General features: G+C 38.9%; 6 protein-coding genes, 1 long non-coding RNA gene and 28 other non-coding genes across 37 annotated transcripts; 13 read left to right on the forward strand and 22 right to left on the reverse strand.

Moving 5' to 3' along the window:
* The first annotated feature begins 5,865 nt into the window (after positions 1-5,865).
* LOC117296408 lies at positions 5,866-9,112 on the forward strand. Its single transcript, XR_004519755.1, has 5 exons — positions 5,866-5,907; positions 6,862-6,918; positions 7,476-7,569; positions 8,126-8,274; positions 8,935-9,112. It is a non-coding gene; the product is annotated as an uncharacterized LOC117296408 (long non-coding RNA).
* A 430-nt stretch (positions 9,113-9,542) lies between these two features.
* Positions 9,543-14,276, forward strand: LOC117296806. Of its 2 annotated transcripts, XM_033779869.1 has the most exons (4): positions 9,837-9,941; positions 10,905-11,441; positions 11,916-12,103; positions 13,056-14,276. In XM_033779869.1, exons 2-4 carry the CDS (start codon positions 11,343-11,345, stop codon positions 13,756-13,758), a joined length of 990 nt encoding a protein of 329 aa, XP_033635760.1. In that variant the 5' UTR covers positions 9,837-9,941; positions 10,905-11,342; the 3' UTR covers positions 13,759-14,276. The 2 variants fall into 2 exon arrangements, with proteins under 2 accessions (XP_033635761.1, XP_033635760.1); XM_033779870.1 differs by lacking the exons at positions 9,837-9,941; positions 10,905-11,441; positions 11,916-12,103 and adding an exon at positions 9,543-9,711.
* A 6,501-nt stretch (positions 14,277-20,777) lies between these two features.
* Trnah-gug lies at positions 20,778-20,849 on the forward strand. Its single transcript has one exon. It is a non-coding gene; the product is annotated as a tRNA-His (tRNA).
* A 105-nt stretch (positions 20,850-20,954) lies between these two features.
* Positions 20,955-21,026, forward strand: Trnah-gug. The gene has a single exon. It is a non-coding gene; the product is annotated as a tRNA-His (tRNA).
* Positions 21,027-21,132: 106 nt separating this feature from the next.
* Trnah-gug lies at positions 21,133-21,204 on the forward strand. The gene has a single exon. It is a non-coding gene; the product is annotated as a tRNA-His (tRNA).
* A 105-nt stretch (positions 21,205-21,309) lies between these two features.
* Trnah-gug lies at positions 21,310-21,381 on the forward strand. Its single transcript has one exon. It is a non-coding gene; the product is annotated as a tRNA-His (tRNA).
* A 106-nt stretch (positions 21,382-21,487) lies between these two features.
* On the forward strand, positions 21,488-21,559 carry Trnah-gug. Its single transcript has one exon. It is a non-coding gene; the product is annotated as a tRNA-His (tRNA).
* A 105-nt stretch (positions 21,560-21,664) lies between these two features.
* Trnah-gug lies at positions 21,665-21,736 on the forward strand. The gene has a single exon. It is a non-coding gene; the product is annotated as a tRNA-His (tRNA).
* A 105-nt stretch (positions 21,737-21,841) lies between these two features.
* Trnah-gug lies at positions 21,842-21,913 on the forward strand. Its single transcript has one exon. It is a non-coding gene; the product is annotated as a tRNA-His (tRNA).
* Positions 21,914-22,027: 114 nt separating this feature from the next.
* Positions 22,028-22,099, forward strand: Trnah-gug. Its single transcript has one exon. It is a non-coding gene; the product is annotated as a tRNA-His (tRNA).
* A 5,009-nt stretch (positions 22,100-27,108) lies between these two features.
* On the reverse strand, positions 27,109-60,723 carry LOC117296838. 2 transcript variants are annotated; one of them, XM_033779915.1, is made up of 4 exons: positions 60,571-60,723; positions 30,722-30,931; positions 28,966-29,082; positions 27,109-27,435 (listed from the first exon to the last, which is right to left on the reverse strand). In XM_033779915.1, exons 2-4 carry the CDS (start codon positions 30,884-30,886, stop codon positions 27,277-27,279), a joined length of 441 nt encoding a protein of 146 aa, XP_033635806.1. In that variant the 5' UTR covers positions 30,887-30,931; positions 60,571-60,723; the 3' UTR covers positions 27,109-27,276. The 2 variants fall into 2 exon arrangements, 1 of the variants encoding a protein (XP_033635806.1); XR_004519800.1 differs by lacking the exon at positions 28,966-29,082 and having other exon boundaries at positions 60,571-60,717.
* A 2,344-nt stretch (positions 60,724-63,067) lies between these two features.
* Trnah-gug lies at positions 63,068-63,139 on the reverse strand. The gene has a single exon. It is a non-coding gene; the product is annotated as a tRNA-His (tRNA).
* A 105-nt stretch (positions 63,140-63,244) lies between these two features.
* On the reverse strand, positions 63,245-63,316 carry Trnah-gug. Its single transcript has one exon. It is a non-coding gene; the product is annotated as a tRNA-His (tRNA).
* Positions 63,317-63,424: 108 nt separating this feature from the next.
* Trnah-gug lies at positions 63,425-63,496 on the reverse strand. Its single transcript has one exon. It is a non-coding gene; the product is annotated as a tRNA-His (tRNA).
* A 106-nt stretch (positions 63,497-63,602) lies between these two features.
* On the reverse strand, positions 63,603-63,674 carry Trnah-gug. Its single transcript has one exon. It is a non-coding gene; the product is annotated as a tRNA-His (tRNA).
* Positions 63,675-63,779: 105 nt separating this feature from the next.
* On the reverse strand, positions 63,780-63,851 carry Trnah-gug. The gene has a single exon. It is a non-coding gene; the product is annotated as a tRNA-His (tRNA).
* A 106-nt stretch (positions 63,852-63,957) lies between these two features.
* Trnah-gug lies at positions 63,958-64,029 on the reverse strand. Its single transcript has one exon. It is a non-coding gene; the product is annotated as a tRNA-His (tRNA).
* Positions 64,030-64,135: 106 nt separating this feature from the next.
* On the reverse strand, positions 64,136-64,207 carry Trnah-gug. Its single transcript has one exon. It is a non-coding gene; the product is annotated as a tRNA-His (tRNA).
* Positions 64,208-64,313: 106 nt separating this feature from the next.
* Trnah-gug lies at positions 64,314-64,385 on the reverse strand. Its single transcript has one exon. It is a non-coding gene; the product is annotated as a tRNA-His (tRNA).
* A 105-nt stretch (positions 64,386-64,490) lies between these two features.
* On the reverse strand, positions 64,491-64,562 carry Trnah-gug. Its single transcript has one exon. It is a non-coding gene; the product is annotated as a tRNA-His (tRNA).
* A 105-nt stretch (positions 64,563-64,667) lies between these two features.
* Trnah-gug lies at positions 64,668-64,739 on the reverse strand. Its single transcript has one exon. It is a non-coding gene; the product is annotated as a tRNA-His (tRNA).
* A 105-nt stretch (positions 64,740-64,844) lies between these two features.
* On the reverse strand, positions 64,845-64,916 carry Trnah-gug. Its single transcript has one exon. It is a non-coding gene; the product is annotated as a tRNA-His (tRNA).
* Positions 64,917-65,022: 106 nt separating this feature from the next.
* On the reverse strand, positions 65,023-65,094 carry Trnah-gug. Its single transcript has one exon. It is a non-coding gene; the product is annotated as a tRNA-His (tRNA).
* Positions 65,095-65,200: 106 nt separating this feature from the next.
* On the reverse strand, positions 65,201-65,272 carry Trnah-gug. The gene has a single exon. It is a non-coding gene; the product is annotated as a tRNA-His (tRNA).
* Positions 65,273-65,378: 106 nt separating this feature from the next.
* On the reverse strand, positions 65,379-65,450 carry Trnah-gug. Its single transcript has one exon. It is a non-coding gene; the product is annotated as a tRNA-His (tRNA).
* Positions 65,451-65,555: 105 nt separating this feature from the next.
* Trnah-gug lies at positions 65,556-65,627 on the reverse strand. The gene has a single exon. It is a non-coding gene; the product is annotated as a tRNA-His (tRNA).
* Positions 65,628-65,722: 95 nt separating this feature from the next.
* Trnah-gug lies at positions 65,723-65,794 on the reverse strand. The gene has a single exon. It is a non-coding gene; the product is annotated as a tRNA-His (tRNA).
* Positions 65,795-65,900: 106 nt separating this feature from the next.
* Trnah-gug lies at positions 65,901-65,972 on the reverse strand. The gene has a single exon. It is a non-coding gene; the product is annotated as a tRNA-His (tRNA).
* A 96-nt stretch (positions 65,973-66,068) lies between these two features.
* On the reverse strand, positions 66,069-66,140 carry Trnah-gug. The gene has a single exon. It is a non-coding gene; the product is annotated as a tRNA-His (tRNA).
* A 105-nt stretch (positions 66,141-66,245) lies between these two features.
* On the reverse strand, positions 66,246-66,317 carry Trnah-gug. The gene has a single exon. It is a non-coding gene; the product is annotated as a tRNA-His (tRNA).
* Positions 66,318-66,421: 104 nt separating this feature from the next.
* Trnah-gug lies at positions 66,422-66,493 on the reverse strand. The gene has a single exon. It is a non-coding gene; the product is annotated as a tRNA-His (tRNA).
* Positions 66,494-67,968: 1,475 nt separating this feature from the next.
* LOC117296672 lies at positions 67,969-92,421 on the forward strand. The gene is made up of 14 exons (XM_033779702.1): positions 67,969-68,016; positions 68,866-69,027; positions 69,187-69,309; positions 70,328-70,387; positions 72,450-72,608; positions 73,510-73,608; positions 74,649-74,829; positions 75,580-75,764; positions 76,581-76,664; positions 77,144-77,319; positions 78,303-78,363; positions 79,259-79,473; positions 88,015-88,120; positions 92,018-92,421. Exons 1-14 carry the CDS (start codon positions 67,969-67,971, stop codon positions 92,078-92,080), a joined length of 1,722 nt encoding a protein of 573 aa, XP_033635593.1. The 3' UTR covers positions 92,081-92,421.
* Positions 82,593-84,549, reverse strand: LOC117296673 (galanin receptor type 1-like). Its single transcript, XM_033779703.1, has one exon. It carries the CDS (start codon positions 84,141-84,143, stop codon positions 83,121-83,123), a length of 1,023 nt encoding a protein of 340 aa, XP_033635594.1. The 5' UTR covers positions 84,144-84,549; the 3' UTR covers positions 82,593-83,120.
* A 5,112-nt stretch (positions 92,422-97,533) lies between the features above and the next one.
* LOC117296944 (cell adhesion molecule 1-like) lies at positions 97,534-100,740 on the forward strand. The gene has a single exon (XM_033780048.1). It carries the CDS (start codon positions 98,182-98,184, stop codon positions 99,976-99,978), a length of 1,797 nt encoding a protein of 598 aa, XP_033635939.1. The 5' UTR covers positions 97,534-98,181; the 3' UTR covers positions 99,979-100,740.
* Positions 100,741-106,167: 5,427 nt separating this feature from the next.
* Positions 106,168-115,118, forward strand: LOC117296261 (tyrosine-protein phosphatase Lar-like). The gene is made up of 3 exons (XM_033779104.1): positions 106,168-106,862; positions 109,094-109,436; positions 111,987-115,118. Exons 1-3 carry the CDS (start codon positions 106,324-106,326, stop codon positions 112,494-112,496), a joined length of 1,392 nt encoding a protein of 463 aa, XP_033634995.1. The 5' UTR covers positions 106,168-106,323; the 3' UTR covers positions 112,497-115,118.
* The last annotated feature ends 19,703 nt before the right edge of the window (positions 115,119-134,821 follow it).

The following is a 134,821-nucleotide window of genomic DNA, read 5'->3' on the forward strand; positions in this document are numbered from 1 at the left end:
AGGGTGCCTGACTACAAGCTACATCCCAGAAAGTGCCTGACTACAAGCTACATCCCAGAAAGTGCCTGACTAGAGGACATCATCCCATGTGATTGAAGCGCACCAAACATAGATAAATTTCCAAATTCTGATCATAATTAATCAAAAGGGCTTATGTACAGACCCACATAGAGACATGCAGTGTTACACTTGTTGATTTGACTCGATTGGTATATATTTCAGGAGTCTGCAGTTCTGCTGGGGATGGGTGCTACCTGCTGCTGACAACATCCCAGAGGGTGCCTGGCTACGAGCTACATCCCAGAGGGTGCCTGACTACAAGCCACATCCCATAGGGTGCCTGACTACAAGCCACATCCCAGAGGGTGCCTGCCTAGAGGACATCATCCCATGTTATTGAAGCGCACCAAACATGGGTAAATTTCCAAATTCTGATCATAATTAATCAAAAGGGCTTATGTACAGACCCACATAGAGACATGCAGTGTTACACTTGTTGATTTGACTCGATTGGTATATATTTCAGGAGTCTGCAGTTCTGCTGGGGATTTGGTGCTACCTGCTGCTGACAACATCCTAGAGGGTGCCTGGCTACGAGCTACATACCAGAGGATGCCTGACTACGAGCCACATCCCAGAGGGTGCCTGACTACGAGCCACATCCCAGAGGGTGCCTGACTACAAGCCACATCCCAGAGGGTGCCTGACTACAAGCCACATCCCAGAGGGTGCCTGACTACAAGCCACATCCCAGAGGGTGCCTGACTACAAGCCACATCTAAGAGGGTGCCTGACTACAAGCCACATCCCAGAGGGTGCCTGACTACAAGCTACATCCCAGAGAGTGCCTGAATAGAGGACATCATCCCATGTGATTGAAGCGCACCAAACATAGATAAATTTCCAAATTCTTATCATAATTAATCAAAAGGGCTTATGTACAGACCCACATAGAGACATGCAGTGTTACATTTGTTGATTTGACTTGATTGGTATATATTTCAGGAGTCTGCAGTTCTGCTGGGGATGGGTGCTACCTGCTGCTGACAACATCCCAGAGGGTGCCTGGCTACGAGCTACATCCCAGAGGGTGCCTGACTACAAGCCACATCCCATAGGGTGCCTGACTACAAGCCACATCCCAGAGGGTGCCTGCCTAGAGGACATCATCCCATGTGATTGAAGCGCACCAAACATGGGTAAATTTCCAAATTCTGATCATAATTAATCAAAAGGGCTTATGTACAGACCCACATAGAGACATGCAGTGTTACACTTGTTGATTTGACTCGATTGGTATATATTTCAGGAGTCTGCAGTTCTGCTGGGGATTTGGTGCTACCTGCTGCTGACAACATCCTAGAGGGTGCCTGGCTACGAGCTACATACCAGAGGGTGCCTGACTACGAGCCACATCCCAGAGGGTGCCTGACTACGAGCCACATCCCAGAGGGTGCCTGACTACAAGCCACATCCCAGAGGGTGCCTGACTACAAGCCACATCCCAGAGGGTGCCTGACTACAAGCCACATCCCAGAGGGTGCCTGACTACAAGCCACATCCCAGAGGGTGCCTGACTACAAGCCACATCCCAGAGGGTGCCTGACTACAAGCCACACCCCAGAGGGTGCCTGACTACAAGCCACATCCCAGAGGGTGCCTGACTACAATCCACATCCCAATACGAAACAACATACGTTTATTTGTAGTAAATTCATAACAAATAAAAAGAGAACAATATGTTTAAGGAGTGTGTTTAAGTGTTTATTAGACATTAAGTTTTGTATTGTTACTACTTAATTTGTCTTTCAATTATTTATTAGTCTAATTAACAAGGTACTCATTAACAAGGTTTTATAATTACAAAGGTCATGACATTGTTTTAGCTGTATAGAGTACTCATTAACAAGGTTTTATTATTACAAAGGTCATGACATTGTCTTAGCTGTAAAGAGTACTCATTAACAAGGTTTTATCATTACAAAGGTAATGACATTGTCTTAGCTGTATAGAGTACTCATTAACAAGGTTTTATAATAACAAAGGTCATGATATTGTCTTTGCTGTATAGAGTACTCATTAACAAGGTTTTATAATTACAAAGGTCATGACATTGTCTTAGCTGTATAGAGTACTCATTAACAAGGTTTTATAATAACAAAGGTCATGACATTGTCTTAGCTGTATAGAGTACTCATTAACAAGGTGTTATAAATACAAGGCCATGACATTGTCTTAGCTGGAAAGAGTACTCGCTAACAAGGTTTTATCATTACAAAGGTCATGACATTGTCTTAGCTGTAAAGAGTACTCATTAACAAGGTTTTATAATTACAAAGGTCATGACATTATCTTATCTGTATAGAGTACTCATTAACAAGGTTTTATAATTACAAAGGTCATGACATTGTCTTAGCTGTATAGAGTACTCATTAACAAGGTTTTATAATTACAAAGGTCATGACATTATATTATCTGTATAGAGTACTCATTAACAAGGTTTTATAATTACAAAGGTCATGACATTGTCTTAGCTGTATAGAGTACTCATTAACAAGGTTTTATAATAACAAAGGTCATGACATTGTCTTAGCTGTAAAGAGTACTCATTAACAAGGTTTTATAATAACAAAGGTCATGACATTGTCTTAGCTGTATAGAGTACTCATTAACAAGGTTTTATAATTACAAAGGTCATGACATTGTCTTAGCTGTATAGAGTACTCATTAACAAGGTTTTATAATAACAAAGGTCATGACATTGTCTTAGCTGTATATAGTACTCATTAACAAGATTTTATCATTACAAAGGTCATGACATTGTCTTAGCTGTATATTAACAAGGTTTTATAATTACAAAGGTCATGACATTGTCTTAGCTGTATAGAGTACTCATTAACAAGGTTTTATAATTACAAAGGTCATGACATTGTCTTAGCTGTATAGAGTACTCATTAACAAGGTTTTATAATTACAAAGGTCATGACATTGTCTTAGCTGTATAGAGTACTCATTAAAAGGTTTTATAATTACAAAGGTCATGACATTGTCTTAGCTGTATAGAGTACTCATTAACAAGTTTTTATAATTACAAAGGTCATGACATTGTCTTAGCTGTATAGAGTACTCATTAACAAGGTTTTATAAATACAAGGCCATGACATTGTCTTAGCTGTAAAGAGTACTCATTAACAAGGTTTTATAATTACAAAGGTCATGACATTGTCTTAGCTGTAAAGAGTACTCATTAACAAGGTTTTATAATTACAAAGGTCATGACATTATCTTATCTGTATAGAGTACTCATTAACAAGGTTTATAATTACAAAGGTCATGACATTATATTATCTGTATAGAGTACTCATTAACAAGGTTTTATAATTACAAAGGTCATGACATTGTCTTAGCTGTATAGAGTACTCATTAACAAGGTTTTATAATAACAAAGGTCATGACATTGTCTTAGCTGTAAAGAGTACTCATTAACAAGGTTTTATAATAACAAAGGTCATGACATTGTCTTAGCTGTATAGAGTACTCATTAACAAGGTTTTATAATTACAAAGGTCATGACATTGTCTTAGCTGTATAGAGTACTCATTAACAAGGTTTTATAATAACAAAGGTCATGACATTGTCTTAGCTGTATAGAGTACTCATTAACAAGGTTTTATCATTACAAAGGTCATGACATTGTCTTAGCTGTATATTAACAAGGTTTTATAATTACAAAGGTCATGACATTGTCTTAGCTGTATAGAGTACTCATTAACAAGGTTTTATAATTACAAAGGTCATGACATTGTCTTAGCTGTATAGAGTACTCATTAACAAGGTTTTATAATTACAAAGGTCATGACATTGTCTTAGCTGTATAGAGTACTCATTAAAAGGTTTTATAATTACAAAGGTCATGACATTGTCTTAGCTGTATAGAGTACTCATTAACAAGTTTTTATAATTACAAAGGTCATGACATTGTCTTAGCTGTATAGAGTACTCATTAACAAGGTTTTATAAATACAAGGCCATGACATTGTCTTAGCTGTAAAGAGTACTCATTAACAAGGTTTTATAATTACAAAGGTCATGACATTGTCTTAGCTGTAAAGAGTACTCATTAACAAGGTTTTATAATTACAAAGGTCATGACATTATCTTATCTGTATAGAGTACTCATTAACAAGGTTTATAATTACAAAGGTCATGACATTGTCTTAGCTGTATAGATTACTCATTAACAAGGTTGTATGTATACAAAGGTCATGCCATTGTCTTAGCTGTATAGAGTACTCATGAACAAGGTTTTATAATATAATAATAACGTAAAATAATAATAATAATAAATAATAATTAGAGGGGGTAACATTACAAAGAAGCAATTGTTGTAATGGTTACACACTCAGATGTATTACGATCCCTTTTGTGGGGTGGGAGATGACAACCTTCACGTGGTCCACCCTGTTGTTAACTAATTGTCATCAGCTGTATATACGTATGTATATATAGCTCTATGCATCTAACCAATCTACCCCATCAGGTAAGATGGAATTTGACTCGATGAACTTTCAAGAATGTTCATGATCAGTCTATGAACATGCCTTAAACAGTTCACAACATATTCATTAGAGCAGTTCATGAACCAAGTTCAAGAACTAGCTGTTTATCTGTTCAATTGATGGACATTTGATAGGGGAACAAAAGGGAAGCGACGAGTTCTTTATTGGCTGTTTAAAACCAGCAGGGTCGTTGCCAGGTGATAAAGGCCCGAGCAGAAGGCGAGGGCCTATATCGCACGGCAACATACGTTTAAGAACAAGTCACTACTCTTTTATTCCCATTCATAAATGCCCTTTTGTTAAAAAGCGCGCTTAGAAATAGATATTCGCGCGCGCTTAGAAATAGATTACGCCCTGTTACTAAAAGCTATGAATTGCGCATTCGGCATGAGTATATTGGCGTACGTGGGCCTGACACGCGGAAGCCGGCCGGTTATAAACAGCTCCAACTGGGCCCAATTTCATGGCTCTGCTTACCGTAAGCAAAAAAATCAGTGCTTACGGAAGCAGGGAATTCTGTGTATACGGCAAGCGTATTCATGGGTTAGCGGCGAATTTTGGCTTTTGCGCGTGCCTACTCCACGTTTCTAGGCATTCTACGCTTAAAAGGCTAGCTCAGAAAGCCGGTTATAAACAGCTCCAGCAGGGCCCAATTTCATGGCACTGCTTACCGTGAGCAAAGAATCAGCGCTTGCGGAAGCAGTGAATTCTGTGTATAGGGCAAGCGTATTGGGAATAGTGTCATCAGTGGTCATTTCAACTTGGTTTTAGGTGGTTCCTCAGATGTTTAACCCAGGAGGGGGGGGGGGTGTCTGGCGGGCCCAATTCAGCAAATCTCAAGTCTGGCGGCTGATACTGCAATTATAGTATTATTGGTCCTTTCTCTATCTGGTCATTTCAACTGCAGTTCCTCTGTTGTTTAACCCAGGGGGAGGGGGGGGGGGGGTTGCAGGCCAATGCAGCGAAATTATTGTACTACTACTAGCATACTTGTTGTTATTAAATTATGGGCTCTTACGTTTTAAAAGAATACCAGGTCGACGCGTGGGGCCAGGGCTGGAGCTCCAGAAAGGGGGAGTTTTTAGAATTATGTATTTCAAGAGGCGGTATCACTGAGTATGGATTGAATTTTTGGTGCGTCTTCATAAACTCTTGGAGTATCAAGAAGACGATAGGCCTACCCATGCCGGATTAACATGAGTTGAGATTTGTGAGTTTGGTGTTATTTACCAAGCTTTGTTTGTTTTGATTGACTGTTTGCAGGGAAGAGGTTGAATCAAGGAAGAGGCTGAGTGAGAAGAATGCAGAGGACTTGAAGCATATGGATAAAAGACGAAGAGACAACCAGGTTATTACAGTTTGGAGAAATCTTTCCATAAAGCTTTGTCCTTTTTCTTGAAACTGTACTTAATTTTGGTCCAATTCCAATCCATCAAGTAATTTATTTATTTGTTTATTTATTTATTCACTTAGGCTTTAAAAACTAACACACAGCAACAATAAGTAGAAATGTGTAATTTCTACATTATTAGTAAAATAATTAGAGACATATCAACAAAAAGCAAGCAGAAGCCTATAAGGATTGCCCAATAGGGAACCAAATCACTATCCAGTTCTTGAATTGGTCTCAACGTTTTGACTAGCTTGCTCTAGTCATCGTCAAGAGATTGACTCCGCGGTATAGTAGTGCAGTTAATTATGATCCTATAAAGCTAAAGTAGTTGTCCCAGCCAATTTTCTATACCTTCCGCCCGGGTATAGTTACAAAGCAGGACAGTTCTTTTCAGAACAAGTCTCTCAAAAATCTGATAATCTACTCTTTGTGGTAGTAGAATAAAGAAAGACAGTTCTCTAAGAACAAACTCTACCTGGCAAGTAGAAAGACACATGGTGTTACCGCAAACCAAATATATATTGATACCTCACCATGCAATGCCTAAATTCTTTTGTACCCTTTTCACTGATGAAAGAGGTTTCTAAAAAAATAATTGCCTTGTTAGTGATTTCCAATCCATGTTTAGTTTCACCTCACATGTAGGTACTTGTGAAATTTGTGTGTAATTTTTTTTCCCAAAAGACTTTGATGCTTTATTTGTCGTTAAAAAGACAAATAGTTAATTATTTTCTGCAAATTATTTATTATGACCCATCAAATGAACTAGGCATATCTGAGCTTTTAAGGAACTGGTGGTTCTCAAATGTAATACTGTAAAAAATTAACTATGCCTAGTGATCAAATGCACACAAAACGTGCAACTACACAGCTGATGTAAATTTATCCGATATTTGTCGTTTATTTTAGGTTGCGTAGAGAACCCTACTGAAGTACTTTCGACGAGCAGTAGCGTCTAGACAAACAGTATGTACAGTCTTTCTTATGATTTTTCTCCTGTAGATGATCAGCGTATATTAATAGAAACATGAGTCTTTAACCAATAGTTCTTTTCCGAACCAACACTACTCATAAAGAGATTCACATAGTGTTATCGCAAAATGTTCTTATAGTTATAATTCCACCATACAAAGTTTCAAATCCTACTAATGGTGGTGGGCATCAAATAGGTGGGGGTGGGGGGGGGGGTGACAAGGGGAAGGGGGCACAATATCAAATGTCCCCCCATCTTTTTGACCACCTTAATCATGAAGCCCAAGTATTGCACTGTGTAAGACAAACCCTGTGTCTCGCCATGGGCATTAATCCTGGGGGCTAAGGATGACACAACTTTTTAGAAGGGTGGGGGACACTATATCAAATGTCCCCCCTCAAAATTTACCAAAGATTGCACCACAGAGCATCTAAAATGCAGAATTTTCCCGTGCCTATATCCGCTTAGGGCTTAGATGAAGTGTCATTTTTAGTAACAATACAAAGTATGAGAATACTAGTGAATTCTTTTTTTAAACCCTGACTTGCAGCTGCCCCCAAGCCGGTTTCCAATGCATCAGCTTTCTACAGTAGAGGGCGCCAGATTGCTGGTTACTCTGCCACGGATGCATTGCTACAATCAAGGTGAGTTTATTGGTTTTTTTTAAAGTGGGGCCTTAAAAAAACATGTTATTTTTTACATGGCATTAGTTCTATTTGTCCTCACAACCTGATGTTGATTTCTTTAGAGCACAACAACTTTTTTTTAATTCGGGAGACTTCTCTACTACCTCAGATTAGATTCTCTGAATGGACCCTACCCATGAAATAATTTATGCTAATTACATTCATGCATGCGTACAGACCCTGTTGGTTGCAGACGCGCAATCGCGTCTGCGTCACGCACCCATTAGCCGTTTAAAAAAACAGCGCGATGCTCCCTCATTTTGCCAACCAAAACGTTAGTGCGCACGCGCTATGTGCAATTTACATAATATTTCATGGAAAGGGTCTATTGGGGAGACTTCTCAGTTCTGAAAAGAACTGTCCTGCTTCTTAAATACTACCTAGGCAGAAGGTAGGAAATCTACCTAGCAAGTAGATACGCATGTTGTTATCGCTAACATTGATACCTAGGTTATTGATACCCCACCGTGCAATGCCTCAAGTCCCATATTCTTAATGTTGTTTGTCCCCTCAGGCAAACCAACTCTAACGTCACGGTAAAGCGTACCCCTGGATTCCTGAGCGTCTCTAACTCAAAGAGGTTGTACCCGATCACAAGCTACCCGGCTGGAGGCAGAAGAGCATCCCCACAGCAGTCAAGACGTCTCAGATCAGTCTACAAGGGTAGGTCATTCACACACTTAAAAAAAAAAGTATTATTATTACTTTTTTACCCTTTCACCGATGTGTGTTAGCACTGTATACTCAGTACTTTCCCGATTGCTGTGGAAAAATATCACCAGCATGTTACTCGGGTGGGATTCGAACCCACAACCCTTGCAATTCTAGAGCAGTGTCTTACCAATAAGACTACCGTGACTGCCAGTAGCTAGAGGCAGTTTGAATCCTATTGGCAGCGGGTACCACAACGATATAATAGATGTTAACATAGGATTCGAACTGCCAATACGGGTACTGCATAATATTCTTTAGCACCAATGTAACATTACCATCTATAACAATAATAACATTAATTAGTTTTTATCTCAAATGTCTCAATGTGCAATGTGCTTTTTATTTTTTGCTTATTTGTTGTATTATCTGGTGTCAGTTTGTGAAAACGGAAAATGCCTTTTTGCAATCTTCGACGCATGTATAAAGTTCAAAGCATCAAGAAACCATTGTTAGAAAGCTAGTTGAAAATACCCATAACTTTTTTTACAGAGCTTGATTTTAAAAATGTTCATTGCTGTTTTCCCGGATTGCTACTTTTTACTTGTATTTGTGTGTGTCCGTTTGTAATGTTGGTGACGATTTGTCTGAGTTGTGCACTTTTTCCGCCAGATTCTCAAATCTTGGTAATACGTGTTACATGAACGCCATTCTCCAGTCGCTATTCTGTCTGGAATGCTTCACTGCAGACATGCAGAATCAAGACATCATTCCACTCATGCAGAAATCAAGTCTCTACTGGTAAGACATTTTGGGCCCCTCACGATTGAGACTTGTCAGAGAAGATGTGGCGTAATAAACACTGGCAAAACTGGGGTGGGTGGGTTGTGGCATCATATTCTTCAACACTTTCAAATAACACTGTGTGAATGTGTGCAAGTTCACACAGTGTTTCAATCCCCTACATTATGTGGACTTTTGTTATCAGGTCCACTCTTGTTATGTAGTGTACATGAGTTTTAACCCAATTCACCTAACGTCATCATCAGAATAATCTTGGATGCACCATTTTGGTGGTCAATGTAAACGTGTGTTATTCAGTGAAGTGCGCATTTTAGGCGACGCGGCACTTACACGTAAACCTATTCAGGTTTTGCACGTGACGTCACCAGCCGTAGGCGGAGCTTGATCCGCCATCTATTTGGTAGGCAACCGCGCAAGAAATTTGCATGTTTGCCTATGACATATACGCAACTTTTTGAGGTCAAATACGCCTTGTCCGTACTTATTTGCGTTCAACTTAAACAGAAATATGGCAACTTTTGCCCCATACTTGTCGGCATACGCCGAAAACTTGGATTTCGTGAGTCGGGCCAGGTATGTGGGAAAAATTGAATTGGTAGGTGGCTTCTGTGACCCGTACATCATTCCGCTAGACCGTATGACATCGTTAGTCAGTGCTAAAGAAATTCCAGACGTTCAATCCCCTGACATTTTCACCTACTTAATACACACACCCTCTCATTACTCGGGGTCAGAGTTGAAATGCTACAAGAGCCTGGAAGCGTACAATATACTTTACAGCTGGGTTAGTTGGAAACCTTCTGATTGCTGGTGTTGATGTGGCCGTGGGATCTTCAAAGACAAAAGGTCGCCATTATGATGTCATGACGGCTTCCGTAAGTACAAGTTGAATTGTTGGAAAAACGTAATAAAAGGCCTATTTACTTTACAGTACACTGTTCTTACGGCATGGGATGTACAGGGTACGATCTACGTATCAGTACTAACTGACTATACAATCATACAAGTACAACTTGTGATCGTGACTTGATATACTTTAAGACTTAAGTACGCAATGTACATGTACGTATTGTATGTACCTCGAAACAACTAGTACTAGATTCTCCATTAAATTAACGAATCTTTCATTTCTTGTAGTAACGGCCTGATGTGATACACGGCATACGATACGAGTCAACAAAATTATCAGTTTATTCTAACATGTATTATCCCTCACCTGGCATTTACTTGCAACATTTACATAACTAGCTACCACCAACAAGGTGACCGTCACCATGCTGGGCATGGCTATAAAAAGAAGTGATCAAAATTTAATTATTTAGTTTTAAAAGGATTGGGAACAATCTAGATTCTAGTTGGAGTACAGTGCTAGTACTGTAGAGTGCGTACAGTGCTGAACTGAAGATAACAACTACTACTGATAATAAAGGATCAAGGGATGGGGGCAATAACATGCTGAAAAAAGGGCAACAATTAATTTATTGGTAAACTGCATGATCAAAAAAGTGGTGCAATGGCAGCCCCCCCCCCCCCCACATAGGCCCTATGTTCCCAGAATCCTTTGCAAATTGCTCTTTAAAAAGCAATTTACCCATTTTCTTGCATGGATTTGTACTCCTTGAATGAAAGACCAAGCCCATTTCCATTATTACATCTGTGTTTCTCTGGATGGGAACATTCCAAAGAGCAGGTCTTTCTAGCCTCAATTTTAACTGTAGTTTAAGATCTACTTTTTGATAGTCAATTGAACCTTGTGAGAGAATAATAATGGTTTCAGAAAACATTAATGATTGTTTCATGAATATACCAATATGAGTCTTTAATTATTTACCCATCAGGTTGGACATTCTCAGAAACAAAATGAAGCTTCATTGAAGGTATGGGTGGCTGCAAAAGATGATGGAAACATTGCACATGTATGGCCGGAATGGGTGAAACCTGTTCCAACATCACTGCTGTTCTATTTGCAGTTGAAGCAGCTATCAGATCAAGAGTGAGGGCTTCTTGTACTGATCTTCCATGCAGATGGTTGAATCCAGGTTCCAAAACCCAAGTAATATGTGTTCCTGCATCAGATGTAGATTTCTCAAGGCCCGACATCAACTTCAAAGTTCCAACTCCAAAGTCATCTGCCAAACCCCTACCTCCACCTTCATGCCAGAGACGAATTCTACAAGGCATTGTACAATAGTGGTGTAAAAAGTACTGTGTTGTCAACTCTCCCACAGTATAGTGCTGACTGTATACCTAAGCTACATTCATTGCCGCCATCTATCATGACCCACTACAACCCACAAAACTTGACTCTTAATTACAAGCAGTTGGAGGATAAAGCAGAGGAGGTGCTGTCAAGACTAAGCATAACTGATGAGCAGGTGAGATATTTGAAAACAAATTCATGTTAACCATTCAAAAACGTTGATAATAATGGCACTACATGTACATGCCAAAATGTCTGGACGTTATGACGATAATATCGTCACGATACGATATTGAAAACAGTATAGCCAATATCAACGTTGGTTTTGAATTTATTGAACTATCATGGACTAACTATAACATATTTATCTTCAAGCAAACTTGACCCATGACATAGAACACACCATACGCAGGGTGTGATATGGGCCGTGCAATATAGGTTTAAATCACACTCTTGTTGCTATGGATCGATCAATCAGAATCAAGGATACTAAGAACCTTGAGTACCCTGTTGGTAGATACGTGCACTATATAAGACTTTGATATTACTAAGATTATGATTTTTCAATTTATGTTGGTGAGTATATGTAGTGGGCCTATTTGTATTCATAGGGAATGCACATCATTAATCATATTTATGTTATTTACAGGCTGCCGTACTTGAGCAAGCTACACGGAAACAAACCAAATCGCCGATTTGGTTCCAGCAGAGAGCAGGAAGGATAACCGCATCCAACATTAAAGCAGCGGCACACACTAGCATAAACAAACCATCCGTTTCCCTAATCAAACGAGTGTGCTACCCAGATGCTTATAAGTTTGAAACATCAGCAACAAGGTTCGTTCTTACTATACTACGTATGTGACCTGGCTTTCTCAGTTTCTAATGATTCCAATATGCGCTAATCCTCCAATCAGATGCTCTAATCAGTGTGTGATATCAGGCCATAACCTACTCCCAGGGCCCAATTTTATAGAGCTGCTTAAAGACAGTGGACACTATTGGTAATTACTCAAAATAAATATATTAGCATAAAACCTTTCTTGGTGACGAGTAATGGGGAGAGGTTCATGGTATAAAACGTTGTGAGAAACGGCTCCCTCTGAAGTGCCATATTTTTTGAGAAAGAAGTAATTTTCCACGAATTTGATTTCGAGACCTCAGATTGGAACTTGAGGTCTCGAAATCAACCATCTAAACAAACACAACTTTGTGTGACAAGGGTGTTTATTTCTTTCATTATTATCTCGCAAGTTCGATGACGGATTGAGCTCAAATTTTCACAGGTTTGTTATTTTATGCATATGTTGAGGTACACCAACTGTGAAGGCTTGTCTTTGACAATTACCAATAGTGTTCACTGCCTTTAAGCACAACAAGTGGCTAGCACAAGAAAAATGCTCTCTGCGTATTGCGAGTGTCAATGTGTCAAGCTCCGCATACGTAGTTGGCATACGGTCAGTGCAAAAATTACATTCTAAACTTTGCCTGTGCACGTTGTTCGTCATGAAATAACGCTCTGAAATTTTAAACTTTGATGTTGACTTAATGAGGCTGGAAGATAAATCATATGTGTTATCACATGTGTGCTCGTGGAATAATGAAAAATATATTGGTCTGCGTCACATATAACATATCAAACAATACCAAAGGCCTCGTTGGATATAGGACGCAGGCTATATTTTCCTGTATTCCGCTGGCACTTGTGTGATAATTTAAAATATTTTGATCAATTGTTACTTATTTGTGATCATGCTAAATAGTTCATGGATGTATTGTTTTTGTGCAGATGGGGATGTGATCATGAGCGCACTGCAAGGGAAGCATATTTTAAAGTCACAGCATCAAAGCATTCATCCTTCTCTATCAATGATGCTGGGTTGTTCATCAATCCAGACACACCCTTCATTGGAGCAACACCAGATGGCCTTGTGCATTGTGACTGCTGTGGTGATGGTGTATTGGAGGTTAAATGTCCTTACAGTAAGAAGGATGTCCCTATGGAGACTGCTTGTGCTGACCCCTCATTTTATTTATCCACATCTGACCAAGGTACTCAACTGAAGGAAAATCATCAGTATTACTATCAAATTCAAACTCAACTCCATTCAACCAAAAGGAAGTACTGTGATTTTGTTGTGTGGATTCCATCACAAATACACATACAAAGGATAGAATTTAATGCAAATTTCTTTAAATGTATACTAGAAAAGGTCTCTTCCTTTTATAAAGTCTGTATTTTGTTTGAAGTTATTGGAAAGTGGTTTACACAATCTAGGCCTTTAGCTGTGCAGGATTTAAGTGCTACTTTTGGCAATGAAGGGCAGCCCACAGTGTGGTGCTACTGCAGACGAGCAGATTTGAAGGCACAATTTGTCTCATGTTATTCTGATAAATGTCAAATAAAAAAGTTTCATATGAGCTGTGTTAAACTAAAAGTTGCTCCAAAGCGCAAGTGGTTCTGTAAAGATTGTAGAAAGGAAGAGGAATAATTGTTTATTAAGACAAAGAAAGCAAATGAAGGCAAAATTAGTGTTTTGTTTCAAGTCTTTGTACATTTATTTTTCAGCAAAATTTAATTTACCATTTAGCAAAAAATCTCACTTTTACTGACTGCTACCTGTGTATGTTAATTAGAGAAAAATCTAAGACATCTCAATCAGATTAGAGAAAGTGGTTCAGTATCTGTTGTCATACCTAGAATATTTAACAACTTGTTCATAACCTGAAGATGCACAAAAACCATCCAAAAGACCACAGCACTTTTCTGAGGATTCACACCAGTATTAACTTTACAAACAACCAGTTTTCAGATTTAAAAAACTGAACAACTTTGTTTCTCAATTATCACCAAAGCTACTAATGTATATCATGCCTTTATATTTTGTTAGACAGAATCTTTTGTGCTTTGAAATGGTTTGTGCTGTTAAAAGGGCACTGGACATTGTTGGTAATTACTCAAAATAATTATTGATTTGGTGGCATAAAAACTAACTTGGCAACGAGCAATGGAGAGCTGTTGATAGTATAAAACATTGTGAGAAACAGCTCCCTCTGAAGTAACATGGTTTTTGAGAAAGAAGTAAATTCTCACTAAAATATTTGAATTGAATTCGAGACCTCAGCTGAGGTCTCGAAATCAAGCATTTGAAAGCATATAACTTGTGCGTAACTTGTGCATTTTTTCTTTCATTATTATATCTTAACTTTGACGACCAATTGAGTTCAAATTTTCACAGATTTGAAATTTTCTGCATATGTTGAGATACACCAAGTGAGAAGACTGGTCTTTGACAATTACCAATAGTCTCCAGTGTCTTTAAAAGGGAGAGTAAACCTTTGGCAATTATTCCACAGAATTACAACCATCTTGGTAAAGAGCACTGGAGAGCTGTTAATTGTGTTTGAAACAACACCCTTCAGATCAGTGTAGTTTTAAAAAAGGGGTACTTATTTACCAAACATCTAAATTTGAGAAAGGCTTCAGACATGGGAAGCATCTGAAAGCACACAGTTCTTTGCAAATAATATGGTGGTTTTTTTCTTTTGCAAGTGCTATGACTAACTGAGCCCAAATTTTCAAAGTTTTTGGTATGATGCATATATGTATGTTAGGGAACAACAAGCTATAGGATACTGCTCTTTAACAATTACCAAGTGTAAACCACTTGCCATGTCTACTTAACTAAGTGTTTACGTAGAGTCATACCTTGATGATGTCGTTTCTATCCCAAAGGTTACTTGTTATCAAAATGGAAACAGAAGAAACCATCCTGTCAAGTTATTTTGTCTTAAAATGCCCTATTGATTAGAGATCAATCAAGTGTTTGTATCTGATAATCTGAGAAACGATTAATGCGCTGTAATGATCATAAAAGGCTTACTGTTCTCACATATCAGAATATATTCATGATCTTTTACTAGAATGGAGCCTTTCAAAGACTTGTTTCATAATAATAAATACTTAATCTCATATTACAATACATGTAACCGAGTGAGCTTTTTACTTTTATTTATAGTTATGAGTTTATTTAGACTATTGTTTCTTTCAATTGGTTCGATATTTTGGCCCATTTCCTTAAATTTAGCACATGCCCATTCTTTAATCTGGAGGAATAACTGACATACAAGTATTGACAAGAGCACACGACACATGAACAATTTTGTCAAGAGTGGTTACATCATAGGTATTATCTTTTTTTAAGAGGGTAATAGGGATGGTCCCCTCCAACATAGTATATTTCTGCCTTACTACACCTATTACTCTCTCCACATGAATGCGAACAGAGGCAATCACTCTCGTTGTCTCCACCTCCATGGCACTTAGCTGTTGCTTACCTCTTGTGAATGATGGAATTTGTAGTTTAACACCATATACACCAAATGTGTCCTGCATGTCAAACCCTCTATCGGCCAAGACGGTGTCACCTTGCAATAATTTCCTTAAATAACCAGACTTTTCAGTTAATTCTTTGTCACTTGTTCTGCCTCCCCAACCCTTAGAAATAAATGTAATTGTACCTTGGGGAGAAATACTTATCAAATACTTAACTGTATTGTGTGCTTTGTAATGTGAATATGTTTGTGATCGGGCAGAAAATTAAGAGGGTTTCTCAATAAAAACTTCAAAACAATCTATAACACTTGAACACTTTGGAAATTTTTCCTTAAAACATCTTGGCATTGTTTTTCTTAGTTCTTCTCTTGCTGGCCAGCGTACTGTCAATGGGACAAGCTGTGTGTACAGCAAATTTAACACATTTGTGAAAATACGAGATACAGTTGATACATGAATATCAAAAACAAATGCAATGTATTGAGTGTTCATATTAAACCGTAAACGCATTAATGCCATCAGTAGCTGCTGAAAGTTAGATAAAGTCTTTGAAGGTCTCAAATGAACAGATATAAGAGCCAGTATTCCTGTGAGGACATGAAATTAACACAGACCAGTTACAGTTTTCACTTTTTCAACATTGTTCTGAAGAGAATCTTCATCAATGGCAAGGTTTGCGATTTTGGTCTTGAGGAGAGCATTTTCTTTACGTAAAGCCTGACATTCATCATGTAGAGAAGTAATGTCAGCAAATCTAAGTTCTGTTTGTACTTCCCATTGATTCGGTGTGCTGGAGCTAGATTTTTGTGTTGATGTTGCAGTACAGTTAGTAGATGTTGCCGGAGTCTCTGAGTATGACAAATTCACCAAGCCTTGTGCTGCTTCACATCTAGCACTCGCTTCTTTTCTCCTCTTTTTGGAGTCTGTCCTCCTCAAGTAAGTTTGATGTCGTTTCTGGGGAGATGTCAAACAGTTGAACACTGATGGTGTGTAGTCTGTGACAACGGATCACTGCTTTTGGCTCCTAGAATAAGCACACAATAAAAAGAGGTTTATACAGGAAAAAGTATTGAGCGATTTTATAATGTATTCAACAATGAGCATATATTTTCATGGTATCTACACTTTTACCAAACAAATTAAAAATCCAGGTTTTAATACCTTTTTTTCCCAAAATGAAAATTTTCTGTTTTTTGTTGAACTCTCACATAAGATTGATGGGTGCAGAGTATTGTATTATTTACCATTCATTATTGCTATTACGATTTTCAAAGTGCAAGTCTTTCCCAGTGTTCTTCATCCATTTCCTCTCTCTTTCTTGAGCTTGCAAAAGAGTGCATACTTGTACATTTACATTGCACAGAGAACGAGCACTTTTAAATGAGCAAAGAACTGGACCAAAATCAGGCATAATGATAACCTACTGCTCTACCCTCTAGTCATGCTATAGCTACAGAGTTATTGTTAATGTTAGCTTTAAGTTTGTGTGTGTTTCACATTCAGTAGGCCTAGTACTTCACTATGTATAATATTACTAATTAGTAATTATAATTGTAGTGTTCGTAAGAATAGGAAGGAACACAGCTTGTTCAAAACCACAGGAATGTTATAGGACGTACTGACTACTGGTACTGGGTTTGTTATATTTTTCATAAAGAGCTGACTGAAAACTGTTTTTTAATTTTTTTTTAGTGTAATTGAAATTGACTGATGAGTACCAGCATAGATAGATAGAAAGAAGTTAAATTAAAACAACATGGTGAGCGTGGCATCAGTTGCTGCATGTGACGCGCTTGCAAGGGTTCAATATGGCTTATCGTCACATCCGAGGCTCTAACCCGGGGGGGGGGGGGGAAGACGAAATGTAGGCCCCTTCATGCCGTTACAGAAGGAATGCTACGGCATTTTGAGCGTGCACGACGGGTTTGAGCGTGTTTAATCTTTGTGTTGTAGCAGCTTCTTTTAGATATTAGAACACTAAAATAATATATATATATAACAGGTTATTTACATTTTATGTACGGAATATATATACATCAAATAAATTATCAAGCAGAAGTGAACCTGAGGGTGATGGAAAAATAATTATTTCACGAGTGTTTATTTTGAGAAGTTTGGACTGTCTTAAGTTGGTGAATTCAGTGTGATTCATCTATGCTGCTTGGTCGTCATCACCACACCACTACGAGCCTCCGGTGATCTTCTAGTTATACTAGCGGGGAATATTCACTAGCGGGATGCCGCGCTTCGCGCGTCACCCCCACTGCAAAAATGTAGCGTTGTGTACGGGTAGGGGGGGGGGGGGTAGTGGAAAATCGCGGGGGTTGCGGCTGTTGGAAAACATATAAAAATATAAAAGTACATAGATAATGTCCGATATTAGTCCAGGCTCGTAAAGAACAGCCAGTATTTCCAAAGTTAACTATTGCTCGCTCAGTATGTCAACAGTAAAAGTTATCACGTAAGTTTGAGGTCCTTGTCCTTGTATGTTGTAGCTCCCTATTGCCAGACAATGCTTACCACTAAGTGGGGCCCCTCGGTCAAAGGTGGATAAAATAATCTACATTGTATTCAGTTTCTGAGGTCCTAATTCGACATCATACTGCCTTTGAACTATGATTAAGTTGGATTGATAGAAACAACGAGCGAGATAACAATATCCAACATGACCAGACAAGTATGGGATATTGTCCATGAGGAAATTCGTCCATGAATATTGTAGAGGGCATGGGATAATAATATCCATGATTTGTAGAGGGCCATGTGAGATACCTTTATCCAAGTTGGTCAGCCAAGTATGGGATAATAATATCTACGATTTGTAGAGGGCCAATAGCAACATAATACTCCACTTATTCAAATGTGCTGAGATTTTATCACTATTTCCGGAAATTTTTAACTTTAACTTTAATTAAAACCCTAAGTCGACCACTAGGCCTACAGACAAAATCACATTTTAGTCATAACAATTGTTTATTGTTAAAACAAATTGATTAAAAATATTAACTAAAAATATTGGGTATAAAAATATGTTTCCGGTAGGGAATAAAAATTATGCACAGCAATAATTATGTATACAATCTTAAATGGTTGGCATGCTTAATTTAATTCAGAAAACTGTCTATGTTCGATACAGATTTACATAATATTAGAAGGCCAATTCAAAGTATAAAAAAAAGAAAATAGCTAATTAGTTATCTAGCGAAAAGACAGAGCATTCGCCAAGCCTGGAATCTCCAATGGTTGAATCTAAACCGTTAACAAAGGGCGCCCTCACTTAGTGAAATCTTCTTGGGCGACTTTGTTAGGGGGCGAATGTGACGAGGGCGACTTTGTTGGGGGCGACTATGTCAGGGGGCGACTTTGTGAGGGGCGACTTTGACAGGGGGCGACTTTGTAAGTGAGGGGCGACTTTGTGGTGGGCGACTTTGTGGTGGGCGACTTTGCACACGCACCTAGCCCCCTTGGGAAAACAAAATACCGCCCTCTATAGTCAGCCTCTCTGATGACTGAAAACTCTCATTGCTAGTCTGGTTCCCAGACCCAAAAATCTCCGACTAGGCTCTGTCGAATTTAGGGTCCGGTGTGGCGGTTTCAGTCTTCCGCCGTGTTCAGTTTTCCGGGTGACGTAGCCGGACATTTCACCACGTTGTTGGAACGGTTTAAGCTTTCCGGCGTGTTCAGTTTTCCGGGTGACGTAGCCAGACAAAAATACAGCCGCGAGTACCCTGGCGAGTACTGTAGTTCTCTCAGTGACCCCAAATTGTTTATTATTACGATTCATTTCTAACCATATGCATTTAATAGCAAACGGTTACAAACGCTTTTCAAAGACCAACTCGTCCGATCCAAGGCAACGTGTTCCTTTAAATTATACCAAAGAGGGCGTAATGCCATAAAGGCCATATCTTAACTTGATGCCAAAAGGCCATAATATCTTTGCTGGCAGTGTAAGCACTTTACATAAACTGACAAACCTATAGAAGTTTGAGATCGATCGGCCGTCTGGTTCACAAGAGAGTATTGAAAAACCGATTACAAATTTTGCATTGCATCGATGCCCCCCCCCCCCCCCCCAAAAAAAAATGAATAAAACGCTCACTGAGCGATAAACTCCAAACGCGAAATTAGATTATTCATTTCTCACCAAATATGAAGTTTCAGACAGAAATATTTCAAGGGATGTTTTCTACATATCGTCATCATTAGACCGTGTGAGTTCTATGTAAATCTGTGATCTCCAAGAATTTTGTTTCTTCCCAATTCTGTAAAGAGAGGAAGCATCAATTACGGCATTTTCGCAACCGCAAACTAATATTGTCTTGAATCAAAGACAACATACGTACAATTGAAGGCGCTTTAGCAACATCACACCAACCACCACTTGTTTGACTTTATCTTGAATCAAGGTAATCGTAGTACGGAATCATCATGAATGCAAAATATAGTGCATAAAAATGCTGTCATCCCAAACGATGACCCTCGTTATCTGTCAGAAAGCTCAAGCAAGTCCACAAAAAAAGAGCAATTTTTGATATATTATAAACGAGCTGAGAGGTCTCCTGGGATCCCGGACCATTCACTATGTTCGCTTGACTGCTGACAATAATTGAGTAATCATACAGACAACCGTTCTGGTTCGTATGACAAACCAATAATGAGCCCCTAGCCATGACACCTTTTATTTGTTTTACAGTCTGAGAATAGCATGGGGTCCATTTTGTGTGATTTAATGGCATTTGACACATTAATTGGTAATATTGTCAAAGACCAGTAAATTCTCTCTTGGTGTTTCCCAATTCATAAAAAATGAATAACATGTGAATTGGAATAAATTATTGGTCATCAATTTTTGCAAGAGGATAATGAAAATGAAAAAAAAAACACTCTTGCCTTGTTGTGTTACTTTTGTGTGCTTTCAGATGCATAATAAAAGGCTTCAACTAAAATCTGTTATTGACAGAGTGAGTTAATTACCTCTTTCTTAAAAATTACGTTATATTAGAGGAAGTTGTTCTCATAAGCTTTCCATTGTTCGTTTTACCCAGGTTCGGATCCTTGTCATGGCACAAAGTTTAATTTAATTTCCTTTTTTTTAATATAAAAATCTGTTTTCATTTTAACAAACTAAACCTTCAAAAAGAAGACGTTATCAGTCTTACGGTCAGGTAGCTTGCCGTGATCGTCTAGTGGTTAGGACATTGCGTTGTGGTCGCAATAACCCAGGTTCGAATCCTGGTCACGGCACAAACTTTATTTTACTATCCCTTTTTTAATACAAAATCTTTCTTCAATTTAACAAACTAAACCTGTAAACTGAAGACCAATGTCAGCCGTACGGTCAAGTAGTTTGCCGTGATCGTCTAGTGGTTAGGACATTGCGTTGTGGTCGCAATAACCCAGGTTCGAATCCTGGTCACGGCACAACCCTATATTTTACTATCCCTTTTTTAATACAAAATCTTTATTCAATTTAACAAACTAAACCTGTAAATTGAAGACCAATGTCAGCCGTTCGGTCAAGTAGTTTGCCGTGATCGTCTAGTGGTTAGGACATTGCGTTGTGGTCGCAATAACCCAGGTTCGAATCCTGGTCACGGCACAAACTTCATTTTACTATCCCTTTTTGAATACAAAATCTGTATTCAATTTAACAAACTAAACCTGTAAATTGAAGACCAATGTCAGCCGTACGGTCAAGTAGTTTGCCGTGATCGTCTAGTGGTTAGGACATTGCGTTGTGATCGCAATAACCCAGGTTCGAATCCTGGTCACGGCACAACCCTATATTTTACTATCCCTTTTTTAATACAAAATCTTTATTCAATTTAACAAACTAAACCTGTAAATTGAAGACCAATGTCAGCCGTTCGGTCAAGTAGTTTGCCGTGATCGTCTAGTGGTTAGGACATTGCGTTGTGGTCGCAATAACCCAGGTTCGAATCCTGGTCACGGCACAAACTTTATTTTACTTTCCCTTTTTTAATACAAAATCGTTCTTCAATTTAACAAACTAAACCTGTAAATTGAAGACCACTGTCAGCCGTTCGGTCAAGTAGTTTGCCGTGATCGTCTAGTGGTTAGGACATTGCGTTGTGGTCGCAATAACCCAGGTTCGAATCCTGGTCACGGCACAAACTTTATTTTACTATCCCTTTTTGAATACAAAATCTGTATTAAATTTAACAAACTAAACCTGTAAATTGAAGACCAATGTCAGCCGTACGGTCAAGTAGTTTGCCGTGATCGTCTAGTGGTTAGGACATTGCGTTGTGGTCGCTATAACCCAGGTTCGAATCCTGGTCACGGCACAAACTATTTTTTACTATCCCTTTTTTAATACAAAATCTTTATTCACTTTATTCAATTTAACAAACTAAACCTGTAAATTGAAGACCAATGTCAGCCGTACGGTCAAGTAGTTTGCCGTGATCGTCTAGTGGTTAGGACATTGCGTTGTGGTCGCAATAACCCAGGTTCGAATCCTGGTCACGGCACGAACTTCCATTTTCCTGTTTTTAATTCCCTTTTTAAACATTTGTATGTACCATTAATTGTTCAATTCATGAACGATATAAACCTATAAAAAGAAAACACTATCAGTAGTACTGTCTTTTTGAAAAAGAATACCGAGTCAAATTTATTTGTGGATGATAATAATTCAATAACAAGTTATATCGTTATAAAAGAAATCGTTTTTTCTCCTCTCTTATTTTGTCTCTTCTTTTTCGTAATTGCTTTTATCTTCTGAAGATAGTCTTCCCACGCTTATTTCCTTAATGTAACAATTAGCCTGCTTGGAAATTAACATTGTTCATTATTTGGAACAACATTACAGGGTCCAATTTCATTGGCTCTGCTTGCTGCCGAGCTCCGCGCTTACGATCACGATTCCCCGCTTGCGTGCAAGCGCCGAATTTCTGTGCTAGCCTTGTAAAGCGTAGAATGCCTAGTAACGTGGAGTACGCACGCGCAGAAGCCAACATTCGCCGATAACCCGTGAAATACGCTTGCCGTAAGCACATAATTCCCTGCTTCCGTAAGCGCCGATTCTGTGCTTACGGTAAGCAGAGCCATGAAATTGGGCCCAGGAGGCGCGTTGGTCAAAAATGGCCGTCATTGTGACAAAGTGTTTTTTATTTTTTAGTTTTGACCGTGTTTATTGCTTAGTTGTGAAGTTGTGACCGTGTTTAGTTTGGCCTTTTATAATAATTAAAAAAAACTTGGATTTCTGCATTCATTTTGAAATCAGATGCACCTGACCAATCACAACACAAGTCGATGACGTACACAGGCTACGCGCTCCTAAATAAACATCTCTTTCGAAACTGCGCCTCGGGTGTGGATCAGGCTTCTTGTGCGTCAGAGCCACGGTTTCTAAAAGGCCGTATGCTCCCCTGAGCAGTCGATAATTTTGCAAAACAAAACAGTAATTTTTAGAGTTCTTTGTCTTGATTTCTGTCATTACATTGCATGCACACAGTGGGTATTGTAACGTGCAGGGACTTGTATAAGTTTAACATAATCATGGTTAATTTGCATAATACCGCTCACGTTTTTGACGTATTGGGTGGTTCTTTTGTTGGTTGCTTTGTATTCATACCCACTCTACCCAATTTTGGAATGTGGCTGAATAATGTGTGGTATGCTAAACATCGGGTGCAGAGAGTGGGGCGGTGGTCACCATTTCATTTACGAGGCAAAGCCATTTTCATTCCGTTAGTTCAGAGTAATTATGGTTCGACACCCGTCTAGCCCGAGAACTCGCTCACACCGCTCCTCAATTCTCATGTAAGTGCGATTCTGTTGGCCCCTCTGCTCTTATTTATTTATTGGATCAAACTATATTGCAATAACTGTTGTTTGTGATTAAAATGTATCATGAGGACGCCCCCACCCACCCCAATTGTATTAATATACATTGTCAAGCTGTTATTTCCAACGTGTCGGTGTTTGTACCGCATTGATGGGTTTTGTACTGTAAACTGCCAACTACTGGCTTGAGTAGGAGATTTCGTTGCAGCAGAAGCAATGCTATAATAACCGCGTTATAATAATTATATGGAATTCGGGCTCTCTTTCCCTTTTTGAAATAAACCTCTAAGAAGGAACGGGTGCATAACGGTGTTGTATAGAGACGTAGTCTTACCTAAAGACAGGAAATATGTTTTAAATGAACACGTTGCCTTGGATCGGACGAGTTGGCCTATAAAAAAGTGTTTGTAACCGTTTGTTATAAAATGCATATGGTTGGAAAGATAATTTAAAAGTAGAATACAATGATCCACACAAGTTTGCCTCAAAATTGCGTGGTTTTCCTTTTACTGTGCGAACTACTTTGCGAATTACTTTGACGAGGTAAAAGGAAAACCGAGCAATTTCGAGGCATTTTTATGTGGATCATTGTATTCTACTTTTACAGCATCTTTCTACCCATATGCATATTATAACAAACGCTTTTCAAAGACCAACTCGACCGATCCTTTAAACAAAAAAGATCCACCGGGCTCTGCCGCACCACGCCAATTGAGGTTGTCCTTTGACCAATCATGTACGCCGTGTGTTAACACATCTGGGCCCAATTTCATAAAGCTGCTAAGCACACAAACTTGCTTAGCATGAAATTTCTTCTTAGATAAAAACAGGATTAGGTCTACCAACCATATTTCATTTCTGGCATATCGCTTATTACTTGTAGTATTCACTTTGCTAACCCTGAAAATCACGAGGAAGTTTGGTTGGTAATCCTGTTTTTATCAAGGAAGAACAATGTCATGCTAAGCAACATGTTTGTGCTTAGCAGCTCTATGAAATTGGGCACTGGGCGTTTCGATTGTTTCATCATCAGATTACCTAAGATGGCGGTTTTATGACGTCAATGGCGATGGTCCATTGTCCATTCTAGCTCTTTTTAATTTAAATTTAGTACAGACAAATAAATAAAGCAATCAAAATATAAATCATGGGTTAAAACATCAATGTCTCTTTCTGTTTTATTTAAATCACACGTTTATTTTTTATTGTTTATCACAGACCGTGTACTAAACCAAAACGCATAAACACTTTGAAATTAATTACATAAATAATTTAAATTGATGATGCCTCAAAGATTTTCTAAGTTGAAATGCTTGCACAGTCACAACCGTGGGTATACCTTTTGTTACAGCGACACCAAATGAATAATTATTATGAACGTTGAGTAACTATAAATAATACTTCTCAATGACATTATTATTTTTATAAAGAATATTGAGACAACTGCAACTTAAGTGGTTTCCAAACTGTTGTTCATAAAATGCATATGGAAAAAAACGTGTACCCATGACAGTGGCTGTGCACCTATGAATAATACATGTAATTCCATTAAGAGAACTACTGCATTTACATCTACAATGTGAGATTAATTTTGACAACGAAGGATTTGTAATCAAGCAGAAAGAATAAAATATACATAAATTTCAGCTCAAAGCTATGAGTACTTGCTGTAAGGTAGGAATCTTTGCTGGATGAATTACTCTTGTTTGTTGCCCACTTGGAAAAAAATTTCATTAAAAGAAGTGCACTCTAAATTTGTTATTGCCGATTTAAAAATATTACTTTTTTTTACCCATACACTGATGTTTGTATAGCACGTAGGGCCTATACTTGGTACTTACCCGGGAGTTCTGTGACAAAACCCACAGGCATATTACTCGGGTGGGATTCGAACCAGTGCTGATTCGAACCCATGACATTGGAATTCTAGAGCAGTGTCATTTAAAAAATAATATGCAAACTGTCAAAGCTGTCATTTTGTAAGTGGGTATCTTTTTTTCCGAAAAAGTAATGTAATTCAGTATGATAACTCGTACAGGCAATGTAATATTTTCAGACTTTCATCTGAATTCAGATTGTTTTATGCCTGCTTTGTGAAAACCACAAACAGTGTTGATTCCTACAGTTATAAGGACAACCTGCTCTGTAAGCACTTTCTCGTGTTGCGAATGACGTGATGAAAGTACTGATCACATAATCAACTTCTTGAGATCAATTAATTCAGTGGTTTACCAAAATGTGGACTTGTCATCATTTCAACATACCTCCTAAAGTTGGATCCCTGCTTTCAGACAATTTTGTCAGTAATAACTGTTATGATTCGAACATCGGTCGCTACTTCCTCAATGTGGTGACTGCAAACAATAAAGAAATTGTTGCATTTTAGAATGTCCGCAACAAAGCGACTGCCTCAAAGCGACTGCCTCAAAGCATCATAGTATCGAATCCTGGCAAAAAATACCTGATACCATTCAATTGTGTTTTATTGCGCCAGTTTTACTGGCAGAAAAACTGCGTAGAAATAGACTGTACATTCTCATAATGCACAAAACGCACAAGGGACTTATCCAACTGATAAAATAGCCCTTTCCACACTGTATCTCTTGTTCCATGGAGTACAGCCCCGGGGAGGCCCGGGACTGTTGTTACCCCACGGTTACCCCGGTGCACTTTCACACTGTGTTCCTATTCCACGGGGTTCCGGTTGCACGTTTCAAGAATACCACGGGGTTTTACCTCTCAACCCCTACTCCAGAGCAGGGTGGCTACTCCCCGGGGATATACCCATTTGCTGGGGCAGACTGGGGGCAGACCGGGGGTAAAGCGATCATTGTCTGAAAAGGCTGGCCGTTATTCCCACGGGGCAACCCGGGGAATATAGAGTAGTGTGAAAAGGGCCAATGCTTGACCGTTGCAATAATCGCATTGCAACTTACACAGAAAATTAACACAATCACTAGCCTTTAAATGCGTATACACAAAAGTAATAACGCTATAACTTAATATTGCTTTAATAACTGCACAATAACAGTGAATAAAAGACCTGTTGTAAGTTTATAATGTAAACGATAAATTCGTTGTTGCAAATTTGAACAACATCAGTGTTTAACACTGACGTTGCTATACGTGACGTAAAATGAATGAACAGCAAAAGCGAAATGAGTGCAACGCATAGTGTTATATTACACCTTATCTGAATAGGTGTTATATCGGTGTGTCTAGTTGGGTGGAACACCAGATGCCATACCATATTAAGACTGGGTATAAAATAACACAGATGTTTTTTTAAGGTGTAGGCTTACATTCTATCAAGTGTGTTTGAATGCTACAAATGATGAGCATGTTTAAAAAGTTGGTACAACATTGTGTTTAAACTCTTAACACTGTTTTTTATAGACCCTGGACACTATTGGTAATTGTCAAAGACCAGTTTTCTCACTTGCTGTACCTCAACGTATGCATAAAATAACAACATGTGAAAATTTGAGCTCAATCGGTCGTCGAAGTTGCGAGATAATAATGAGAAAAAACACCCTTGTCACACGAAGTTGTGTGCGTTCAGATGCCTAATTTCGAGATTCTAAACCTGAGGTCATGAAATCAAATTAGTGGAAAATTACTTCTTTCTCGAAAACTACCTCACTTCAGAGGGAGCTGTTCTTGCGATTTTTTATACTATCAACCTCTCCTCATTACTCATAATCAAGAAAGGTTTTATGATAATAATTATTTGAGTAATACCAATAGTGTCCACTGCCTTTAAGGTATCATCAATAGTGATACACATATTATCTGGGTAGTTTATAAAATGTCAAATGTGTGCCGGATTCTCTTGGGTGTTACACCGGTAGTGTTAAATCTACACCATGTAATAGACGTATTTCAGCTCGGGGGTTTTCCGGCAGAAGCAATTTCTAGACCCGACGCAGTCGTTCCCGGACCCAGCGTAGCAACCCAAGCCTCGGCAGCAATTATTCTGGCGATTGGTAATTTTGCAACTCTTTCCGTAGCCAAGACACTGAAAAAAAGGGGAATACAAAATAATATTACAGATTGGTTATAGTTTATTGTTTGATTATTGTTATATTAAACCAAACGCACTCTTATTAGGTGCATTTTCAATGCATACTTTTCATTCAGTGGACACATTTTTTCAATGTACAAATTTGTCAATGCACAAATTGAAGTACAGAATTTGAAGTATCAGTGGTGAAGACAACAGACAGACTCAATGATTCCTGGTATAAGCATTTCATGGAATAATATTTCAAGGGAAGTCTTTCACCATTACCTTCTGTAAACCCTGTAAGTTATTTGTAAATCTGTGAACTTTTTATTTTTGTTCTGTTCAAAAAGTGTCCGATGGATGGCTTTAAGGTTATGTGCCCCAGCATCGATAGGATAGATTTGTAGCCTACTCCGCAAAAACTGGGGTGTTAAATAAACTGATCCTTTCTGGTATCACGGGAAAACCTGTGGTGTTAGATTTATCCACATTGACGCCGTGTAGGTTTTTCATCACATTAATACTAAAAAGAGCCAATTAATTAACATCGGGTGTTTTGAAGCGTAGAGGGGGCTATGAACCAGGCTCCGTTGCATGTCATTTCTTCAATTTCCATAACTTATTGTTATTAAGTCACTGTGCAATGGTTTAGTGTGAGAACTGTTTTAAAAATGGTGGTTGAAAAAGCATGGATAAAGAAATAAAGAAAACCACATGTAAATGATTAGTAAATGGGTTAATTGATGGTGTACATACAGTTTGAACTCAACACTGACAAAACAACACACGAAGAACAAGCAGTTTTACTCTATAATCAGACAACAGTGCTTGAAAGAGGGTTTCAGATGGCAAAATGAATAGAAGGAAAAAGAGAAAAGTGCAACCGTGCAACCGTTTGCAAATTCAAAAGAATTTTTCAGATCATGCAGTTTTAGGGGGAAAAATGCAAATAAGCAAACTTTTTGTTTTAAACGGGAGTCCAAAAATATCCAACGTTTAGTTGTTACATAAACCTTCATATTTCTTGACCTAAACACGAGCAACGCCGGTAGCTTTAAGTGCATCATTTTGCTTACAGGGTAATGTTTTAATATTATTTCATAATTTTGTAAAACAACGTTTTTTGACTTTGCCTGAAGTGTTGGTTCGACTTTATCTCTATGCTCGGACTTTTAACAAATTTTGTTTAGCTTTGTACCAACGAAGCAAGGCTTAATTGAAAATGGCGGGTTTGGATAAAGTCCGTTTCATTGAACTGCTGAGATGCACTTGCTGAGGGTACAACAATTTTTATCAAACCAAAAAGGCAAGTGACATTGATGTTCGTCATAGTTTCCATCCCGACTGAAGCTAACCATTTGAATGTCTTTTATGTAAAGCAGCTCAGTGAAAAAAAAATGTGCCTTGGTTGACGTAAACAAAAAAAAATAGGTAAAACAATATTGTGAGAAATTATGGTTTAAAATGAAGACATGTATCAACCCAAACTATGGAAATTTTTGTTGTTTGAGACACCCTTTATTATGACATTTTGTAACCCACCGATAATGGTTCAATGTACGGTCTCAGTAGTGTTTTTATGCAGTTAGACCGAAGTGCACCACGTGGGGATGAAGTTTCACACGTTCTTTTGATTTGCTCTAGAACAGATCTGTCAGGCTTTAATAAGGAGGTAGAAATACAGGTCCTTTACTAAGTGTTTCTTGGTTAATTAACAAAAAACATCTCACATAATGCTCCTGTACTGAGAAAACTTGTGTGGTTAGGCATTCACTATAATAACAAAACTTTGTAATCATGCAGGTTTCAAATTTCCTTTGGAAACAAAACATCACAATTTGTTATACTACCTTATTTCGTGCAAATTCATACAATCAAATACTCATTTATTTCTTGACTTGGTAACAACTCCTGTTCTGAAGTTGAATCTCGACCTAACCAACAAATATTCTCATATTCCGTCAAGTTGCCTCAAAACAGAAATTATAAACTACAAACAAAATAGCAAAGCAAAACGGGGGGCAGACAATAGCAGAGTATAGAGCAGTCTAGTTTTTGGGTCTGACTAACCATTTAAACTAGTCACGGGTAAGCTACTCTACAACCAAGTCACACTTAAAGGCAGTGGACACTATTGGTAATTACTCAAAATAATTATGAGCATAAAAGCTTTATTGGTAAACGAGTAATAGGGTTGATAGTATAAAACATTGTGAGAAACGGCTTCCTCTGAAGTGACGTAGTTTTCGAGAAAGAAGTATTTTCCCACGAATTTGATTTCGAGACCTCAGATTTCGAATTTAAGGTCTCGAAAGCATCTGAAAGCACACAACTTCGTGTGACAAGGTGTTTTTTCTTTCATTATTATCTCGCGACTTCGACGACCAATTGAATTCAAATGTACACAAGTTTGTTATTTTATGCATATTATGTTGAGATACACCAAGTGAGAATACTGGTCTTCGCCATTTACTAACTAAGTCCCATTTTCCCTTTCTCTTCTCTGCTTTATGTGTTTAAAATGCAGGTATAGCAAAGCATATAACCCAACAAGAATAACATTGCTCAAGGCATTCTTAACAAAAAAATGAATTTTTGTAACAAATTATTCATTTTTGTTTATGAGACTAATCGTATGTTTCTATTTCGGCCAAGTATATACTTGTACTTTTACAAACAGTAATTTCAAAACAAGACACAATCAATCGGACGGCAAAAACAATAGCACAACAGGGCTAATACTGTGTGTGGTCTTCGAACCCAATGAGGCCACATGGACGGTAATACGGTGACTTCAACTCAAGTTCAGTTTCTGTCGAGCCGCAAAGGGGGGGGGGGATTCTTCAGGTTTGATTGTGTTTTAAAAAACAATTCTTTTACTAGACCGTGTTTGTTTACGAAGTAAAAAAAAATGTTTTGACTGTCCAAAATGGCGGGGTACGAAGTGAACGTCAAACTACACAATGCCGAGGCTTATATTTTCTACTTTAAAACCATAGAGCTATATATACTGTCAATATATATAGCTCTATGTTTAAAACATAACTTCAACCAAGTTCCTTTCATCATAATATAAAACATATTTGGGCGCCTTTTGTAGCCCAGATCGCCCAGTCCAAGTCAATGTGCCCCCTTTAGCTTAAATGTTGCCTTATTAGCGACATCGTATTGCAACCCACATTTGTTAAGTCTATTCATACAAAAGAATTCGAATGTTAACATTGTTAATGAGGCTTAAAAAAAAAAGATATCTTATTGTGGTTATTTATTTATTTAATTAACATGTCTGAATGTTTACCATTGGTTTTCCATTTTGTGCGGGTCCCCTTGGTGGTGGTTTTGGCCTCCTCTTGTATTCTTGTAAAAGGTTCTCAAACCAATCGTCGCTCTCGTCCTCCATTGCACCCACTGTCATGACAACTGTTGCCATGACAACAACGAATAGTAGTGCGCATGTCTTCATTGTGTGTACGCCCTAGTTGGCAGTCTAAGAGTGCGGTTAAAAAATCTGTGGAGAAAGCGAGACAAAAAAAGTGATTTTAGTTTTGTTGTTTCTAATGCCAGAGACGCGATTTGGTTTGTTTTGCATTGTGCCTACTGAGTTGTGTTTTGTTAGTAAATGGGTTTCTTAGTTAGGCTACCTGATTGTGTTAAATATTTCTCAAATGGCATTATATTGTATAATCCATAGACTACTTCTTACCACGTAAGTTTTCGTTGGCGTTGTTTTTCAGTCATTACCAAACGTGTACAGACCCTTTTAAATAGTGTTTTCTTTTTAGAATATAATATTCCCAAAAGTTTTATCTTGCGTGACTCAAAAAGCTCCCCCGTAACATGAATTTGTTTAGGCACAACGCAATATTGTGGACAAAATGACTGGACAGAAAAATCAGTTTCTAGTGTCATCGAACAGGGAAAACCGTAGACTCGTCACCAGTCGCTTACCTAAGGGGACAGAAAGATAGATATATAAGAACTTTATTATCCCACACCAGTCGTGCCAAAAAACTCAAGTGACGGAAGGGAGCTTCCCGGGTTTGCCATAACTAGTTCGTCACGATGATGAAATTACTTAAAATTACTGCGTGTCGTGGCCGAGCGGTTAAAAGTGCATCGGGCTCAAGTTAGGGTTTGCTAAAGTCATTAGGGTTTGTGTTCAAATCCTGGTCGTGTACTTGAGCAAGACACTTAACTATAATAGCTCATCACTCAGGTAAATGGGTACCTGTCAGGGCTGAGATGGTTCTTGTGATTGATTTAGCTTTTATAGCAACACACCCACACGGAGAGGAGAGGGTTTCAGGAATGAAATAATGATGGCCCATTGACCATATAACAAGGGTAATAATATAGGATTTGAGGCATTGCATGGTGATTTATTAATCTACATTTGGTTTACGATAACACCATGTGTGTATCTACTTGCCTGGTAGAGTTTGTTCTTTGGAGAACTGCTTTTCTTTATTCTACTACCGCGGGGTAGATTTATCAGATGTTCGGGAGACTTCTAAGTTCTGAAAAGAACTGCTTGTAATGTTTGAAGCACAATGATTTTTTTTTTAAATTGCTCTACATAAAAGTCCATTTTATTTTTATTATTATTATCAGAAATGTTTCATCAAAATGTAAGCGTATGGCTATAACAGGGGGAGGTTTGCCACTGAAGACTAAAACTACGGTCCGTGTGCATGCAGTTATAGTTGACTAAGGATTCCAGGTGCACTTTTCCTGTCAGAATATTCTGCCTTAAAATACTCATCATTAAGGCCCAGTTCCGTATAGTCTGTTAGCATAATAACTTGCTAAATGCAGAAATATCCGACAGAGTCTGAATACAAACCCAAATTCATTTAAGTTTGCATTGTTGCAATTGGCGCCCCTCGCATTTTTTTTGCAGTATTTTCTGTTTATGTACGAGCATCGGATGATTGGATTGACGCGGTAAAACGGGTCACACTTCCCTTGAAGTTGGTGTGACCCTCGTGAGACAAGGATTGAGGTCATTCGAGTGTTTAGCGAAGCTCTATGAGTAAGGAAAAAATTGTTTTTCTAAACCCGACATCGGACATAGGTCTACCTCCAGGGAGGAATTGCGGGGACTGTGTCGTCATGATCGAGTTGTGAACGATCGCCTATATGCCGCAACCCCTGCGCCCTCTCTCGGTATTGTGCTGTTTATGGAGAGTGTTGCTACCCTTCCCTATGACCAGTAATATTTAACCCGTTCAGCAACCGAAAAGATTGTTCATGCCTTTATTTCATCTAGGCTAGACTTTGGTAATGTACATTTCTTTCAATTGTCTCAAAATCAACTCACACGGTTACAGAGACTTCAAAATTCTGCAGCTCGCCTCATAACACTCACTAGATATAAAGACCACATCAGCCCAGTCCTTCATTCCTTGCATTGGCTGCCCATTGAATATCGTATCATATTTAAAATATTGTTGTTTGTCTTTCATTGTGTCCACGGTTCCGCCCTGAATATAATATCAGTCTCATTCAGCGCTATGTTCCCCTCCAGGCGTCTTCGTTCTTTGGATTCCGGCTTAACTAGCTGTGCCCAAAACGCGCACTAACTGGGGGGACAGGTCCCTTGCGCACGCTGGACCATTCCTATGGAACCAGTTGCCAAAACACATTCGGGATAGTGGCACCGTGGACACTTTTAAAGACAAATTGAAATTTCATTTGTTTCAAACAGCTTTTCAGTAGTTTATTTATTTTGTTTTCCCGATGTTGCCTCTTCCTTCTGTTGATTTGTTTTTGTTTTCTTCTTTTCATGCGCTTTGAGCACCTTATTAGGTGGATACATGCGCAATATATTGTCCTTATTATTATTTATTATTAATATTATTATAACATTTATTGCGTTAAATTAAAAGTAATACATTATTGCTTGAAAAATATTAATAAATAACTTGGTTTGAAAATAGCATTCGTGGTGTATAAACTGGCACGTGATACATGGTGTATTAAGCGTGCTGTTAAATTGTTAACCATATTATTCAATACTACACATAACAAACAATGTGTACACAATGGTAAGTGTGCAATTATTTGACATAATCCCTGCCCACTTTTTAACACCGATCTACGCCATTTTAGCACCAACCCATTTCTCCTTGCGACAGGAACCATTAAGTTCTCTATTGGGCATAATCTGCCCTGGACAAAGTCTGACCAGTTCCCCAAAGTCACTGAGACCAAATTAATGAAAATGGATAAAACCATATATTTGTTTGCTTGTGTAGCGTTTCTTCCTGGTAAACTATATTTTCACACCTCTGTCAAAGCCAACATTCCTTCGTGTACAGCTGCTATGTCACGTCCTGGCTAATTAAGTTCACAAAGCGTAAACCAATCTTCAATCTTTTCAATTTATTTTTTATTAATAAGAACCCAAATGAGCGTTGTCGTTGACGCCGCAGCTGTTTTAAAGCCATGTAATGACAGCCTTTGTCCATGAACACCTAATTATTTCCCTCCTCCATAATATACAAAAATGACTCTCAGGAAACCCTGTCTTGCATTTCTGTTCATTATTATTTTGTGCTTCGATGAAAGTGTCAACGAAATAAATTAATGCGTATTTAAGATAAGACGTGGAAGCCATGGGATACAGTGCATTGTTGACTTATATGATGTTGACCTACATCAAACCACTTTTTCAAAGTCGAAAGCGAATTTCTTTTGAAAAGGCTTCGCTAAACATAAGAGTTATTTCCATACCTAACATGAGTTCTATATTATAGTGGTCTAACAAACTTATTTTTGTCCTAATAATTGTCCCTATGTTGACGGTCAAAATAGTTCATCCTTTGAATAATTTGAACAAAGAGGGGAAACAATATAATATATTTTTGCCCTTACACTGATGTGTATAAAGTAGGCCTATTGCATACTCAGTAATTTCCAGAGTTTGTTGTAAAGACATCTGGAAATCACTTCGATGCAAAACGTTCAGATACCTCCAAGCCCAGTCATTAATTACTTTATAATAATAATATTAATCTAAGCATTTATATAGCGTTCTTACACAAAAAGGTACCAAAACGCTTTACAACAATAATTACAAGCAAGATGTTGTTAAATTGATGTTATTGATACTCAGCATATTTTTTTTTATTGTTGTGTCGTCGTGTGCCCGGCAAAAGGACGTAAGGGAAAGTTCCCGGCAGAAGGACGTAAGCAATTTATGTTAAAATTTGTGTTTCAAGAATTATGAGCGGGAAAGTTTGGTAAATTTGTTGCCATGCAAAAGTCATTCTAGAAAGGTTAAATTCTGCATGGGGAATGGGGAAACATGTCTTCAGGGTAATTCTAGCAAAAGAACAAACAAAAATGACATATTTTTCATGTCAGGAGCCATTTTGTTGCTTACGTCCTTTTGTTACTGGGACGAACTACTTTATGTTCCCGGCAAAAGGGCGTAAGGCCTTACGCCCTTTTGCCGGGCACACGACGGTGTAATTATTTGTTCGTATGTCATGTATTCAAGTATTTGTTCTTCCATGGTAGGACCAATACATCGATTTGAATCGAATCGTGATTGTATGATCCCAGTTTGTTTATTTTACAAGGTGGGCTCGCGTTTCCTAACATTTTAGCGTAACTATACCTCCTCGTTGAAAAAAAATACAGAAGGGTCTGGAAACCAAAAATTCACTGCGTCCCAACGCTTGGCATGGTTGCCGTTTATCTTTAAGCAAATAATCCAAATGAGCTTGGCGTCAGGAGTATTCTAGATTCATATAACAACCGTTTTCCTCTTGATGAGTGCCAATCAGAAAGGATTTGTCCACAGCCCGTTAGCAACGGCTTCCTGTTAGTTCAATCAATTTATGACTGGGCTAAGCAATTAGGCAGCAAATTGACAGGTGGGTAATTGCCAACCACAACGTACTATCCTCGCCAAGTAGTAATAACGCTCACATGTAATCATAATAATTCTTATTGACAATAATGAAGCTTTTTCTCCCCATTGCGATGTGAATGAATAACTTTATTTATGACACAAAGTAGGGGCTAGGGGTATTGGTAATTACTAAAATAGTTATTAGCATAAAAACTAACTTGGTAACGAGCAATGGAGAGCTGTTGTTAAATAAAACATTGTGAGAAACAGCTCCCTCTGAAGTAACGTAGTTTTTTTTAGAAAGGGGTAATTTCTTCAGCAGAAGCCTTTTCATGCATCTGAATACATACAAAGTAATGCAACAAGGTTTTTTTTTTACTCTTTCATATTCTCTTCTAAATTCGATGACCAATATTGAGCGAAAATTTTTCACAGATTTGTTATTTTATTCAGTTGAGACACACCAACCACTGGTCTTTGACAATATTACCAAAGGTGTCTATCAGTGCCCTATGGCCTAGCCCCAATGTAATTAATTATTCCCAAAAGGCATATTTGTGTAGATCATTGTATTCTACTTTTACAACATCTTTTTAACCATACCGATTTTATAACAAACGGTTACAGAACGCTTTTCAAAGACCAACTCGACCGATCCAAGGCAACGTGTTCCTTTAATGTTTGATGCTCTTTACACGAGAAAACACAGGGGTAATATATTGACACCGAATGGCGCAACCAATTACGCCTATGGCGTAATTAACCGATTCTTTATAATGGTAATGTTGTCAGTTGAAGTGCTTAATTTGCTATTATGAGGCAAACAACCTTTTAACAAGTTCTTATTTCTGGATGTCTGTCAATCAAGCTAATTTAGTAATTAGATACAGTACCTCATCAATTTTGTTTTACCTCTGGGCGACCGTTTGTAGATTACCAAGAAAGACATTTTGGCGGGCGATGACTCCAATCTCCTTGAATGTATAAACTAAAGGCAATTTCAACTTCAGACACAAATCACTGTCACTGATGGCTGACATATTGAGGGTATAGGGTGACGCATTGTAACCAAAAAAAGTTTCAAACAACTCACAAAAAAGAAGGTGGCTGTGATAAGTAGACTTCGCCGCTCCCTTATAGAACCGTGGATGAATATGCCAGAACCATCTAGAACCATTGTTAAAGGGAATGTACACTATTGGTAATTGTCAAAGACCTGTGTTCTCACTTAGTGTATCTCAACATAAGCATAAAATAACAATTCTGTGACAATTTGAGCTCAATGGGTCATCGGAGTTGGGAGAAAATGATGAAAGAAAAAAAACCTTGTTTGACGAATTTGTGTGCTTTCAGATAGGAATAAAAGACTTCTAGCTAGAAGTCTTTTATTAATTTAGTGAAAAATTACCCCGTTCTCAAAATCTATGCTACTTTAGAGGGAGCTGTTTCTCACAATGTTTTATACTATCAACATCTCTCCAATGCTCGTTACCAAGTCAGTTTTTAACCGAGGGGCGTAAATGATGTCTTTTTACACCCTTTTTTTTTAATGTGAACAAGCACCCTATTTTTATCTGCTTTAACATTAATTTTGAGTAATGTAAGTGAACAGTTTTGATACAAATTTGTTAGGTTCCAACAAACTTGTATGGACACCTTTTTTGACGAAATGTAGGTCTATGGCTGAAACTTTGTTTAGGACCATCTTCTGCATGAAATAAGGATGCATTGAACAACGTGTGTTTCGTTGTATTTGCCAAAGCCCAGGCCCCAACTTCATAGACCTGCTAAGCACAACAATTAATGTGAACTGTTTGCCTTGATAAAAACCGGATTACCAAGCAAATTTCCAACACATGGAAATTCGGTTGGTAATCCTGTTTTTATCAAGGAAGAAATTTCATGCTAAGCAATTTGTTGTGCTTAGCAGCTCTATGAAATTGGGCCCTGGAGTAGATACATATTCAAACCGGAGACATTATATGACACAGTCGGGTCCACGGTTCGGGAAGGGTCGAAAATGAGTTGAAATGGGAGCCGTATTGCCAAACACAAGAGGGGCAATGTGAGGTCCAAGATTGCAGGTGCCTATATACAAGCTTGTAAGCCGTGGTTTCGACAATTGCCATATAAATTATAGCTACATTTTGGCAACAAACCCCGTACGTTTTATATACACTTTCATTATAGTTTAGCGATTAAAATATGGTTATTTATTCCATAACACGGGGCCAGTAAATCCATAAGGAGTATCAGTTGTCTTTATGTGTAATCTTTCCAAAGAGTAATCGGATTAGGGTGGCATGAGAATAGTGGATGAATGTTTTTGTGTGAAAGCAATCTCTTAATACGATGAGCTATTAAGATAGGAAACGCCCCGGGGTTGACAATCGCTGTAGACAACCTGAGTAGGAGGCTGTGTCCGTCTTGACAGCTCTTCGGGCGCCGTGGTAGTACTGTATATACTCAGTACTTTCCCGAGCTCTGTGGAAAAAAACCAGGCATAATACTCGGATGGGATTCGAACCCACGACCTTTGCAATCTATAGCAGTGTCACTGAGATTACCCGGTAGCTAGAGGCAGTTCGAATATTTTAGCAGCAGGTACGGTGACGGAAATTTGCATTGGGGATACAAAATGAAAATGTTTTTTTTTGTAAATACCGTTTCGTTCGTGCACTGACTCTCTCGGTGAACTCTGGCTTTTTGATTTCAATCAGCTATGACTGTTGAAATCGAATTGACCAGATTTCACCTCTGGTGATCATACACTGCGACAATCCACTCACCACAGTCGGTCATTATTTGTAAAGTATGTTTTACTAATTACTTTATCTTACATCAATTTATCAATTCCTCTTCATCACTAGACATAATTATATTTTTTTATTGACTGCATTTTAAGACCCCTAGAGAATCCAATTCAATCAAAGACCGATGCCTCATCCAACATGGATGCTTTTTATTTAAAAAAACAGATGGGCGATCTATCACTGTTCTACGGGGAACACTCGGGGTGTAAAAGCAACCTTTCCTGGAGTGACGGGCAAAACCACTGGCAATTTTTCTCTCTAGTAGTTGGTGGCAGGGTATAAACAAAAAAAGTGGTTAGAGTTTTAGTGACTGATCCATCATAGTAACACGCATGTCGAGTCGTGATGCAGTCACAATTGGATGGATTGCAAAGACATGGGATGAAGTGGTTATGGTTAATCTTTTTAGTGGATGTTGGCAAAGGGTTGTTCTTTTTAAAAAGTACAATATTTTGATCATGTCCCAAAAAGGGATAAGCCCTTCTATGTTGTTAGAGCGAGTCCCTTCTCTCAACGATAAATGTATTCGGTTTTTTTTTGCGGGGAAAACATTTAAAAGGCGCAATTTTGGTAACTTAAAAAAAAATGGTTAAGCCCTCCTATGTCGTAATATAGAGATTCCCTTTCTCTCAAATGGGTGTTGTTTACGTACACAACACACGGGATTACGGCTTAACGTCCCATTCGAAGGACGAAGCAACCATGGTAAGTCTTGCTTAAGGACACACTTGTCAAAACCGGGACTTCAACCCAACCCACACTGATCACTAAGCACCTTAGTTTGAGTCCGGTGCTCTTGACCGTTCGGCCACGACACGACACATTGTAATTCAACTACATTATTAAAAACACCCACAAGAGTATGGTAAATTTAAAGAAGTGGCCATTATAACTCGTGTTATAATTGCGTATACAGGGTACCTGACGAAGATCAGTGTGATGAGCGAACCATCCTAACCCAACGTTGGCAGGTGAGCGTCCAAAATTACTTTTTGAAAAAAAAAAACACAAAACATCTTAAATTAACATTTTTTCCACATTTTACTAATCTCTTGTACAAATTGACTGAGTGATGTTTTCAGTATAAACTTGATCTCAGTTTGATCTCAGACAAATTAAAGCTCCCCGAAATGTCAGATCTAGATTTGCACTGGATTATATTAGTCAATCTATCCTCAATCAAGATTGCACTTTCATTATGTTTATTTATCATCATAACCAACCGGAAATCCCATTGATCTGTGTATAGAGTATAGAACACCCGTGGTGTTTACATAAAGTGTATCCCCCTGACATCCCCATACACAACCTCGCAGTGAAAGAGAAAACCTTAAGACAATCTCACGCTAATTATTAGTCCATTCGATTAAAGAGGGGATACCCTCCCCTACTATAATTCCATCCTCCAGGGAGACTTGGTGAACCCACGGCTTTCACCGTAGTCCCGTAGGTCATGAGGGATGGGTGTATTTATTGCACCCGCCTGTGGCTTGAATATGCCAGCGCAAATTCCCGTCTTCACCATCTCATGGAGGAAGACCACCTCGAGAGTACCAATCTAGCCGTCCAAATATCGGTATACGTTGCGTTGGGTCCTTACTTTAAAGGCAGAGGACACTTACTATTGGTAATTACTCAAAATAATTATTAGCTTAAAACCTTTCTTTGTGACGAGTAATGGGGAGAGGTTGATGGTATAAAACATTGTGAGAAACGGCTCCCCGTGAAATGCCATAGTTTTCGAGAAAGAAGTAATTTTCCACGAATTTGATTTCGAGACCTCAAATTTAGAACTTGAGGTCTCAAAATCAACCATCTAAACGCACACAACTTCGTGTGACAATGGTGCTTTTTTTCTTTCATTATTTTCTCGCAAGTTCTATGACGATTGAGCTCAAATTTTCACAGGTTTGTTATTTTATGCATATGTTCACATCAAGTGTGAAGGCTAGTCTTTGACAATTACCAATAGTGTCCACTGCCTTTAACCATTAAAGGCACTGAACACTATGTGTAATTACTCAAGATAATTATTAATATTAAAACTAACTTGGTATAACGAGCAATGGGGAGCTGTTTATAAAACATCGTAAGGAACAGCTCCTTCCGAACGTAGTTTTTGAGAAAGAGGTTGACTCACTCAAATGTACCTTTTTTGCAATCTGAAAGCACACAAATTCGTGCAACAATGGTGTTTGTTCTTCTCTTGCCTTACACTTCGATGACCAATTGAGTCCAATTTGTCGAAGATTTGTAACTATGCGTAACGTTGGGATACACCAAATGAGAATACTGGTCTGAGAATTACCAAAGGTGTCCAGAACCCTTGTCTTGAGTGAGTGAGAAATGACCTTTCTTTCTCAAAAACTACGTTTAACTTCAGAAGGTCGAGTCGTTTCTCACAACATTTTATACTAACAACAGCTCTCCATTTTCTCATTACCGAGTCCCTGTCCTTATGCTAACAATTCTCTTGAGAAATTACCAATAGTGTCCAGAGCCTTTAAAGGTAAAGAAAAACCACAGAGCTTCTACCATTAGGGAGACAAAAGGTCAACTGCGAAGAGATATCAATTTCTATACGGATGTAGTTTTTCCTCGGTATGGTTGCTAATCAGCTGAATATGTTACCGGCTGGGGCCGAGACTATTTCCGTTTGTGCCGGCGGGCTTTTTTTCCCAAAATGACAAAGACAATCAATGAAATCCCGTTGGAGTATGGGGAATTATTTATTAAATGCAATCACAAGATCGACTAGTCTCCGTGGTGACAAAGCGAAACTAGAGCTTTAATAGAGAAGAAAAATTCAGCCTCTTTAAGGCAATCAAACCCGCCCCTCATTTGAATGTTTATGCCTTTTTTTTTAACAGTGTACGAGAAGGGGGTATTTATTTTACAAAACGATGGATCTTCCAATATACGGACTTGGAAATGTCCTTGAAGCATGAAGACTTTATTTCGTAGTCTGTCTGTAAGGCTCTATCTACTGTACGCCCTCCCAGGCCAATTTGAAAGGGCAAAAGTTTTTTCGTTTGTTTTTTATTTCCAAATATCACAATAGATAATCATAAAACATACAAGACAAAAGAACAAAGGGTAATACGAAGAGGGCACCAGGAAAAAGCCTAGGCTTGTACAGAGCCTGGACCCTTTATAATATAAATTAATTGGTTTTAGTTTATAACAATAACAATGTTGATTGATGAAATGAAAGTACAGTGAACGGTATAATGCATACAGCAAAAATAGCATGACAAAACAATGCTTGTTTGTAATAACAATGTTTTTAACAGTGTGTTTGCTATGCAGCCTTAAATACAAATAACAGACACGCCCTTCTTCCATGCACACTAAGTAATTTCTTCTTTGAAAACAAACGTCCGTAAGCAATGAAATGGTTCCATTGCAAGGGTCGTAGGTTCGAGTCCCAGCCGAGTGGTTTGCATGTGATGTTGTTCACAGAGTTTGGGAAAGTACTGATACAGTGCTAACACACATCGGTTTACATGTATAGGGGTAAACCAAAATTAATTTGTTTAGAATAAATATAAGCCAAAATTAATAATATCAATGAAGTTATTATTATAACAATACAATTTATAACCATTTTGAGAAGGTGATCACAGCACCTTGACGTTGACCAAAAGTACATCCTTGATGAAACGACCATTGAGCCTTAATTACTGATAACATTAATAATATCCAAGCTAGCAATCCATGGTTCCGGGGATCATCATTCTAATCCACTCGGGGATTAGGGTGGATCATCACCCTAAGCCTCCATGGGGATTAAGATGGTAAGTAATTGGATATGTAGGCTGAAGGCTCAATTTACACGCATTAAGAATTAATGGAATATAGTGGGTTTGTTTAATCAACGTCTGATCCATCGGTTCGCTGGTTAATTGTGGATGAGGACTTCTCCTGGAAACGTCGTGTCCCAAATATTCAGAAGTGAAAGTGATGCTTATTATAATGCAATGGGGAGTGTTAAGGGGGGATACCGACTATTGTTCCTTCCAATGTTGGTTTGATGGAGTTAATTTGACTAGACGAAACTATTCAGTTATTTTAGTAATGACATTTTTTCTTTAAAAAAGCAGATTGTTGTTGAACTTTAAATTGGTCAGGGGGAACTTAAAAAACAATGTTTATTTCTGCATCAGAGTTCTCAACAAATCAATGAAGCTCATTGTAATGTTATTTGAAATTTAATAACCAAAAATTGCCGTTTATTAGGCACCGTGAGCTAATTTAAAAAGCAAAATGTTTGAAACAGTGAAGTGAACCATACTAACCACCTGTTTAACCTTCAGACCAGATGCAATTTCTTTACGAAATTAAATTCCTTCAAGAATGTCAACAGTGATAACCTGCAACTACATAATCGTCTGTAACTAATAATGTCCACCGCCAAATTTCATAGAGCTGCTAGGCACACAAATTTGCCTCGCATGACATTTCTTCGTCGATAAAAACAGCGTTACCAACCAAAAATTCCATCTGTTTTATACTGCTTGTTACTGGTATTCAGCTGTTGTTTGCTTATCCTGAAAATCACGTGGAAATTTGGTTGGTAATCCTGTTTTTTTTTATCAAGGCAAAAATTTCATGCTAAGCAATAGTTTGTGCTTAGCAGCTCTATGAAACTTGGCCCATGTCTCACATTGATATTCGTACTTTATAATGTAAATGCAGAGTGTGAATGCCGGTATTTGGGCAGATATAATTTTTTGTGTTATCCAACCTGGATTGACAAACGTCTGCGTCGAAATGGCAATAAGAAATGTTTGTCTAGTAAGTTTGTCTAGTCTGTTTTTGATGTTTTGTTGTCACAGTGTGGAGATGATTTTTCTTCAGTGTTTTTCTCGAAATCAGTTATTCTCCCCATGATTTTACGCCAAATGACGAGTTCCTTTTTAATATGTTTTTCTGGCCAGCTTCAACAAAAATCCCACACTCGGCTCATTTAATTTTAGTTTGAAAATGACTACTTCCGGTGCTTCAGAATTTGGCAGCCGAAAGGAGTTATTCCATTTGAAAAGTTGAGCAATCAATGGTCAAATTAGACAACTCATATTCATAGTATTGCGAAGACCGTTCAATTTCTTAACAACCAGCAGCAAAAGGCTGTCACCTAAATCCTCAATGAGCAATCGTTTTTTCACATGTTTGTTTTCTTCAAATGTTTGCATTCAAACTCGTTTACAAAGGCTAATACTGTTTGCAGTGTTTTTGCAAATCTGTGATCATTTCTAATTTCAATCTTATGACATGTAATATAGTAACCACGTTTCCGGGTCAAAAATATATTAGCTTCATCCCAATGGTCAATGTGAAGGAAACGACATGTTTTCTTAATACTCAGAGCGTACTCTAGTAATTGAAAACAGAGGGAAAGAATAACAGGGAATTATAGCCGCTCCCAAAGGAGAATCTAAAAGCAACCCTAATCAAAATTGTTACGACTTGAAAAAAAACCCATATTAAAATACACCTGACAATGGTTAGAGTATCATACTACATGGCGGTCTGGTTTGATATTGGTGCATAATCAATACAGGGGACTCAAATTGTGATAGACTCAAGAAGGCACAATAATGCTGTGTTTGCCTGACAAGTTTACTGACAATATTGCGCTGTCTGACATGGCCTCAATACCCAAGTTTTGGGAACGAGTCGGATACAAAATGGACTTCTTGCAGCTGAATTTCTTTCCGGTATGCGCTGATACCACAGTTTGTCTCTGTGTTGTGTGTTTGTACTAGGCAGCTGTGCAGATTCAAACAAAGTCTCTTATTCTCACTGTTAGTAGAATAGACTGTGTGTGATTTAACCTCGGGAGCGTACGAGCTTTTGCGAGATTCTGAACTTCCGGGAACCTCGACTATAGCAGCTACAGCGTGCATTGCGGAAGTTGTTTGCAGAGTGATTTTATTTGTAGGGAGAACCGGGGGGGGGTAAATTCCACCCACAGACTATGGTTTGATAAGTTGTTCAAAAGCTACCCTTAATTTCCGCTTCACGTTTTTTTATTATCATAAAGAACAGTCCATCAATAGGGTTTCGGGATTGATGTGACAGAAATAAAAACCACGCGCAAATTGCACCCACAATAACCTCCAAATATCATTTGATGGCTCAAAGGTGCTTGTGTTGCTACATTGCAGTTCCCAGTTCCTTTATCGTTTCAAGTCACGTTCGTGTTTTTCACACGTTCACGTAACGCGCATTTTTCAAACTCATTATTCAGTAAAACACGCACACATAACGCGTGAAAGCAACGCATACAGCTCGTTTGAATCTACAGGTTAGTGCTCAATTGGGAGTTGGTGATGTTTAAGGAATTTCTGAAGTACGGTCATTGTTACCTGTTACCTTTTTAAAACAGCTTCAGAGCTTGGAATTTATGTATGCACACATGGTTTACAGTTCATATAAAACAAAAAATATTACGGAGTTTACACTTTGTGCCAACATTGAAAATGAAGAAATATGGGGACAAAGCTGGTGCACTTTTACGTGGTTAGTGACATTGACTGACCACAGTAGCAATTGTCTATCGAACTCTGACGTCACACGCCTATAGTGCTCTGCCCGTGCCTTATTTGCAGCTTGGCGTTACCTTTTCCAGCTCAAAAGTGTGCACGCTCACAGTGGCCGATTTTACAAAGAGCTACATACAATAATATAGATCTTAACTGCAAATCAATCGTATTGCTAAATAAAGTGTGATGATACAAATCACTGTGGTAATACGGACAATTTGTCTTTACGGAGAATTTATTGTATTTTCGAAATCGAGCCCTTGGTTGTAATTTTACCACCCGTTGTATAGCGTACCGGTGTCACCTCGCTAGACGTGGATGATGTTCAACTCTTGTGAAAACCCCGTGACAGTTTCTTGGTGTTATCTCACCAAAGAATACACTGTTAGCTGAAACTTTCCACATGTGTGGCTTTACTTGTTTCTTACTTTGCCTTATACAGCATTAGTTTGTGTCTGAAACAGTGACTTCGGCTACAGCTACGGCTAGATCGCGCTTGTCTGTCCATTCTTCAACACTGTAGCAGACGCGCTGATCATAGCCGACAGCTCTAGCCGAAGTCGCCGTTTCGGACACAGCCTTTCTTTGAAGAAAAAAAAATCAATGACCTCACATTTTAACCAATAATTTGAAGGAAACAAAATCCCTCAACCTATGAAGTCCCAACCTTCTTGGACACGCCTGTGACTTACCGAATATTAGTCACTATGACCGTACAGTATTATGCCTGCCAGTAAATGCCAAGGAGTGCTCAGAGGCCATTTCTATATAAAATATGATTGTTTATATATGGGGTTAAATCAATAAAGTTGTTGAATCACAGTCCTTTCTTAGCCCAACATTTAATTACAATGGCACCTCTCAATTAACATTATGGATTATTTGGGGCTGAATGTAATCTAAGGGTTATTAATTTATTCTTAACACCCTGGACATATTAACCGTTGGGAGAGACAATTTCGAGGCCGGACGGTCCTTAAAAAAATTTTATAGATTTTCCCATCACCCTAAAAATAATGGCATGGATGAAGAAATATCGATCACGCAACACGTAATTGAGCGCAGTTATGATTTACTTTACAGTTGTGGAGTGTCAAATTTCAGACATTCATTCTGCACAGACATACTCAAAACAAATTATAAGTTATTGTGTATTTTGTCCTATCCCTGCTCCTCCTTAAAGACACTGGACACTATTGGTAATTGTCAAAGATCAGTCTTCTCACTTGGTGTGTCTCAACATATGCATAAAATAACAAACCTGTGAAATTTGAGCTCAATCGGTCAACGAAGTTGTAAAAAAACACCCTTGTCACACGGAGTTGTGTGCTTTTAAAAGGTTGATTTCGAGACCTCAAATTCTAAATCTGAGGTCTCGAAAGGTCTCGAAATCAAATTTGTGGAAAATTACTTCTTTCTCAAAAACTACATTACTTCAGAGGGAGCCGTTTCTCAAAATGTTTTATGCTATCAACAGCTCCCCATTATACTCATTACCAAGAAAGGTTTTATGGCAAAAACTATTTTGAGAAATTACCAATAGTGTCAACTGCCTTTAATCTACCATCCCGTCCACAACTCATTGGGCACCCGCATCGGGGCCCCCGTGCACCGTATCAATGGTGGCTCTCCTTGCACGGTCTTCGTTACAATCAACATTGAGTGGGGGGCGGGGGAAGAGGAGAGAATGTTTATTTTCAGGTGTGTGTGGGGGGGGGAGTGGGGGACAGGGAATGTTTATTGTAACGTTATGAATATGTGTCCCAAGCATTTTGGCCAGGTAGCCATAATGGTTAGTACATGGAGGTAGGTTAGTGCACGGTTAGTCCTCCATGGTTAGTGTGTGTCCTTGTAGGCTATACTTGTCAAAACACGAAAACCTATACTGAGCAGCCGATTCCGCTTGGCCGATTCCAAGGCTTTGCCTGAGAATCATGTTGAAATGCGTATTCTGTTTAAGCAGTCTCTAAAATTCTTTACTTATAAATGGTTAATTCCTATTACTCTAACAACACCTCCACGAATGGATTTGCGTCCATTATAACCGGTCATTCGTCACAGTTTACTTCCAACAGTTTATAAATATTTGAGATCAATGGCTAATTTCGCCTTAAATTTTCCACACTTGAGTGCACCTCGTTTTTAAGTACCCTTTCCCGCCGGGCCGTGTTTGCTGTCACTTTTTCATCCATTTTGCAAAGGTATTAACTGCAAATGTCTATCAAATATTTATCTTCATTAAAAGGTGAATGTCTTTCTTGCCACGTTTGAGATAAGCATCAGTTTTTCATAGCATACTTAATAACCGATAAATATCATTGTTTGGCAGGTTTACTATAATAACTTGAAAAGCACTTCGTGGTTATATAGCGTAAAATCAGTTACTGTGTAGGGTCTTAGTCTGCACTTAACTGCAAAAACTTGGGTGTTATAATTGACATGAATGTTGTCACATACCCAAGGGAGCGAAACAACATTACCACTGCACTGTGTTTGAATTGACAGAACTGAGTCATATTTTAACACAGCCCGCTATTTTGACGTGTTCTGGCAGTGTTTAAGGTAATATCAGTGGATATACACTATTTTAGAGATATCATATTCTCGTGATATCTCGTTATTGTAGTAATGTAATTTCCTTTTCAGTGTTTGTTTATTCATTCCTTTATTATGTGCTTAATGTGAGTACACTACAACGTAGTATCTTGTTGTGTTAAACGTGTATGCTATAAATTGTAACAAGCTATAGTGTTTTCACTATAGGGTAAAATATTGTCATATAGCTGCTTGCATACGGATTTACACTTCAACATAGTATTTTTCTTATTCTTGTAGAGTTTTACATCAAAATGTAATAATAATTTGTTGTAAACTGTTTAGTTGTGTTATACCATAAACTTGTTGAGTTTTACACTCTTGTATCTTAACGGTAAAAACTATGGTGTAGTGTCTTTATTATTATTATTATTATTATTATTATTATTATTTATTCGGCATAAAAACACATACAAAGTACAAACATATACAGTACAAAACAAAAGCCAGGGACATGTGCCTGGAATTAAAAAAAGTTTACCTAAAAACTGTAGCCCGAAGGCCTTCAATTCCAATATCCCTGGCCATATATTAAAAATCTATAATTATTTACAATAAATCTATAAAGACATTAAGAACATTAAGACAAAAACAGAAAGGTAACTAAAAGAAAGGACGCAGAATAAGTAAAATTGCAAAATAGCCCACCCCCTCCCATCAGGCAAATAATACACTAAACCAGCAAGGAAGAAACAAAAGAATGAAAAACTGGCAAGAGACACAGGTTTAAAACGGTTCCTCTATCAGTTTAAAAAGAGTTGTATATGTGACAGGTTATAAAGTAATACCCCCCCCCACAAAACTATTTTCTTATGCATTCAATTTCCTTTTTAATGAATATTCATATCCTCAGGCGCCAACAACGGCAACCCCTCCGTCATTATTCTCTGCGTCGAAGACGAACGAGCATTGAATATTCTCTTCGTCTTCTTTTACAGAATAAACGTTATAACTGTAGCCAAAGTGGCCTCGTATCCCTCATTTTGACCTCAAAGTTAGAGTGTCACATATATAAAGAGTTGTATAGAGTCTTATACTTGTATAGTAGTGTACACTAAAACTATGTTCACACTAAACATCCCATACATGATAGTGTTTTTACATCAAAAGGTAATAACGTTCTTATTAACTGTACACCCTCCAGTGTGATATCCTAATATCCAAATGCAAACAATTAGAAACAGTCTACAGATCAAGTCTTAATGAGACTAGTCACTAGTTCATTACAAAAGTCTAATGAAAAGATAATAATTTCAAATCCACTAGCCGCGTGTGACCGGGGAGAGAGACTAGGTAAGCATTATAAAAGATTTGCCGCTGGCCATACAGCTGGACATGTAATGATGGCGTAAAAGAGCTACGGCTACGGCTGTTGCTAAAGGGTGTTGCTGTGTAAGGCCGTATCCGATTTGACGGCTACAGCTACGGCTACGGCTGTTGCTAAGGGTGATGCATGCTGTGTAAGGCCGTCTCCGAACTGGCATCTACAACTACGGCTACGGCTGTTGCTAAAGGGTGTTGCATGTTGTGTAAGGCCGTATCCGATTTGACGGCTACAGCTATACGGCTACGGCTGTTGCTAAAGGGTGTTGCTGTGTAAGGCCGTCTCCGAATTGGCGGCTACAACTATGGCTACGGCTGTTGCTAAGGATGGTGCATGCTGTGTAATGCCGTATCCGAATTGGCGTCTAGAGCTACGGCTACGGCTGCTGCTAAGGGTGATGCTGTGTAAGGCCGTCTCCGAATTGGCATCTACAACTACGGCTACGGCTGTTGCTAAAGGGTGTTGCATGCTGTGTAAGGCCGTATCCGATTTGACGGCTACAGCTACGGCTACGGCTGTTGCTAAAGGGTGTTGCTGTGTAAGGCCGTATCCGAATTGGCATATACAACTACGGCTATGGCTGTTGCTTAAGTGTGATGCTGTGTAAGGTCGTATCCGATTTGGCGGCTAGAGCTACGGCTACGGCTACGGCTAGCAGTAACACCCTTTACCTATAGAGATGTCCTGAACCTCAACGCATGATGACGCAGACATCTAGCCGAAGCCCGTAGCTGCAATTTTGTAGCCTGCCAATTTGGACACGGCCTAACATCAACCCGTATGAGAAAGGACAACAGACCTATACAGAAATGACACGTGTTCGACACAATAAAAGTTTGATGCCCCGATTCTGACTGTGTCAATAACCGCAGGGAAACGACAACTGAGGCACATGCCATCATAAACCAAAAACGGTTCGTCCATCAAAATAATAATAATACAAGCATGAAGTAAAGAGATAGATCTCATATTGGATGCACTTGTCATTTTGTTGACAAGCGAGAGCAAAAAAAAAACCTGTACTGATATGAGCTCTACTTTTAGAATGCAATCAAAAACTTGCCTTTTCAAACTGATGGGAAAGAGCCTCGTAGCTGCTATGGCAGAGACTTGTTAAACTACCCGAGGCAAGATTAAGAGTGTCATTTCATAGACGCCATGTGAATGCCGCAGAAGGGCTTACACTTTTTCTTAATATTCTTATTTTTCGCCTTGGCACAACCCGCGGGCGAACAACCTGGAAACGGCACTTAACAAACCCCGTTGTCGCTGTTCTCACCACGCTCATACTCATCTCACCCACTCTCTCTTTAGTCCCGGTTTTATAAAGTTGTTTGGATGCTGTATGGGTGCCACTTTACTACACTGGTGCCCGCGAGCCAAAGCAAACATTTGACCAATGGGCAACTGAAGATGGCCGTTTGAGACTTCCGTGGCGTTTTGGTTCGCGGCACTCCATACACACTATAAGCATGTTTCTCGTTGAACACACCAATTGTAATACGGGATGAGAGAAAAATCAGCTTGAAAGATAACGAGTTCAATAATATAGTCTGTTTAAATGTTGGATTTATTTACCGTTAGGCCTATAGTTGTAATTTTCGGTGTGTCCAGTTTATCGATTTGATAAATATATATATTTTTAACCAATCTTGGTTGGGATAACTTAAACCTGGTTTGTGTTAACAATCAGTGTGTCTTATCTACCGATTGTAGTTATGTTTTTAACCAATCTTCGTTAGGGATAACTTAAACCTGGTTTGTGTAAACAATCAATGTGTTTAATCTACCTATAATGTTTTGTTTTAACCAATCATCTATAAGGTTAACTTAATTTGGTTTTAGTTAACAATCAGATGTCTACCGATAGTTGTGTTTTTTAACCAATCTACGTTAAGGTTAACTTCAACCTGACTTTAAAACGATCACTGTCTCTAATCTGTAACGACATTTTAGTTATGTGTTTAACCAATCATCGTTATAGGGATAACTTAAACCTGGTTTGCCCAAAAGCAATCTGCCAGAACAATCAACTTTGTATTCGGTTCTCGAAACTGTTTCCACGTTATTTCCAAGGGATATTAAATGTGTTAGGTGAATAAACCTGGGGTTGACGTAGTCTGTTCATCCCCAACACCTGTTAATTTAATCAAGCAGCGCCGTGAGAGAGAGAGCAAGCAACCAACTTGATCACGGTCTTACCCGATATGACTGACAACTTATACCATCCGTAGTTGCCTATCCAATCGAATAACAAACCATAAGGGAATGATAGTAACACTATCACCTCAAACCCTGTGAACATTCAGTCCCCTTGATATTAATTGGAAGCTCGTTCCATAACGTTCCGCATGAAGGCTGGGGTGTTCTTGGCTTTCGGGAGCTCTCTCCTTGAATTCTACTACGTGCGCACACCACTGATGACCAAGGTTTTCAGTTTCATGAATTAAAGACAGTGTATGTTGGACACTGTTGGTAATAATTGTCAAAGACCAGTCTCCTCACTTGGTGTATCTCAACATATCCGTAAAATAACAAACCTGTGAAAATTTGAGCTCAATTGGTCGTCGAAGTTGCGAAATGAAAAAAAAAACGCCCTGGTCACACGAAGTTGTGTGCTTTCAGATGCTTGATTTCGTGAGCTTGATTTCGTGACCTCAAAATTCTAAATCTGAGGTCTCAGAATCAAATTCGTGGAAAATTACCCCTTTCTTGAAAACTACGTCACTTCAGAGGGAGCCGTTTCTCTCAATGTTTTATACTATCAACCTCTCCCCATAAACTCGTAACCAAGTAAGGTTTTATGCTAATAACTATTTTGAGTAGTTACCAATAGTTTCCACTGCCTTTAAGTTCGTATGGGAATGCCTAATAAAAGATGGATATTTATTGGCAGGGAAAGCAACACGACTTGTTCACTGTGATTACTAACAGGTATACGGGATTTATTGGTTTAATCGCAATAATACCTCTCCATTTGATTAGAACAGACGTTGAATGTTCATAAAAATGCAGCTGTGATGTGTGGGTGATAAAGCTAATGGAAATATCAAAAGATAGCCTAGTGGAAGATAAATGGAGCAAGCAATAAAATTCATCGCAAGACAAATTTTCAGTATCACCATAGAGATTTGTATAGTGACATCACACTTTACTTAGCAACTACGATTGATTTGAAGTTACGATCAATTTGAGACCTTTGTGAAATCGGCACCTGATCCAACTGGGTCAGGCTGACCCATAACCTGATGAAAAACTGAATGTTGACCCGGATTCTGCGTCATTTCTGTGGCATACTGACCCCGAAATCCATCAGGTCCCACCTCATCTGAATTCGGGTCCGATGTGAAGTTGTTTAAAGTAAGATATGGAACCAATATCACAATAAATACCTGCATTACAAATGCATTAACTTTGCAAAGGATGTGTAGAAGTTACATGCAAGATGAAACTCGTCACCTTACTAACAATATAAACAAGACCCAAGCCTGATATGTAGAACAGATCAAGGCATTTAAGTCAGTGAACCCTCTCGGCCAATTTTAATTATCTCAACCAACGATGCAATGTTTCTTTTAAAAACATCCCCGTCAAATATTGTTCACTGAGTGAACCATATACAAATCCAGCACCCAGTTGACGTACGTGGTATCGGATGGCAATTACTATAAATAAGGAGTTTTTCTTTTTCAACGATGTCATGTTTCTTTTGAAAACATTCCATCAGTACCATCGTCGAATTGTCCACACGTGAACCATGTACGAATCCAGTACCCAATTGATGTACGTGGTATCGGATGGCAATTAAGTATTTGTTTTTCTCTCAACGATGTCATGTCTCCTTTGAAAACATCCCAGAACATCGTGGTCGCATTCTCCACTTAGCGAACCTTAACGAATCCAGTACCCATGCAATTAAAGTACGTGGTATCGAATGGCGGTTTAAACAAGTTTTCCTTCTTTCCAGTCCCTTATTATTTCGTGTACTTTTTCTTTCGCTAAACGCATCGGATTACATGGTTTTAATCAAATCGCAGGACACAGTGTGGGAACTGTTTAAATCCACGTCCGCATGGTGGTGGGTTCAACTCCCGGACGGGTAGAAACTCGAGACTACCTCGTGGATTGCTATTCTTGATTTATGTTTTGTGTTTATTTATTTTTTATATTTTTCATTAACCAACTTTGATTTGCTATGTTTCTGAAAAGACTAAGTGTCGGTTTCTCCCCTTTTTCCCTTCAAGAGTTCTTTATTGGAATTTGTTATGACACGCTGAGGCATGTGACGAGTTCAATAAAAGGCTGTCCCATGCCATTCGTTGCAACGGACGTGAATGGACTTATTTCAGGCATCGGTTTTAAGTATTCTGGTTATAGAAATTGGAAGTTAAAGGTATTATAACAGGATTTGTAGATCAGAACCAAAAAATTGCCAAATTCTTTCAGTGTTTGTGTTTGTGTTTAATGTGATCAACCACATCTAATAACATACAATGTGGTCTTAATCCGCTGAGTGGGCCAGGACAAGTAGTAAAACATCATGCACCGTTTTCAAAAAGGACTTCATTTAAGAGGCTTTTATAACATTTCGCATAAAAAATGGTTAGAGTCTACGAACTACCTAATCAGTATAAAGCTGTCAGATTAAAAATAAACCTTTATTTTTTTCACACTTGCAATCCTGTATAGTTATCAGGATAAACGCCATTAAAGTTGCGTTCGCGTGCCACTCCCCTCAGTTTTATCCTCTAATTTTCTGATAAAATCTCGATCGTAGACACTCAAGTTTCAGAATCTCTCACGGGACACATACAGAGAAGATGATAACATTGTTAATAAAAGAGTGCTGCATTTTTAAATATGGCTTATCGATCGTCGCTATTAGAGCCCACTTCCTCAGTGGACGCCGGGGTTCCTCTTTTTAATTGAGTGTGCCTTAATTCAAAGTGTCTTGGGTTTTGGTTGAAATTAACTTTTTCTCCCTTGAGTTTGCAGAGTCTTTTATTTAAATTATCAATAGATGTATGGGATGCACGTGACTATAGGGTTCTTAGGTGAAGTGTTCTGTACTCTAATATACCGAGTAGTTCAAACTATGTAATTTTTTTACCATCGTCTATTATAGGGTTAAATCATAATTGACTGTTGTTGGTATTGTGTTTGGGCTTTGTAAATATCAAAAGAGTTATGCATGTTTAAGGTATACTTTGCAGTGTGTGGATCATAAGAAAGATTAGTAAGCATGCTTGTACAATCATGTACAGCTACAATAACTATAGTGTGGTTTCGAACAGTGCTCGTCTTCTCCTAAATACGAGTCTGAAGACCAGCAGAGTTTACCGTTCGAAACGTCGAGACCACATCGCTGGAGGGTATTTGGTGCCGTTTCTTTTTAGAATCATCACGAGTTTACTGCACAGTTTTTCTCATGCATGTTTTGATGGGGTTGTTTTTCTTGTAGCGCCACACCCCGTTCCCACCCCCGCCCCCATACAAGCCCAAGCCATCGTGTTAAATTGTTTTGGGTTTTGTTTTGAATTGTGAGATGAGAGTCCTCCCCTTTTTCGTTCATATTGGCATTCTGCATGGAATCCTGTATAATTATATGCAACCGTTCCATACAGCATCCAGCATTGTTGTAGTACCAGAATGGTCTACAAATTAAAGCAATCATCAATAATTCAATTCGTCTGGCACGACCAACTCACAATAAGGTAAAGTTGTTTCCACACGGGAATCACGCGGAATTTTTCAATCCCACAAAAATAATTGAATTGATTGAGCATAACGGACTCGCTGGGTACTTGTTTTATATTTCATGGCAGGCTGTCTGGGGTCCCATGGTATGTTGAGAGGTGAGCCCTTCAAGTGGACACGGACTGTACTACATGGACCTACTTGAGTGCAGACTACACACGCACACGCACAAACAACATGTCGTAGTATGTTTACATTTGCATCCATTGTTCTTAAAGGGAAAGTTTACCTTTGGTTTTTGGAACCTCTTTATAAAAATGTTGCATATACAATACAAGAGAAAATAGCTGTGTTGCAAACTGCTTGCCAATCAAAAAGGACCTATGGTATAGTAAAATGCAAAAAGATAGTTAATGGCCTGATTTTTCGAAAATAGGAAGCAGAGTCTTTCTCGAAAGCTAAACTGATAATGTGAACATTTCATTTCAAAAGGTGGTCGTATTGAGATATCGCCAACAATCTGGAGCGATTATGTCAGCGCACGAAGAATAATCCGTATTGGACTACCAGATCTGACGGTTATTACTGTCAGTACGCTTCTAAGATTCACATTTTGGGTGATCAATTTAAAAACTCATAAATGTTTCCGTTATCACATTACTGCAAGTGAAATGATTCTCAACATGCTTTATACTATTGAACGCGGCTGTAGGCCTCGACTGATAAAGTTTGTACTTATTGCTTTAAATTTTAAGAGTGGGTACCACATATTTACCTTGTCCTTTTGAAAAGGGGACGCCACTTGCTCATTTTGTAAGTATACTTTATACAACCATTTCAGATTTTGTGCTCAGACAAACAAACACGATGATTAATTGAAACAATGGAACGTGTTAACGGTACTGGACACCTTTGGTAATTATCAAAGACCATTCTTCTTATTTGGTGTATCTCAACATACGCATAAAATAACAAACCGGTGAAAATTGGAAGTCAATTGGTGGTCGAAGTTGCGAGAGAATAATGGAAGAAAACACCCTTATTGCACATGTTGTGTGCTTTCAGATGCCTGAATTCGCGACCTCAGATCAGCTGAAGTCTCGAATTCAATTCGAATGTTTTTGTGTGAAATAACTTCTCAAAAACTATACGTTTCTTCAGAGGGAGCCGTTTCTCACAATGTTTTATACCGTCAACAGCTCTCCGCTGCTCGTTACCAACTTAGCTGTTATGCTAACAACTTTTTGGAGTAATTAACAAAATTGCATCATGGATAAATATTAATATTAACCGATCTGCGATAAGCAGCCTATTTCACTGTCACACAATAAATATAAAAGCAATTTTACCCCGTCTAATGTAAATTTCAATCAACTGTACTTTGAGGCATTCTTATTTAAATAGCTATTGTATTCAATTTGCATATGACATTCTTTTTAAGTCGGGCTAAATCGGTATCCAATTAATTAGCAGAGCAGGCGCAACTATGAATAATTAATTTATGCGAAAAACTGACGAGATATTGAAAGCTTTTCGAGTGGGTTGTTAATGGCTTTATTCTTTTAATCGCATGACAAAGGGACGTTAATATTTAACACGTCATGAAGTGCAAATTAATGACTGTTTTAAAGAGCTTTTTGCAAAATCACCTTTTGTTTGGGAAATGACGCAGAAGATCTATTTGTTTTGTTTTGATGGGTGAGAACAAACAAAAGTCGGTATTTTTTCGTGAACACAAACAAAAAAACCTACACAGTCACTCCTTTGTGTTACTTTGTGCTAATTCTCACTGGATTCATTGGTAATTATTCAAACACAAAGCCTGAGGGCTGTCCCCCCAATCTACTCCAACCCATTTAAAGATGCACTTTAGTATTTGATGAGTTTTTTTGGGCCATATTTTTGAGAGCTCTTCAGTCCATTTATCAATATCATTGTTTGTCGAGAAACAATTTCGGAGCCGTTGAAGGAGAGCTTCTAATCGTTTACCTCGAGGCTGTACTTATAATTGATTTACAAATTCGTCTTATGGCAAACACACAGTCGTCGACTCATCAATTAAGACATTCATATCTTTAATTGTTTTTTATTTTGAGGGTGAAACTCAACTATTATTTATAATGGTTTCCATTTTGAAAGTTATAGTACTTCACTGTAAATGGTTAATGCATTGGTAAACAATTTACCACTCTATTTGCGAGCTATAAACGAAAAGTACACACTTAAAAGCACTGGACACGTTTGGTAATTGTCAAAGACCAGTATTCTCACTTGGTTTATCCCATCATAATGCATAACATAACAAATCTATGGGAGTCTGGGCTCAATTGGTCATCAAATTTGCAATTATATATAAAAAAAATTAAAAAAACCTTGGTGCATTACTTTGTGTGCTTTCAAATGCATTATAAGGCTTCAGCGGAAATCTTTAAATTTTTGAGTGAACAATTTCCTCTTACCAAAAAACTACGTTACCTCAGAGGGAGCTGTTTCTCAATATTAAACAGCTCTCCAATGCTCGTTCCCAAGAAGTTTCTATATGCTATTGAGTAATTTCTAATAGTTACTAATTACTGCACTTATTATAGAACCCTTGCCCAAACAGCCCCAGTTCCCTTGCATTGTGCTTTCATCATCAGATGCTTGATAAATGCTTTACACTTGAAGCCTTTCTTAGCCTTGCTCAAGGCAGTCGAATTATTCACTCCGAAAAAAAAGACCGCCGCTGTATAAAAACTTACCCGTATTCACTGTGCGTAACATCGCACGACACGATGCCCCCGAACACTATCCGCATGACGGCCTCCGCATGCGGTTAGTGGTACGAGTGCGGATGACTTGTGTGCACAGTATTCGTACGATGTGACAGTGTGTATAAGGGTGGGTCATGCGGTGTGATCGCACGCACCACGCACAGGGTATACGGGTGGGTTTACAGCGGCGTCTTTTCGGAGCGAATAATGCGACTGCCTTGAGCAAGGCTAAGCCTTTCTCAGATTCAAAGTGTGGTTGAAACATTAAAACCTCTTTCTGAAATGTATAAGCACGATAAAAAGACTGGTTTGGCGTGGTCACCAGCACAGGTGCCAAATAGACCTTTTATTACGGTGTGGTCATCTTGATTTTACTCCATTCCAACTCATTGTAACCAAACTGAGGCTGGACGAAGTAATAGTCTGGTGCCATGCGCAATGCATATTAGCATGCATTACTGTTATTGGAAACAGGGAACCAAGATGGTGACAGCGTGATAACAGTCTATTCATGGAGAGGCCAATGATTTGCAAACAGGGGATAAATCTAACAACTTTGCCGCGCTTAGAACCTTTTTTTAGAACCACCCAGAATTATCAGCAGATTTCAATTGCTGTATAGATAGATGCTTCTCGGTTTGTAAGGACAGTGTTGATCAAAATGAGTATAGATTTTAATCATATTAGTCCTAAACGTTTGGTAATTACTCAACACATTAACTTAAACAGCTACCTGAGCGGAATGTTTTCAACAGAAATGGTATTTTTACTTGTTTATAATGCACTTGTTCACCATTTTAATGTAATTTTGATATGTGTACACTTCTAAACTTTTCGTAATTATCGATTAAAAAATTAGGCCCCTACCTAAAGGTTTTTTGAAAAACTAAAAACCCTTCTGCCGTTGAGAGCGGGCGTCAAAGGACAATGCCGCTGACGTCATTTGTGGGAGTTTGCTTTGTTATACATCCACGCTGCAACAAAGCGGCTTTATCTACTTATGACGTTTTGAGAGTGATTACGTAACGGGGCTTTTCGCAAATCTCGCAGAAAAGCTCTGGATAAGGGCATACAAAATGATTTGTTTTTTTACACAATTGAAACCTATTTATGATCATATGAATCGATTTCCTTATTCATCGAAAACATTTTAAGTGGAATTCAGCAAAGTTCACGACTTGACATTTTCGTTCAAGCAGGTCTTTAAAAACTGACTTGGTAACGAGCTGTTGATAGTATAAAACATTGTGAGAAACGGCTCCTTCTGGAGTAGCTCAGATTTTGAGAAAGAGGTAATTTGTCACTAAAGTAACAAAAGACTTCTATAGCTAGAAGTCTTTTATTCCTATCTGAAAGCTCACAAATTCGTCCAACAAGGGTGTTTTTTCTTTCATCATTTTCTCGCAACTTTGATGACCAATTTGAGCTCAAACTTCCACAGGCTTGTTATTTTATGCTTATGTTGGGATACACCAAGTGAGAACTTTGACAACTACCAAATGAGTTCAGTGTCCTTGAATGATCTCCATTGGGGCAAGACTGTCCACTTCAAACGAAATGCTATAACAGAACACAAGTTGTTTTCTTTTGCTGAAAAGTTTCCGCTACAATATTAAACCAAAGCGGCAGTGGGCGGCCAGACTGGAGTGCGATTCCTCTGACGATTGTCAACAATCTTAAAGGCACTGGACACGTTTGGTAATTGTCAAAGACCAGTATTCCCACTTGGTGTAGTCCAATAATATTATACACAAAATACAAAACCTGTGAACATTAATTGGACTCACTTTAATATCGCAGTTGCAAGAAAATAGGTGGTGCATAATAAAAAGGCTTCAGGCCTGACGTTTGACTGTTATAGTTTTAGTGAGAAATTACCTCTTTCTCAAAAACTACGTTACTTCAGAGGGAGCCGTTTCTCACAATGTTTTATACTATCAACATCTCTCCATTGCTCGTTACCAAGTAAAGTTTTATGCTAACAGTTGTTTTGAGTACTTATTACCAACAGTATCGATCCACTGCCTTTAACCTATACAATGAGCAACTTATGGTATCTGAAATAGCTCAGAAATCTGACAAGTTAGTTCTGTAGACAAGAGTGCATGCTGTAAAGCAGTTGCGCCTGGTTTAACACTTGTGCGCGGTGAAGTGTTCTGTGTTCTTTAACGTGTAAACTATCTTGTTAACAACCATCAAACCATATGAGCAAGGGAGCGTTTCTTGGTCTTTGGTCAAACTGGACACCTAATGCGGACACAAGTAACTCCGGTACGTTTTCAGCATGATACTAACATGTTTTTCCCTTCGTTTCTGATGGTTCTTATACGGGGCATGCATTTTACACGACACACGGGACCTACGGCTTTTCGTTCAGCCCGAAGGACGAAGCAATAATTGTTAAATGTCTTAGTTATAAGGACCTTGATGTCAAGACTGGAACTCGAACCAACACTCTGCTGATCAGAAACACAATGGCCCTATTTCTTAAAGGCTGTATGTAAGCACAAAAAAAACTTGCTAAACACAGAACAAAAGTATTGCTTAACAGAAATTGGTTACCAGCCAAAACTACATAAAGTTTACAATGCTGGGACTGGCAAGGACTGCTAAGCATTATTTCCTGCTAAGCAGCTTTATCGATTGGGCAAATATTATATAGTCTGGTGCGCAAGACTGCTCGGCGCAATAGTGACTTCCTCGGGTAATTCTAACCGCTGGGTTCGAATCAAACACGCGTCTAACGGCGGGCTTTGACCATCACGCCATTCTTTATTAAACTGTAGCCTGTTTTAGTTTGAAGTAAAAAAGTACAATAATAACAACTGCATTTCTATAGAGTCTAACACCTCCAAAAGAAAGTCTTTGTAGGCGCCTAGAGGAACACAAGATTATGTGTACGATGAATTGAACAGAAATGTTTTGAGAAGAGTCTTGAAACTTGAGATAGTTCAAGCTTGTTCGATGTGTAGAGGGAGATTTTTTTCGAAATGAGGTGCAGCAAATTGAAAACAACGTTGACCATATATTTCGATGTTGACAATAAAGTTAGTGTACACGGCTTGAAATCTTGTTACACATTTTGGCCTTGAAAATGTGAAAGCTTTTTGGTACCACTCAACTCAAGCAAATAAATTATTTTCTTGTCAATTAATTAATGTTTTTTTTTTGCAAGCACTCTTCTCCTCTCAGAAAACTTTATTGTATCTCGCTCAGTTTGTTTACTACATCAACACTATATCACAGATCATTTGCACACTAACAAAACAATAAGCAAATGCAATGGAAAGAATAAATATTCCAAACCGAATTATAACTTTTCTCTCAAACCACAGAGCAAGGAACAGCTCAAACCGAGGTTGGGAGGGTAATGGTCAGTGCTCCCTTTATTGGGATTATCTATTATTGCTTTGCCAAAAGGCGGACACGTTAGACAAGGACGGTGTCTGATATTGCTTCAAAGGGGTGATGCAAACTCGATTTACAGCCCTCTCTCTTTGTTGTTTTTTGTCCATTTCAAAACTGACTATTTAAAAGAAAAAAATGCTGGCCTTACCTTTTTTTGCGATGCAAAATGTCTACTCCTCAGTGGCTGTGACGTAGTTTGGAAGCTTCAAGAATCGTTTAGCTGCGTTGTCCGCTGTTTGAGATCGGGAGGTGGAATGTAATGCGATAGAGTGATATTCAGTGAGTGACATTGATATTGACTGTCTGTTGGTTCTATATAGGCTCGGTGTGTGATTGGGGGCCTTGAAGTGATACCGTCACACTTCGAGACCAATCAAAGAGAGCCACTCGGTCATGTGAGGTGGTTACCGCTGCGTCCCGACCAATGAGAGAGATTGACACTTTCGCTGATGAATAATCATGAAGCACAGAATGTGTGAGAGTTTACCTCTGCGCTTACGAGTTGATCTGCTGTCAGTGATTATGAATAAACATGAGATTGTGTGTAATCGTTACCACGTGATATTGTACGATGTATTCGCAACCACTGGCGCTATGCGGATAGGCGACTTGTGCAGGTCTATACATCATTAATAATCATGAGGAGATGGCAGTGATCGACCAATTAAGGTATTGACAATGCATAGCTGACCTGTCATAAAATAATTAATGATTTAATAAGTAGCTAAACAAAAAAGACTCTGGCAATTCAACCATGCATACAAAGCCTCATTTCTGCTCTGCCGTTAAGTGGCCTTTTCGAAATAAAACAAAAATAATGAATTTTCTGTTTTAGCCTTTGGTAGCTTATTTTTTAAATAAATAAAGTAGCTGGCGCCAATTACCTCGGGGAAACATCTTCAGAAATCCTGGTTTATCCACAAATTTCATCTCGTTTGCTTTATGAAGGAAAACAGAAGACTGTAGTCTACTGCCATTACATAGGCATAACTCACTATTATTATACCTTCCTATAAAGGATAAGGAATACTTAGTCAAGCTGCCTAAGCACTTCATGGCGTTATTATTCAATTAATTCATTCATTCTGGCTTACAAAAATAAATCCAATACAAAAACAAAATTGCGAAACAAAGAGTTACGAACTACAAAATCAAACAGAGTAGAGTTAATTTTATTTTTAATTCTATACATGCACACAGTTAAAGGCAGTGTACACTATTGGTAATTAGTCAAAATAGTTATTAGCATAAAACCTTACTTGGTAACGAGTAATGGGGAGCTGTTGATAGTATCAAACATTGTGAGAAACGGCTCCCTCTGAAGTAACGTAGTTTTCACTATTATCTCGCAACTTCGACGACCAATTGAGCTCAAATTTTCACTAGGTTTGTTATTTTATGCTTATGTTGAAGGTGAAGACAAGTCCAATACCAATAGTGTCCGGTGTCTTTAACCCTTTAGTCCCTGCACCGCCCGAGTTTGCTGAAATCCAGTTTCTCAAGACTCTTGCAGTAAATTACTGGAATCGTAGTTCAAATTTTAAAAGATAGCCATGGCTTAATGTGTATGCACAATTTTTTACCCTTTCGGTAATATTTGTATAAAAGTACAAGTTCTCATGGGAACAATAAATGCCTCTCGTTAAACGGCTACGGTAATTTTTACGGCGAATATGTTTGTGCACGGATAAAATGAACACAATAGCTTTTCAAGGCTTTTATCTTTTTTCAAGGCTTTTATCATCATTAGCTTCGACAAGTCAACTGTGAAGGGAGAATTAATAACGATCTATAACAACTAGATATATTACAAATGCGTAGACCTACTAATGACTATCGAGTTTTCTTTTAATATTCCTTTTTTTCTACAAACACAAGCTAGCGAGGTTTACTCGTACCACATAGAGGCGGCTGGGAGGTACAGTGGCTAAATGGTTAAATGTGTTAGCACTAAATACTCAGTGCTTTCCCGCGTTCTGTGAAAAAATACAGGCATATTACTCGATTGGGATTCCAACCCACGACCTTTTCAAGTATAGAGCAGTGTCTTACCAACTAGAAGATCGAGATTGCCCGGTGAGCAGTTCGAATCCTAAATTATGTAATGTTGCTCTATAAACGAATATTATTTAAAATAAGAATTATTTAAACTCACAATGCGATGCTTGTTGACATAGAGTGTGGTCATTAACGATTCGTAGGTTTGTTTTTACGTATAAATGCAAACGTTTCTTTAAACCCGTGGATAGGACAGATTAATTTTCTGAAGTGTATGATATCACACTGGTGGACTGAGCTAGTACGATTGGTACTTACTCAAAATAATTGTAAGCATAAAAGCTTATTGCGACCACGATCACGGTAAGCAACTTGACCGCACGGCTGACATTGTCTTCTTTTTGTAGGTTTAGTTTGTTAAATTGAATAAAGATTGTGTATTAAAAAAGGGAAAGTAAAATAAAGTTTGTGCCGTGACCAGGATTCGACTCTGGGTTATTGCGACCACAACGCAATGTCCTAACCACTAGACGATCACGGCAAACTACTTGACCGTACGGCTGGCATTGGTGTACTTTTTGTAGGTTTAGTTTATTTAATTGAAAACGGAATTTATATTCAAAAAAGGGAAATTAAAATAAAGTGTGTGCCATGACCAGGATTCGAACCTGGGTTATTGCGACCACAACGCAATGTCCTAACCACTAGACGATCACGGCAAACTACTTGACCGAACGGCTGACATTGGTGTACTTTTGTAGGTTTAGTTTATTTAATTGAAAACAGAATTTATATTCAAAAAAGGGAAATTAAAATAAAGTTTGTGCCGTGACCAGGATTCGAACCTGGGTTATTGCGACCACAACGCAATGTCCTAACCACTAGACGATCACGGCAAGCAACTTGACCGTACGGCTGTCGACACTGTCTACTTTTATAGCGTTTAGTTTGTTAATATGAATAAAGATGTTATATTAAAAAAAGGGAAAGTAAAATAAAGTTTGTGCCGTGACCAGGATTCGAACCTGGGTTATTGCGACCACAACGCAATGTCCTAACCACTAGACGATCACGGCAAACTACTTGACCGTACGGCTGTCACTGTCTACTTTTTAAAGGGTTTAGTTTGTTAAAACGAATAAATATGTTATATTAAAAGAAGGGAAATTAAAATAAAGTTTGTGCCATGACCAGGATTCGAACCTGGGTTATTGCGACCACAACGCAATGTCCTAACCACTAGACGATCACGGCAAGCAACTTGACCGTACAGCTGACATTGTCTACTTTTTTAGCGTTTAGTTTGTTAAAACGAATAAATATGTTATATTAAAAAAAGGGAAAGTAAAATAAAGTTTGTGCCGTGACCAGGATTCGAACCTGGGTTATTGCGACCACAACGCAATGTCCTAACCACTAGACGATCACGGCAAACTACTTGACCGTACGGCTGACACTGTCTACTTTTTAAAGGGTTTAGTTTGTTAAAACGAATAAATATGTTATATTAAAAAAAGGGAAAGTAAAATAAAGTTTGTGCCGTGACCAGGATTCGAACCTGGGTTATTGCGACCACAACGCAATGTCCTAACCACTAGACGATCATGACAAACTACTTGACCGAACGGCTGACATTGGTGTACTTTTTGTAGGTTTAGTTTATTTAATTGAAAACAGAATTTATATTCAAAAAAGGGAAATTAAAATAAAGTTTGTGCCGTGACCAGGATTCGAACCTGGGTTATTGCGACCACAACGCAATGTCCTAACCACTAGACGATCACGGCAAGCAAATTGACCGTACAGCTGACATTGTCTACTTTTTTTAGCGTTTAGTTTGTTAATATAAATAAAGATGTTATATTAAAAAAAGGGAAAGTAAAATAAAGTTTGTGCCGTGACCAGGATTCGAACCTGGGTTATTGCGACCACAACGCAATGTCCTAACCACTAGACGATCACGGCAAACTACTTGACCGTACGGCTGACACTGTCTACTTTTTAAAGGGTTTAGTTTGTTAAAACGAATAAATATGTTATATTAAAAGAAGGAAAGTAAAATCAAGTTTGTGCCGTGACCAGGATTCGAACCTGGGTTATTGCGACCACAACGCAATGTCCTAACCACTAGACGATCACGGCAAACTACTTGACCGTACGGCTGACATTGGTGTACTTTTTGTAGGTTTAGTTTATTTAATTGAAAACAGAATTTATATTCAAAAAGGGAAATTAAAATAAAGTTTGTGCCGTGACCAGGATTCGAACCTGGGTTATTGCGACCACAACGCAATGTCCTAACCACTAGACGATCACGGCAAGCAACTTGACCGTACAGCTGACATTGTCTACTTTTTTAGCGTTTAGTTTGTTAATATGAATAAAGATGTTATATTAAAAAAATGGAAAGTAAAATAAAGTTTGTGCCGTGACCAGGATTCGAACCTGGGTTATTGCGACCACAACGCAATGTCCTAACCACTTGACGATCACGGCAAACTACTTGACCGTACGGCTGACACTGTCTACTTTTTAAAGGGTTTAGTTTGTTAAAACGAATAAATATGTTATATTAAAAAAAGGGAAATTAAAATAAAGTTTGTGCCGTGACCAGGATTCGAACCTGGGTTATTGCGACCACAACGCAATGTCCTAACCACTAGACGATCACGGCAAGCAACTTGACCGTACGGCTGACATTGTCTACTTTTTAAAGGGTTTAGTTTGTTAATATGAATAAAGATGTTATATTAAAAAAAGGGAAAGTAAAGTCAAGTTTGTGCCGTGACCAGGATTCGAACCTAGGTTATTGCAACCACAACGCAATGTCCTAACCACTTGACGATCACGGCAAACTACTTGACCGTACGGCTGACACTGTCTACTTTTTAAAGGGTTTAGTTTGTTAAAACGAATAAATATGTTATATTAAAAAAAGGGAAATTAAAATAAAGTTTGTGCCGTGACCAGGATTCGAACCTGGGTTATTGCGACCACAACGCAATGTCCTAACCACTAGACGATCACGGCAAGCAACTTGACCGTACGGCTGACATTGTCTACTTTTTTAGCGTTTAGTTTGTTAATATGAATAAAGATGTTATATTAAAAAAAGGGAAAGTAAAGTCAAGTTTGTGCCGTGACCAGGATTCGAACCTAGGTTATTGCAACCACAACGCAATGTCCTAACCACTAGACGATCACGGCAAACTACTTGACCGTACGGCTGACATTGTCTACTTTTTAAAGGGTTTAGTTTGTTAAAACGAATATTAAAAAAAAGGAAAGTAAAATAAAGTTTGTGCCGTGACCAGGATTCGAAACTGGGTTATTGCGACCACAACGCAATGTCCTAACCACTAGACGATCACGGCAAACTACTTGACCGTACGGCTGACATTGTCTACTTTTTAAAGGGTTTAGTTTGTTAAAACGAATAAATATGTTATATTAAAAAAAAGGAAAGTAAAATAAAGTTAGTGCCGTGAACAGGATTCGAACCTGGGTTATTGCGACCACAACGCAATGTCCTAACCACTAGACGATCACGGCAAACTACTTGACTGTACGGCTGACATTGTCTACTTTTTAAAGGGTTTAGTTTGTTAAAACGAATATTTAAAAAAAAGGAAAGTAAAATAAAGTTTGTGCCGTGACCAGGATTCGAAACCGGGTTATTGCGACCACAACGCAATGTCCTAACCACTAGACGATCACGGCAAACTACTTGACCGTACGGCTGACATTGTCTACTTTTTAAAGGGTTTAGTTTGTTAAAACGAATAAATATGTTATATTAAAAGAAGGAAAGTAAAATCAAGATAGTGCCGTGACCAGGATTCGAACCTGGGTTATTGCGACCACAACGCAATGTCCTAACCACTAGACGATCACGGCAAGCTACTTGACCGTACGGCTGACATTAACTTCTTTTTGTAGGTTTAGTTTGTTAAAATGAAAACAGATTTAATATTAAAAAAGGGAAAGTAAAATAAAGTGTGTGCCGTGACCAGGATTCGAACCTGGGTTATTGCGACCACAACGCAATGTCCAAACCACTAGACGATCACGGCAAACAACTTGACCGTACGGTTGGTCTTCGTTTTGCAGGTTTAGTTTGTTTAGTTGAACAAAAATGATGTCTACAATGTAAATTTACAAAAACAATAACTCAATTTGTGCCGTGACCAGGATTCGAACCGAGGTTAATGCGACTTGGGTAATCACGAGATGATCACGGCAAGCTAGTCGACGGTGGGACTGACATTTGTATTATTTTTTGCAGGTTTGTTTTGTTACATTGAATAAAACAAATAATTTGTTTTATGCTACGATTTGTTTTCTTTTGTTTTGGCGCCGCGTCTTGTCTTTGCCAAATAATGTTGCACCTTTTTGTAGCTTTATTGTAAATATACTAACCTCTGAGACCTGGTAATTAAAAAAAAACTTTCATGCATAATACAAGTTCTGTTTTAAAATTCCTATGTCCATCCCCATGTAAAAAAAAATTGCTTAGCATGACATGTATTCCTTTTGATATCAAAACAGGATTTAACACCGACAATTGCAATTTGTTTCATATTGCTTGTATTGTTTTTATTGCAATATTGTTTGCTTAGATTCCCGTGGCATTTTGGTTGGTAGGCTAATCCTGTTTTTACCAAGGAAGACATTTCATGCTAAGCAATTGTTTGTGCTTAGCAGCTCTATGAAGTTGGGCCAAGGTAGATTAAAAAAAATTTTCATGCCTAATACAAGTTCCGTTTTAAAATTCCAATATCCATCCCCATGTCAAAAAACATGTATCCGGAGGTTAGTACATAATAATACCTCGGAGACCAAGGCCCAATTTCATAGAGCTGCTAAGCACAAACATTTGCTAAGCATGACATTTTTGCCTTCATAAAAACAGGTTTTCCAACCAAATTTCCATGTGGTTTTCCGGATAAACCAACAACAGCTGAATACCAGTAACAGGCATTATCCATCAAATGGAAATGTTGTTGGTAATCCTGTTTTTATATCAAGGAAGAAATTTCATGCTAAGCAAATTTTAGTGCTTAGCAGCTCTATGATATTTGGCCCTGATAAGTAAACAAAAAATGCATGCCTATTACAAGTTCTGTTTTAAAATTATATCCGTCACCGTGTGTCCAACAAACACAGGGCCCAATTTCATAGAGCTGCTATAAGCAAAGAATTTTGCTTAGCATGAAATTGCTTCCTTTGAATTAAAATAACAGGATGTTGATGTTTGCTTATCCTAAAGATCACGTGAAAATTTGGTTTGTCATCCTGTTGTTATCAAGGCAAACTTTTCATGCTAAGCACATTTTTTGTGCTTAGCTGCTCTATGAAATTGGGCTCTGCTCAGAGCATGAACCGGGTGTGAAGGTTGCAAGGAATGGCTGTTTATTTAGAACGGCTGTTTAATGTATATAGAATTCGGGTAAATCTAAAATGTCGCGTGGCGATATGGCATCAACGCGCTGTGTGAGTATTACATGCAACAGCCGTATACTTTGCCCAGTTGCTACAAACATTCAAAATGGCCGCTGTCAACAACGGACTGCGGACTAGTCCTGCTTCACGAAAAGTAAGTGATAATACACCTAAAGTTATCATTAAAGTAATATTTTTTAACCTATTGTTAATCAATGCACTGTTCTAAGAATTTTTGGTTTAAAAGTGGTGTATCGGTGTCTAGTTAAGAATAAGAGAGACAAAAGCCGACGGTGTTTGTGAGTGTGGGTCGGGTGCGAGCAGATGTTTCGAATTCGAATGGGGATGTCGATTTACTAGTGAAATGCCAACTTGCTTGCCCAGCCCTAGAGCTAGTGGTTCGTTCCGACTTCTGAAGTGTTGCCATGATTTATTGTATACTAAACAAAGAGAGGGTTTACATTCATTGATTAATTCATTTATTCATTCTGTTTTTAACATGTTTAATTTTATTGTCACTCACACACGCACACACATACAGTGAAATTCTTAGTTTGCCTTGTGAATACAAAACATAAAAAATTAAAATAAAATAAAATAAACACAGTGTATGTTGTGGACTTTCCACTTCTCGCTACACTCCATTCTATAATCCACTGGGCATGAGTGCGCGATGTAAGCCATCCCTAGACCCAGTAACTGGGGCGCTGTATTCCTTTTTTCGAAATGTTGACATTTTCATAACTGGGGCGCTATATTCCTTTTTCAAAATTTTGACATTAGTATCCCTTTTTATGAAATTTTGATATTTTCTGTCATACTAGTATGACAGAAAATGGCAAAATTTCGAAAAAGGAATACAGTAACTGGGTCTAAGCCATCCTCTGGTTTTTCCCCCCAAGTATCAGCAGATTTGAACATACCAATTTCCAGATCCTTGTGGTTTTTCAGTAGGATATATTAACAATTCCCTAATTTTGTATTTTCTAAATTTTGTTTTTAGCTCAATAAAAAGGAAGTAAACGTCAAGTTCCAATCGGTAACAACAGGCTTCACACAACAAGAGAAGGTTGCTAGAGAGAGTTCATTCGACACAACGAGATCGTTGTTCCTACATGCTCCGGGCATCCCAGTGTCAGTCCCAGATGAACTAATCAGGATAAAGGCAAGATTAGAGTTTCCGCTCTTTGCGTTTAAAACACAAAATCGTCTAATGAGGCTAAAAATGCTAACAGCTACGGTGCAGTATCAAGGAATTTAAAACATGGAATATTTGTTTGCATAGATTTATATCGAAATAATAGAGAGTTGTGTTTTTCCACAGATGTCAAATAATGGCAAAAGCAAAAAGAAGAAAAAATCCCAGAAAAGGTCCGAGAAACCAGAGAGTCTTGACCCGTATGAAACGGATGACAAGGAAGCAAGACGACTGAAGGAACTACAGGAGGTACGATTGGTCTTTGAAATGATTTAAAATTAACAGCTCTCTGTAATGTGTGGAAAGGAAAATGTTTGTATCAAGGACAAATTATGTAAAATAAGCAGTGTTGGTCATGGTGGGTGGTGCCGGGAGGGCCTGACCAGAACTAACAAATTTCACCAAGCAATCTTGAGCAAAAGACACTGTGCTGCTCAGCACAGATTTCCCCTGGATTGTACCTCGGTAATAATGGCCCCATATCTAAACATACATAATGTTGTTGTACCGCTCGCTCTTGGTGGACTAAAATGGATTTAGAGCCGACCACTAAAATTGGTCTAGCTATATGTACAACACCGTTAATGCATGATTATTTTGTTGGGATTCAAGCCAGAATATTGGCAATTGTCGCATCGGTAGCGACCTGCGAGCACCATACATTTGCTGAAACACGCAGCCTAGTACAAATTATTCCAGCATGGCATATCTCCTGTGCTGCTGTAAAAATGTGACATCAGTGAGAAAGGTCTATATGGAGACAATTGCTTCCATACCCCTGGTAATTGCCTCGGTGCCCCAGTAGCAAGATAAGTGTACCGGATAGATCGTTCAGACAAAGTACTAAACCTTAAATGGTTTGGGTCCAACTTTAGTAGGCTGTCTGAACATGGCCACTGAGGTGCCCTTTATGAGGGGCAAGCCTCATGAGGGGCAAGCCTCATAAGGGGGCAAGCCTCATAAGGGGGCAAGCCTCATAAGGGGGCAAGCCTCATAAGGGGGCAAGCCTCATGAGGGGCAAGCCTCATGAGGGGCAAGCCTCATGAGGGGCAAGCCTCATGAGGGGCAAGCCTCATGAGGGGCAAGCCTCATGAGGGGCAAGCCTCATGAGGGGCAAGCCTCATGAGGGGCAAGCCTCATAGAGGGCATTGCCTTGCACTGACAAGAACAAAGTGTCGGGCCTACTTGTGCTCTCCTAACTCCCTAATATCTTTAACAATTGAATGTGAACCCTTTTTGCATGCTGCTCATGGACCCTTGCTTGCAGTGTATTCTAGCTGGAAAGAATAACAAGGATATTTATGACAGGTTAAAACCCCTCATGTTGGTAAGAATATCACTCACTCGCTGTTTGACTGTGTATTAACTTTATTTATCTTCAAGCAAACTTGAATTCTCAGTTCAGGGCCTAATTTCATGGCTCTACTTACCACTGAATTCTGCGCTATGCGATCACCATTCTCTACTAAACTGTGCAAGCACCGAATTTCTGTGCTAGCTGCGTACGCGAAGAATGGCAAGTTTGCTTGAAGATAAACTCATAATCACATTGAGGCTCATGGAGTAGTGACAAAAATCATCTGCGCCCCATATCCAAATTGGCCTTCAGCCCCTCTGGACATGGGACCCAGAAGCAAGTTTTTGTCGGTATTCCATTGGCACTAACATGATTTATAACTATGTAGTTACAGTATACGGTCTCATTTTTATTTCTTTTGCTAACAATTTAGTTGAGACTTAATGAGACTTTCTTCACTTAACCTAATCCTGTTAACCCATTTTCATACTATTTTGTTGGTATGTTGACCAAGCATTTAAAAACATTCATGATGAATATTTTTGGTGGCACAACTGTATCCAAATATTTCACACTGTGTATCCCTTCACAACGAATGTAATAACACACTAAAAAAAACAATGGATGATATTGAATGGTCAGACAGTGGATGGGTTGACTGTGATTTTGCTGGCTGGCATGGTGCATTGTCATCCAGGCCTGTAATTACACGCAGGCCATGAAGCACATGGGCTCCAATGCCCCCTGGTCTGGGCCTTGGTGCCCCTACAAAAGTTTCCCATTGATTTTAAGATTTTCCAATGGAATTGCCCTTTGCAAAATGATTATGGCCTTGCCCTTTTCAACATGAAATTCCATTCAAAACCACACTTGATGATATTGAAAGGTCAGTGAAGAGTTGCAATTAATGTACTCATGTATGTGTCCTTATAGGGGCTGTATGATGTCTTGATGGTGTAACAAAAAAATGGAATGGGAGAGTTTTAGGGCCACTTGGTGGCAGCAGACTTACAGGAAGTACATGTACCTGGTGAATCCATTGTGCCTCTGATCATGCTCAGAACCACATGGATAGAACAATGGAAAGTTACAAAACCTGCCGCCACCTACATGTGCATGTAGATTAAGTCAGAACGAGGGACTGTAGTTGACTATTGTCGACCATTGGGCTACTTTGCCTTGTATCAAGAATGTATTAACATGATTAATAGCAATGCATAGGTAACCATGGAACATTGACTAGTGGTTGACAAACCTCCCACATATTGTGATGTTATTTGTGTCGCTAGTTTTAACCATGTGTGTAATTCCTTTGCACTTGCTCTGGTAGATTTGTATTACATAAAAGCACCTTTCATAATCGTTCTTCCCAATTCCAGAAGTCTAGGCCTGATAGAAATACCCAGGTTACCACTCCACTAGGCACACAAAGTTATCCCAGTAACAAGAAGCCATACGCAATAAAATGGCTTCTGGCACAAATAATGTGGCATTACTGTTGCATTTTTGTTGCTAGAGTTACCCCAAATAGATGTTTTTATTTCCATTCCCAGAATCCCTGATGCAGAATTTAACCTTCACGAATGGCAGAAAACCGATCAGACGTTCACACTTAGTTGTCTTGAAACGCATTTTTTCACTTCAATTTCTAACACCCTTTCTCCGTTAACATTTCATTACGTCCTTCTTCCTGTCACACAACGGAAAAAGAACTGTTTTATATTATCATAATTCTCTTGTGTGTTAGCACAAAATTTTGGTCAGAAAACCGATTAAACTTTCAGACTTGGATGTCTTGGATGTCTTGAAGCAGCTGGGGTGTCGTGGCCGAGTGGATAAGAGCACCGAACTCAAGCTCTGGTGCTTCTGTTCAGCAGAGTGTGGGTTGAAATTCCGGTTGTGACACTTGTGTCTCTGATCAAGACACTTAACTATAATTGTTTCTCTCCACCAAGGGGTAAATGGGTACCTTTGAGGGCAGAGATGGTTGTTATTATTATCATTATTTTTCTGTAAGTTTCTTTTCCATCCTTCTTCCTGGCCGCGCCGGAATAAGAATTGTGTAATATTATGATTATTTTTGTGCGTGTAGCGCCACATGAGAGTGATGGACGATTTAACCAAACTACGGAATCATTACTACGTGGAGTACATGAACAAACTGACGGACAAAGTGGAAGAACAGAGACAGGATATCCAGAGGAAGACGGATCAACTCAACCGCAGGATCCAACGGAAAGAGTTACAAGAGGTAGGTTTCACTCTCCGCAATACTAGGCCTGTATATCTGCTGTGTTTTTTCGTCGATCTTCCCTTGACCATAGGATTTTTTTTGTGGGGCAGGAAACTGCCATTAAATAGGCAGGTAAATCTCTAGATTTGTATTATGGATCAGCAGTTTGCATGTTCAAAGTAAGCTCTACTTAAAGGCAGTGGACAGACACTATTGGTAATTACTCAAAATATTTTTTGGCATCAAAACTTACTTGGTAACAAGCAATGGAGAGCTGTTGATGGTATAAAACTTTGTGAGAAACGGCTCCCTCTGAAGTAGCGTAGTTTTCGAGAAAGAAGTAATTTTCCACGAATTAGATTTTGAGATCCTCAGAATTAGATTTTGAGGTCTGAAAATCAAGCATTGGAAAGCACAAGGGTGTTTTTTCTTTCATAGTTATCTCGCAACTTCGACGACCAATTGAGCGCAAATTTCCACAGGTTTGTTATTTTATGCATATGTTGAGATACACCAACGAGAAAACTGGTCTTTGACAATTACAAATAATGTCCAGTGTCTTTAAACAAATTCTGAAAAGAACAAACGTTTATGTTGGCCATCCATCAGAGATGGTTTGTCGTTTACTAGAAATCCTGCCGGTTTAATACAACTTCTTTTAGAATGTAGGACTCAATAGGAATTCATTTTATGATATGAACATTCAATACTCATGGTTTGGACACCAGCGAAACTGTCCAACCAGGCTGTCGGTTACCATGGCCAGCAAATCGGCAGCGACTATCATCATATACAAATCACTGAAAGAGCAGCTGGCGATCACAGTGCATTTTCTAAGGGACAAGCTTGGGGTGACAGTTTGTGGGTTTTTGTTCTGTGGTCCGTTCTCTATCATTTGATTTTGTTTGTTTCTTTTCAGAAAAAAGAGTCCCATAAAGTGAAGAAGAGGCATGAGAAGTCTTCCATAAATCAAGACAACACTTTCTTAGAGAATCTGCCAAAGAGTAAACTGTACCAGGTAATATTTTAGAAGATTTGCAATCGTCCGAGAAAGTAAGGCTGTGTTCGTATTGGTGGCTACTGCTACAGCTAGATTCAGGCATTATCATGTGTTGAAGTATAGGCCGTCCATGTATAGCCATTGGACACTTTGGGGAAAAAAAAATTCACAGAATAAAATTTTTACAAATAACCTACAGGGTTTACAGAAGGTAATGGTGAAAGACTTCTCTTGAAATATTGTTCCATGAAATGCTTTACTTTTTGAGAAAACGTTAAAACAGTTATCAATTCTCGATATCGCGAATTACGGATTTATTTTAAACACACGTCATGACACGGCGAAACGTGCGTAAACAAGGGTGGGTTTTCCCGTTATTTTCTCACGACACCGATGACCGACTGAGCCTAAACTTTCACAGGTTTGTTATTTTATATATAAGTTGTGATACACGAAGTGTGGGCCTTTGGAAAATACTGTTTACCGAAAGTGTTCAATGGCTTTAACAACACCCTTAACAACAATCATAGCAGTAGCTGTAGCCGCCTATTTGGATTCGGCTTTGGTCTTGCTGAGCACCGGCTATTAGTCTCGCAAACAGGAGCTGGGGGTTCTGAAAAGATCAGATGTTGTAAAGTCTAGACGTTTTAATCATTACGCTCTGATCATCTTCAGAAGAAAGCGCATAATGTCGAGGTGCAGGGTATTTTAAAAAAAAATTGCTTTCTGTATTGTGTTCCAGCCATGCGAAGTTTAAATTCCGTCTTGACAATCAGGGCCAAGTTTCATTAAGCACAAAAACTTGGTAAGCATTGACAAATTTTGCTTAGCAGAAATAGGTTACTTGCCAAAATCCCGTACAGTTACCATTGCTGCACCCTTGTTTACTGGTTTCCTCATAAGGTTTGCAAGCTACAGTAAATAAGTTTGTTTATAAGGCATTCTTGGTTTCATTCAATGCCAGAAACACATAATAATAATAATAATAATAAATATTAAAACATTGTTCTAAGAAAGACATTAATAATAATAATCATTCTGTTTGTCCAATATTGTAGATCATTTGTCTTGAAGAGAAACTGTTGAAGGAAGGAAAGCTTAGGACCCTAGAAGACCTGGAAAATTTCTGGAATGACATCAGTAACCCCGACTCTTTCCAATTGATGTTCGGTGGTGGAGAGACCTTAACGACTCTTGGCTACGAGACGCACTTGGGCACACATGAGGACATCCAGTCCGGTAAGAAAATTCCCATTCTCTTGATCAGGGTTGTAGCTTAGACCAATTTTAGTGGCGGGCTTTTAGTCAATTTTGTTTTTCGAAAGTCCACCAAGGGCTAGCTAAAGTCCACCAAGGGCTAGCGGATCAACAAAATTATTCATGTTTAGTTATGCGGCCATGATTGCAGCAAGCTTCAGACATGATGCCAGGTTTCTAAACTGTTCGTGTATGGAGCCATGCAATTAAAGACAATGGACACTATTGGTTATTGTTAAAATCCAGTCTTCTCACTTGGTGTATCTCAACATATGCATGAAATAACAAACCTGTAAAAATTTTAGCTCGATTGGTCGTCAGAGTTGCGAGATAACTATGAAAGAAAAAGACACCATTGTCACACGAAGTTGTATGCTTTCATCAGATGCTTGATTTTGAGACCTCAAATTCTAAAACTTGAGGTCTCGAAATCAAATTCGTGTAAAATTACTTCGTTCTCGAAAACTACGTCACTTCAGAGGGAGCCGTTTCTCACAATGTTTTATACTATCAACCTCTCCCCATTACTCGTTACCAAGTGAGGTTTTATGCTGATAATTATTTTGAGTAATTACCAATAGTGTCCACTGCCTTTAAGTTGAACTGAATTTTGAATGGCAAGTACATGTAGATACATGTACACGCATGGTGTCACCGCAAACCCAATTTTATATATTGATACCTCACCATGCAATGCCTTAAATCCCATATAACTCTTATATTTCTCTACAGAGCCTTCTGTTTGTAACAGCTTAACTTCCTCTATGAGTTCCCTACACCACTACGACCAGGAGGAGAGACCCATGGATTCCTTCACCCGAGGCCTGTCTCAGATCGCTGAGGACAACGAGCCCTCCCGCCCAGGAACCAAGACAGGTGGAAGTCACAGTTGGGCAGTAACGCAGCAATCCAAAAAGGTGTGTGTAGATCATAGTAGTAGTAGCAGTAGGGCCATTGCCCGACACGGGCATTCATCGCCAAATTCCCCTCTTGAAATAGCTGAGTGCTCTCTTTTCAAGCTCCTTCAGCCTCCGTCAATCATTCATGCCTTGGTGCAAGACTGTTCCAAATGCAGGAAAGCGCCCTCTGTTGTCGTTTTTTGTTCTAGCCCTGTGAAAATGCCAGATGGCGACCGATGGTTTTGTAGCTAAGAGATATTTTTTTTTAAACTAAAAAACTAAATTCTTATAAACGAAATGTAGCCTAAAACTTTAAAATTCTTCTTAAGCTTATACTTTATAGTTTTATGCATCTGTTGTGGATTTTAAAATTAATTTGGAGGAGTTGACGGCGAGATGACGGCACCAAGCGAGTTGTTGGATCCTCCCAATAATGTGCGTTGCTGACACCAATCAAATTTTTTTTTGCAAAACCGATCCTCGCATTTCAAACCCATAAAAATTGTTGTTGACATAAAAAAAAGCTGTGAACAGTATACTTTGTTTCAAAGCTTTCTCCAGTCTCCAGTTGATGAGAAACTGGAGACTGGATAAAGCTTTGAAAATCACGCTTAGCAGAAACAGGTTGTTACCTGCCAGATTACCATGGTATGTACATTGCAAGTGACTTTTTCCCCTCTTTTATTTTTTCTGAGCAGGCAATTTGCTAAGCACTATTGGCTGCTTTACAGCTTGATGAAATTGTGCCCTCTTTGGGAAAAGGTTTAATAAAACTCGATAAGTACACAAGGCTGGCTGGTTTACCTATAACTTCATTATTATTTTGTTTTACAGACAGATAAAATGATAAAGAGAGGCAGTAAAGACGTGACAAGTCTTAAGGAGCAGGAGAATGACCCTACAGTCAAACTTGGAAAGGTAAATTTATGTTTACTTCAAATTTAAGTGCACACAGGTCTAAAGGCCCTTCAACATGTGTCCCTCGGACATAGCACCCGTGGCACACACACACAAGACAATTTTTAACAAAGCTATCCTTGTTAAATAGTATCCATTTTAAATTTTTAATTATTACTGTGCCATTGCAATGTGATATAATTATTCTCATGCACAGAATGTGTCACTAGTGAAACTAAGTGTTTAGTGAATAAACAATCCTTACCATCCCCCCCCCCCTGAAAAACAAGAGACGTTGGTTATTTTGTGTTTTTAGAAGTCTTGTGAAATTTGGTTAAATAATCACAAACAAGCAAGGTGACGGACAATTGACACCAACTCCAAGGTTCGTTGTTACTGGTGCTCGTGTGAAAGAGCCTTTTGCTTTTCAACTTTCGAAAACATCTACTCCTTCTACTTTTCCTAAGTCTCACAAAATCTTATTTCCAACGGATTGTTAGGTGGAGTTTCCTGCGTTGTCGTGTTTCACCCTTGACCTGGAACCAGCCAAGGCAGATCCAGCTGTCATCAGGATGCGGGAGGAGTACAGGCAGAAAGCGAGGGTACGAGAGTACGAGAAGAGGAGAATCTTGAAGATGTACGAGACGTCATTGACGCACCAGGCTGCCACGCAACGGTATTAAGATGTTGTTTGTCTGTCAATGGCTTTAAGGCACAGAAGCCTCGGCTGCACATAAACCTAACTGTTGTCCTACTTACTGCTTATATACATTGTATAACTAGCGTGTATTACTGATCAATATAAATCATTGTGAATTATCAAAATTTACTTATCTGAATTTACTATGACAATTTTAATTGTTAAAACTTTGCGCAGCTAAGACAAGTTTCTTGAAATGCAACTGAAAAATATGGCGCAGCTGCGCAACACTTATGTCAAGTATTTTTACGACATTGCCACAGTTAGCACTATGTACGTGAAATTGGCTGCAGGGCCCATCTTCATAAAGCTATTACTAAGCTGAAAATGCAGATTGTATTTAGCAATCGGCTCAGATTTTTTAGAATTCTGCTTAAAGGCAGTGGACACTATTGGTAATTACTCAAAATAATTATTAGCATAAAACCTTACTTGGTAACAAGTAATGGGGAGAGATTGATGGTATAAAACATTGTGGGAAACGGCTCCCTCTGAAGTGCCATAGTTTTTGAGAAAGAAGTAATTGTCCACAAATTTGATTTCGAGACCTCAGATTTAGAATTTGACGTCTCGAAATCAACCATCTAATTGCACACAACTTCGTGTGACAAGGGTGTTTTTTCTTTCATTATTATCTCGCAACTTCGACAACCAATTGAGCTCAAATTTTAACAGGTTGGTTATTTTATGCATATGTTGAGATACACAGAGTGAAAAGACTGGTCTTAGATAATTACCAATAGTGTCCACTGTCTTTAAGCAGAATTTTAGCAATCCGCTTAGCAGATATGTAAGCAGATTTAAAGAATTGTGTTTGCTATCAAAACAGTTGCTGGCAGTTTAAGCATTTTATTTAATCAACCATTATACATAAACTGACAAACCTGTAGAAGTTTGAGATCGATCGACCATCTGGGTCATCTGTGTTCTTAATTTTTTATTTCTTGTTTTTTTTGTAGAATTATTGGCAAGAACTCTGAGTTCACTAATGTGCTCACGGGACCAAGTTTAGCCGATGTGGTTCGTATTTTAACTTTTTTGTTTGTTCACTTACCAAATTAGTATACAACTTATGAATATTTATGAGTGCATTGGACTGAGTGTTTTCTCAAGTTGAATGTTGGAATGTTTATAGAATGGAACATATTTTAAGGAATTTTAATGTTTTATCCATTGCACAAATAAAAAATGTTCTTTAGGGGAAGTAAAACATTTTTTAATAGTGTTCATGGGTGCCTTGCTCAAGGGCACAAGTGAATTTGAACCCACACTGTGTTGCTGACAACACCATAGAGCTTGGGTTCAGTAAAACAGACTGCTCGACCATGACACGCAAACATTCTTGACTACTGAACAGAACTTAAATTACAACAAAACATACAGACAGGGACGGAACGGGACAAATAAACAAAGCAAAGACTACCTAAGTAGCTAGGGTAGAACAAGAAGGCAATCTATAAGAAAATAGATTCATCATTGAGGTAGAAAAACTAGAACCTTTACTGAGGGAATACAGAGTGGGACGAGGTCTTGAAATCTGTTCATATTTTATTAGTCTTTCTTGATTCAGACTGGAATGTTAATGGGCTAATGATCGCAACTCCCGCGGTATTAGCGGACAAAGCAAGCACTACCAATTAGTAGAATAACCGGCAAAAGAAGGTGAATTATGAAACTAGAATATCTAAAAGGAGAAAATAAAATTAGCTGTTGCAAACAACTTACTATCCGAAAGGACCTATGGTATAAATGCAAAGTTAACGACCTGACGTTTTGATCCTAGCTGAGTTTTTTAGCCTTCGAGAAAGACTCTACTAGTGTCGAAACGTCAGGCCATTAACTATTTTTTGCACCCTTACTAAAGCATAACAGAATAAATTTTATCAGTCAATCATTCATTTCTCTCTTCAACCAGACTGGAATGCTATCCTCGTCCAGTGATTGCAATTCCCACTGTATAGCGAATGACCTGACATCGGAAAGGCCACCTCTTGCTCTAACGATGTCTGGAGAGCCTCCAAGTCGGACATACCAGCAACAGTACGACCTTCAAGACGATAATGATGACAGTCGCTCTGTTGGGCGGTCAAGTAGACAGAGTTCTACAAGCTCTAATGTCTCCCAGACAAGGTAAAGTGTTATTTTGTTTTGAAATGTAAAGATCATCTTAAAGCCATTGGACACTTTCGGTAAACAGTATTGTCCAAGGCACACACCTTCTGTATCACAACTTCTATATCAAATAACAAACCTGTGAAAATTTAGGCTCAATCGGTCATCGGAGTGGGGAGAAAATAACGGGAAAACCCACCCTTGTTTCCGCACGTTTCGCAGTGTCATGACATGTGTTTACTATAAATCCGTAATTCTCGTAGTCGAGAATTGATAATTGTTTCAATGTTTTCTCAAAAAGTAAAGCATTTCATGGAACAATATTTCAAGAGAAGTCTTTTTCCTCCCACCTTCTGTAAACCCTGTAAGTTATTTGTAAATTTGTGAACTTTTTTTTGTTCTCTTCCGAAAGTGTATAATGACTTTAAAAGGCAATGGACACCTTTGGTAATCGTCAATGACCAGTTATCTGACTTATTTAACTGATAACCCGTGACTCCTTTCTTCTCTCATTTTGCTCCAGCATGCAAATGATTACACATCTTTGTTCCATTTGTCTCTATTGAAACCCCTAACCCCCTTACTCCTTGGTGCCAACTTAGCTGTAAACAAAATAAAAATTGGAAAATAATATATACACATACTATCAATATTTAGCCGTCGTGATCACATCCATTGGTACAAGGACGGGTCTGGCAATGCATTTCACTTGTCCGTGTGCTCCCCAACCTCCACTTATGTTGTCCATTTAGGCGGACCCGGTGACGTGTTTCCCGGGATACTGTGAGCCAGCACCACTACATGTTCATGTACCCTTTTCTTTGTTCCACGTGTGTCCATTGACGACCGCAATCCATAACTTACACATCGCTTCTGACGGTTGGAGTCCGTTTTGCAATGGACTTTTGTTCCATTCTGCCGGTGGACATAAATATCTGTCCGCGAGTTGCGAAATGAAAACGCCCGCTACCGGGCAGTCTATCGAAGGATATTTGAAAATTCCGACGTGAAGTGGTTAAAAGACTTCAGGCCTAAAGCCATTCCTTAGGCAGCTGAAAGCACACAAATGTGTGAAACAAGGGCGTTTTTCATTTCATTATTCTCTTGCAACTTCGATTGAGCCCAAATTTCCACAGAGTTGATATGTTATGCATTTGTTTGGATACACCAAGTGAGAATATTGGCTTTTTGAAAATTACCAGATGTGTCTAGTGCCTTCAAGCAAGTCATTGTGCCAGACGTTGTTCAAGTCTAACTTGCAAAATGGTTTATTGACTTATCAAAGATAAAGCGATGATGAAATAATAATAATCATGAGGAGGTTGTCAGAGGTCAGAGTGAACCCATAAACGGATAAAATCACACACACACACTGTGTGATATTTCACTTTTGATTTCCTGCAGTTAGCTTTCACTGTATTATATTCCAAACCACACAGAGTTTTGATTTGAGCTCATTCCACTTTCAGTTTTGTCAATTGAATTTTTTTTAAACGGTTCAGGGACAGAAAAATATTGATCTTTTGTGACGGTTTGTCACAGTTGAAACTGTATTTCCAATGTGGAAACAAACAAACAAACACCCCAAAAAAGAAACAAACAAACAAACAAATAGCGCAAAACTCCCAAAAAGATCAGCAAACAAAACCATAGAAAGTTATCAGTAGTAATTTTACATTCAATTTGTATAATTTTTTGTCCTTAAAGATAAAAATTCAAAATTTATATGCTAAACATTTATACAGTTTTAATGATAAAACTATATTTACACATATAATTTTACAGCGAGAAAAACACATATGTTAACTATTTCAGAAAACCGACAAAACTAAATAAAGGCCTTAAAACCTTAATATCATTCAGGTGTAACATGTAGTCAACAAAGAAATTTACATGTAGTTGTTACATAATTTATTCACAGACTTTCTTCCCCTCAACTCTCTCTTGTTTGTTCCTTGCCATCAAGAGGTTATTGATCATGTTTATAATCAGATAGTGTTTCAATTCTGGGTCATCAAATGTAAATGCTTTGCACAAAGCTATTAACCTTCAATGTATTTCCTTTAATATCTGGCCACTGGCCATTGTGAAAACAACAAGATAAATACAAGGGCATAATTGCGACTAGTGTAAAATTTGCAACTATTGATTGCTTAGTTGTGTGGCGTTTACTGTTTTTCAACTACTAAAAAAATAGCCGTGACTACCTGCTTGGTGCAATTGTGTCGCTCACAACTATTCGCGACAACCAGACTTCAGTGACACAATCCTCCAATCCTTTCAGCGTGAATTTAACTATTATTGCGCCTCTGACTAACATTTGCTGCAATGCATTTTTTTAATTAAAAAATTATTCACAGCTAGTGTTGAGGTCGCGACTATTTGAGGTACGACTTGTTGATAAAGTAAATTTCACTAGTCACCCAGCCGTCGATTTCACAAAGAGTTAGGACTCGTCTTATCTCGAGTTAGGACTCGTCTTATCTCGAGTTAGGACGAGTAACTTGTCCTAACTTAGGATTAATCTTAAGGTCTGCATGCTACAGTGCTGGGTTGGGACTCGTCCTAAGCCCTAAGATTAGTCTTAAGTTAGGAAGAGTTTTGTGAAATCGACGGCTGGCCTACTGATAATGCAACTTCTGACTTCATCAATTGCTTAAAGTTCTTATAAACTGACAGGTTTAAAAGACCAGTATTCTCATTGGGTGGTCCCAACTTATAGGGATGCATAAAAAAACAACTCTGAGAAAAATTGAGCTCAATTAGCCTATAGTCATCATTGGAAAGTGAGTGAAACAACTAGACAAAAACATTATGATATGAGAAATCATTGAAATCATAAAATTGAATTTTGTTAACAATTTCTTGGTGACCGAGCTTGAACTATCACAGTTTTTCTTTTAAATACACATTTTGGTTCACATAAGTTGTGGATATAACTTTCTTTGACATGTTTAAAATGTTTTCACGTTATTTAATTACTTTTTTTTTTTCAACTTCTGATTAAAATATAAGTAATATAATACAGTTTATCATACACCCATAATTATATTTATTTAAAGACATCTTTAGACATTTTATAGACCGTATTGAATAACCCCTTTCTTGTTATGAAAGTCGCCATCTTGTAGGGCAAACCGTATGCGCGTCCAAATGCGTACATCAATGAAGCTCGCATTACGCAGCATTCCTGGTTTGATTTCTATGGCACATGCATGCACACACCCCTTGCACACACGCACAGATGCCATGTTGCAGGGCAGATATTTGAACAGTGACGTCATATTCAATACGGTCTACAGAGAAAGTGTAAAACTTCTCAAACAATCAGTGTAGTATATTGCCTGCCAGAAAGGCCCAGGAATGTACTAAGGTCACTTGTTACAAGGTGTACACAATTGACCAATCCACTCCCATTGCGTATTGACCAATCACAACTCATTGCGCCACCAAAAGTCTGACAAAATAAAGTCAGACATGCATTCGTGTATGCTTGGCGCGCGCGGTAGAGTTGTGGAGAATGGCATGGAGAGGCTCAGGTGTTCTTGCTCACACGTGTGCCGTGGGTGGAGCCTGCTGGATCGGTCTATTGTACAATGATTGGTTTTACAAAGTATCAGTTTGGACGATATTTCTTGGTATTACTGGACACACGGAGTGACTGATCAGACAGAAACCTCCGGAGACTGATGTGACGTCGTTGGTGTCGTTGGTGTCATTTCCGTACGTCTGAGACACGGCAACGCCTGCCTTAGCCCCTCCTGGAACCTCCGATACTTAAACGTATAGATGATCGGATTGGCGCACATGTTGAAGAAGGCCAGGCAGACAGAGACGTTATAGAGTGTCTCATTAATGTGGGTGGTACCGCTGACGTTGAAGTAGAAGTAACACACCTCGTTCAGCGCCCAACACACGCCAAACACTAAGCTGACTAGAAGCAGTGTCTTGATGATGTTACGCCGGGTGCGCTCGTTGTTTTTCTCCATCAGCTGTTCATGGTTTGTTTTGTTTCTTGAGTTCCCGGATGGAATATGGCAGATGAGTTCATCCCGCAGCGTCTTGTAAATCCGGGCGTATGCGATAATCATGAAAGTCAGCGGGAAGAGATAGGTGACAGTGAGGATGAATATCGCGTAGACGATTTGAGCGCCCCGGCTTGAGAACTCGTTCACCACACAACGACCGTCCTGGACGATGTGCATTGCAGCGTAGTACGACTGGTAGGTGTAGCCCACGACCCATGGGAGGCAGGCCAGCAGGAGAGACTTTGGCCACTCGAGTATCGAACAGCTCCTGTACTTGAAGGGGTAGACGATGGCGAAGTAGCGTTCACAGGTTAAGCAGACCAGGTTGAGGGATGACGTGATGATGGTGGCCCAGAAGAGATACTTGGAGTTCCAGACCGAACAGAGGAATCGTGCTGCTACCGGGGAGGAGGCGGGGAGGTCCGGCTCTGGAGTCAGGAAACACAAGATCAGGAGGATGGAGGTTACCAAGTCAATGATGGATTGGTTGACGATTAAGATGTTTACGTTACCCTTGCGCAATTTTACCATGTGCGTCAGGACGTAGATCACCAAGCCATTACCGATAATGCCCAGGCTGGCGATGACGCCATACGCGATCTTGAGACCCAGCGAGAGATTCGTTAAGTGCCACTCAGCCATTGGATCCTGGTCACCCATTGTTCTTCTTTAAATACCTTGAAGTTTACAGATCCAGTGCCGGCTTTAGTTTACTGCTTCAGGAGTGACATGCGACGTCTGTTTTCAAAACCAGAGATTTACCATTGCTTCTCTGCTTGGTTGTTCACTTTGCAGGAGCTACCAATGTTCTGTCTACTATGTACTTCAGGGAAGGCTTGTTGTGGATACCTGTGCTCACACTTCACAGTCTTGAAATACCACAGTACAGCAAACCTTACCTGTAATCCGAACGACTGTTGAAATCAACACTGTTGTGTGTCACAGTTGACTTGGAAGGCAGTCTAGTGTCAGTTGCATGTGTGTCTGATTTAGAATCTGTAACAAAATAAACTGTGTTTGCAAAACTAACCACAGGGCATTCCTGTCAGGTATGCTTGGTACGTGCCTTCTTGTACACTTTATGGATACTACTTCCTGCTCAGATTTGTGTATATGAAATAAACTTAAAGATTGCGTAAACACAGAAATGACTAATAATGTGAAAACCCAGTAGCACTGCTTCAGGAAACAGTTTAGTCTTTTTTTTTGGCCAGATTAAAGAAGTCATTAAAGAATGGGTAAACACAAAAGTGAATAATGATGTAAAAAAAAAGCTTTGGCACAAGTATTGCTTCAGGAAATAGATTAGTTGTTTATGGCCAGATTAAAGACATCATATAAGAATTAGTAATTGTAATTTGTGTGGCTAGAGTTTAATGGAATGTTGTTACAGTGAAATATTTTGAAGAAAGGCAGAGCTAACAACTGTCCCTGATTCTGCCAGAAAGTTACTTAAGAAACAAGCTAATCTTTCCACTTTCTGATGAACAAAATTGCCCTGATAATAGAAACTCTCTAAAGACCGAGCTAGTCTCGCTAGTATTAAATCTTTAAGAACCAGATATTTGATTCTTTAATGTTACAGGCTGTGTATAAGCTCACAAATTCAAAGGGAAACCACACAATACTAGGATAGTTGTGCTGAATCATTTTATTCTACTTTTAAAGGCAGTGGACAGTTGGTGTATCTCAACATATGCATAAAATAACAAACCTGTGAAAATTTGAGCTCAATCGGTCATCGAACTTGCGAGATAATAATGAAAGAAAAAAAACACCCTTGTCACACGAAGTTGCATGCGTTTAGATGGTTGATTTCGAGACCTCAAGCTCTCAATCTGTGGTCTCGAAATCAAATTTGTGGAAAATTACTTCTTTCTCGAAAACTAAGGCACTTCAGAGGGAGCCGTTTCTCACATTGTTTATACCATCAACCTCTCCCCATTACTCATTACCAAGTAAGGTTTCGTGCTAATAATTATTTTGAGTAATTACCAATAGTGTCCACTGCCTTTAAAATATCTCCATACAATTTTTACTCCCTAAAATGGCCGGCTGTGTTAGTTCGCAGAGTATTTATGTACATGTATGTACACCGATGTGTGTTAGCACTGTATACTTTCCCGTATCTGTGAACAAAAAACAGGCAAATTACTTGGCTGGGATTTGAATTCCACGTCTTTGCCATTCTAGAGCAGTGTTTTACTAAACAGACCATGGAGATTGCCCGACAGCTAGAGGTAGTTGGAATCCTATATTTTAACAGCGGGTACCACAATGATTTAGTTGTCATTTTTGTTTTATTTATTTATTCTTTTTGGGGTGAGGGGCGTTCAGTTTCCTGACTGTAACCACAATTCACAGATGAATAGTCCCAACTAATGTGGACAGACCAGACTCTTTGGAACTTCCAGCCTTACTGAAGTTATACTTTGTCCAATCGTTATGAAAAATTTGGGTACACTTTCCGTGTTAGAGTCAAGAGAGTGCCATGAGCAAAGTTCATGGTCGAAACCGATGGTTTGAGTCCACGGAAGGAAATGCACGTATTTCCTGGGCCAAGTTACTGTTGTCTAAATATTGACTCGGTAGAGGAATATTCCAGAACTGTACATTTATTTAGAAGTACAGCTTTAGGGTGTAACAGTAAAACCCAAAAGAACGATCAAATTACTCATTGCGGTTAGGTGCAATGAGGCGGGTCCATTTGCTCTAACGTTAGGTGCCCACTGAAGTAGTTTACCGTCAGTATGGAGGCGGTGGATTGTTTGTGCGTGGGGCTTTTGGGGTGTGCACCTCCTTCTATATCTTTTATATAGAGGAACATTCCAGAACTGCATATTTAAGTAGAGTTATACATATGTGCATATGGTATTAGTAGGGTGTAACAGTAGAAGCAAATGAAGGAACAAATTAATTATAATAATAATAATATTATTAATAATAAGTCTTATATGTAGCGCACATATCTTCCAAACGAGGTACTCAAGGCGCTGAGTATATACAAACTTTCAGAGAGATAGGTTATTGCAGTGATGAATTCTGAGACCCAATTATGTAGGACCTTATAAGGGTTTACAAGTTGCTACGGCGCATACAGCAGCCACAGCCAGGAACACCGGGGCAAACCCCTTCTCTTTGTGTGCACTGGGTTCTTTTACATGAGTTACACAACACATGGGACCAACGGCTTTACGTCCCATCCGAAGGACGAAGCAATGGTTAAGTGTCTTGCTTAAGGACACAAGTGTCACGGCTGGGGATTCAAACCCACATTCTGCTGATCAGAAACACCAGAGTTTGCATCCGGTACTCTTAGAGGAACACGTTGCCTTGGATCGGTCGAGTTGGTCTTTGAAAAGCGTTTGTAACTGTCTGTTTTGAAATGCATATGGTTCGAAAGATGATTTAAAAGTAGAATACAATGATCCACACACATTTGCCTCGAAATTGAGTGGTTTTCCTTTTACTTTGCAAGCTAACACGGTCGGCCATTTATGGAAGTAAAAAATTTGACTCCCATAAATGGCCGACCGTGTTAGTCGATGAGGTAAAAGGAAAACCACGCAATTTCGAGTGATACTTGTGAGGATCATTATATTCTACTTTAAAAATTTCTTTCTAATCATATGCATTTTATAACAAGCAGTTACAAACGCTTTGCAAAGACAAACTCGACCGATCCAAGGCAATGTGTTCCTTTAATCGCTCAGCCATGATACTTCCATTACTCATTGCTGTTAGGTGCAATGAGGCGCATTCATAGAGTCAATAGCTTTGGGATTGTTAATCAACCACTAAAAAAGTTTACTTTCAAATAAGGAGGTGTTAGATTGTTTTTGTAGTGGGTTTTGGGGCGTGCATATACTTGTCGACAAGTTGTTAATGTTCTGTCGCGGTGAGATAGTCAAGTTGTAACGGTGCTCTCGCGAGATCACTGCTCACGCGCGAACTGCTGGTTGCCGACTTTCACTCGCCGTTAAATGGAACCGTAGTCGTGAGAGCGGTAGTCTCGTGGGACCAGCAGTCTGGTCTCGCAAGCGGCGGGAACCGCGGGGGGATTGGGAATAGAGTTGAAACGCTATCACAGCGACAGACATTTAAAGTCTAGGGCGTGCGCCTCCTCTAGGCTCCCCAGCGACAGGCCTGCATTTGGAACTCTACTTCTCAATGGCCCAATTTCATCGAGCTGCTTCCATTTGGCAGAACAGTGCCAGTGTACTTCTTTCTTATACCAACCTCCTATCCATCCTGCTAACCCCACCTACACCTGTAATAAACGAAAACAAAACAAGGCAAAAATATGTAATACACAAACATCAAACCACATTAAGATCCCTAAACAGTCACAATGCATGTAAGGGATAAATAAACAAAACTAGGGGAATTTGTGAAACAAAAGCTGAAGCTTATTATGTCATTCATTAAATAAAGCAAACAAATGGCATGGTAAACATACACTTCATACAACAGAAACTTTATTATAATAATTTTATATTATAATGTCTCATCTTCTCTCCCTTTCTATCAGATTGAGAGATGGACTGGCGCCCTCTATGCCGGTTGGAAAGTATCTCCGTCCAGAAAGGCCTTCTCCGTTAACATTAGAGACAATTCTGCCAGAGTGCAAGATCAAGGTGAGTCAAACTTGGCAGTCAGGGTTAGACTTGTGGACAAGTCGTTAATGGTCTGCCGCGGCGAGATAGTCAAGTGTGGCGGTGCTCTCGCTAGATCACTGTTACCGCGCAAACTGATATTGTGCGAGCTGCTGGTTGCCGACTTTTACTCCTCATTATGGGACCATAGTAGTGGGGCCAGCAGTCTCGCGAGAGTACTGCAGGAATCTCGGGGAGATTCGGAATAGAGTCTGAACGCTATCACCGCGACAGACATTTAGCGACTTGTTCACAAGTCCACAGTCAGATTGGTGTACGGGTATCTTGCCTTGCCTTCATCCTCTAGGACCCTGGTTTGAATACCACCAGGGCACTGTGTGGATTGGGGTTTCAGTCCCTACTTGACTGCGCGGGTTTTCCCTGGAATAATTTTCTGGGGTTTTCTTCCCGCATCTAAAACTTAAATTTCTTCATAGTTAAAGAGCAGGACAGTTCTTTTTAGAACTGAGAAGTCTCCCGAACCCTCGAACATCTACTCCGCGGTAGTAGAATAAAGCAAGACAGTTCTCTAAGAACAAACTCTACCTGGCAAGTAGACACACACCTGGTGTTACCGCAAACTTTAATATTAAAAGCGTTGAGAATATAAATCAACCCATCAGGGAATTGTTTTTCCTTTATAATCTTGGTCCTTTTGGTTGGTTAGTTGTTTGCAACAGCTAATTCTTTTTTTCTAGAGAATATATATTCAAATAAACGATGAGTCAAATTCATGGAAAGAGAAAAATTCACCCAGAAAATATCAATGAAGAGAGTTGAGATTGAAGTGTCAAGAACAGGATTTGAACCCACGCTCTGCTGATCAGAAACACCAGTGTTTGAGTATGGTGTGCTTGACTGCTCGACCATGACACACACATAAACTGGTGTGCAACTACGGGTACACCCCACTTACTTAACTCCCATATAATATAGCATACAATGCAAAATTGTAAATATTAAAAAATACACAGAAAATACTTTGTCCCGTACCTGGGCCCAATTTCATAGAGCTGCTAAGTACACATGCTTAGCGTGAAATTTTTGCCTTGATAAAAACAGGATTACCAACCAAAATTCCACGTGATTTTCAGGATAAGCTACACAACAGGCAGTATGCAACAAATGGAAATTTGGTTGGCAATGCTGTTTTTATCAAGGAAGAAATTTCATGCTAAGCAAATTTGTGTGCTTAGCAGCTAGCTCCATGAAATGACCTTGCATGTCACGGTTTCAGAGAGCATTTTGAAAAGAAAAAAAAAATCCAGAATGTTGCTGATGTATCTGCTTGGATGTTACAAACTATTTTCCCACGGCAGCCTTGACTTCATGTCATGGTATTATTATAATGTTGGAAACGACCTTGCATGTCACGGTTTCAGAGAGCATTTTGAAAAGAAAAAAAAAATCCAGAATGTTGCTGATGTATCTGCTTGGATGTTACAAACTATTTTCCCACGGCAGCCTTGACTTCATGTCATGGATTATTATAATGTTGGAAACGAAAACCTCATTGTCATTTCCTGACATGATAAACAATAACAAAAAATACCCAGAAAATAACCAAATGCCTTTTTATTGCCCTCAGTTATCCGGGATGTAGTTCTGGAGAAGAATAACTACCAATTCCAGAACTGACTCCGCGGCAGTACAGTTAATTACGATCCTATAAGCTAAAGTAGTAGTCCAGTCTAATTTCTATACCATCCGCCCTGGTAATAGTTAATAAACAGGACAGTTCTTTTCAGAACTGAGAAGTCTCCCGACCCTCCGATTATCTACTCCACGGCAGTAGAATAAAGCAAGACAGTTCCCTAAGAACAACTCTACCTGGCAAGTAGATACACACATGGTGTTACCGCAAACCAAATATATATTGATACCTCACCATGCAATGCCTCAAATCCTATATAAGAATAACTAAACAAATCAGTTACTGTAGCTCGGATTTGTCCCTTAGCAATTTTGTTTATGGACACTCTACTGCTTCTGCGGTTTACCAAGCACGCGACAGTATTCAGGGCCAAGGGTAGAATACACATGTTCCTGGGTTTGAATCCCACCCGAGTGATTTGTCTGTGGATTGTGTTCACAGAACTCGGGGAAAGTACTGAGTATACAGAGCTTAAAGACACTGGACATTATTGGTAATTGTCTAAGACCAGTCTTCTCACTTGGTGTATCTCAACATATGCATAAAATAACAAACCTGTGAAAATTTGAGCTCGATTGGTCGTCGGAGTTGCGAGATAACTATGAAAGAAAAAACATCCTTATCACACGAAGTTGTGTGTTTTCAGATGCTTGATTTCGAAACCTCAAAGTCTAAATCTGAGGTCTCAAAAATTACTTCCTTCTTGAAAACTACGTAACTTCAGGGGGAGCCGTTTCTCACAATGTTTTATACTATCAACCTCTCCCCATTACTCGTTAAGGTTATATGCTAATAATTGTTTTGAGTAATTACCAATAATGTCCACTGCCTTTAATACATTAGTGTAATGGTTATAAAAAAAATTAGTATTTGTTGTTGTTGATATAATTTGTTTTATATATTGTTTTCAATTTATTGTTTTTTGTTTTGTTAGGACCAGTTAAGAGGAGAGCCTCTAGACAGGAACTATATATCTTTTAGACAATCTTTCAGGCTCCAGCTGGTTCCCTTTCTTCCTCTGTATTTGAAATTGCTCTGGTTGTATCTTGTCTTGTTTTTACCAGTGTGCAATTGTTCCTTTTTTATCTGCTGGAGAAATAAATATCCGGAAAGAATCCCGGTCGTGACACTTGTGTCATTGAGCAAGATACTTTACTATAATTGCTTCTCTTCAACCTGGGGATTAAATGGGTACCTGCGAGGGTAGATGTTGATATTGTGAAGGAAAAGCCTTTGGAGCGATATAAACTGTTGCCCAGGTTGTATACTCCCAAGGGAGCTGAGAAACATTAAAAAAGGGATGTTATTGGCCCTATGACCAGGGCACTAATGTAAAGCACATTGATACGGTTATTGTGAAATGCGCTATATAAGAATTGGTTATTATCATTGGCTATTAAATATAACTATGCTTTCATTATTACTCTAATCAGGTGACACTCGTAAATGCATTTCATTATTTTTTGTTTGACTGAATGGTCGGTTCGCTGAAATGCAAAAGTGAAGCATTTTTTTATTGTTTTATTTATTTTATTTTTTATTTGCACACATTTATTTTTATTGCTGCCCTACATTCGTTTGCATATTTTTTACAAAGTGTGTTTCAAATGATGAGTAGTTTACAGTTATACATAGTAACTTAGGATATGAAAACAAATGAAAGTGTGTTTCAAATGATGAGTAGTTTACAGTAATACATAGTAACTTAGGATATGAAAACAAATGAAAGTGTGTTTCAAATGATGAGTAGTTTACAGTAATACATAGTAACTTAGGATATGAAAACAAATGAAAGTGTGTTTCAAATGATGAGTAGTTCACAGTAATACATAGTAACTTAGGATATGAAAACAAATGAAAGTGTGTTTCAAATGATGAGTAGTTTACAGTAATACATAGTAACTTAGGATATGAAAACAAATGAAAGTTCACAATGATTTAAATAGTTATATATATTAGGAAGCTTAAAGTAGGACAACTTGTTCACACAGTATTATCTGTTACAACAACTGAGACAATCTGTTTGCTTTGCAAATCTTTTTGCTTTGCAAATCTTTTTGCTTTGCAAATCTTTTTGCTTTGCCTATGAACTCACCATGCACATTGCCACAATCTGGCCTGTCATTCTTTGAACCATGATTTGACAAATACAAAGTGTTGTTTTCAGCATGATCTCATGTTTTTCCCGGAGGTAACCCTTTATGTTTCTTTACTTGGTTTTGCAGGAAGCTAAAGGGCTGAGTACGCTTTGGACCAACTACGGAAAGTTTCTGCCGAGTGTAAATTGATCCAACAGTGAACCTGTAACATGGTCAGTAAACCGTCCATCCATCACACAAAAAAAAACAAAAAAAAACACATTTTTTTATGGTTTTTGTATACTGCTCACACAAAGTTAGGAAACTCTTTTTAACCAAGTATGTCTTTATTATTTATTACTCTCTTTGTATGTTATATTCCCTCATTGTCATTCATGTAGCCAAATTCAGCAACATGTAGTCATTGCAAATTTGGTATCATTTAAAAGAGGAACACTTCAGCTTTGCTTTGATAATATAAGAGAGTAATAAATAACAAAGATATACTTGGTTAAAGCAATTGGACACTTTCGGAACAGAAACAAATTAAAAGTTCACAGATTTACAAATAACTTACAGAGTTTACAGAAGGTAGTGGTGAAAGAATTCTCTTGAAATATTGTGATACACGAAGTGTGGTCCTTGGACAATAGTGTTTACCGAAACGGTCCAATGGCTTTAAAAGAGGAACACTTCAGCTTTGCATTGATAATATAACATATACAAAGAGAGTAATTAATAATCAAGATATACTTGGTTAAAAATAAGTTTCCTAACCTTTTGTTAGCAGTTTATATCACTGGTCTTGAAACAAAAGATGCCTCATAAGTGAACTAAATCACTGTATCCTAGCCCTGTGAGGAAACCTTTAAATATGAGTGCTTACTAAGTGAACCAGAAACTGGATCTCGGTAATTTTTCTCAACACTCTAATTAGAGCCAAACGAGAAGAGAAGATGATGAAGAAAGTACAATTTTAGATGTGGGAGGAAAACCCCAGAACGTTATTTCAGGGAAAACCCACGCAGTCAAGTAGGGACTGAAAACCCAATCCACATAGTGCCCCTGGTGGGATTTGAGCTGTGGTCCCAGAGGTGCAAGGCTAGGCAAGACACCACTACACCAACCTGACCGCCCTGGAGTGAACCCCTTTTCTTCCAAGATAAAGAGTTCTGGGTTCTTTTAAAAGGCACTACCAATCTTAAAACATGGGACCTTTTGCTCTGTTCAAGCCCTTATTAAAAAACAATTTTGTTTGTATTAAGACAGTTGCGAAACCCTTTAACCGCTCGGCCTTGACATGTTGTAGTCAATTCTGGGAAACTGACTTAATCAGACTTGGGCGTTTCAAAACGTTCCAGTGTTTTAAAAGATCTTTAAATTTTTGTTCATATTCAACAGAAAATGAAACCTTTCGAATTATGTCATTCTTTCTTCAATTATATCTCACATCTTGTCATTTCCTGGACGAGAAAAGTACATAACTTATTTTCCCTGGAAGGTCAAACTTTATACAATTCCAATCATTTAGTTTTAGTCTAACACACCCTGCAAACAACCTGTGAGTCACATTTTAGAGAAAACAATGATTGTTTTCTCTCCATATTTTGTTTGTATAGGACAATTGCAAAAGCGGGGGTGGGGGGGGGGGGGGCTTCAACCCCCCTCCCCTTGCTCCGTTCAAGCCCTTAACAAAAAACAATTTTGTTTGTATTAAGACAGTTGCGAAACCGCCCCCTGCCCTGTTCAAACCCTTGCGCGCACCCTTTGCCCCACCTGTACACCAGGTGGGGCTCGCTCACTCTACCTCCCGAAATGAGGTTATTAGATGTGATGAATGGTTCGCTACACAGTGGTGTGATTTCTTCTATTTTTAAAACGTAATTCCGGGTGTTTTTTCCCTCCAAAAAGAAGAAATTCCATTTCGTTTGCTTTGCCCCCCCCCCCCCAAAGATAAATTTCATTAAACAAAATGAATTTTATAGGGCTGCTTAAGCAAAAAATTTGCTTTAGCACGAAAACAGCTCGCTTATTTTTCACATGTTACTAGCAAAAATGTCATGCCATATACATTGCTTGTGACTGGTATTTAGCTGCTGTTAACTTAGCATAACAATTGAGTGGAGTCTTGGCCGGTAATCTGATTTTACTGAGCAGGGATAATTTTGCTTAAGCAAAAATTTGTGCGTAAGCAGCTCTATGTAGTTGGGCCCAGATTGCAGAGTAGGGTTTTTAAACCTAAGATAAAGGTTAATATTGGGTTTCATGCTCAAACGTTTTCGAGCTCGCACGCTTCGCGCTCAGAGTTCAGTAGAGGTCAGGTTTGTTCTCAACAACCTGTCACATCCTGTATACATCAAAAGGGCCCCGTCCCCCCCCCACCCAATGTCTAGTTATGCAATTGTATAATTAACTATTTTATAGTGTTGTATAGATACTGAAATGAGCGATTTAAGTTTTAAGCCACTCTCCCGACAGTGACTAGGGGGAGCTAGTCGAAATGTTGAGACCAATTTAAGAACTCACTCCGTGGTAGTGAAGTTTACAGCGAGAAGTCCCCTCGCTCGATTCAAAAAGTTAGTAGTAGGCCTACTGGCTGATTTTCAACCTTCTGCCCAGGTTGTACTTAATAAGTTGGACAGTTCTTTTCAGAACTGCGAAGCCTCCCGAACTTAGTAAGTCTACTCCTCGTAGTAGAATATTAAAAGCAAGACATGTTCTCAAAAGATCTATCTGTGCTGGTAAGTAGAAACACATTACGGTGTTACCGCAAACCAAATTATCTATAAGTTTTATCACATTTTCAAAACATTTTATAAACTTTTTATTTATTTTGCCCTGAAAAAGCACTTCCATCCATGTAGCAACAAAACAAAATAGTCTTCATAGCAACATTTAACTGAAAGAGGTGCTTCAGCAGAAATATTGCTTAACGATTTCCCGCTTTAGCAGAAATGAGCAGGATACCAGTCATATTGGACTCAATTCGGCCGGTAACCTTATTCTATTTGGCATAATTTTATTGCTCTGGGCTACCTTTTGTGCTAAGGCAGCTCTATGAAATTTAGCCTTGGGCTCTAATTTTATAAAATGTTTATAAGCAGAGAATTAGCATGGGACCAGCCATAAACTATGTATATTATACATTTTTCAAGCTGGTAACCCATTTCTGCTTAGCAAGATTTCTTTTGTGCTTGACAGCTTTATGTTAAGTTCAGCCAAGGGTTAAATTATCCTTTGTGTGTATTTTATTAGTGTATTATTAAGGATTATTATTTTTATTTTTTTTTATAATTACTGTGTATAGCAAACACATTTGCATAAATTATTAAATGCTTTAAAATTCACTTTATTTTAAATTTGCATCGTTGTTATTTTATTTGTAGAAAACAAATGTATCGAACCTCCCCCAGCTTTAACACAACAAGACTTATTAATTACTCAGTTATTCTTATTATTGGTTAACTAATAATAGTGAAACATCCCATTCACACTGGATTGTGTTCAAAATACAAGAATTACATTAATAGTACATTTAAAGACAGTGGATACTATTGGTAATTGTCAAAGACTAGCCTTCACTGTATCAATGTATCTCAACCTATGCATAAAATAACAAACCTGTGAAAATTTGAGCTCAATCGGTCTTCGAACTTGCGAGATAATAATGAAAGAAAAAAACACCATGTCACACGAAGTTATGGTTGATTTCGAGACCTCAAGTGCTAAATCTAAAGTCTCAAAATCAACTTCGTGGAAAATTACTTCTTTCTCGAAAACTATGGCACTTTAGAGGGAGCCGTTTCTCACAATGCTTTATACCATCAACCTATCCCCATTACTCATCACCAAGAAAGGTTTTTTGCTAATAATTATTTTGAGTAATTACCAATAGTGTCCACTGCCTTTAAAGCCATTATACACTTTCGGTACAGAAAAAATTTTTTCACAGATTGACAAACAACTAACAGGGTTTACAGAAGGTAATGGTGAAAGACTTCTCTTGAAATATTATTCCATGAAATGCTTTACTTTTTGAGAAAACATTAAAACAATATCAATTCTCGATATCGATAATAACGGATTTATTTTAAACACATGTCCTGACACGGCGAAACGTGCGGATACAAGGGGTGGGTTTTCCCCGTTATTTTCTCCCGACTCCGATGACCGATTGAGCCTAAATTTTCACAGGTTTGTTATTTTATATAGGAGTTGTGATACACGAAGTGTGGGCCTTGGACAATACTGTTTACCGAAAACGCCAATGGCTTTAATGCAGTTTTAGAAAAAGGTAACGAGAAAATGTTTCACAAGTTACGTTTGAATTTGAGAAACTTTGGTTTGAGGCTTGAATAGAAGACTTTCACGGGCCTCGGAAGAAACCTGCACACGGTTCTATGCAACAATGTTTTGTTTTCTTCTTCAATATTTCCTCTGCAACTTCGATGACCAATTGAGCCCAAATTTGCATAGGTTGTTATGGAATGCATATTCTGTTGGGGATACTGCTACTACTAACAAGCATACACCGCCTTTAAAAAAGAGTAATACTAAATAGTAAACATTTCTATGGCGCTCCGCAATTAAAGTAGATTTAGTTATGAAAAACAACACCAACAACAGCAACACCAAAAAAACAACAAGCATTCACAATCAGCCATACATTTACAGAAATTGCAGGGAGAGTATCTTCCTCCATGCAGGGAGTAGCAACTTCAAACTAAAATACGAGTTATTGATGTGTTATCCCATCCCTACAAAATAACTTAACTATACACAACAAAACACATGTTCTCATTTTGAGCCAGTCATCTCCTCTATGATGAATAAACACATTTTGGTTTTCACCCGAAACAATCTCCTTGGTATCGACACTACAGTATCCTTAGTTCCAGTTTCCGTCACTGTGGTTTAGAAACCCGGAACAATCTCCAGGAAACTAACACCCTGTAAACCGGAACCTTGAGCCAATACACACAAGATTATAATAACACGCCTTGTCCATGTTCCTGCTTACCGTAAGCGAAAGAAGAAACGATGCTTACTGAAGCTAAACAGAACCTTAGACTGGTGCCATGTCTTTTCCCGCAAGGATAAAGACAGGTACTTGCTTTTCAGAACCAGTGATTTTATTGGATACAATAATTGCATTCGAAGTGTTTTGATTGGTCTGAGGTGACGTTTGTCTGCTGCATTAATTGAATGTAGGTGAAAGGTGATTATGGACGGGGATTGACCTCGGCTAGAGACCACTCTCTGGCGTTATTCACGGGCCTCGAAGTGTGACGTCAGATGTTCGGGCTAAGAAAACCTTGACGCGTAGTTTTAAAGCAAGTAATAATTCTTATACCAGGCGTAAGTTGTTAAGCGCGCCTTTGCTTAGATGTAGAGGAGGGCCCACTTCATAAAGCTGTTAAGCAGAAACTACTGATTGACAAGCTAAGCAAGAATTGAGTGGGCACCAGTCACAACAGTGTAAACTTAATGTAATTTAAAAGGAATACTTTTCTGTGATTAGTAAGTTGTTGTGCTAACAGGCGTTAAAAACATTTAGGCAGCCGTTTTGTGCTTACTTAGCGTTCCTTTGCAGATTTGTTTCTCTCCATTTTCACGTTAAGCTGTTTACCGTAAGCAAGTGTAAAAAGCAAGTGTTTACCGAAAGCAAGTGTAAAAAGCAAGTGTTTACCGTAAGCAAGTGTAAAATGTTCGCTAACCCGCGGTTAGCACACAAGTGATGTAACAAAGCTAATCCATGGTAAACGTGCATGCACGCCTAGAAAGTGTCTATCTACTTTCTTGAAAAAACATGGTGAAATACGTTTATGCTTACGCAATTTTTTTTTGCTACAGTAAGCGCAAAATTTGCTTACGGGTAAAACAGCTTTATGAAATTGGGCCCAGGCCACAAGCGTCCGGTAGGCATGGCACTCTAAGCACAACAATCCTCGGTAAGCACTGATGAGCTGAAAACGGAAGCAGTGGGTGGTACCAATGTGCTTTAGTTTCATCAGAGCACCATAGGGTGATAATATGTATAGGTAGGTGGTCGACCAGACTTGTGTCATTTTATGTTGAGTACTTGAGTTGAACTGTTGATTGTCATTTTTATCGTGAATATTGAATTGAATTTGTCAAGGATTTGCCTGATTGTTAGCAGCAAGAAGATTGTATCTGAATTTGGTTGACTGTTTCTAGGAGTTCGATTTGACTGTTGAGTTAGTGATTCAATCTAAACGTTTACGTTTACTCGGCAGTTGCTTGATAGTTGGTGGAGTGCTGATTGGACAACCAAAGGTGCTCTATACACGATGGGTATGTTGAGGTTTCTATTACCGCTCATGATGTGTTTGATGGCTTGTCATGCCGTCCCCACGATCGACATTCCCCCACGGGAATCCACAGTGCGTGTGCGGGGTTCGGTCACCCTCACATGCAAGGTGATGAACAAGGGCATGTACGTAGTGTCGTGGCTTAAGGACGGACATGTCATCAGCAACGACGAGGCGATCGTGTCATCAGCCGTGGAGCCGACTCGCTACACCATTGTCGGCGAGCCCTCGGAGGGTAACTATAGCTTAAGGATAACAAAAGTCCTCCTTTCGGACAATGACATGTTCAAGTGCCAGCTCCGGGCTCCCTCGGGGACCGGTGATCCCGACGTGCAGTCTCGCCCAGTAACCCTGATCGTCCAGCACCCACCGGCGGAGGGCTACCCGACATGCTACCCGCAGTATACCGAGACTCGTGGGCTATCGGTCGGCACGGAGCTCAAATTCGGATGCCGATCGGAGATCGGGGAGCCGGCCGCCCAACTTGTGTGGACACTGAACGGTACGGAGTTGGAGTCCGACGTAGACAGCGCGACTACAGGTTTCATCGGCATGGAGTTCCGTCGAAACATCACTGTGGAAGACCACAAGAAAATCTTCCTATGCACTCTGACCCACGAGCTTTTGCCCGGACCGAGAACCTGCGAGGTCGGGCCCCTTGATGTGCTTTTCCCGCCGATAAAAGCCAAGGTGGAGTATAAATCAACATCGCAGAAAGTTGGGCGTACCGTTTTTCTGTCGTGCAACGCGAAGGCGAACCCACCTGTGATGCCATTAGACTACAGATGGTACACCATACCGCCAATCGACGAGTCACGCGACCAAATCACATCTGGAATGGGTTGGGTTTTGACCAAATTGGAAGCCGGTGACGATGGTACGGTAGTGATATGCGAGGCTCGAAACAGTATGGGTGCTCTGAACTCCTCATTTACAATCTCCGTCACGAAGGAGACCACTCCTCCCCCGCCCCCAACAGCACCGGCACGACCCACGCTACCTAAAATCACCCGACCCAGATCGACATCGGCCTCGGCGAACCTTTTCAGCACCCCGTATGTTATTATCCTGATCCTGATAGCCATAGCCCTCCTCATGCTTGCCGTAACTCTAGTCATAATCGCCATGAAGAGAAAGAAGCAACCAGCGGCAATTTTAACAGTGACCGACTTGGATAATCTCCACGCCGACGTGCACTCCCTTGCCTCCTTCGGCAACATCTCCCGGCACGGTACCCCATACCTGGACCGAGTGGACTACGAACTCGGCCGTAGCCGCTCCCACAGCCGGGACCACATGTTCGACACAGAGAGCCTGGACTCTGCCTCGGCTCTCATGATGAGGGGCATGTCTTCCGACTCCCCAACCCACAGGAAATACAGCGTGGACTCCCTCGGTAAACCGCTAGGTAACCACACCCAGTACCGAGACCACCACCCCCGCCGTCCGAGCAACGGATCCCCGACACGCCATCCTTCCGCTAAACGCCTGGACTCGTCCCCCGTGAAAGAGCGCAAACAGAGCGAGTCCGCTCTCAGTCAAGCGGGCCGTCCCTTGCCGAAGATCGGACCGGTAGTGGAGCAGAACGAATACGCCGAGTTAACCCCGGTATCCGCCCGTAAGAAGTACAACGAAGTATCGCAGAACTCCGTGGCGTCCCCGGAGTCAGGATACTGCGAGGATGACGTCCTCATCAAAAACTTGGACAACAGCTACTCGTTGCAGTCTTCTAATAACTGTAACTGCAGCCGTAAGATGTCTCATGTTGAGGTGTGAACTGGGACTAATCGAACCGAGCTATCGCTCCAGTCGACGGCATTCACCCCCTCCCTCCCCTTCCCCTGAGGAAGGGAAGACGGTACAAAGCTCACCCATACTTTGGTTGCTGAATTGATTTTTGAAAACGGGAACTTTTTAGTGTTTCAGACTTTAAAAAGATTCGTTCTAGTCTCTCTTAAACCCGCTAAAAAAAGAAGAAGCAAAACGCACTTCTAACTTCTGTACGCACATAAAATTATCTGCTGTAAAAAGTCTTTGATGAAAGGTGCGTTTCAGTAATTCTATTATTGAACGAAAAGCGCGCAAAAAAAACTTGAAAAAAAAAAAAAACGTAAGCGAAATGCACTTCTTACTTCTGTATGCAATGTCTACTGTAAACATTTTTTGATGAAAAAAAAATGTAGTCAAAAGACAGCAACCAAAAGGGGAAAGATTTGAATGACGTCTTTACAAATGTTGTTGAGAGAATACTGAAGATTGTTGAGAAGGTATATAAGAAAAGACAAGTAGTGACTTAAGAACTGGACTTGCGAAGTTGAATGTTTCTCATTTGAAGAGTTGCCAAAGTGAACTGTAAGCCACAGTTTAATACTCTAAGCCTCATTGTGAACATTTTGTATTGAGACGCAATGTTTACTTTAATTAGAACTAAGCTACTTTAAAAACTTAGCTATGATTTATAATTACTTCTTAAAGGCACTGGACACGTTTGGTAATTGTCAAAGACCAGTATCCTCACTTGGTGAATGCCAACATAATTATAAATAAAATAACAAACAAATTTGGGCTCTAATTGGTCATCAAATTTGCAAGAGAGAATAATGAAAGAAAAACACACTTGTTTAATTACTTTGTGTTCCCCAGATGTCTAATAAAAGGCTTCAGCTGAAGTATTTTATTATTTGAGTGAGAAATTACCTTTTTCGCCAAAACTACGTTACTTCAGAGGGAGCCGTTTCTCTGATGTTTTATGCTAACAACAGCTCTCCGTTGCTCGTTACCAAGTAAGTTTTTATTCTAACAGTTATTTTGAGTAAATACAAATAGTGTCCATTGCCGTTACTTTTATTCCTATAAAAAAAGGCCTAGTTTGCTAGACATCGTCGTGTGCCAGAAAGAATGACGTGACGAAAAGTTATCAAAGAAAGTGCGTATTTGCAAAATGTTAAAAAAAATTGTGTCTCATTTAGAGTTTGAAAGTTTGATCAGTTTTCAGCCATTTATTTGGGCATCATAACAGTGTTAAACTCTGCATGAGAATGAGAAAACATTCCTTTGGTGTAATTCCATGCAACAACAAAATTAACGTAAAGGCCAACACGTTTGTTGCCCTTTTATTGCTAACGCCATGTTCGTAAAGCCGCTTAAGCAGAAAATACTGCTTAAAATCATTCTTATTTACATCTTCGGCAAAACAACAATAAACAACCAAATAAAAAACATGTTTTGGCAACCCAAATTACACGAATAATTAATGTTCAGAGGATACGTCAGCATAACATTTTCTGACCGTAAGTCACGTGGTTTATCAGCCTAGTTCTTTCATTCTATAATATACGTTCAGTAAATATAAAAGTATAGGGTATACTTTTGGTATTGATTTTGTCAAAGACCTGGGGTCGATTTCACAAAGAGTTAGGACTCGTCTTATCTCGAGTTAGGACGAGTAACTCTTCCCAACTTAGGATTAATCTTAAAGTCTGCATGCTACAGTGCAGGGTTGGGACTCGTCCTAAGTCCTAAGATTAGTCTTAAGTTAGGAAGAGTTTTGTGAAATCGACGGCAGTACCCTCACTTGGTGTATCTACCTTTGTTCCACAGAAAACTGTGCTTTTAGGTGGCTGAACCCTTTCTAATATTTCAAATTGTGGGAGAAAATTGTTTCTTTCTCAAGGATACTTCAAAGGGTGTCCTTTTGAACAATGTTTTTGATTATAATATCAATAGCCATTCAGTGCTCGTTACGAAGTAAGTTTTTATGGGCATTATTTTTGGGACTTATTATACGAAAAGTATACCCACCTTCAAAGTATTATTATTGTCTCTAATTGTGTACAATTTATTATAAATAAAATTAATTATTAAAGCAATTGTATTTTAAATTTATCTATTTCTATTTAACGTGTTTAAAGTTCAAGATTTAAAACAGAATCACCTTAAACATTGTTAGTGCAACTTATAATAAAGCTTAAATGCTTATTATTTTCCAATATCTTTACAAAACCGTCAACCTAGACCAGTTTCATGTCACGGCCTACCACCACGGGATTATGTGCTTACGGCACCCTGCATAACGCATGATTGGACGTAAGCGGATAACTTAGCAGTAAGCAGACCCCTGGCATTGGGCTAGGGCCCAATTTCATAAAGCTGTTAAGCAGTAAAAACTGCTCGACCAATTTGTTTGCTATGCAAAATTTGAGTGGCACCAGTCGCAACCCGAAACACTGTAATCGGGATGTTATTTTGGCTTAACACTAACCTGCTTATCAGCATATCTGTTAAGCACTACTTGTCTGCGCTTAGCAAGTTTCCTGTGCTGACAGGCTTTGTGAAATTGGACCAGGAGTATGCCTTAAAAATAGATATCAAATCACTCGAAGAATTAAGCAAAACATAATAACACGGTGTACTAAATAAAAAACTAAAGATTATGATGTGTGTATTTTTACATTTCTCAACTATTTGGGGACTCGGAATATACTATAAACCACCCCAGTCGGGATATAGTTATACCCCATAAGGAACCCTCCATGACAAATATGTCCCAAATGCGGATCACCATTAGGTAAACAATAATTCGAATGCAACCATATATAGAGCTATTTGTTTGTGCAGCTTTTGAGTTGACTGAGTTCACATTTCCGCCAGATTGCAGTTTCACCTTGCGGTATTACTTAGTGGCACTGGACATCTACATGTTTTTGTCTTTCTTTTTTTGCAAAAAAAAAAGATTATACGGCTGAAATAAACTGGACACTATTGGCAGTTGTCAAAGACCAGTATTCACACTTAGTGTATCCCAACATATGCCTAAAATAACAAACCTGAATGTGAAAATTTGAACCCAATAGTTCATTGAAGTTGCAAGAGAATACTAAAAGAAAAATACGTACCATTGTTCCACAAATTTGTTTGATTTCAAATGCCTAATAAAAAGCCTCAGCTGATTTCTTTAATTTTGACTGAGAAAATACCTTCATCTCAATACAATAACATTTACTTCAGAGGGAGCCGTTTCTCACAATGTTTTATACTATCAACAGCTCTCCATTTACTCGTAACCATGTAACAATGATTTTCTTGAGTAATTATCAATAGTCACCAGCGCCTTTGAAGACTATGTTCTCTTCGTTTTGTTTTTAGCCTAATGACCTTTGACATGTTTATTTCCGGTATCTATTTGACATCATACCGGAAGTCGATTGATATCACACGGAAACAGAAACAAAGTCTGGTGACTCTACCGCATTTCCGTTTTGATTTCCCATTGTAATAGTAGGGTTTCTAGATCTGAATCAAACCAACCTGGTCAAAGCGAAAAGGCCTCTTAAATTTGTTTTCTTTTGGAATGAACTATCGCTTCATTTACCTGCTACCAGGGAACGCTAGGATTGTTCCTATCTCGAGTAAGACGAGTATTAAACCCGTCCTAACTTAGGATGGGTTCAATGCGTCATACGTCTTCGGATAGGGAACTTCACTCGTCCTATGTCCTAAGGTTTATCCTAAGTTAGAAAGAGTTTGGTGAAATCGACGGCTGAACACCAATTGTGTATTAATTATTTCGTTAAGACACAGGACACCCTTGGTAATTGTCAAAGATCAATATTCTCACTATTCTCATCACTTAAAGGGAAGGTACACGTTTGGTAACTGGTCAAAGACCAGTGTCCTCACTTGGTGTATCCCATCATATGCATAAAATATTAACAAGCCTGTGAAAATTTGAGCTCAATTGGTATTCGGAGTGGCGAGACAATGATGATAGAAAAGAAAAACCTTGTTGGACGAATTTGTGTGCTTTCAGATAAGAATAAAGAATTTCTAGCTATAAGTCTTTAATTATTTTATTGAGAAATTACCTCTTTCTCAAAACCTACGTTACTTCAGAGGGAGTCGTTTCCCACAATGTTTTATACTACCAACAGCTCTCTAATGCTCGTTACCAAGACAGTTTTTTAAGTTAGTATGTTTTGAGTAACTACCAAACGTGTACTTTCCCTTTAATGTATCACAGCAATTGCACTTACACAAAAATCCGAAAATGTTGACTCAATTGGTCATCGAAGTTGCATAAGAATAATGAAAGAAGAAACACCATTGTTGCACTAAAGTATATTAAGTATTATTTATACAACATTGTGAGAAACAGCTCCCACTGAAGTACCGTAGTTTTTGAGAAAGAGGGAATTTCTCACTCAAATACTAAACGAATTCAGCTAAAGCCTGTTATTACTCATCTGAAAGCACACAACTTTGTGTGACAAGGGGATTTCTTCCTCTCAATATTCTCTTGCAACTTCGATGACCAATTTATCCCAAGTTTTCACCTGTTTGTTATTAATTTTACGCATGTTGGGAAGCACCAAGTGAGAATACTGGTCTTTGATAATATCAAACGTAACATGCATAATATGTTAGTTTTATTGTATACGTCTACATTTAAAGGCAGTGGACACTGTTGGTAATTGTCAAAGAGTAGCCTTCACAGTTGGTTTATCTCAACATATGCATCAAATAAACATACCTGTGAAAATTTGAGCTCAATCGGTCATCGAACTTGCGAGATAATAGTGAAAGAAAAAACACCCTTGTCACACGAAGTTGTGTGCGTTTAGATGGTTGATTTCGAGACCTCAAGTTCTAAATCTGAGGTCTCGAAATCAAATTCGTGGAAAATTACTTCTTTCTCGAAAAGTATGGCACTTCAGAGGGAGCCGTTTCTCACAATGTTTTATACCATCAACCTCTCCCCATTACTCGTCACCAAGAAAGGTTTTATGCTAATAATTATTTTGAGTAATTACCAATAGTGTCCACTGCCTTTAAAGGATTAAAAACAATGGAACAGTTACAAAAAGTTTGTTTTGTCAACGAATAGCCAAAAGGCAAACTTTTTACTATATCTAAATGAGCATAATCGTACAAAGACAAAGTAGAAGCAATAAACACGAAACGACATGGTGTTTTATACAGTGGTCTTCAAATTAACAACTTATTTCAAACGAATTTATGCGTCTACTATTTTTTCAAATTTAATATCAGTAAGGTTTCAAATTGAAACTTTATGGTATTGTGGGTTTTATGACAAAATTATTGCCATACATCTTCCACAAAGGGACAAGAGTGTGTTAAACTTTTCATTTCTTACGAAGGTTCCCTTTTATGGAACGGTTTGCCTGAGAGATTGCGTAATGAGCTAACCTTGACTTCATTCACTTCTAGGTACTCCCGTTTACGGAGTCATTGAATTATTTTGAATAATATTGGCATTTTGTTGCCTCGTTTTTCTCTGATTTTGTTCCTGGTGGTATAGAGTGCTGTTGTTGCTTTTGTTGTTGCTTTTTCTCCCCAGGGAGAACAGTGTTTTTACACTGATGGGGCTACCCTGTATAAATAATACTTAATAATAATAATATTAAAACTAATTAGATATTAAGTTAATATGAGAAACGGTAGTTACAGTGTTGTGTTACTTCCTCTCTGTTCTAATAAAAACAATTAAAACGGAAACGCTTCACCCCGATGTTAAAGTCATCGACCATGAACTTTTTGCAGATTTATTAGGTGGCCAACTGAGGGCGCTATACCAAGTACGTTTACTCAGCGAACCTTCGGATTAACTGCCAGATTCTGAAGGCTTTGCTTCAATGAAGGTGCGTTACGTAATCCCCCATTCATTCTTGAACAATGCTGCCTAACGTGAAAGTTGAATAAGGTCAGAAAGTGGTGGCGTCTCAACGAGTGGAAATTAACATTTTGATGATTATAAGGGGAGATTTTTAGTCTGCAATATAGCTGAAATATTGTTAAAGACGATAGCTTTTATTTCATTGTGAAAAGCGTAGTTGGTAAGGGGCTAAGTGCCCGTAGAAACTCGGCCTCATTTATATGCCCCTCAAACTTAAGAATTCTTCTTTCTTTGTGAAAGATTTAGCATAACAATAGAGGCATGGACTGGAATGCTTGACAGCACACACAATCAGGGCTTTCTGAAGACACCAACGCCCTTACATACGTGTGTGCAAGCCTTAAATATCACAGGCAGTGGGTTGAAGTTTTGAGCCAGAGAAACACCTCTGTTTTTATCGTTCTCCCGAAGAAACTTAGAGGGTCAAAATGCTTCTATTCCTCCTGGTTGCTCTGGCGTCTTCGTCCCTTGTCCTCGCCGTGGACGACTCGCCACGATTCGGAATCCAACCAAGGGATACGACGGCCATCCATGGCGAGACAGTCTTTATGTACTGTTCCATAAGTGGCCTGCAATCCAGCCAGTTTGTGTGGATCAAAGATGGCACAGTGATCACCCGAGGTTTTAGCGTTGTCTCCGTGGACAGCAAACGGTACTCTATCGGGGCGGCTGAGGAGGGTAACTACCACCTCGTCATCACCGATGCCCGGGCTGAGGACTCCGGAGCCTTCAGGTGTGTGGCCACTACCGGTGGAAGTGGCCTCGTCTCACCCATCGCAAACCTCCAAGTCTTTGCCGCTCCCACAGTTGAGTACCCGGTTTGCACCGGGGTGGGGTCCAACGAGGTGGCTGTAGGCGAGAGAGTCGCCCTGTCCTGCGATGTCGAGGGTGGAAACCCCAAAGCGGAGCTGTTCTTGAACAAGGGAGACGTAGCCGTTCAGGCAACCGAGACGGCCACAGGAATTACGTAAGTATTTTGTTTCGTCAGAAGAGAACAAAAAATGGTTCGTGAATTTAGAATAATGTTGACTTAAAATCATTTTTATAAGTGATGGGGGAAGACAGAGCCGAAAATCTAAGAAAGCCAGACATGTCAATTCAAATGCAACCTTTTCTTCAAATGAGCAAACAATATTGAGTCAATTTAATGCCCCTTTGGAAAAGTTTCCGTATGGCGCCACCACTTTTTCATTCGATTTAAACAAATATATCATTAACCTCAATGAGATATCCCTTTTGCAAAAATGAGTGAACAAGTGGTGGCGCCATAAGAAAAGTTATCCTCACTTTTTGTTTCATTTCGAGCAAAAAGTATCATGATTGTAAAATAGTAATATTGTCAGGTCTAGCATTTTTCTTTTTCAGGGGGGGGGGGGGGGCAAATAACATTTCAATATAAAACTGCACTCACTTCAGTCTCCATAGTGTGTCAGGAATACTCATAAACAACCACAAGTTCGATAGGCCTATTCAAAACCAAAAACACTTTTCGAATAACTGTTCTGCTATTAAATGCAGTGGACACTATTGGTAATATTACTCAAAATAATTAAAAAACCTCGTTTGTTAATGATCAATGGTGAGAGGTTGATAGTATAAAACATTGTGAGAAACGGCTCCCTCTGAAGTGACGAAGTTTTCGGGAAAGAAGTAATTTTCCAAGAATTTGATTTCGAGACCCCAAGTTTAGAATTTGAGGTCTCGAAATCAAGCATCTGGAAGCACACAACTTTGTGTGACAAGGGTGTTTTTTTTCTTTCATTATTATCTCGCAACTCCGAGGACCAATCGAGCTCAAATTTTCACATGTTTGTTGGTTTATGCATAACAAAAATATATGTTGAGATACACCAAGTGAGAAGACTGGTCTTTGACAATAACCAATAGTGTCCACTGTCTTTAAGAATGATTGACTTAATTCAAGTACAATTATTGATAATACAATATTGACCCACGCACAGCATGACCCTCGTGAATAAATAATACAAAGTCTAATTTTTGAAGATGGGGGATTTCATCTTCATTGACAAAGGCAGTATATTGTCTGCTGGTATTGTACTATGAAACTACACGGGCATAATGCCCGGCCTCTTGAATGATAATACAATGCAACCGTACGATTTTATTCATCGCTTAAAAAGGGCATGGGCGCCCTCTTGTGACGGACTCTGCATAGGCAATGGCATGTTGCCTTTAATGTGTTCGATAGGTGTGTTTTTATTCAACCATTGCTACAAAAATGCTTTAAGCTTATTCAATGCTTTTTTGTTAAAACCAAAATTCATTGAAAATGCTCTTACCACTGGTGATTCACCATAATTTTTTTAATAGTGGCAAATGATCTATTTACTGTGAATAACACGTGGAGAAAACCAAAAATTTAATACGGGAAGAAATCGCAAATATTTTCGCAAGTATTTAAGTTCTGCAATTTAAGTATACACACAAGAATGCCTACGTTCAAATTCACGTAAATAAATACGTCCCTTCAGGGCTACCATAATTTAATAATGCACGTCTTGTTGTAACAAGACGGAAATAGTGGGTACTGAGGTGTGTATGGGTGTACCCATGCTGAGGGGTGGGGCCGGAAGTTACGTTCAGACAGTCACCCTGTTATCAGTCGACATCACAAAGTGTATTCACTAAAATAAAAGTCATTGCGCCAATTGTGAGCATACCTCTCTGCAAGATCCTATGTATAAGATGGTTGAACACTCTTCACGGTTTCTTTATCAGAAAGTGCAATGGGAAAAGAAAAAAAAAACAGTTGGAAATCTTTTTTTTTTATAAACGGGATTGGATGGGCTTTAAGCCGTTGTGTAAGGACTTAATGTAAAACGCAAAAAAAAATTCAGACTAAAATTAGACATTCGGTTTGTTTTGTCATAATACTACTCCTGCTTAAAACTGTTTTGTTATGAAAACAACATTTAGTTCCCTTTGAGTATGCATGTAGGCCTACTTGAAATTTGTTTTTGAAATTGGCAACAAGCAGCATGAGAAACACTTTTAAATTATCTTTTTTTCTCGCAATTTTTTTTATATACAATCTCATAAAAGGTAGCCATATTACTTCCTTCAAGCATCGCTTAAGTATTGAACTTACTTGTATTTAATTGAATTTAACTATAAAATCTGAGCAGCAGCAATTTTGTAAAAAATAATGTTCACCTTTTTTCTTGTTCAAACGAATAGGTACGAATGGACCGTCCAAGAGGACGACGAAGCTGTCGAGTTTGTCTGCATCGGCACCCAGCGTTTCTGGGCCGAGCCTCGCACATGCCGCATGGGTCCATTCACCCTAGTCACCGGTCCACCCACCATGAACCTGGTGCCGGCTGAGGCTACCGTCCAGACCGGCCACTCGGTGTCGTTCCTCTGCAGTGTCGAAGCCGCTCCCCGTGCCGTCTTCAAGTGGTTCATCGCCAACGAGGAAGTGGACGCTGAGCACGCTGATGAGAAGATGGCCGTTCAGGTGATTGGTGATAGCAGCATCTTATTGATCCACGATGTTGGGGATGTGGGCGAGTCTCGCCAGGTAAGAATGTCACACAACTTAGTGTTGTTTGAAGCCTTGCATGGTGTGGATACATAAGAAATCTCGTGGGAGTGTTGACTATACTGGCTCTTTTCAGGACCAACACTCACACAAAAGAGATTCACTCATGCTTGTACCCGCAAGCTTACTATTAATTTACAATTTCTTCCTACCCCATAACTTGTTTTTGTTATCCACTGCCTAGACATTCTCTCTGAATTCCAGATTTAACAACTTGTAAACTGTTCCAGCAACCGCTACTAAAATCATGATTTTTAAATGGCCTCTAGCCACTGGGCAATCTCGGAGGTCTAGTGGTGAGCAATAACCCAGTTTCACGAAAGCTGCTTTGGCACAAAATGTAGCTAAGCACTACAAAATTATGAAGAATAAGGTTACCAGTCAAATTAGCAAGCCACATGTGTGCAAACTGTGACTGGTATCCTGGTGATTTTGGCTAAGCAGAAAGTATTAATAAGCGGCTGTATGAAATTGGGCCCTGCTCTATAGAATGGGAAAGGTCAATGGTTCGTTGGATTACTTCCTTGAACTTGGGGAAAATCTAGGGCCTTAACAGTGCTTACATACATCGGTGTGTGGGTAAAACAAAATAATATGAATATTTTTGTGTAATTATTTTTTATTTAGCTCACCAATTGTTTTCATATTGTTATTGTTTACATGAACTGTTTCTCCCACCACTTTATATTCAGTATCATTCATTTACATATTTAATATACCTGTTACTATCTTTTTATGACTAACATTGTTCCTGGTAACCATGTTTTTGCATTGAATGTTTGTAAACTATTGAATATGAAAATGTAAAAAACTAAAATGTTGTTGACAATCTAAAATGCATTTTGTAACTTCAATGTGGCCGCCAAATATTGCATTTTCGGTTTCGGTTTTTGAAATTGGATGACAATAATTGTATTTCCTGTAAATGTCATCGTGTTATTTGTTTGTTTCATAACGCTTAAAGGCGAATGTGCAAAATGTCTGTTGAACGTAAAGATCCTCAAAGAAACTGTGTGTCAAATTTAGCATCAAAATTTACTTTGATTATGAACTGTTTGCATTTTGATCAGCCTTATATCTCACCGTGCCTTATATAGAGTGGCAAGATGGTCGCTCTGCCTCTAGTGAGGTCTTCATGTTTAACAATAGCATTAACATTTGAACATGGGGGTCAGGCCTGATGCTTCACGGAGGCAACGAAAGCGATTGCCCCCATGCCCCCGAGTCCAATTTCATAAAGCCTGTAAGCCCAAAACCTTGCTAAGCACAGAAAAATAATGCTGAATAGAAACAGAATACCAGTCAAAATTACATTACTTTTTTTACATTGATGTGACTGGTGCCCCACTCCATTTTTGCTTAGCAAAGAAATTTTGTCAAGCAACTTTTGCTGCTTAACAGCTTTATAAAATTGGGCACTGGTCCTTTGCGTTGGTTGCCTTGAAATGCTCCACTAAAGACATTTACACATTTATCATAGGGTGCCCCTTTTCGAAGGAGAAAATGCCTCGGTGCCCTTGCCCTTTCCACAACGAAGTGTACATGCCTGGCGAAGTTGTATTGTGTGAAGTGCATTAGGGACTAAATTCGAAATGATCATGCCCTTAAGCTTTGCATGACCTGTGCCCAAATTGGAAGATTCATAACGGAAATAGCAATTATACATAACAAGCTGGATAAATCATGACACTTGGTGTGCCAGGGGTGTGGTGAGAGATTTCCTAGAAATAGAATAATGTGCTGAACAGGTTGGTTTGAGGTTGTAATAGAGACACTCGACACCGTAGTCTCAGGCCGTAGTCTAATCCGAATTGGCAGCTACGGCTGTTGCTAAGGGTGTTGCTAAGGACGTACTATACTTCAACGCACGATGACGCAGACATCTAGCCATAGCCATCTAGCCGTAGCCGTTGCTGCAAGCGCTAGTTCGGACACGGCCATAACTGGCGCAAAACCTAAACCCTGAACTTGACCCGTCATCGGGTGAATGTCTTTAATTCCCGTGTTTGACTTTGGTATCTAAAATCAGACTTGAATAAAAATGTTTGCATTTATCAAGAGCCAATCCGAAAGGACTGACTCTTGTTCAGGTGCTTGGAGCTGTGACTTGGAATTGCTCAAGTGCGAACTTCAGACTGAATGGCAAGTCCAAGCACAGAGTATGGACTCGACTAGTTTGTGTTTGGACTTAATACTAGTCAAACAAACATAGGCCTACCTTATTTGAACCGATGCTTGACAGTTCAATTATTTGTGTAACTATGTAATTAATTACTTTTGTTTTATACTTAGCTCTTTGGTGTATTTTTTATAAATTATTTATCGAAGTATTTTTATTTACTTTTGCCTTTTTTCCCGTTGTCTTTTTCAAAAATTTTTTTCTTCACCATTTAACAATCCCTAGGCCTATCATTATGTTTTCAGTAATTTGATTATGTAGATATGAATAATCTTAAAGCATTATGTGTAAACTTCAGATTTTATGAAATAAGATAATGAAGTATCTAAATTTCCACTTTCCCTCTGTAGATTATGTGCGTTGTCGAGGCATCAACCGGTAGAGTAGCCGCCGAGGCCGTGATGCACGTCCAGCCCGTCTACGCAGTCGTGACAGACGGCCCCATCGAACGGCCCCAGGCCACCAAGAAAACACCGGTGGAGGGCCCTGACAACGAGAGCCCCAACAACACCCCTACCGATGGGTCTCAAGCAGGCACGGACAAAAACACCAACACCGAGGAGGCCGTGCTGGAATCCTCCATCAGCATCGCTCTCATCGCCGGGTCTAGCGCAGCAGCAGTCATCGTCATTCTCGCTGTAATCGTTTCGATCGCCGTACTCCGTAACAAGCGATCGTCTTCGGGTAGCTTCGCAGCCAAGTCGACGGATCAGCTGGCAGAGGGCGCTGTTGATGACACCGACAACTACTATTTCCGTCCACGTGGTGTTGGTATTGTTCGCTCTTGGCTGTTCCCAGTTCACAAGGACACGCAGAAGGGAATGGCAGCTTCTGTGGCGAGTATCCAACCACGGAAGTAGATTGGTTTTTAAAAATTACCTTTTTATTTTATTTTCGTGGACTTCTGTAACCCCACATATCCTGTACATGTAGCTAAGCAACAACAGCAGCAACAACGACAACAACAACAACAACAACCACCAAAGAATAATTTTGAGAAGTACATTCATGCCTTGGTTTTGTTGGTGTCATCTTCAACCCACTGTTCACATTTTAAAGTAAAAATAATGTTTTTTGTTTTAACTGCTCAACGTAACATCTTATTGTAAACGAAAACAAAGCAATTAATTTTATTTCTTAACTCCAAATTCCGAAAGTATGTTTATACTCTTTTTTTAAAAACAACTTTTTATAATTATAATACATGTGTACTCTTTTCGTATTTTAACTTCGCACACTGCAAAAACTGGGGTGTTGAAATTGACACCATGGTTGTTGTCGCATATAGATACCGAAAGAGACTCCAAATTTTAGTTCGTTAAAAAACACCAATAAACATGTAATTATTTTTGCAGACATTAGTGTTATTTTAACAAACGTTTTGGTAGTTGTTTTTGGTATCTATTTATGTCACACTGTCAACGGTGTAAGTTTTAACTTCCCAGGTTGTGCAGTTTTAACTAACATTTATTTGTGACCTCTTTTTAAAATCTTGATTAAAAAATTGGAAATAGACTCTATATTCGTCAATGCTCCGAGACATAAATGGAATAGTATCATTTTTTTTAAACACTTATTTTGCTGCGAAAGGGGCCAACCAAACTCTATACACTTTCGTCAGATGACCCAGAATCTGCTTGAAAAAATTACCATGAATTTAAGCCAAACTGGCTTATGAAAATCCGAGTAAGAATTTAAAAACATTGTTCAAATTTTATTTTTAAATGGAATGAACACAAATACAGACATACGGCATTTCTAGTTGGTACTTCAATAGTTGAGGATTCTTTCTATTTCTGAATAATTATTCTAATTTGCGATATCCATTTTTCTCTATAAAAAAAAGAAAAAAAAGAAGAAGAAACAAAACAGTCAAAGTCGTTGATCCAAATCACTGTGTATTGCGGTCACGGTCAGGTTGAAAACAGTGTGGTTAAAGTGATGTTATGATGTTCTGGATTTTATGAGAGTTCCATAGATTTCTGACAGTTACTCTAATTTGCGAGCTCCATTTTCTCTTATCTTTTTTTGAAATGTCAAATTCGTTTATCCCCAAGCCTTGGGTGTTGCGGTAGCGGTCATTTTGAAAACAGTGGGGTAGACTCATGTTATGATGTTTTGCTTTTTTTATGCCCGCCATAAACAGCAAAAGGTCTCGAGCTATGTACTTACGGAAACCTGAGTCACAGGTCACTGGGGCCGACTATGATAAACCCACACGCTCGCGAAAGATAACATTATTCCATGGTGCATCAGCAAGATGGGTAAACATTTATTCTGCAAAACTACCCAAACATTGATCAGATTTAATTCAGGAAGAGTTTAAAGTAATTGCGAACGGAAGCACCGGTTAAACAAAAATGATGTCGACACATTGTCCAGTTCCTTTTCCCTCTTTGTTGTATGATTGTGGAAAGTTAACGGATCAAAGAAAGTGACATAATTATGGGTGTGAATACTAATCTTAGATATAAATAGAATCTCACTGGCTCATGTTTGTAGACAAGACAATGTGCGTCAGTTGTTGAGTCTCATAACTAAAAAAAAACCACCAAAAAAACCCCCACATGTTTAATCATAAGATCGCATACTCTGCTGGGTGAAAGCTAATTGTTCAACAAATTTTAACAAGCAGAACTGTTTTCCTAATCGGTTTGTATCAATAAACTTCTTGAATCCCGCTCAAGTGTTAATCCAATCAATCAAAAACAACGCCGGTATCCCCACAAAACGTTTCAATATACATGTACCACATTTTTATTACCAGGAAAATGACATTAAGAAAACAATTGTGTTTGAGCATGGAGGAAGAAAATATTGTCTTCCTCCATGGTTAACTGTTCTTGAAAATGTTTAAATTGGTACGGGTGCTTGCAGGGGGCGGGCTTGTTCGTGTGACACGTCAAATAACGACTGAACATGCTTAATACTTTGCTATTGTGTAAGATGAACTGTGATTTTGGGGGAGAGAAAAATAACATGTTTAGGGTTTTGGGGTATGCTTTTTGTATTTTCTTTCGGGAAAAAACTTGGACCTTTTGAACGGGTAGTTCATATTAATTGTTTCGAACAGACTGGCTACATTTTATGTCAAATCGGATGTATCCTGCACCTCTAGGACGGCCGGACATTTGTTTTATACTAACAGCGCGGTTCTTTTTTTGTCTGTATCTATTTCTGGCGACTGTGAAACTATTTTTAGATCAAGACGTCTATAATTATACACATACATGTACTCCGCTGTTTTAATATCTATAAATAGTTTCAAATCTGATATGGTTTTGTAGTACATGTATGTATTTTAAGTGTGGTTAATATTTTTATCAGACTAGTCTTATTGTTTTATCCTCTTTCTTCAATACTAATTTATGTTAATGTATCTTGTTATTGAAATAAACAGTAAACGGTGAAAACTTCATCCGTATTCCAACGTGAATTTTGTAATTTGTACGCAACTATTTAAAAGTTTCGTAATAAACGCAAGGGTCCATAAATAACTTTCCGAATGGGGTTTACTCGCGTGATGTACTGTTTAATATACATTTTGTATATTTTTTTCTGCAAGTCCCTGGTTTGATTTGACATCGCCGTGTAACTAATTTTTAATCAGAACAAAATATTCCACCATTATGTTATAAAGATTAAATTTGGTACTTGACTATTTTGTAATTGGATCAGATGTTGTCTGTGATGTCGTTTTATTTATTTCAAGGAATGATCCAGTGGTTTACTTCTTAGTCGCGAAACGCTTCTCAAACTTTATACACGTATTCCTAATAGGTCTATGGAATATTCTTCCCGCTTTTACATTCGATTCAGATATTCTATTTGACATCTCGAAAACACGACCAGAATGTTCAGATGTTAGTAGTTTCAATGTGTACATCAAGATTATACAGGATTAAAACAATCGAGCGTTTCCACCAAAACAATGAAGCTGCGCTTTGCCTTAAAAGCCATTGGACACTTTCGGTAAACAGTATTGTCCAAAGGCCCACACTTCGTGTATCACAACTTATACAATAACAAACCTGTGAAAATTTGGGCTCAATCGGTCATCGGAGTCGGGAGAAAATAACGGGAAAAGCCACCCTTGGTTCGCCGTGCCATGACATGTGTTTAAAATAAATACGTAGTTCTCGATATCGAGAATGTATTGTTTTAATGTTTTCTCAAAAAGTAAAGCATTTCATGGAATAATATTTAAAGAGAAGACTTAAGTTATTTGCAAATCTGTGAGCTTTTTTGTTTGTTTCTGTTCCGAAAGTGTCCAATGGCTTTAAATGGCATGAAAGGAATTATAGTTATGGGTGAAAATAAATACACACGATTGAGTCACTGTGTTTAGTCATTACCCCCGCGGTGAGGTGTCATGTTTGGGGAAAGGGGGAGGGGAATTGTTGACCAGGTGTGCTGTTCCAGTTCAGACAGGACCCCCAGTGACAGAACTTGACAGGCAAATTCGCTTCGATACCTGGACAGCACGTGTGAGCCGGGCCCCTCTGACAGAAGTGGGCCAGGGATCCAGGCCCTTCGAGGTTTAGTTTCGGATGGAGAAAAAAAACAATGAAATATGTTTCGTTTTCAGAAATCAGACGGGACCAGAAAACACAAGGGAGAAACGGGAGAATGACTACAAGTCACCAGCCTTTAGGTTTGACTATGGAGAAAGTTGACAAGCAAGATCACCCCATGGCCGCCAATAGTAAACTATTACGTCCATATAGTCATAGGCTTACTAAACGCATTAGGCGAATGTACATGTGTCATGAATATTATCTAGACGATCAAATACAAGAAGTGGAGATGGGCTGGGGTGGATTTCACAAAGAGTTAGGACTAGTCCTAACTCGAGTTAGGACGAGTTACTCGTCCTAACTTAGGACTAGCTGTACGTTGTTGATACCCCCTTAGGACTAGTCCTAAGTTAGGACTAGTCCTAACTCTTTGTGAAATCGACCCCAGGCCACTTATGGGGTGGGGTGGGAGGGGGGTCAAGGGTCTGTTCAATTGGCATTGACCCCCAGAAGAGTCCACGGGGTTCTCCCTTGAAATTTCTGCCCACGCGTCCAACCGCCTACTCGTGTCTTGTAAACACAGTGCCTGCGCAAGCCATCTGTAAGAGACCAAACGAAGTGTGGCAAGATATCTACATGTATAAAGCAGTCTCACTCACGATTTCCAATTAGGGCCAATTTTAAATATTGCTTAGCAATTTTCTGCTATGAGAAATGAGCAGGGTCGTATTTAACAGACCTGCTTCAGCACAAAAAGCAGCTAAGCACAACACAATAATGCTTACAAGAATAAGGTTACCAGCCAAAATACTATGTAACCCGTACTATTTCGGTCCTGCTTACTTCTGCTAAGCAGTAAGTTGTCTGCTTATTAAAAGCAGCTCTGTGAAATTGGGCCCTGGTAAAGCTGTTAAGAAACAAATTCTGCTTGACAAGTATCTTGGCTAAACAAAAATTTAGTTGGGCACCGGCCACAACGATGCAAACTTAATGTAATTTGGGCTGGTAACTTGGTTCTGTAAAAGCAACTAATCTGTGCTTACATGATTTATGAAATTGGACCCTGGTCTTTGACCAGACAAAGTAAACCTTCCCTTTAATCTGATGGTTTCGATATAACCGGGATTCTTTTTGCATGTGCTCTAGACCCAGTAAGGGTCAACAACCTTTACCCCCTTTCTCGGCCAAACAAGAAGTTCGCTCTCCCCTACTCGCTTCCTGTGAGAAAAAGATTGGACGCAGTTGTGTCATATCTGCGTGCCATGGCGTACTGCTTGCTGTATGACAGAGGATTTACAATCGCTACACTTTATAGGTTTTGAGTCCAACTTAGAATTCCCAAAAGTTAGTAGTACCTGAGGGAAAACAAAAATCAACTTGTTTGGCAAGTCAAGATTTGTGTTTTGTAATTAGCATTGATTTTTGGGGGAGTTTGGTGTTGGCAAATCAGTTTGAAGTTGTTGAGAAAATAGAACTAGCTGTTGCAAACTTCTTACAGCACTTTCGGTACAGAAAAAAAATTAAATGTTTACAGATTTATAAACAATTTACAGGTTTTACAGATGGTAATGGTGAAAGACTTATCTTGAAATATTATTTCATGAAATGCTTTACTTTTTGAGAAAACATTAAAACAATATCAATTCTCGATAGCGAGAATTACGGATTTATTTTAAACACATGTTATGACACGGCGAAACGTGGGGAAACAAGGATGGGTTTTCCCGTTATTTTCTCCCGACTCCGATGGCCGATTGAGCCTAAATTATCACAGGTTTGTTATTTTATAGAAAACTTGTGGTATACGAAGTGTGGGCCTTTGGACAATACTGCTCCACTAGAGTCACTAATTGACAATCATAATGTTCATAAAATGTTCTACGCTGATGACACTCAATTGTATATTGCATTTAAACATTCAGAAGCACGTGATGTTTATATTACTCAGATGGTTGACTGGTTCAAGCAATTAAGGAATGGTCTCAAATCAACGGTCTTAAGCTCAATAGCAACAAGACTGAATTCCTTCACATATCTTCCCGTTTTCGTTCCACAGATCACATATCATTCATTGATTTAGATGGCACACAGGGTAATTCTGTCAGGAAGTGTCGTAATTTGGGTGCAATATTTGATGATAATTTCACTGTGGACAGTTTTGTTTCACAGAAATGCAGATCAGCATCTTTTGCACTTCGAAAAAATTGGGAAAATTCGCAACCTGATAGATAAACACACTACTGAACGCTACATTCATGCTTTTGTGGTGTGTCATCTTGATTTTTGCAATAGCCTCCTTTCTGGGATCTCGGCTCGTCAAGTGCAGAAGATGCAGGTTGTGCAGAACTCTGCAGCTCGTCTTATTTATCGTATTAGGAAACATGAATCTGTGTTTGTTATTCTAAGAGACTTACACTGGCTACATATTCACTCTCGCATTTCATTCAAAGTTTGTTGTTAGCATATGAATGTTTTTATGATTTTGCGCCTCCTTATTTGACCGAGCTGTTAACATTGTACACACCTTCTAGAAATCTTCGTTCTAATAAGAAAAAGTTGTTTGTTATTCCACCAGTGATGACCAAATCATATGGTGAACGCAGCTTCGTTCACACTGCCTCAACCTTATGGAACAATCTCCCGGAATACATAAAAAACATTGATTCCATTATTAGGTTTAAGATTCCTTTAAAGACGCACTTATTTATCATTTAATTCATCCATTTTGTTTGTTACCCAGTACATCTTGTCTTTGTTTTCTGTTGTGTTTTTCTCAGAAGCGCTTAGGGACATGTTTGATTTCTATGTGTTATGCGCTATATTAGAATGGTTAATTATTATTATTATTTATTACCGAGAGTGTCCAATGGCTTTAACAAACAATAGGACCAATGGTTGAGAAAAAAAAAAAACGCCAGACATTTCGACCCTAGCACAGTCCTTCTCGAACAAGGGATAACATACCTGTTAAATAACAGGAGGATTAAACAAATCTGCTTAGCAGATCTTTAGCAATCTGCTCAGCAGATTTTTGGAAATCGGCTAAGCAGATTTGAAGCAGTCTGGTAATTTTTGTTAACTGCTTAGCAGCTTTTTTACTGCTGAACAGCTTGTCAGCAATCTGCTTAGCTGTTGTTTGAAAATTTTGAGAAATCTCACTCGATAAATGTTTTGAAATCTGATGCTTAACTGTTTTTTTTCTGCTAAGCAGATCTTCAACATTCTGCTTAACACTATCTCTGGATGTAACCCTTTTTTGTAACTGTAACCTTTCCAGCATGAATATATAATGACCATTGCCTATTACGTCACAAGAACAAACAGCGCATTGACTGTGGTCAATAAAGCCCCCATCACTGAAAGAGCAATACGAGCGGCGCGTCAAGTGTCTGCGACAACCCTTGACCTCAGCGACCTGAAACAGTCAACAAACCGGAAGCAATTAATTTTTCTTGTACATCAAATTTGCCACTGTCACAGTGCTTTTCACTTGTTATTGAAATCGATTCAAAAGAGGGAATCATTGAACAAAAATAATATTTTATGTAAACCTGTGATCTTTAGACGAGTTTCTTCCCTTACCAATTATGTAATGATCCTTTAATGTTTGGTGCTTTGGTACTGTCGAGTTAACGGCCCCTATTGCCATTAACACGTCATGTTTGACCACAACCTTAATCCTAAAGTTTGACCTTTACCCTTACCATCAACCTAAAGCAATGCCCTTCACCCACAGACACTATCACCCCACGACCTCGGCACTCCGAGTTGACCTTTTGTCATTAAAAGTACACTTCATTACTAGTGATGAAGTGCCTCTTTAGAGCGCCACTACCTTGTGACGTTCTTGTTAAAGTATTTTTTCCAGGAGATTTTTTATTTTTTACATCGAAAGTTAACACATTTTTTAGAATCTTTGTAAAGTGCATTTTGTACTAAGCTTATTTTGTACCACATAATCAGTTTTACGCAAGCAAACATATTCTATAGATTGAACTGCCATTGACACGTCGTCTTTGATTTTTGTTCAATAAAATTGTTTATAAATATAAACACAGTTGGCTTGCGTGCTCTCTCACCCTCTGAAGACGAGCCAGTACAGCTTAAATAAATGCTTTTAAAACAGCTTTCGGAAGTTGGGCACGACGGGCCCAATCCAACACAGTCCCAGCCGCGTAGCGTGTGGGCAAAGCAAAAGGTTTTGAGCATTGGACTAGCGACTTAAACTCACCGGAACTTCTCGTAATGGGTGATGCACTATGAGTCAGAATCGCATCAACCGACACAGGGAGTATGCAAAGACTGCCACAAATCCCCCAAGAACTAAATGTTATTTGCGGTGTATATGCTCTAGTATTGGTTCAACCGCATTGTACGTTAGTTGCTCGTCTAGCTGCGGCTTGTTGGTCTACTTGAAGCAATCTGAGAAAGATGCTGGGGCAATGGTTAATGGTGGTCGTAACTGCCGTCATCGGGTGGCTGCCAACGCCGACCCATCAGGCTGTCTCGTGGATCTCCTACCCCGCTGATGTTGTCGCTTTCGAAGGGCAGGGGGTGACTCTAAACTGCGGCATCAACTACCCACTAACGCAAAACGACAATCACCATTGGGTGCACTTGGATTCTAATCGACGGGAACAGCATGCATTTCTGACGAACGGTAAAGATATCTCCTCGGCACTGACTGCCGACAAACGTCGTCGCTACTCGGTGACGGGCCAGGCTTCGTACGGCGGGTACACTTTACGGATAAGCCAGGCAAATAAACACGACAGTGGATTATACGGGTGTTTGGTGTACAGCCGAAACGAAGTCAACAAACGCACACTCTCGAATTTCGCCAAAGTGGAGGTGGTGCCTCAAGCTCTACCAACGGGTACGCCTATGTGTATGGTCGAGCCCCACCACCCGGAACCCGGTACCTCAGTTCAATTTAGTTGCTCCAGTAAGGTGGGTGGATCAACTACGACTTTATCCTGGTCGCTAGGGGGCCAGGCGATAGCCTCCAACATCGTCCGATCGTCAGACAGGACTATTCTGACGTTCCGGAAGACACTTGGTGACATGGATAATCAGGCCGTGTACACATGCACGGAGCAGTATCCGGCAGTGGGGAGTAAGCAAGCCTCGTGTAGTATCGTACCATTCGACATGCCGGTGAATATTTCCATTATTCCGATGAAGGAACAAGTCGTCTCCGGAGAGTCCGTCTCATTCTACTGCAAGACAGAGTCGGTACCCCCAGCCACGGAGTACACTTGGTACTACGAGGGCCACCCCGTCGTCGAGAGACCAGACCTGTTCCAGATTTCAGACAGTGGGAAGAGAATGACAATCCGGAACGTTGTCGGTGAGGACTTCTCCAAGTACACGGTTCGCTGCACCGTCAAAAATGTGTTGTTAATGAAACGGAGCGCCACGGCGTTCCTGGATGTTATTCCCTTATCACAGCGGGACGCCATGTTGGAAAAGAGCGTGCGCGAGAACCGGTCACATTCTTTATCACAAGATGCGACAGGGAGTGAAAATAGCCATTCTGAGTTCGTTCCCGGTGACATGCAGGACGCCAAGCTCCTGACTGTCCTGATCGCATTGACGGCTTCCGTCGGTACAGCCATTCTGCTGGTCCTGGCAATGGTTCTAATCGCGTGTCTACGCCGCCCGATTAAGCGTCACAGGAGCTCCTCTATGGTCGACAGTGACAGGCAGCCCCTCCACGAGATTTCAATACCCTTGCAGGAAGTCAAACAGATCAAGAGTTCCCCGGCGAGGAGAAAAGGCTCCCCCACTAGAAGGAGACCGCTATCGGCATCCTCCTACCAACCTCTCCGTCGAGACACGAGTCTATCCGCGAGTGGTGATACTACGAAGAAACCGTCCCCAGGAAGGAAATTCTCGTCCCCGGCAGCCCCTACGCACATCAAGAGCGTCTCGCTTTACGAGAACGCAGTGCCACTTCGGTTGTCTTTGTCGGATGGGTTAAACGAAGAGGTGGCCTCCAGGACGCACAGAAAAGGACCATTCGCTCCCGTATCAATCTAATCTCCAAGGGCCTTTGTCACACAGGGCAATTTACAGGCAACAACCAATTATAGTGCATGCTACAGGACAACTTTGGTAACACATGAGTAATTTGTTTAACAATGTCTTATGATCCCAAGAAAAAATTATGAGCTTTCACTATTTGAATACCATTTCTTTATGGAGATTGCCTGGAACTGGTTGCCAGTAAATTGCCTTGTGTGACATGACCTTTAAGAGTTGCTGTTTAATACAGGGCAAAATTTCATAAAGCCTGTACGCATAGAAAAGTTTTGCTTAACAGAAACAGGTTACCAGCCAAAATTACATAAGTTGTCATTAATGTGACTGGTGCCCTACCTAATAATATGCTAAGCAAAGAAAAATATCCAAGCGGTATTTTCTGCTTTAACAGCGTTATAAAATTGGGCCCTGCTGTGTTTTTATTGTGTTGTTTGTTTTCTGGTTATGAAAAATACAGCCGTTGTTGCATAACCTCAAAGCGGAAGTTATTTTGCTGAAATAAATTGTTGTTTACTCCTGCTGCACATGCAAAATGTACTAGCTCTGGATTAAGGGAACCAAGAGGTTACAAAGAAGTATAAAATAGTATCATCATCATCATCGTCATAATCGTCATCATTTTGCTGCCAGTCACAAAGTAGTAGTAGTAGTAGTAGTACTATTTTCGTACACAGCACTTTATCACCCATATACCCATATATGCTGCATCCATCTTGGTAATGTTCCACGTATCGAGAAACAATTATGAATGCCGATCATTTTCCAATTATGAACCAGACTATTTTGTTCTTCCAGCATCGGTTTGGTAACATTGATACCAATGGGAGAAATTCAAGACGGCTGCACCGTGATAAAGGTCTATAGGGCCGCATCAAAGCGCTTAATAGTAGTTTTGTCTGCAAAGTTTGTGCAGCTAACTGTATTGCAGTATGATACACATTCCTTATAGCATGCACCATGCGATGGTTTACAGGGTGCTTTGGCGCAATATGCAGCAAATCAAACCAGGAACACCGGGGTGAACCCCTTCACTTTACGATATTGGTGCACTGGGTTCTTTTACGTGCATTACGCAACACACGGAACCTACGGTTTTACGTCCCATCCGAAGGACGAAACATGGTTTAGTGTCTTGCTTAAGGGCACAAGTGTCAGGACTCTCAACCCCGAAACAGAAAGACCAGAGCTTGAGTCCGGTGCTCTTATCTGCTCTCATTTCTCGACAGCCGCCCTCCTATGGCCCTTTGGGTTGCTATAGGGATTGTCTTGACTTTGTGCCGATTTCCCTCCTTGTCATATTCTTATCTCTGGATTGTATCTTTGTACTGGGGACCAAGGTGACCTCGTTTTCTAGACACTTGAGGGAGTTGGGGAGTAGTCTCAAAGGAAACTTAAAGGCACTGGTTCCCTCTGAAAGGTATTTTCTGAGAAAGAGGCAATTTTTCACTCACTTAAACAATAAAAACTCCCGACCTGAAACCTTTTATTTTTGTATGCATCTGAAAGCTCACAAAGTTGTGCAACAATGGTGTTTTTTCTTTCTTTCATTATTCTCTTGCAACTTCGATGACCAAGTTCTCACAGGTTTTTTATTTTATGCATAATTATGTTGGGATACACCAAGTGAGAATATTGGTCTTTGACAATTACCAAAATGTGTCCAGTGCCTTTAAATCGTAAACTGACATAAAAGAAAAGTATTAATGTGTTAGTCACACGCTGAACATATTGCGTCTTCAAACACATTTTAAAAGTGCGTGTGTGTGTGTTGTGTGAGGAGATAGATACTCATTGAATCAGTGTTCGTGTAGCTGGTAATTGCTGGACATTTTAAGATGGTTTCAAATCCTTTCGTTCTGGACAACCACAGCATCCTTTGAGTCTGTAGCTCAAACCGAGACCGGAAAAAGTTTGTTAAAAATTATTTTCCATTGTTGTAGATTGAACTCGCAAATTATGTAATTGTGGTGAATAAGGACCACCCGTCTCTGACTCATCCGTTTCTTAATCACGAAATAAGTTCAGGTTTGATGGAAAATGATTGCAAATCTGGTATAGACATTGTGGTTTTAAACAGGTAGCGTCACTGTGACTGGGAGGGGCGGAGTTTGAGAAGGTGATGTGTAGAGACTCTTAAGTCATAACACATTTTCTTCTGTTGTTTTCTTTTTGGGGGTGAGATGTCTCAATTATACACAACGATCTTGTGTGTACCATAACAATTATTTCCCGATCATATGGGTTGAAAGATTGCTGTTTCTTCTTATTTTTGTTTTATTATGGCGTTCAAGGCAGTGGACACTATTGGTGATTACTCAAAATAATTATTAGCATTAAACCTTAATTGGTAACGAGTAATGGGGAGCTGCCGATAGTATAAAACACTGTGAGAAACGGCTCCCTCTGAAATAACATAGTTTTCGAGAAAGAAGTAATTTTCTACGAATTTGATTTCGAGACCTCAGATTTAGAATTTGACGTATCGAAATCAAGCATTAGAAAACACACAACTTCGTGTGACAAGGGTTGTTTTTCTGTTATTATTATCTCGCAACTTCGATGTCCGACTGAGCTAAAATTTTCACATGTTTGTTATTTAATGTATAGGTTGAAATACACCAAGTGAGAAGACTGGTCTTTGACACTTACCAATATTGTTCACTGCCTTTAATGAGGAATTTAGTGGCAACTGAGTGTTGAATTTGGTCATGCAGCCCCTCTTTAAAGATCTTGTGTACTCACTGTAGAATATTTTAATCCTCTGTTGGCATGATACACCGTTCCTAAAAAACCTTCCGGTAATTTTTAGATTAGGTCTGCAGAGATAATGTGCTGCATTTGGGAGTAGGGCCAAAGTTTCCATATGTCGAGTTTTAAAGCTTACGTTTAGATATCACAATCTATGTTAGGGTTTAGGAGGCTGTTTACAGTGACAAAACCTTACTGTTGCACCATTTTGCAGTACCGTGGTATTTTTACTGCCATAATGTAACGGTCGAGTCAAAGAGTGAAATCCACAACAAACATATGGTAAAAGATGTATTCAAACTATTTGGTGGAAAATTATCTAACATTTACAGCTCTCCGGTGCTCCTTTATCAACGAAGTTTTTGCGGTCGTTTAATATTGTACACAGAGTACACCATGCATTTAAAGCGACAATGCTCCACTCTTTTGAAATCTAATGATGTGCTATTCATCTATAAGATATGGGTGTTTTTTTTTTAAACTACAGGTAGGCTGAATTTATTACTCACGCGAGATGTCTAGGAAAATAGCCTACCGACCTGTCATTGCAATGTGCTCTCTCAAACCGGATACAGTGTCCAAGAGTTATCTTGTAGTGCTTCCGTTAATCAACAGCTGTGGTGCACGGTGGCAAGCTGACAAAACGTTTGTGTTAGATTCTGACCATTCGTGCTCACTATGGTCCAATTTCTGCAAACTGGTTTGAGAACAAAATTAAAAAAACTCTCTTGTTTTCTTACGGAAGCGTATTTCCTCCACATAAACATTTGTTTTCTCTCTCTCTTATTGTGTACGTACACGAAAAGTTATCATGTAAGTACATGATAAATCCAAATTTATCGTGTACGTATGCGACAAGTCAAAAAACTTATTGTGTACGTACATGCAAAATCCAAACTTATTGTGTACGTACACAATAAATTATCGTGTGTGTAATACAAGATAAGTTATCGTGTATGTACATGAAAAGTTTGGATTTATCGTGTCCGTACAGTATAATTTGTATTTATCGTGTACGTACATGATAAGTTTGTATTTATCGTGTATGTACATGATAAGTTATCGTGTACGTACATGATAAGTTATTGTGTACATACACGATAATTTTGCATTTATCATGTACGTACACGATAAGTTTGTATTTATCATGTACGTACATAATAAGTTATCGTGTACGTATACGATAAGAGAGGGAAAAAACATTATCACTGTTTTTCTTCTGAAGACACGCCGCAGTTTTCGTTCGAAACGTTGAGACAAAACCGGCTCTTTTCAGAGCCAATACTCAACACAAAGGGGCTTTACACAATAATGTTTAACCCCGCAAGTTCTTGTTTTTCTTGTTTACACCTTGCAAAGCTTCAGACATGCTTTATCAAACAGTGACAGAAAATTTTCAAATCGTAAAACGACACTTTGGACAAACTTACGAAATGATTCTCTTTGTTTTGCAAACTTATGTCTTGCACCCTGAATTGTTTGTCTGTATTTTGCAGACCAATGAAAGTATAGAGGTATCATTGTCGTAAAAAGAGGACACAGACACTTGCTCTTTATGCCTCGAATAAGTAAGGCAGTAAAGGCCTTAAGTTTATTTGAACTGCAGTCAAAACAAGATGGCGTCTTCTCTATGAGGAATAATCTGCTGTCACTGAGCTTGATCTCTATCCTGTTCGTAATAGTGTGACGTACTTCCGTTGTAAGCCCCGCCCACTTCACACAAACTGGCTCCACTGATTACCAGAAACCCATTAGCCATTTGGAGATATGGAGTGCAGTTTAGTTTGAGTGTATTACAGACAAACTTAGCGTCATAGTATAGTATTGTGCCTACCGTATCTCAAAATGTATCATAGGATTGGAACTGAGAACGTTTATACTTACAGGCAGTGGACACAATTGATAATTACTCAAAGTAATTATTGGCATAAAACCTCACTTGGTAACGAGTAATGGGGAGAGGTTGATAGTATAAAACATTGTCAGAAACGGCTCCCTCTGAAGTGACGTAGTTTTCGAGAAAGAAGTAATTTTCCACGAATTTGACTTCGAGACCTCAGATTTAGAATTTGAGGTCACAAAATCAACCATCTGAAACCACACAACTTCGTGTGGCAAGCGTGTTTTTTCTTTCATTATTATCTCGCAACTTCGACAACCAATTGAGCTCCAGTTTTCACAGGTTTGTTATTTCATGCTTATGTTGAGATACACCAAGTGAGAAGACTGGTCTTTGACAATTACCAATAATGTCCACTGCTTTTAATGACTATGCAAAACAAGCGCAATTATAACTGGACATAATGGCTTTTCATGCAAGGTCTTATCAGAATGAAAGGTTTCTATTCATAAATACTCTTGAATTATAACATAATGCTCTTCAATGATAATAATAATAATAATACGGACATTTATAGTGCGCAATGACCTATATAAATAACTCTACTGCGCATTACAATGAATACAAAAATAATCAGAGAAAAAATGAAGGAAAAAAAAAAAAATACATAAACAGAGCAATATGTAATTTGTGTTACAATAAAACGGAGGTCTGCCATGTTTTAAGTTGAGCCGGAGGTGAAGCTAGAACTATGTGTTCAGAACACACTGTATTGTTACCGTGGGCATATTATTTGTTTGTATAACTGCTCTATTTAAAACGATTACCTCCGAATCTAACGTCCTGTAAATTAATTTAGCTGAGTGGTGTTTTTGTTATTGCTGCTGCTGCTGCTGCTGCTGTTGCTTTTGTTGTTATTGTTGTTGCTGCTGAAATTGTATAACTGCTCTATTTAAAGCGATGTTTACCTCCTAATCTAACGTCCCGCACAGTAACTTAGCTAAGCGTTTGTGTTGCTGTTGTTGTTGTTGTTGTTGTTTTTTGTTGTTTTTGTTGTTGTTGTTGTTGTTGTTGTTGCTGCTGCTGATGTTATTGTTGTTGTTGATGTTGTGTTATGTTTAGTAACCAGGGCCCAATTTCAAAGAGCTGCTAAGCACAAAATTTTGCTTCGCATGAAATTTCTTTCTTGATAAAAACAGGATTACCGACCAAATTTCCATTTGTTGCATGTTGCTTTCTCACTGGTATGCATATGTTGTTTGCTTGCCCTAAAAATCAAGTTTGGAAGTTTGGTTGGCATTCCTGTTGTTATCAAGGGAGAAGTTTCATGCTAAGCAAATTTTCGTGCTTAGCAGCTCTATGATATTGGGCCCTGGTACAACATCAACCAAGTCTTACATACAAAACTTTAAAACATGGCCTCTGTGGTGAATAAGAGTATGACTTTGTTACATGTAACTTATAAACCTTTGATGTTTTCCGCTCAGCAACCAGCCTACCTTTAGGTGAAATTATTCTGTTGGATCTTAAAACTATTTTTTTCTTCTTCTGCTATAGACAGCTCAGCAGCGTTTTAGGAACTTAACTCTCTGAGATTTTGTTCTTAATTAACAGCTTGTATACAATTCATATTGTGGAATTTAAGAATGATTAGTTTGTTTAAAAAGGAATGAATAAGCTTAACCGTGCCGCATCGTGTATTGATAGGGGAGTGAAATTGCTTGAAGTTGTTACTTTCGTTTTTGTGTTTAAGATATTAAGTGTCAAGTATTTTACAACTTGTTTATGTGTGACTGTCTTCTGCAATAATGTAAATAGTCCGAATCTCTTTCTTTTTAAAGTTTTTTTTAAAACAAATAATTATTAAAATGCTGCTTTATTGACCCTTCCCCGGTGGAATGGGTTTTTAGTTTCAATAATTATTAGAAGATGTATATGGAATTTATGAAAAGAAATATTACTTTAATAAAAAAAATGCAAACAAACAAAAAAGATGTATCTCTATATATATATATATATAAATAATATTTATTTTGGACTAAAATTAGTGTAAACAGATGATGTTGTTGAATTCTTTGTTTTAAAAGTCAATAAAGTTTACTCCTAAACCTGAAGTCAAATCTTGAATCTCGACTCTTAAATTGTTAACTTTCCTAAAAGCATTGCTGCTGTCCTGGAGAGGGTGGGTTGCAAAATCCATTTCTGCTCTGCGCTTATGCTGTCAAGATTGTGCTCACCAGTTTTGGTATTGTCAGTGTGTCCTGTGAGAGAGATTGGAAGCCGCCCATCCCAAATAAAGGACTTTGTTCGGTTCACTCTGTGTCAATGCCTATAGACCTTTATCACGCTGTCACCATCTTGGTCATGTTCCCTGTTTCCAATAACAGTATGCTAACATTCATTAGGCATGGCACCAGACTATTATTTCGTCCAGCCTGAATGAGTTGGAATGGAGTAAAATCAAGATGACCACACCGCGATCAAGGTCTATAAAGAACCTTGATAAGTTGGTGGGAGTTACAGAGAGGAAATTAACGCTGATTATAAAACGTGTATTGACGCACGTAGTGCCGAAGGCCTAACCTCTTGTATTATGACGTCACCAAACGAAAACAGCGCCCTCACTGAAGTCAATGAACACCCAAGACTGCTCCCCTGTCTTTATGCGCAAGGATGAAAGGCACTGGTCTTTGAACTGCATGGTTCCGATTCGCGGTTTTCAAAACTCTCCCCTTCCAAGATGTATACAGTTTGAACTCTGACATGCGTCCTCAGTACATATGAGCGTAACACCCCGTTGTATGGACTTATCCCATTGGCTAATTAACCTTACTCGTGACCCGACCATTAACATCTGAATAATAACTTGTTTGTCTTTTTAATCTATCATATCATTTGGAAGCAGTAGCATTTCTCAGAAGAGATGATTTGTCATGAAATTAGCCCCCTTTGTGAGGTTTCTTAAGAGGATATGACCACTTGTCCCTTCAGACCGAATACAATGACCAGCCAGGTCTACGTCTGGCCCCGGTCGCACATAAATTAGCATTGACAGACCCAAGCAATGCCCTCCTTAAAGGCACTAGACACTAATTTTTGTAAATACTCAAAATAAGTTTTAGCATAAAAAATTGAGAGCTGTTGATAGTATGACACAGTGTGAGAAACGGCCCACCGTGTGACAGGGGTGTTTTTTTTTCCTTTCATATAATTATGTTATCTCGCAACTTCGATGACTAATTGAGCTGAGATTTTCACATGTTTGTTGGTTTATGCATATGTTGAGATACACCAAGTGAGAGGACTGGTCTTTGACATTTATCAATAGTGTCAAGTGTCTTTAACTCTGTGAAATGTGAAATCCACCCCTGTGCCTTTAAGGACCAACTTGCAAAAAGGAGTACACCTTAGGACAGTGTGCGGTTCTAGACGGCACCAGTTGATGGATCCCCAATGGCGCTTGTAGTTCTATAAGTAGAATTTACGGAGTGTGAAATGGACACTCATCTACTACATGCAAACCGCTCTAATGTGTGACTACAAAGGATGAGTTGTGAGTTCACACTGACACTTAACTTTATACTACAACTCCTCTTAAAGTTCTCCTAACAAAATACACAGTTTTTTAGCACCTGGGTAAAATTTTTTAAAGCTGCTAAGCACAAAAATTTGCTTAGCATGAAGTTTCTTCCTTGATAAAAACAGGATTACAAACCAAATGTCTATTTGTTGCATATTATTGCTTGTTACTTGTAATCAGCTGTTGTTTGCAGATACCCTGAAAATCACGTGAAAATTTGGTTGGTAATCCTGTTTTGATCAAGGAAGAAAGTTCATGCTAAGCAAATTTGTGTGCTTAGCAGCTCTATGAAATTGGGCCCTGATCACCAAACAACTTCAACATATCAAACCTGTGTTTTTATTTTTAGAATTAATATTGACTATTACAAATTCCCTGCTTCAAAGTGCAGGCATAAGACATGTACACACTTCTCCCAGAAAAAGAAAAAACAAACATGAAGTGCAGATCCTCCACTAGACTTGTGGACAAGTCGTTAAATCGGCCCCACGCGCTGAGATAGTGCTCTCGCGAGATCATTGCTCTCGCGCGAACTGATGGCTCCCCGATTTCGACTCCTGGGAGCCATCAGTTCGCGCGAGAGCAGTGATCTCGCGAGAGCACTTTCTCAGCGTGTGGGGCCGATTTAACGACATTTCCACAAGTCTAATCCTCCACGTGCAAATGAGTTTTCTCCTTTTTCGAATCATTTTGTTATTCTTCTCAACATCACCATTTCATGCAATAGTGAATCTTTCAACAGCTTACTTTTAACTGTAAAGCACTGTATACACTAAGGAAGGAAGCGATTAATTATCTTCATTCACAGCGTGCTATTTATCGAGGGGTTAATTTATGCCCATTCAAAGAATGTGTGCGAAACTGGGAATGACCAACACTCACTTTTTAGAACTGTCGTCTGAAAGATTTTGAAGGAAAACTGAGCCAAACAATATGATTATGTACAACCCGAATGATGTATTTTCGTTAAAATGTATTTAAATTATTTGAAAAAATAATACAACAATTGAGTTGTATATGTTATCAAAGTCACTATAGGCTTTTTAAGTAAACTTTTGTGCAGAAGTTCAACATCATAACATCAGAGCATCAGGATTCGGACTGCCTCTAGCTGCCGGGCAACCTCGGTAGTCTAGTTTGTAAGACACTGCTCTACATTGCAAAGGTCGTGGGTTCGAATCAAACCCGAGTAGACTAGATATGCCTGTGATATTTTGTTCACAGGACTAGGGAAAGTTATGAGTATACAGTGCTAACACACATCGGTGTATGGGTTAAAGGAACACGTTGCCTTGGATCGGACGAGTTGGTCTATAAAAAGCGTTTGAAACCGTTTGTTATGAAATGCATATGGTTAAAAAGATGTTTTGAAAGTAGAATATAATGATCCACACAAGTATCACTCTAAATTGCACGGTTTTCCATTTACGTCGCGAACTAACACGATCGGCCATTTATGGGAGTCAAAAATAAATGGCCGACCGTGTTAGACGAGGTAACAAGAAAACCACGCAATTTCGAGGCATATTTGTGTAGATCATTGTATTATACTTTTACAACATCTTTCTACCCATATGCATTTTATAACAAACGGTTACAGAACGCTTTTTAAAGACCAACTCGACCGATCCAAGGCAACTTGTGTTCATTGCTGTTAAAAGAACCCAGAAGCAAGAAGAAATTACAGGCGTCTAACCATCGATTGGTTATGAGACTGATGGTTAATTCCCTGGGGTAAATTTTAACAAATTAAAGTTTCTTTTGCAGTGATGTTCCGTCCCGCGCAACGTCCCTTGATTTCAATCATTAATCCATTTAGTCATTTTATCTATACAATGCATTGTTAATACAATTTGTCTATCTTTAGCGACCGGGGACGTGCCCTTTGCCAAAAGTAAGCACCCACTTCCTGCCGCATACTTATTTATTTATGGAATCATAAAATTATTTAAAACAGCATGAGCAAAGAAGACAAGGTCTCATTACGCATAATGTACCCTCTGTTTAGCTTATAAGGGATAACTTAAAGAGATTTTCGGACCTGCAACCCCCCCCCCATATAATAAAATATATGACATCCTCTGGGTAGCGATGGGATACAGATATTTCAAAATCGCATAAAAGTAACTCCATTGCCCCAACCAACCTCAACCCCAAAAATAAAAATAACCCCAACCCCTGGTTAAATGGTAGAAAGAGATTTAAAGTTGCATAACAAACTACCCCGTCGCCCTAACCAGGTCAACCCCCCCCCAGAATAAAATGGACTTATAAATGGACTTATAAGGTCACTTAAAGGGAAAGTACACGTTTGGTATTAACTCAAAACAAATATTAACTTAATAACTGACTTGGTAACGAGCATTGGAGAGCTGTTGATAGTATAAAACATTGTGGAAAACGACTCCCTCTGAAGTAACGTAGTTTTTGAGAAAGAGGTAATTTTTCACTAAAATAATAAAAAGACTTCTAGCTAGAAGTCTTTTATTCCTAACTGAAAGCACACAAATTCGTCCAACAAGGGTGTTTTTCTTTCATCATTTTCTCGCAACTTTGATGACCAATTGAGCCCAAATTTTCACAGGCTTGTTATTTTATGCTTCTTTAAAAACAGTCCAGCATTTCTAACTACCCCCTCTTGTTAGAGATAAGCTACAGAGATTTTTTTATTTTTTTTATTAAAAACCCCCCACAAAATTATGCAAACTCACCCCCAAACAAGGCCACTCTTGGTATGGGTCAAAAAAAAAAGACCCAGGGGAGCTGAAGGTAGGAATAGCTTGAAAGCAACCCCCTCCCCCTGGAAACAGTAAATAAATAGAAACATTGTTTTGATGTACTTTTTGTTGAGTTCACGGAACCACCGTGTACACGGCGGAAATGACATTGACAGGGGATGACCCTGAGACCAAATCCCTGCCAGGTCTCATGGGCCTCATCGTGTGAATCGTCGGAATTAAAGAGATGACACACCAATTGTCTTATAATTTTTGTGATGAGCAGATTTTATATTCGAACACAATTAGTAATGACTCAGAATAACTGCTAGCATAAAAACTTTCAACATGGTAACGAGCAATGGAGAGCTTTTGATAGTATAAGACACTGTGAGAAACGACTCGCTCTGATGCTCTGAAGTGATGTAGGTTTTGAGAAGAGGCAATTTCTTAATCAAATGTTAAAGACTAAACAAATGAAAAATTAGGCATCTGAAAGCACACAAATGTATGCAACAAGGGTAAAATTTAGTTCAAGTTTTCTGAGATTAAATATTTTATGCGTATGTTGCACCAGATGGAAGTTGATGATGTTTTCTGCTAAATGGAAAACTAATAATTTTTGTTTGCTGCTTTAAGCAAGCTTTAGACAGCTCTAAGAAATTAGGCTCTGCAATGTCGTCAGTTGATTTTATCTTGCAAGCCCGACTAACCAGAGAAAAACACGCGCACAAGGTGTCCAGCATGCACTAATGTTAACCAACCTGGGAGGTATAGTTATGACATCATTACCTGATGATGTACCTTATGCCGTAACACTGATTCATAACTACACCCATCAGGCTGCTTATCTTTTTTCAAAATCAGCACGTGCAAAAGACTTTGATGATCCATAGAGTGTAAGCTTACCAGTAACTGCAATGTTGTAACACCTTGTCAATGCTGCTGTTCATCTTTAATTGTGGTGTTGCTTTAAGCAACGGCTCAAGGGACTTAAAAGCCGCTGTAAACCCATGGATGAAGTAGGGTGACTAAACCACCGAAAATTGCATTCAGGTCAAACAAGTTTGAGTTGTCATGAGAATAATTTTGTGTTTGTATGCAAGTCGCCGGAAACACTAGCCCTGAAGGCCACTTCAAGGCGCGGGCTACAGTTATTTTTGTTCGCTGCCACCTACTCCTAGGGCTGAAACAGGGTTACCCCTTTTACAGTCCATACGGATGTAGGCTTGGGTATCATCAGTCCGAAGCCTGGCCGGTAGAGCCTTGTGTAACCTTAAAATTCCACTTTTGACAAAGACAGTAATAACAGGTCCCGCAGACAACAGCTTTGATTACACTTATACGCACAAAATTAGGTCAAGGCCTATACGTCTCGGTTTTTCTTTAGATATCATTGAAAAGAAGAGAAGAAAGAAAAAAACAGTTCACGTTTAAAAGACAACAATAAGAGAAATCAGTAGTTAGCATGCAAAACAACCATAACGTAATGACTATTTTTATTATTTTGTATTATTGTATTAATGGTTGTATTGCTTTTAATGACATTGTAGCCAAAACAGGCTGAGTTATGTTACATTATTTTAAACACACAAGAGTAGCATCATTAAAATTCGGAAAATCTGAGACCAACAAATACAGAACTGCACACTAAAAAAGACATGCATGAACGATTAAACTGTTTTGGGGGCAATTATTGTCTTTATAGTAGTTGCACAGTGCTCTGATATGTTGAAAG

This window comes from Asterias rubens, chromosome 11, assembly GCF_902459465.1.
Source record: "Asterias rubens chromosome 11, eAstRub1.3, whole genome shotgun sequence".
Classification (NCBI taxonomy): domain Eukaryota; kingdom Metazoa; phylum Echinodermata; class Asteroidea; order Forcipulatida; family Asteriidae; genus Asterias; species Asterias rubens.

Bases quoted from the DNA above. Each gene is read 5' to 3' on its own strand.
- LOC117296806 (XM_033779869.1), top strand. From the start codon at position 11,343: ATGACCCACTACAACCCACAAAACTTGACTCTTAATTACAAGCAGTTG. The intron at 11,442-11,915 runs GTGAGATATTTG...TGTTATTTACAG, and splicing joins TAAGCATAACTGATGAGCAG to GCTGCCGTACTTGAGCAAGC. The intron at 12,104-13,055 runs GTTCGTTCTTAC...GTTTTTGTGCAG, and splicing joins TTTGAAACATCAGCAACAAG to ATGGGGATGTGATCATGAGC.
- LOC117296838 (XM_033779915.1), bottom strand. From the start codon at position 30,886: ATGAAGACATGCGCACTACTATTCGTTGTTGTCATGGCAACAGTTGTC. The intron at 29,083-30,721 runs GTAAACATTCAG...TCCTTATTAAAG, and splicing joins CACAAAATGGAAAACCAATG to CCTGACAGATCTGTTCTAGA. The intron at 27,436-28,965 runs GTGGGTTACAAA...CCTTTTTTTCAG, and splicing joins CGTACATTGAACCATTATCG to TGTCTTGGCTACGGAAAGAG.
- LOC117296672 (XM_033779702.1), top strand. From the start codon at position 67,969: ATGGCCGCTGTCAACAACGGACTGCGGACTAGTCCTGCTTCACGAAAA. The intron at 73,609-74,648 runs GTAATATTTTAG...CCAATATTGTAG, and splicing joins CAAAGAGTAAACTGTACCAG to ATCATTTGTCTTGAAGAGAA. The intron at 76,665-77,143 runs GTAAATTTATGT...ACGGATTGTTAG, and splicing joins CTACAGTCAAACTTGGAAAG to GTGGAGTTTCCTGCGTTGTC.
- LOC117296673 (XM_033779703.1), bottom strand. From the start codon at position 84,143: ATGGGTGACCAGGATCCAATGGCTGAGTGGCACTTAACGAATCTCTCG.
- LOC117296944 (XM_033780048.1), top strand. From the start codon at position 98,182: ATGGGTATGTTGAGGTTTCTATTACCGCTCATGATGTGTTTGATGGCT.
- LOC117296261 (XM_033779104.1), top strand. From the start codon at position 106,324: ATGCTTCTATTCCTCCTGGTTGCTCTGGCGTCTTCGTCCCTTGTCCTC. The intron at 106,863-109,093 runs GTAAGTATTTTG...TCAAACGAATAG, and splicing joins GAGACGGCCACAGGAATTAC to GTACGAATGGACCGTCCAAG. The intron at 109,437-111,986 runs GTAAGAATGTCA...TTCCCTCTGTAG, and splicing joins ATGTGGGCGAGTCTCGCCAG to ATTATGTGCGTTGTCGAGGC.